The sequence below is a fragment of the Tamandua tetradactyla genome, chromosome 9 (assembly GCF_023851605.1).
Source record: "Tamandua tetradactyla isolate mTamTet1 chromosome 9, mTamTet1.pri, whole genome shotgun sequence".
In the NCBI taxonomy this organism is placed as follows: domain Eukaryota; kingdom Metazoa; phylum Chordata; class Mammalia; order Pilosa; family Myrmecophagidae; genus Tamandua; species Tamandua tetradactyla.
In genome coordinates this window covers 59,084,281-59,228,459 of record NC_135335.1, presented here as the reverse complement: position 1 = coordinate 59,228,459, position 144,179 = coordinate 59,084,281, and the positions used below count along the sequence as shown (strand labels likewise).

The 144,179-nt window shown below is 44.4% G+C and overlaps 1 protein-coding gene and 1 pseudogene across 1 annotated transcript; one reads left to right on the top strand and one right to left on the bottom strand.

Annotated features, from left to right (window-relative positions):
- Positions 1-25,602: 25,602 nt before the first annotated feature.
- Positions 25,603-129,362, bottom strand: ANKRD33B (ankyrin repeat domain 33B). The gene is made up of 4 exons (XM_077116857.1): positions 129,009-129,362; positions 55,246-55,375; positions 38,683-38,823; positions 25,603-26,562 (listed from the first exon to the last, which is right to left on the bottom strand). The coding sequence occupies exons 1-4, from the start codon at positions 129,360-129,362 to the stop codon at positions 25,736-25,738; spliced, it is 1,452 nt and encodes a 483-aa protein (XP_076972972.1). The 3' UTR covers positions 25,603-25,735.
- LOC143646348 (RAB7A-interacting MON1-CCZ1 complex subunit 1-like) lies at positions 59,907-84,770 on the top strand (annotated as a pseudogene).
- Positions 129,363-144,179: the final 14,817 nt, after the last annotated feature.

The following is a 144,179-nucleotide window of genomic DNA, read 5'->3' as shown; positions in this document are numbered from 1 at the left end:
GTCTGTTCAAGTTTTTTTCCCATTTTGTAATTGGGTTGGCTGTCTTTTTGTTGTTGAGTTGAACAATCTCATTATAAATTCTAGATACTAGACCTTTATCTGATATGTCGTTTCCAAATATTGTCTCCCATTGTGTAGGCTGTCTTTCTACTTTCTTGATGAAGTTCTTTGATGCACAAAAGTGTTTAATTTTGAGGAGCTCCCATTTCTTTATTTATTTCTTCAGTGCTCTTGCTTTAGGTTAAAGGTCCATAAAACCGCCTCCAATTTTAAGTTTCATAAGATATCTCCCTACATTTTCCTCTAACTGTTTTATGGTCTTAGACCTAATGTTTAGATCTTTGATCCATTTTGAGTTAACTTTTGTATAGGGTGTGAGATACGGGTCTTCTTTCATTCTTTTGCATATGGATATCCAGTTCTCGAGGCACCATTTATTGAAGAGACTGTTCTGTCCCAGGTGAGTTGGCTTGACTGCCTTATCAAAGATCAAATGTCCATAGATGAGAGGGTCTATATCTGAGCACTCTATTCGATTCCATTGGTCGATATATCTATCTTTATGCCAATACCATGCTGTTTTGACCACTGTGGCTTCATAATATGCCTTAAAGTCTGGCAGCATGAGACCTCCAGCTTCGTTTTTTTTCCTCAAGATACTTTTAGCAATTCTGGGCACCCTGCCCTTCCAGATAAATTTGCTTATTGGTTTTTCTATTTCTGAAAAATAAGTTGTTGGGATTTTGATTGGTATTGCATTGAATCTGTAAATCAATTTAGGTAGGATTGACATCTTAACTATATTTAGTCTTCCAATCCATGAACACAGTATGCCCTTCCATCTATTTAGGTCTTCTGTGATTTCTTTTAACAGTTTTTTGTAGTTTTCTTTGTATAGGTTTTTTGTCTCTTTAGTTAAATTTATTCCTAGGTATTTTATTCTTTTAGTTGCAATTGTAAATGGAATTCATTTCTTGATTTCCCCCTCAGCTTGTTCACTGCTCATGTATAGAAATGCTACAGATTTTTGAATGTTGATCTTGTAACCTCCTACTTTGCTGTACTCATTTATTAGCTTTAGTGGTTTTGTTGTGGATTTTTCCGGGTTTTCGACGTATAGTATCATATCGTCTGCAAACAGTGATAGTTTTACTTCTTCCTTTCCAATTTTGATGCCTTGTATTTCTTTTTCTTGTCTAATTGCTCTGGCTAGAACCTCCAACACAATGTTGAATAATAGTGGTGACAGTGGACATCCTTGTCTTGTTCCTGATCTTAGGGGGAAAGTTTTCAATTTTTCCCCATTGAGGATGATATTAGCTGTGGGTTTTTCATATATTCCCTCTATCATTTTAAGGAAGTTCCCTTGTATTCCTATCTTTTGAAGTGTTTTCAACAGGAAAGGATGTTGAATCTTGTCGAATGCCTTCTCTGCATCAATTGAGATGATCATGTGATTTTTCTGCTTTGATTTGTTGATATGGTGTATTACATTAATTGATTTTCTTATGTTGAACCATCCTTGCATACCTGGGATGAATCCTACTTGGTCATGATGTATAATTCTTTTAATGTGTTGTTGGATTCGATTTGCTAGAATTTTGTTGAGGATTTTTGCATCTATATTCATTAGAGAGATTGGTCTGCAGTTTTCTTTTTTTGCAATATCTTTGCCTGGTTTTGGTATGAGGGTGATGTTGGCTTCATAGAATGAATTAGGTAGCTTTCCCTCCACTTCAATTTTTTTGAAGAGTTTGAGGAGAGTTGGTACTAATTCTTTCTGGAATGTTTGGTAGAATTCACATGTGAAGCCATCTGGTCCTGGACTTTTATTTTCAGGAAGCTTTTGAATGACTGATTCAATTTCTTTACTTGTGATTGGTTTGTTGAGGTCATCTATTTCTTCTTGAGTCAAAGTTGGTTGTTCATGCCTTTCCAGAAACCTGTCCATTTCATCTAAATTGTTGTATTTATTAGCGTAAAGTTGTTCATAGTATCCTGTTATTACCTCCTTTATTTCTGTGAGGTCAGTGGTTATGTCTCCTCTTCCATTTTTGATCTTATTTATTTGCATCCTCTCTCTTCTTCTTTTTGTCAATCTTGCTAAGGGCCCATCAATCTTATTGATTTTCTCATAGAACCAACTTCTGGTCTTATTGATTTTCTCTATTGTTTTCATGTTCTCAATTTCATTTATTTCTGCTCTAATCTTTGTTATTTCATTCCTTTTGCTTGCTTTGGGGTTAGTTTGCTGTTCTTTCTCCAGTTCTTCCAAGTGGACAGTTAATTCCTGAATTTTTGCCTTTTCTTCTTTTCTGATATAGGCATTTAGGGCAATAAATTTCCCTCTTAGCACTGCCTTTGCTGCGTCCCATAGGTTTTGATATGTTGTGTTTTCATTTTCATTCGCCTCAAGATATTTACTAATTTCTGTTGTAATTTCTTCCTTGACCCACTCATTGTTTAAGAGTGTGTTGTTGAGCCTCCACGTATTTGTGAATTTTATGGCACTCCGCCTATTATTGATTTCCAACTTCATTCCTTTATGATCCGAGAAAGTGTTGTGTATGATTTCAATCTTTTTAAATTTGTTAAGACTTGCTTTGTGACCCAGCATATGGTCTATCTTTGAGAATGATCCATGAGCACTTGAGAAAAAGGTGTATCCTGCTCTTTTGAGGTGTAATGTCCTATAAATGTCTGTTAAGTCTAGCTCATTTATTGTAATATTCAAATTCTCTATTTCTTTATTGATCCTCTGTCTAGATGTTCTGTCCATTGATGAGAGTGGGGAATTGAAGTCTCCAACTATTATGGTATATGTGTCTATTTCCCTTTTCAGTGATTGCAGTGTATTCCTCACGTATTTTGGGGCATTCTGGTTCGGTGCATAAATATTTATGATTGTTATATCTTCTTGTTTAATTGTTCCTTTTATTAGTAGATAGTGTCCTTCTTTGTCTCTTTTAACTGTTTTACATTTGAAGTCTAATTTGTTGGGTATTAGTATAGCTACTCCTGCTCTTTTCTGGTTGTTATTTGCATGAAATATCTTTTCCCAACCTTTCACTTTCAACCTATGTTTATCTTTGGGTCTAAGATGTGTTTCCTGTAGACAGCATATAGAAGGATCCTGTTTTTTAATCCATTCTGCCAATCTATGTCTTTTGATTGGGGAATTCAGTCCATTGATATTTAGTGTTATTACTGTTTGGATAATATTTTCCTCTAACATTTTGCCTTTTGTATTATATATATCATATCTGATTTTCCTTCATTCTACACTCTTCTCCACACCTCTCTCTTCTGTCTTTTTGTATCTGTCTCTAGTGCTCCCTTTAGTATTTCTTGCAGAGCTGGTCTCTTGGTCACAAATTCTCTCAGTGACTTTTTGTCTGAAAATGTTTTAATTTCTCCCTCATTTTTGAAGGACAATTTTGCTGGATATAGAAGTCTTGGTTGGCAGTTTTTCTCTTTTAGTAATTTAAATATATCATCCACTGTCTTCTAGCTTCCATGGTTTCTGCTGAGAAATCTACACATAGTCTTATTGGGTTTCCCTTGTATGTGATGGATTGTTTTTCTCTTGCTGCTTTCAAGATCCTCTCTTTCTTTTTGACCTCTGACATTCTAACTAGTAAGTGTCTTGGAGAACGCCTATTTGGGTCTATTCTCTTTGGGGTGCGCTGCACTTCTTGGATCTGTAATTTTAGGTCTTTCATAAGAGTTGGGAAATTTTCAGTGGTAATTTCTTCCATTAGTTTTTCTCCTCCTTTTCCCTTCTCTTCTCCTTCTGGGACACCCACAACACGTATATTTGGGCGCTTCATATTATCATTCAGTTCCCTGATCCCCTGCTCAAATTTTTCCTTTCTTTTCCCTATAATTTCTGTTTCTTTTTGGAATTCAGATGTTCCATCCTCCAGTTCACTAATTCTAGCCTCTGTCTCTTTAAATCTACCATTGTAGGTATCCGTTGTTTTTTCCATCTTTTCTACTTTGTCCTTCAATCCCATAAGTTCTGTGATTTGTTTTTTCAGACTTTCTATTTCTTCTTTTTGTTCAGCCCATGTCTTCTTCATGTCCTCCCTCAATTTATTGATTTGGTTTTTGAAGAGGTTTTCCATTTCTGTTCGTATATTCAGAATTAGTTGTCTCAGCTCCTGTATCTCATTTGAACTATTGGTTTGTTCCTTTGACTGAGCCATATCTTCAATTTTCCTGGCATGATCCGCTATTTTTTGCTGGCGTCTGCGCATTTAATCAGATTTCCCTGGGTGTGGGACCCAGCAGGTTGAAAGATTTTCCTGTGAAATCTCTGGGCTCTGTTTTTCTTATCCTGCCCAGTATGTGGCGCTCGTCTGTCTGTGGGTCCCACCAGTAAAAGATGCTGTGGCTCCTTTAATTTTGGAAGACTCTCGCTGTGGGGGAGGGTCGCCAGCCGAAGCGGCTTGGGGGAGTGCCGCTCCAAATCTCCCAGCCGGCCCAGGAATCCGCGCGTGGTGGGGGGGCACCGGCCACCGCAGCTTGGGGGAGTGCCAATCCAAATCTCCCAGCCAGCCCGGGAATCCGCACATGGGGCGGGGGGGCACCGGCTGCCGCGGCTTGAGGCACCACCTGTCCAAATCTCCCAGCCAGCCCAGGAATCCACGCGTGGGGAGGGGCGCTGGCTGCCATGGCTTGAGGGGACCACCTGTCCAAACCTCCCAGCTGGCCCGGGAAGGAGGGAGGAAGGGGCTCCGGCCGCCAGCCGCCACGGCCCAGGGAAGTGCGCGCCCCTCGGGGATCTCACCGCAGCGGATTCTCCCAGCCGGTTCAGCCGTTCCAGAATGGGGTACGCTGTCTTTTTGGTCTCTGTTGTGGCTCCGGAAGCTGTTCTGTACCGTTTCTGTTTCTTTAGTAGCTTTTCTGGAGGAGGAACTAAGACCCGCGCGTCTTACTAAGCCGCCATCTTCTCCGGAAGTCCTTAACTTTTTTTAATAAAGCAGCATTATTTTACCAGCTTAAAGATGTGAAAAGAGAAACTCAAGTAATTAAGTAATTTTTTGGCTACATTCTCTAACTTCTAGGGGCAATGGAAGGCTCTTCCTTCCCTAGCTCTAACCCTGAGTATATGGACTAGGAGTTTGAGCTAGTTGGTGGCCAGGCCATTGTTTTGGGGTTATAGTAGCAGTGTGTTAGGGCTGAGATCAAAGGCTCTTACTGCTATGTGGAATCCCACCCTTCCTCTTTGCCTTACTTTTCTCCCATTTCCAGTGGCTGGATGAGGACCAAGGCAGTTAGGGTGGACCACACCTCAGAGGGGCCCTTGCTGTCAGGAGGCTTGAGAATGGGCCTCCTGAGCAAGCTCCACTCTGGCTCTGGGATAAATGGTGGACTTTCCCTGAGGGCCACCCTTCCTTACATCTCACCATGCTTGGAGAGGTCTTGATCCAGATGGTCTGGGACATGCCTAGCACTGGCGACACACACAGCAGATAAACCAAGTATGGATCGTAATGCCACCAGACACACCAATTGAAGCACAGCCCTGCAGCAAGGAGCTGGGGAGACATTTTCAATGTCTGAGGCAGTGCATCAGAACCAGTTCACCCAGAGAAGACCTTCCAATACAGGGGACAGGCACTCAGACATCCTTTAAAGCACACACTCTTCTCAGGCCCCAGTTATGCTGAGTTATCTTCCATCAAGCACTGCTGGGGGTCTTGGGAGACACTCCTGATGAGGGAGCATTGGACACCTGGAGGACATGGAAGCAAAGAAAAGATGGAGAACCACTGAAGATTATTGACCTTGGTTATGAGCCTATGCTCAGAGTGGCCCGCAGCATCTCTCTATTCAGGACTGGCACCAGGCAGCATATGCTGCATTCTATACTGATAGGATTAATAGTTCCCAGGACCTAAAGAAAATGCATAGCAAAACTGGGACTGGAACACTGCATGTCTGCCTTCAAAGACCCTTCCCCACGAAGCTCAGAATAGAATATGTATATTGTTGTGTGGTTTAAAAAGCAAGCTAAGCATCATCTTCCCTGTAGTCTTTCCTGGGAGATGAATCAGGCTGATTCTAATAAAGCAGAGTATTTTCTACATTGCTGTCCACCACCAAGATGATGTGCTGGTTTCCAAATGCCAACAGCCTGATCAGTAACATCTTGGGAGACACTTGGTACCTGGGTGGCTATCCTCCCTTGTACCAGGGATAAGAAGGATCAGCAGGCCATTTTTCTGACACTCGGGCTGGTGAACAGTGGCCAGCAGCTACTGTACTTCTCTGTATTAGTCAGTGTTCTCTAGAGAGACAGAACCTACAAGGAATATTTGTAAATATGAGATTTTATAAAAATTGTCACATGCAGCTGTAGAGATATACAAGTCCAAATTCCGTAGGGCAGGCTGCAAGCTGGGAACTCCAATGAAGGTTTTTGAAGAATTCTCCAGAAGCTGGTTGGCTGAAGTAGAGATGAAAGTTCTCTTCTGACTGTTGAGGTGTTTATTTCTCCTTTTAAAGCCTTCAACTGATTGAATGAGACTTCTCTCATTGCTGAAAGAAATCTCTTTAGTTGATTGTAGATGTCATCAGCTATAGATGCAGTCAACTTACTGATGATTTAAATCCATAAAATATTATCACAGTAACAGGCCAGCACTTGCTTGACCAAACAACTGGACACCATCACTCGGCCAAGTTGACACATGAACCCAACAAACCCAACAACTATCACACCCTCCTAAGAACAGGACCCCACACCAGGAACCCCCCACCTCAGAGAGCATGCAGCTCAGAGAGCACTGCAGCCCAGGTGAGGAGGGGAGCCACGACCCCCATGTGGTCCGCGCATGGAAGTGCAGATCAGCCTCCAAGGCCGTCCCAAGGATGGAAAAATGAAGTGAGGCCCTTCTCTCCCTGCTGCTACATCTCACTGGGGAACTTTGTCCAGGGGTCATTGTGGGCGGGCGCTCAGTGAGGTATCAGCATGTGATGATTCTTTTAGTTTCAGGATTAAAAGGCCCAGCGGGATACAGCTGTGACCTCTGTGAAGGCAATGAGCCACTTCCTGAGCTGATGGAGAGTGAGTGGGTGGGTGGGGGAAGATGGGGACGGGGGAGTTCAAGTCACTCTCACTTCTCGAGGAGTCTAACCTAAACCCAGAAAGCAGATGTCCCTGGGTTATCCCTACATTTTATGTCAGTTGCATTTTTTTCTTAATCTACCGGTTGCCATAAGACTGCCATAACGAATAACCACAAGCTGAGTGGCTTAAAACCACAGAAACGTGTGTTCTCACAGTTCGGTTATAAGCCGAAATCAAGGCATTTGCAGGGTTGGCTATTTCTGGGGCATCTGAAGGCCAATCTGCTCCCTGCCTCTCTCCTAGCTTCTGGTGGTTTGCCAGCAGTCCCTCGTGCTCTTTGGCTCGTAGGTGTGTCACTGCAATCTCTGCCTTCGCTATCACGTGGCGTTCTTTTAAGGACACCAGCCTTGCGGTTTAGGTATGACCTCGTATTAATTTATCTAATTACATCTCATTAGATGAGATTAAATGAGGCAAAGACTCATTTCCAAATGAAGCCACCTTCTGAAATGGGGGGCTGCTATTCAAGCCGGTACACTCTTCAGCTGTCCATGGTTTAGTCTGGATGGTGGATGAAGGTGGGAAACGCCTTTTTAGTGGCTGCCTCTGTGTCAACCTCTCCAAAGCCCTCAGCACAATTTCTGTGTCATTTCGTGCAATTGTCGGAAAAACCCTTCAAGCCAGGAAAATCCCCCACTCTAAGCAATGAGGTGAGAATGAGCTCATTTGTTCACTGAACATGGGGGACCTGAGGGCACTGAAGCAAGAGCAGAGTGAGTAACTACCGAGGTGCCCACAGCCTGGAAGGGATGAGTCCAAGCTCTCCGCATGCCACCAGGAAGCCTCACAGGAATGGGGGCTGAACTGGTCAGCAGCTCTTACCTCCACTAGAAGGCCCTCGGGTCCCAGTAAGAAAGTCAGCATACGGCTCACCTCCCATCCAACAGGGACGAATGCCTAGGCCCAGCCCCGTCCATGCTGGGAGGCCTCAGTGGCTCGGACAGAGAGGCCCAGGGGCAGGTTGAACTGTTAGTAGGACCTTGCAAAGATGCTAGTTTCAGTAAAGAGATGAGCCAACTGAATCAGAGTGTGTATTACAGAGTAGAAGAAATTGGGACAGTTCAGTCAGAAAAAGCCACACAGGCAAAAGCCGGAAGTCAGAGGAAACCGGAAGAGCAGACACAAGGAGAAGGCGTTCACAACCTGACCGGAGGCAGAACCCGAAAGAACCCCAAGGACAGTGGCAAGTCAGCTCCAAACACTAAAGACTTTGTGAAGAAAGTATTGCTTCTCTGATGCCTTGACTGGGGACTTCTTCTAGCTTCTGAAATTGAGAGCTGATACATTCCTGTTGTTAAGCAGACCATCGTGTGCTATGGCAGCCTGACAAAGCTGGCACAGCCCTGGCCCAGCTTACAAAAGGCAGGAGATGGATGCCCAGTAGGACAATGGGGACAGTGCCACACAGGAAATAAAACAGGATCGAGTGGGTAGAAAGAGTCTGGGAATGGGATTTCAGGGGAGGTGGCCCCAGAAGGACCCAGCTCTCATTTGTCTAAGGACTAAGTAAGGAGAAGACCTCAGGAAGATCTTTTCCAGGCTGAAAGACAGCTAACCTGAGGCTCTGAGCTGAGAATGAGATCATTATATTCACCGAATATGGGGGACCTGGGGACAGGCAGGCTGGGGCCAGGCCACACAGGCCTCCAGAGACCCTGGAGAGGAGCCTGGAGATTTTTCCAAGGGCAACAGAAAACTATGGGATGATTTTGAGCAGGGGAGTGGTAGGATTGGATTTACACTTTTACAAAATCATTCTGCATGCTTGGGGAAGACTGGCCTAGAAGGGACTCGAAAGCTTAACAAGGAGCTTGCCAGGGTGCTCAGACGAGGCTGGTAACAGAGAACAGTTGAAGGATAGTAAGTATATTTTGCAAATAAAACCAATCAGATTTGTTGCAAGATGGGGTGCTGGGAACAAGACAAGGAAGAAGTTAGGTAAAAAACGCCAAGGTTTAGGCTTGAACACCTGGAGAGGTATTGTGGTATCTAAGAGATGGAGAAGCTGGAGAAGCAGGGCAAGAAGGAAATCAGGAGCTGCCTTCTGCATGCTCCTGCAATGCCCGTTGGACATCTACGCAGAAATGGCCAGTGCCCATGTGGCTGGAACCCAGGCAGGGCCCCACAAACTTCGTAAATATCTCCAGCTTTGCAGGCCATAGAGTTTCTGCTATAACTGCTCAACTGTAGCTTTGAAGTAGAGAGATATGTAAATGAATGGGTGAGGCCATGTTCCAATAAAACTTTATTTGCAAAAATAGGCATTGGGCTGGATTTAGAATGTGGGCCATAGTTTGCTGACACCTGATCTAGATCTCATGGTCAAGTACAAAGCTAAAAAACCTAAGTTGGTAGTTCACAGCCCTAATGGCTAAAGCCAGGGACTGTGGGATGGCCAGGAAGGGAGGGCAGAGAATAGGCTCCAGATCAAAACTGGCTCCTGACCATCAGTGGTCTGGCAGGCAGGAGGCTGCTGCCAGGTGAGATAAAACAGGGAGTGGATGTCAGGCAGCAGGGCCCAGAGGTTGCAGAGGGTTCTGGAACTGCTGGTTTGGGAACTATCTCCACGCCTCCTGGCCCTGAGTTTGGTCTAGAAGAGGTGCAAAGAGTAAAAGAATGTATTAAAGTGTTGTTGGTTTCTTGGTTGATATGTTATGTGAGAGCCACAATGAGCCTGGGCAGAGACAAGCAAACCTCAAGGTAGGAAGAAGCAAAAGTGGGCAGGAGACAGAGGGAATATCCCCTGCCAGGCCCCTCACACCTTTCTCCAGCCAGTCTGTCCCACCCTGCTGGAGCAGCGATCCCATGGAGTCAGGAAGCTGGAGGCCAGCTGACAATTTACCTGAGCAATTTGCACATCAAAAACTGTTTTGTGGGCAGACTGGAGGCTCTGACCTTGCATGGACTCCCACCCCACCCCCACCCAACGTGTAGAACCAGCCTGATCCTCAAGAGCCAGCAGGTGCAACTGCTGGGAACTGGTGGCCACACAAAGGCACTTGGTGAGCAAGGGACAGCGAACAGCACTGCACACAAAATCCCAGTCCTCAGCGGGCAACAACCCTGGAGCAAACAGGTGCTGCTGCCAAGACCCTTGGGTGGATGGAGTATTGAGGGAACACACTGTGCTACTTTCTCAGGGGTCCTGCCCTCCTGTCCTGCCTGCACAGGCCTACAGCCACCCAAACCAAAGGTGCAGATTCTTAAAGAGAGAAAAGGATGAGTCACAAGCAATGTGCGCAAGATGGCTGAGAACATGAGGGATGGCTGGATAGTACACCACAAAGAAAAAAAACAGGCAACAGAGGGACTGAGCTACCATAGCAACCCAAAGGAAACATGTTCTTAATCTTAGTCCATTCCCACTAGTGTGAACCCATTAGCAATAGGAGCTTTTGGTGAGATGACTGGAGGTAAGGTGTGGCCCAGTTGAATCCAGATGGGTCTTAATCCTATTATGAGAAGCCTTATTGAGAAGGCCACAGAGAGGGCAGCCATGGGTAGATGCTGGCAATCAATGGAACCCAGAAGAGAAAGAAGATGCCACCATATGCACTGTCATGTGACAGAAAAACCAAGGAACCCAAAGGTTGCCGGCCAGCCAGAAGATACCAGCTCAAGGAGGAGGCAAGCCTTCTAGAGTCTAAAACTGTGAGCCAATAATTCCTATTGTTAAGTCAACCCCTTGAATGGTATTTGTTTTAGCATCCAGGAAACTAAAAACACCATACAAAATCATACTGAATTTGGCCCATGCATTGTAATTTGCTGACCTGTGCCTTAAAACATGCAATTTTACCACTAAATAATGCAAAAATCTTTTTCTTCTTAATTGTGAGAGGAAGATTTCCCCAGCCCTTGTTTCAGAGTATGCAAAGTAGCTACACAACAGTAAATATCTGTTGCTGCCTCAATGAAGGGCTTATTTCATTGCTCCAAATTAATAATTGTTTTCTCTTGAACTACAAAGTGCAACCCAACTCTCTTCTAGGCCTGGCTCCTCACAGCCTGTTGGTGACAGCTGAGCAACAAGGGTCCACTGGGACCACCTATGGACAACGGGATGCCCAACAGGGGTTGGTACCCTGAGCAACTGCAAAGACCAGCCGTTTCCATGCAAACTTCCCCTACACTCCCAGCTCCCATGGTAGGGAACTGAGAACTTCCCAGTGCCCCAGGTATTTTCCATCAGGACAATGGAAGAAAAAAGACCAGTCTTCACTTTCCAGATTCCAGTCCTCAGACTTGTTTTATAGGGAGGAACCATATCTATTGCAATCCCGTACTTAATAATATTTCCACACAACACATACAAACATCATCTGCTCTTTCATAAACAGCCTATAAAAATAACCTCCAACAAAAAGGAGACTGACCTAGAACAAAGTTTTATTTTAAAAATGTATTTCCTATTTATGGCCTTCCTTGGTAATTATGTAGGATTATGACTTTTAATGAGGTGGACTTCAGATTTCTAAAATGTGGACTAACATTTTCCAAATAAATAGGAGCTGTTTATTTTCAGTCCAATCAAAAGTAACCAAAGAACCCCTTACATACATTTTTTGAGCCACAAAGAAAAAACAAAACACCTGTCAATCATTAGAAATAAATGTAGAAGTAAAAAATCCTGACTTGGAGTAGGAAAGGCCTTCTTAAGGAAACCCAAAATACAAATACCTTGAAAAAGTAAAGTTTGACAAGTTTGACTAAATCATAATCTAAAACTTTTATACATGATACCTTAAAGATACGTGATAAAATGAAAGAAAATATACATGATATAGATGAAAGAACTGTGATCCGAAATATATAGCAAGTTCCTAAAAATCAGTAAAAACAACCACCCAAAATACACAAATGGGAAGAAATTTATTTATAAGAAACTTATGAAACAGGGAGAATAAAAATGGTGAAAAAGTAAAAACTAAATGAGATACAATTTTTAAACCACTAAATTGGCAAAATCTGATAAGCAGCAAGTGGAGTCGCCACTGTAAGAAATGGTCACTCAGCTACTGCAGGCATGTGTGGGGTATGTTGCAGAACCATTGAAAAGGGCAGCGAGGCAATATATGTTGAAACTTAAAAGACATATACCCTTAAACCTGGCAAATCTCACTTCTGCATTCCTATCTTAGAGAAAATTTACTCATTTTATTGTGAGTATGCAAATAGGTAAGTACAAAGCGCTCCATTACTTGCAAATGGGAAAAGCCAAAACATTTTAATAGTCAACCAATGAGAAAATAGTTAAATGAAGCACAGTCATTTCTTCTGTGGAATATTCTACAGTCATCAAAAATCAATGAAATATGACGTGTGTGAGTTTTTTCTTTTCTCTTTTTGTTTTTTTTTCTAAAGTGATACAAATGTTCTAAAGGGGGATCATGGTGATGAATATACAACTATGTGATGATATTGTGAGCCACAGATTGTATGGAATGTTTGTTAGTTAAGAATGTTTGTGTTTATATGTTGCTTGTTAATGAAAATATTTTTTTTTAAATCAATGAAGTATTGACCAATGGAATAAAATTCAGAGTGCAGGAATAGACCAACAAACTATGGTCAACTGATCTTCAACAAGGTCCCCAAATCCACTGAACTGAGATGAAATAGTCTGTTCAAATAAATGGCTGGATATCAATAACCAGTATATCAATATTGATATGAACTGGATACCAGTAACCGAAAGAATGAAAGAGGACCCTTACCTTACACCCTATACAAAAATTAACTCAGAATGGATCAAAGACCTAAATATAAGAATTAGTACCATAAAGCTTCTAGAAGAAAATGTAGGGAAACATCTCCAAGACCTAATAATAGGAGGTAGCTTCTTATACTTTACACTGAAAGCACAAGCAACAAAAGAAAAAATAGATAAATGGGAACTCCTCAAAATCAAATGCTTCTGCACCTCAAAAGACTTTGTCAAAAAGGTGGAGAGACAGCCAGTACTCAATGGGAGAAAATATTTGGAAATCACACATTGTTCAAACGTTTGATATGCTTTATACATTAAGAAATCATTCAACTCAACAACAAAAGAACAAACAACCCAATTATAAAATGAGCTAAAGACATGAATAGGCATTTTTCTGAAGAGCAAATACTGATGGCAAAAAAAAAATCACATGAAGAGATGCTCATTTTCATTAGATATAAGGGAAATGCAGATCAAGACTGCAATAAGATGCCACCTCACACCTATAAGAATGACTGCTATTAAACAAACAAGAAACTACAAGTATTGAAGAGGATGTAGAGAAATTGGGACACTTACGTACTGCTGGTGGGAATGTATAATGGTACAGCTGCTATGGAAGACAGTCTGGCTGTTCCTTAGAAAACTAAATATCGAGTTGTCCTATGACCCAGCAATAGCACTACTTGGTATATACCCAGAAAAGCTGAAAACAGTGACACAAACAGACATTTGCACACCGATGTTCATGGCAGCATTATTCACGATTGCCAAAAGATGGAAACAATCCAATTGCCCATCAACAGATGAGTGGATAAACAAAATGTGATATATACATACAGTGGAATATTTTGCAGCAGTAAGATGAAATGACGTCTTAAAGCACATGACAAGATGGATGAGCCTTGGTGACATAATGCTGAGTGAAATAAGCTAGACATGAAAGGATGAAGACTGTATGATTTCGTTTTCATGATCTTGGAAAAGGTAAACCCAGAGGCTTATAATATAGAACATAGGGGACCTAGAGCTACACAGAAGCATGAGATGGGTGAATGGTTAGCTGATGAGGTTGAACTTAAATATAAGGTAATGGATAGAAGTGAAGGCAGTTCATAGGTGGGTCTGTAAGTAATATTGCCATATTGAACGCGAACATGATTAAAAGGGTTGTATAGAGACATGTATCCCACCAGTTAACATTACAATATAAATAAATTATTGCATGAACTGCTTCAAAGGTTTGAATTTTGTACAAAGAGTTCATAATATCAGGATATAAGGTGAAAACTATTATTGCATGCTATGGGTTATGTTTATCAGGAAGACATCAACACTACCACAGCAATACCAAGGGTAAATAATGGGGAAGGGGAAGGACAAGAGTTAAGGGAGGTTTGGATTTCTATTTGGTAAGGGTGTGTTTATCTGTTTTCTCTTGGGAGCAATGAAAATTATCTAGAACTGAGAGTGTTTATGGACTGTTGACTTTGGACATTATATGTGATGCTCAATTGATGGAAGTGGATGAAGGATACACTGACTAAGAAGTAAAATGGAGAACTGTAGTGTACATATATGATTGAATATTGCGCTGCTACAGAAAGGAGCAAAGTTGTGAGGCATGCAACATTGTCATGAACCTGTGGGACATTATGTGAGGCAAAATAGGTCAGAAACAAAAGAGCAAATATTGTGTGGTCTCATTTATAAAATACTTACAAGAGCTAGATTTTAAGGTCCTATAGCAGCTACATTAAGTCCGAAGCAGTAATTGGTATTTCTAGATATTGAGAGGCTGTGTTATATGTGCATAACCTGGTATTTCTCTGGAACTTTGGGTACCTGTGTGACACCTAAGACTGAGAGTAGGAGTTCTGCAATTCTGAAAGTCAGCATTGCCACATACAATAACTGTTAAAGAAATTGAAAAGGAGGTCAGACTTCAATTAGAGATAAGAATGAAACTGATCAGGTCAGAACTAAGATAAATGAGAATACAGGGGTAAGAAAGACATAGTATTTTAGAACTTCACCTAGTCTATGAGACCAGAGGAAGAGAGGTTTATTTTGTCCAGAACCTAAATTTTCTGTAGCACATAATCAAACTCAACCTGTATGGAGAGATCATTTAAACAACCCAAACACAGGGAGCCCAGAATGGGCATGAGGGCTGGTAATTCTGTACAGTTTAATGGGATGCCCAGATACATCCCATTATCTGTCGAGCAGATAATTAAAAAGTGTTGGCAAAGACCCCTGAGGGACAGGAGAAAAACTATGGAACTATTAAAGTTTACCACCAGGGAAACTTCTGATACTGTCTCAAACATTAGGGACTCCCAAGTCAAGGCCAAGCCCTTGATCTTGAGGCTTGCTCTTGTGAAACTTATTCATTTAGCGGAGAAGCTTAACCTACCCATAGTTATGCATGAGAGTTACTTCCAGAGAACCTCTTTTGTTGCTCAGATGTGATCTCTCCCTCTCTAAGTCCAACTCTGCTAGTGAAATTATTACCCTCCCCACTACGTGGAACATGACGCCCAGGGAAGAAAGTCTCCCTGGCAACGTAGGATGTAACTCCCAAGGATGAGCCTTGTCCTGGCACCGTGGAATTGGACAATACCTTTCTGACCAAAAGGAGGAAAAGAATTATAACAAATAAGGTATCAGTGGCTGAGAGAGTTCAAATAAAGTTGAGAGGCTACTCTCTTGTTTAAAGAGAAGGAGGAGTATAACAGAGAAGATAGGATTTAACAAATAAGTATATTGATGAATAATTATTTTGATATTTCTGTTGGTCTCCAGTATCTTGGAGCAGCTAGAAGAAAAAACAAAAAATTGTGGAGCTGCAACCCATACCAAACTTTAAAATCTGTTCTACAGCTACTTGTTAAAGTGTACTTGGAAATTGATTGTTTATTTTATATATATATATGTTATATTTCACAATTAAGGAAAAGTCAGCTAAAAAAAGGAGGGACATGGGATTTTATTTTTCTTTTCAGAAGAAATGGGAATATTCTCATGCAGAGTGTAGTGGTGAATGCATAACTATGTGATTATACAAAAAGCCATTGATTGTACACTTAGAATGGATATATGGTATGTGAAAAAAACTTAAAACATAAAAGCAATGAGGGGGATCTAACATGCCTCCCTAAAACACAGTGGTGAAAGTAATCATATATTAATGGGATCTTGTATTTATAACACATAAAAGGAAGGACACAACAAAATACATTTCTAGAAGGTTGAACAAAGAACTGATCAGAGGGACTGCCTTGGAGACTCACACAGAAGGGAGATAAATCACTCTTCATTTGAGATGATTTTATAGGATTTAGTTTTTTCCTCCCATGTTCTTATATTACATTTTTAGCTGTTTAAAGAAAATATAACTAATTTAAAATTCTTTAAGAAGTTCTCTGAGACGTATTTTAAGTAAAGAAACTGAAGGACAACATATACAGTGTGCCATTTAGGAAAACAAATACAAACAAAACTAAAACTGTATATTTTGGTTTCTATATACATATGGAAAAGTTCCTGGATGGGTGTTGAACTTCCACTGGAATGTGCTGGTCTGAATTGTTGTGCACCCCAGAAAAGTCATGTTCTTTAATCCTGATTCAGTATTGTTGGGTGGGATTTTTTGATTATGCTGTTTCCATGGAGGTGTGACCCACACAATTGTGGGAGGCATCTCTTGATTGGGTTGTTTCCATGAAGATGTGACCCCACATGTGTTAGTTAGATTCAGTTGTCAACTTGGCCAGGTGAGCATATCTAATCTTGCTGCTGCGGACATAAGCCAACGGTACGTGAACCTCATCTGTTGCCAATTACATCTGCAGTCAGCTAGGAGGCGTGTCTGCTGCAATGAGTGACGTTTGACTTAATTGGCTGGTGCTTAAATGAGAGAGCTCAACGTAGCACAGACTAAGCAGCTCGGCATTCCTCATCTCAGCACTTGCAGCTCAGCCCAGGCCTTTGGAGATGCAGAAAGAAGTCACCCTGGGGAAAGTTGTTGGAACCCAGGGGCCTGGAGAGAAGAGCAGCAGAGACCATCCTGTGCCTTCCACATAAGAAAGAACCTCAGTGGAAAGTTAGCTGCCTTTCCTCTGAAGAACCAACAAAATAAATCCCCTTTTATTAAAAGCCAATCCATCTCTGGTGTATTGCATTCTGGCAGTCAGCAAACTAGAACACCACCCATTCAAGGTGGGTCTTGATCCTTTTACAGAGCCCTCAAGGATGAGAATAAAAAGGCAGAAATATAGAGCTCAGAGCCAACACAGAGAACAGAGAGATGAAATCAAGTGACAGATGTTTGGAGATAGACAGAAGCTCAGAGAGGAGGCCACTGGAACCAGGAGCTGAAAACCCAGAAGCAAAGGGCTAGCAGACATTTCCATGGAGATGTCTCCACCCATTCAGGTGAGGTTGCTTACTGGAGTTCTTTAAGAGGGAACTATTTTGGAAAAAGCACAGAGCCCACATAGACAAAGACATTTGGAGATGCAGAAGGAAAATGCTCCCGGGGAAGCTGTTTGAAACCAGAAGCCAAAGAATGAGCAGATGCCAGCAGCATACCTTCCCAGATCGGCCTTTCTTGAGTCAAGGTATCTTGTGCTAGATGCCTCAGTTTGCACATTTTTATGGCCTTAGAACTGTAAACTTGCAACTTAATAAATTCCCTTTATAAAAGGTGTTCCATTTCTGGTAGCATTAGCAAACTAAAATAGGTTACTTCTGAGAAGGAGGACTGTAAGGAGACTATTTTCATGCTTGAGGAAGTATTCATGAGTAAAAATTTTAAAATCTTATCCTTGAAAAATAAAATGAAAGTGTGTTGAAATAAAAACATGCACATATTTTTCAATTAAAATAAGTGACATCAGAGATACTGGCTTGTTTCATGGTATCATTTTGTAATTTATACACTCAGCATTCAAATCTCAGACGGTGTGCAATAAGAATATGTTTATTTCACAAGTGATTTTAATTCTTTAGCCATAATTTCCCACAACTGTACATCTTTTCTTCTATATTTTTAAAATATGAGATACAGAATTTGTTAGAAGTTAAAAGGGAAAAACACATTCCTTCTGTTGAATAATATCACATAATATTAACCTAAAATTTATTAACCTTTTCAATATCAAGAATTGAAGTTGCTGTGGGGTCACCGGAATTTGGAGGTCCCAGAATAGCCCTGAGGTCTAAATAGGAAAATATCTTTTATAAACAGTAACAAAACTATTACATCAAAACAAAATATTATGAAATTTACATTATTATATCCATAGTCAACATTTTTACCATACCCAGAATCCTACGGCCTTTTAAATATGACAATGAAAATAGCTTTACATTCAGAAAGCAGAGTTAATACCAAAATGAGTTAACTTGAAACCCAGAGCCCTCTGGGAAGTCTTTACAATTCTTAGACCATCTTAAAGTTACTGTTGATGAAAAGACAAACTCTCACATCCCCAAGAAATGTCAGGCAAGAACACAAGTGCGAACGCAGAGAATTCCAGTGACATGAGCTCTTTGTGTTCATTTGAATGGAGTGTATTATCCCAAATTCCCTAGGGAGCCCCAAAGGCTGGCTGGGTGGATGGTAATGCTTCTGGGTCTGCCTTACCCCTTTATTGTTGTCATGACATGTATACATAAGCTTGGCACTTCTAAATCAGCTTCCAGAACATCTACTGGGAAAACAAGTGGCATTCCAGTACCTCGATTCTACCTCCCCAAGCTCCATGGAGCAGCAGGTTCCAACGAGCCTCTGTTGACCCTCGGCTGGTCAGCTTCTTGGTTTCCCTCCTACGTTTCCTTTGAAAAGCAATATAAGGATGCAGCATTATAAGTAAACGAGTTCCCTCACAAACCCAACTGTGGAAGCTTTGCAGCATTATAAGTAAACGAGTTCCCTCACAAACCCAACTGTGGAAGCTTTGGTTAATTAGAGCATCTAACATTTGTCAGATTTGGAAAAAATCCCAGAGCTTCCTCAGCAGAACATACTGATTCTCTGGTTACATAACCTGGTGCGCAATTTCAAGGAATTCAGCCCCCAGCCTGTGCGGGTAAACTGGTCGCGCAATGGAGCACCCCAGTGAATAGTCCTGGGTTATGACAACTGAGGCCATGTTTTACTCATCACCCTAGATGGAGTGCTCCTGGGTGGGGGCTGGGCTGTCCAATCCTATGAAAAATAAATCATGGAAAGTGTGCACGGGTGCACCCAGGGTAGAATGCTCGCCTGCCATGCGGGAGACCCAGGTTCGATATCTGGCCCCTGCACCCAAAAAATAAAAAAACTAAATAAATCATGGAAGCAGGTCACATCTGACATTCCACAGGGGCCACCGGGAAGCACAAAGCCTATTTCCCTTTCAGTTCAGTGTGTGCACGTGTGCACGCACGTGTGCTCACCCTGATGCATGGTCCATTCTGGAAGCGTCAGCCTCTGAGGGGTGCTGAGAGCACAGCAGGGGCTGCATCTTGCGTAAAAATATGGTCTCAGGTTGGGTACAGGGAGGGAACCGTGCATGCAACCCTGTCCCTCAACATCTAGTTAAATCAACCCAGGGAGTGGGGACTTTTTTTTCCCCGTTACTTTAAAAAACAACCTCCAAAGGAATTTTTTAGCCACTGATTTGAAATGTTAATGAAGAAACATGTGAATTCAGGGACACAGCATTGCTGTCTCAGTCACTGGGGCTGAGAAAACAAGCTCTAAGTGCACAGAGGTGTGCCAGGGGGAAGGCGACAGCCAGCGTTTAGGAGGAAGTGCCTTTGTTAGCTGTTCTTGGGGGTTGACAACTCGCCCCCTGCCGTGAGCATGTGTGTTTTGAGAAGGCTCTGTCACCATCGGGGTCGCCCAGGCAATGAATGGTGTGGTGGGGAGGGGCCAAGGCGGCCAGCTGGTCGGGAGACCAGGGCGAGGCAACAGAGAAGAGGGGTCCCGGGGGGCGTCCAGGTGGGAGTGCAGCCTGGTGCAGGCGCCAGTGACCTGCAAGCAGGCAGAGGGGTGCTGAGCAAACTCTTGGGGGGTGTTCAAACTTTTCCAGTTACTGTGAAAGAGGGAAAAAGGCGAGCACGTTCTCATTTAAAAGACCGATTCCAAAAAATAAATAATAGGGGCAACAAATGTTAAAATAAATTTAGTTTGAAATGCTAGTGATCAATGAAAGGGAGGGGTATGGTATGTATAAATTTTTTTTTCTGTTTTCGTTTTCTTTTTCTGAATAATGCAAATGTTCCAAGAAATGATCATGATGATGAATGTGCAAGTATGTGATGATATTGTGAATTACTTGTTATATGTGTAGAACAGAATGATCAAAATAGGAATGTTCGCATTTGCTTGGTGTTTTTTGGCATTTAAAAAATTAAAATAAAAATATTCAAAAAAAAAGATGTAATCTTAAATATAGAACATTTCAAAGAATCCACAAGAAACCTTCTAGTGGTAATAAATGCATTCAGCGAAATTGTTGAATATTAAAAATAATAAAACAATAAAATAAAAGACTGATTCCAGCTAGGAGTTTAATATCCTTCAGAACAGGTCTCAGCCCTGGACCATGCTAGAAGGCAAAAGGAGCCAGTGGCAAATCTCAAGATGAACCTGGCAGGTGGGACAACACAACGCTTACTCCAGAGCCGGGACTGATCTCACAAAACAAACCAAGCGGCCAAAACCAAGAAGGCCAAGGAAGATGGACTTGTTTCTTCCTGTAGTGTAGACAAGGAGGGGAAAGCAGGGCCCTTGCCACCCAGCTGCAAAGAGCAAATCATCCTCATTTCTTAATTTGGGCTCATTTACTTATCTCCCCAGGGTGCATGTCTTCATAAATTGGCACCGTGATCCGTTCTACTTCCTGCAGACAGCAAGCTCTGCATCCCTCTTAGGATAAGAGTCTTCCCCCATATCAGGGGTGCGGTTTCACCGACAGCAGCTTCATCTCCACTCGGACGTTTGACTTCGGCTGACAGCATGGAGGGAAAGGGGCAGAGGCATTCCCACCTGCCCTGCAGCCACCCACGTCCCTAACACCTCCCTAATCTTTGATTTGATTCCTGTAGACATTGAGTAGTACTCAGGATAATTTTAACCCAAACAGATTACCTTAGGGCTGGGGTTTCCAGGTTATCTAAAATTTTGCGAATTTTCACACACGATGTGTGTGGTCAGTGTGAAGAACCTAATTTATGCTACCTGTGTTTAAAAATAATGCACTCTGCCTAACGTTCAGCAAAATGTATTGTCTTAGCATATTCTATGTATAAAAATGTTTAAAGGTGTCTTCAGAGAAGACTAGAGTCTTTAAGCCACTTATAGCTATATTTTGCTACAAAAATTTTGTGTATAAAGATATATTTAGTGTTTTAGATAAATTTAAGTTACTCCATATGAAATGTTTAATTTCAGTTACTGTGAATTCTTTTGATCAGTTTATTGTTTTTTAAAAAAAATTTTGCAAATTTTCACACACGGGATGTTTTGTCCACAAAACGGGCCTCGCGTCTCACACATGTCCAAAGCAGAGAGAGAGGTATTGCAATGTCCCATCTTTCAATTCCTGAGGTATCTAGTGTAAGGAGCTTGCAGGGAAGAGCTCCGGGAAAGGAAAGGAGCCGGGAAAGGAAAGGAGGTTCTCCGGGCTAGGTGGGGCCTTTCTCCAGGGGAGCCAAAGGCACCAAGAAAGCTTGATGGCTGCACACCAGATAATTCCAGAACTTCTCTAGGCCTCTCTGTCCTCCTTCCTGGGTGGAGCACTGTGTTCACATGAGCAAATCAAAGGAACTGTGCATCTCAGGACACACCCTAATCTCAGAGCAGAGGTCACCAGTTCCAGAGATAAGTCATGAGGGGGCCATCTGTGTTCTCTAGCGGCCATCTCTGCTAAATGGAGGTGGTGGTTGTTTTTGTTTTGTTTTTCTGCATGGGCAGGCACCAGGAATCGAACCCAGGTCTCCGACACAGCAGGCGAGAACTCTGCCACTGAGCCACCATAGCCTGCCCAGTGGTTGTCTTTTAATACAAGGGTTTCCCACCCACAAGAGGCAACGGAGAGGTAGTAACGTGACTTCATGTACATCCCAAAGCCATTTCAGCCATCACAGTCCAGTGTTTCCAATAACCAGGGAAATCTTGACTGAGGGGCGATCCCCAGTCGTCTCAGTGGAAAACAGCAGCAGGAAAGCATCAGAGAAGGGTTTCTTCTGTCCAGTTTAACCAGAGTCCACTCAAGCTCTGAAAAAGTAGACTTCAGCTGTCCCTGGAAGTTTATTTATATATAAATCCCAGAGAAGGAATCTCTCAACTTAAACCTGACTATTGGGGTGCAAGACAACACCCCAACCGACCCCCCATGTCCTGGGCACAGTCTGTACAACCTGGAGGTGCCGTCATGTGTCAGGAGGGCACAGGGGAGGGATGCCGGGCCACCACGAGGCCGGGCCACATGGGGACCACGGCATCATCCTTTGCAGGATGCGTCCTGCCAGCACGCAGGTCCCCTGCTGTTCTGCCCTCTTCAGATCTCACAGTCGGGGGACCAGGACTTGAGCCAAACCTGGAGGAGGCAGGTGAAAGAAGAAAAGGCAAGCGGGAAACAGGAGAGGAGGGGGGAAGGGGTCCAGCAGGCAGGAAACGTAGTGAGGACGCCAGAGAGGTCATGGGGGGCCCTGCTCATAGGTCCCCTCCTTCTTGGGCTGATGCTGGAGGAGGGGGAGAGGGGCGGGGGGGATGACCCAGCAAGTAAACGCAGATGATCAAAGCAACGAAAACAGGCAAAACCAGGAAATCTGAAGCCTCTCCTCTTGCCAACTCCTGAGAGAGAAAACAAGGACTGAAAGCATCCCCTGCTGAGCAAGAAAACCTGGCAGACCCTTCCTTGTGTTGACTGGGAAAATGCCTCTACCAGCAGATCTGCTTGCACACGGCAGAAGAGGGAACCGCTGCGCAAGCTGTTTGGGGACAGTCACAGATTCTGCCAAGAGGGGCTGGCGAGAAGTCTGCGTCTGAACCGGGTGCCCCCCTGCACTTATGGATTTCTCAGCAGAATCTTTCTCCCGGGGGCGCCCACACAAAAGCTCTCCAAGGAGAGAGGCGGCCCCATCCCGCTGCCTCAACTCTCCAGCGCACTTGTTTCTCTCCTTCTTTGTTGACACTCCCCAGGTGATACCTTCACGGGTGAAGCAGCAAACTCGCCTTCAGGTTTCCAGAGAAAGTGCCAGCCTGGCCTGCACTGGCCAGCCTAACACGCTCTGGGGACGTGTCCCTCTTCCAGGCTGAGCCAGGAGCATCACTGCAGAGCCGCCTGCCAACCCCAACGCGGTCTGGGCAAGAAGGAGGTAAGGCCTCGACTTGTCCGATTCAGAGCAGCTTTGGGATCTGAAGAAAACTCCAGAACCTTGCAGTCACAGCACCAATATGCTACTTGTAATTCAAGACTCAAAATGGGTTGTGATGAGGTAGAAGGTTGGGTGGGGCCAGAAATATACATTTCTGATCCATCCTAGGATAAATACCCAAGACTTGGGGTAGAAGTGAGGGGCTCTGCAGTACGTGCTCCCAATGCAGTCAGGAATGTTGAGCAATCCATGGAGAGGGGCCACCAAGCCACCCAGGCAGAAACCACCCAATCAATACTCACTGCTCCAATGACAATGAGATGTTCTCTGCGGTGGGAGGTCTCTGTGGGTGGGCGACTGGGACGAGTCCTTCAAGAGCAGAGGGGACCTCTTGGACGCCCTAGGGTGAAAGCCGTGGCTCTCAACCCCCGCTGCCCAGTGTGATCACCTGGGGGAATTTAACAAAACCCAGCCCCCAGGCCAATTAAATGAGAATCTCTGTCCAAGAGCAGGGCTTGGAATTGCTTAAAAGTTCCCGGGCGATTCTCAAGGGCAACCAGGGTGTAGGGCCCTGAAGCAGAGACCCCCTGCCTGGCTGGGTCCGAGGCTGGGAGAGAGGAGGGCGGAGCCCACGTCAGGCCTGGTGATGCGGTGGATAATGGACGCAGGGTAGCTGGAGGGCAGGGGGTCTGGGAGATACGCCATCCAAACACCCACAGGAAGCTTCATCCAAGGGAATGTGGCTGATCCTAACAGGCCACAGAGGTTTCCCACAGCCAGGCAACATCAGGGCTTCTCCAACTGTGGCCTTTTGGGGCATCAGCGTGGTGCCTTTCTAGGAGGAAGGCAGAACTCGTGAAAATCTGACTTAAAAAGTTGAATCATCATCATCATCACGCCCATCTCCCGGCAGGCGGGATGCAGCTCGTTGCCTACTGCAGTCTGGTTTGGGGAGAGGCACTCAATCCCTGATGAGGCCACGTGGGAAGGAAAGGAGAAGCAAGCAGCAGCGCCTCCTGCCCACATCACAAGGGCAGGCAGCACAATCTGACCGTGATCCGGGGTTGCAGCAAAGAGCTTCCTAACTGGTCACGTTTATTTTAAATCCATGACTTCCAAGAAGGATATGCTTGAAATATGGTGCTGTCAATTGTAATGGCCAGAGATTCATTACAAATTCTCAGGGCTGTGGACACTGAAGTATGGAGGGAAAACTCCTGCTGAGAGCTTGGAGCCGGGATCAATCACGTACACGCCCTGCAGAGGCCCCCCCTTCCTGGGAAGTTTATGCAGTTGGCATGAGGATAAACGGAACATCAAGGAAGAGGAATATCCACCGCAGGAAATCTCTGGAATTGAGTCGGGAGGAGAGAACTGCCCTGCCCACCCCACAAGAATTTGCCTAAAACAAGTTCACTTAATATTCAATCCTAATAACCTGTTCCTCTAAAAATGACCTCCTCCCCCCATTTTAGTAGTTATGTATCATTCTAGGCTCCTTACTCTTTTTACATTTATTCTGTATGTTAAGGGATATTTGGATTTAATTTATCTCAGAGCACATATGACTTGATATTGCATTTTTGTTAATCACATCAAATTTGCTCCATTTTTATTAAATATACTGTTTTCACTATTGTATCTATTTTTTAATATATTAAGGAGTTTATATCCAGTTTATCTCAAGTCCCTTGCTTAATCAGTCTAGCTCTAGCAATAAACACGTTTATCTATGCAGTTTCATAATTTAACAATATATGTATATGTCCCTTCATTATTATTATCGTAAGAACAGGGAGCTCAGAAAACAGGACATGATAGGATCTGATCTCTCTGTCCTACTGGATCAGTTGGCTGTAACGCCAATGCCTCCATCTCACGGAAACAGTATCCACCCCTTAATTGAATTAATAAAAACAGTGCACACGGCAACCACGATAAGGAAGGCAAACACCACAAAATCAGCAAGAAAGGAGAGAATTCCACGAACTCTGCATGAAATGATACAAATATCATGAGTATTTATTGCTAGAAACAATATTTTAAACAAAGGATCTTCAGACAAACGTATTAAAACAGCAGCTTTAAATGTAGAGCCTGTCACTCATAAAGTACTGCAAATTTGATAAATAATGATGAAAAATGCAAAATTATACAGAAAACGCCCTTTGCTAACTTGATCTTAAAAAAGAATCCCTAACCGAGGTGTCAAAGGTAGACTTTCAGGCAAATGTATTTATCCATCAGTAGGTGAACTGGTTTTAGGCAAATCTATTTGTGTCACTCCCAATTCGCTCTTGGGCACACCTTGGAAAGACCAACAAGGACGGCTTCTGGGTCCCCCGGAAGGGGAGTGTTAATGCCAGAATGCGCGCGCTCGAGACGTGGCCCAGGACGCCAGCAAGGAGCACCCTTCTCGACGCCGCCCCCCAGGTGCCCGGGCCGTGCTCCCGCACCCCGGCTGTGGGGCTGTGTCCAGCACCCCGCTCCTCCTGGGTGGCAGCCCGCCTTCACGTCCTTTTCCTCCAGGGAGGCGCCCGCCTCTCCTTCTGCGCCGCTGCCTTCCGCTGCTTCTCCGCCTCTTCCGCCTTCCGCTTCTCCTCCTTCGCCTCCTTGTACCGCCACTTGGGGATCTGCAAGTGGGCGCTGTCCTTGGGGCTCCCCTTCCTGGGCGGCCGCTCCGGCTGGAAGGTGGGCGCGGGCGCCTTGCTGACGCGCACCCGCGGGATGACGAGGCCGGGGCGCACGCTGCCCCTCTTGGGGAGCTGCAGGGGCAGGAGGCTGGCCTTCCGCGGGGCTGCAGCGGCCACCTGGGCCCCTGGCGGGTGGGGAGACGGCAGGCCGGCTCTCGGGGGCCCCTCTCTGGAGAGCCCCTCGGCCTGGGAGGTCCGGAACGACTGCTCGGTGTCCTCCACCTTGGCCCCCCGACCCCCCAGGATCTCCTGCACCGCCAGCCGCCTTTTTCCCACACACGGGGGGTTCTCGGGGCACACGGTCTGGCAGACGATTGCCACGGCAGGGCTGTAGAGGCTCGTGGTCACCCTGACCATGTGGTCAAGGACGCCCCCATCCTCCGGGCCCTGGCCGCTGGAGCGGGAGGTCAGAGTGGACCGCACAAACTCTGCGAGCCTCTGCAAGCAGTTTCTGGAGCCCCCAGGCTTCAGACCCGCCTCAGGAGCCAGCAGCAGCTCCGGCCTATACTTGTCCCCAAACTGCTGCGGGCAGGGTCGCTCCAGCAGCCTCTGAATGAGGCGAACAGCCTCCGACCTTCCCGTGTAGGCAGCCCACTCCTGGGGCGACAGACCGCGGCGGGGGTCCCTGGCGTGGACATCTGCCCCTGGAAAAAAGAGAAGACAGACTGGCGTGGGTGGGTGCAACAAGGACTTTCCTCTTCAACAGGCAGAAAGCTAAAGACGAGGAATGGGGCAAACGTGAGACATCCCACAACTAACAGCAGACTCCACTGTTGGGTGTCAGTGAACCCAATGCCATATCTGACGGTCACTTGATGATACACCACCATGATTAAAAACAAAACAAAGCCCTGTGACATATCCCACTTCATTCTTTGTCTTTTCTAGGTAAGAAAAAAATATCTTTTGAAAGATATGAGATTCCATTGCTTTTCCAGCAACGGAGAGATGACAGAGACAACAAAGGTACTTTGTTAACACCCGAACGGGGCTACTAGAATGTTCTAGAAAACACCGAGAAGACCAGTCACTTGCAAGGCACTTGGTGTCCATCCATGGCGCCACATTTCCCTCACAGAGGTCCTATGAGGATGCTGTGGGCCTTATTTTGCAGGAAAGGTGGGTTCCTTCCCTCCCTCTGTTTCTCACCCTGAGTAGTTAGTTGGTTCTTAGTTTGACATTTTTATCAGACTTTCCCAGTCTTCTCTAGGACAGAGGCTGTGGCTCTCTCATTTTGGTTTCTTCAACGCCTCTATCCTGCAGGGATTTGGTAAATATGGCTCCTTACAGAATGGACGCGGCCAGTGGCCGAGGGACCTGCTGAGGCCACCCAGCTAGTTACAGGGAGAGTAGACTTGAACCTGCATCTCCCAACCTCAGCCCAATGCACATTCCAGCACCTGGGAGGACAGGCCTCTTTCTTACCTTCTTGCTATACTGCCTGCTTCCTTAATAAAGCTGCCTGACGCCACCCACTGCCCATTTTCCGTACCTCCCCTCCAAATATTGCAAATGTGTCAACTCGACTTGGCGAAATTTTCATAAATGTGAGCTCAGTAGCATCGAAACCAATAAGCAGTTTCTGTTCAATTAACCTTGGTCCAATCTCAGCCTCCTGTGCGGTTAAAAATCATTCAGGATGGCAAGTCCCACTGGCAAAGCACTGTAGAGAACTAGGGCAATTATCTTGTCCATGAACTCCCTGGGGACTGGGCCCGACCGATGCCTCTGCATTTATATCCCGGGAAGACCCGAGGGTCTAATGTGCACTGGCTGATCGATCTGTGCTGAACCGAAAATGTGGAGCGCTCAGCCACTTCCCTACTCTCCCAGCCTGCAGTGGCCCCATGGCCAGGGGTGCCCAGCTCACCTGAGCCCTCCTGGAAACGGTCTCAGCTCTGTGACACTTTAAAGGATAGCCATATTAGAAGGGTGATAATTATTTGGAGCTGGAGATTGGGATGGAACTCATTAGCTCGAGTACAATTTATAAACTGACTAAAATGAAAAGGGGGCAGTAAAAGTGTCATTGTAAAAAAATAGATGACACATTAAACCTTAATTAATTGCATGTCACTTAAAAAGGAACAAACTGCAAAATTAAAATCTTAATGAACGCCGCTTGAAAGAGACATTTTTCAAATGCTAATGGAAAACTAAAGGAACAGCTATCCAAAGCTTAGCATCCTCTTCCTGGTGCTCTCTTACCTTTGCAAAATGATCTTGGGAAATACACTGCAAAGAACAAAGGTCATTCTGACCTAGAATCTGAGTCATGGTATAAATTCACTTCCCCAAGAAACTACTAGAAGAGGTAATATTATTGGCCTGGATAGAGTAATGAAATCATGAAATACAAGTACTGAGAATTATTAGTATAATATACGTAGACCTTTCTGGGAATACAGAAAACTTCCAAAATGCCAATGTATGCATCTTCTCCCCCTGAGACCATCAGCCTCATCTCCTAACCACATATTGTCTCACCCGGTGTCCTGTCATGCAGACAAGAATTGGGCTCCTGCCAATGGCTCCATCAAATGGAGCTGGTGCATGTTAAGGACCATAGCAGGCGCTCCAACTTGCCTGCATGGAATCCTCCATTCCACTCAAGGCAACAATATACTCAACCACAGGCAATAAATCATGATTAGTCTAACTCAAGGGTTCTCAATCTCAGCACTACTGATATCTTAGGGCAGACGATTCTTCATTGGGGGGCAGAGGGGGCTGTCCTTGTGCAGCTTCCCTGGCCTCCACTGGATTCCGTAGCACCCCCACCACCACCAATACCAACCCATTGTGACCATAAAGATGCCTCCAGTTATTGCCAAAAGGGCAAACATTGCCCTCAGTTAGGAGCCACAGGTCTAACATAATGACTAGACCTGCACGCTGTTCCCCATTTTCCCCGCCTCTCTTGCAGCTAGGGGCAGCCAAGCAACCAGCACTGCTCAATGAACAGATAAAGAGAAGTCTCCGTGAGGCTTCTCAGGAGGTTTTTGCATCTTGATAAAAGTGCCACTGCTGCTCACTGTCTGAAATGGGGATCTGAAACCAGGAGCTCTGGGGGCTGATCTCAGTTTGCCTGGGCTGCTTGTCTCCAACAACAGCAATTCATTGTCTCAACGTTTTGGAGGCTAGAAGTCCAAAATCACGGTGTCAGCAGAACCATGCTCCACGGTGTAGCATTCTGGTGGTAGACTGTTGGCCATCCAAGACAATCTGTGCTCCACCACGTGGCCACCTGTCTCCTGACTCCTGCACTGGCTTCCACTCCTTCTGCTCAATCACCTGTGCGTCCACTTAGATCTCCTCTGCCCACAAGGGCTCCAGACAGATGGAAAAATGGTTCACTTTGACCTCATCTAAATAAGATCTTAAAAGAGCCCATTTATAAATGAGTCTACACGCACAGGACTGGGGTTAGGACTTCAACATGTCTTCGTGGGGACCTAATGCCATCTGGCACTTGGGTTCATGAGGTGATGAGCCAACCAGTTAAGGGGGGCTAAGTGGACAGGCCAGTGCTGTCCTCATGGAGCCAGGGCCTGCTCTGCCTGCCTTGCAACTTCCAAGAATGTGGGAAACACTGATGCCTATTTTCTTGAACTATTGTCCAAACAGGTGCTAAAGAGGAAAAAAATCTACGTTCTATCGCTCATCCTGGGTGATGCTCTCTCCTGGGACTTGTGGCCAGGTCAATGGACCAGTGGGCGTCAGGCAGGGTAGAGAACCCCAAATGGGCACCTGCCTTTCCCTCCTTCTCCCCCATGCTCCTGATACTCACTCCCTTAAGCCTGACTCAGGGCTTCCTTCCACCCTGAGGGCTTTTCCAGTCACAAGAGATCATGGGGCCTTGATCTCCTGTGCCACCTCTGGCCAGAACCATGGGCATTTGGGACATCATCAGAAGCACTTCTAGGGTACGACAGATCAGGATGCAGAGTCAAAGGGAAAAGCCCCTGTGGGGCATCCGGGCACCCATATTCCAGTCCAGCCCTGATGCTGGTCATGGTACAGGGCAGTTGGGAAGTGCTTGGAGATTAACTAACGTATCCAAGAACCACCCACCCTCATTGAGGGTCCAGAGCTGCAGGGTGATGCCCCAGCCACTGAGCCCCTCTGGGGGGCATCCCTGAGCTCTCTTCTGCACAGTCTTTCAGAGGGTCCCAGCAGGGCTGAGTCCCAGCAGCGCACACAGTAACCCACTCGTGGGCACACATTTTATTAGCTCTCTTCTTCCTGGTCTCACTTTCCCACCCCTTCACGCCGCTGGCTGGGGTCACCTTCCAGAAAAACTACCTTCTCCCAAGTCCTTGTCTTGAGGATTGCTTTTGAGGGACACTGCCCTTGATGATATGCCAAACCTGGCTTCTAGCCCTTCTTCTGGCTAGTAGCTTGAAACTATTCCAATTTAGCAAATACTCATGTGTGTGAAACGTCTTAAATACAGAAAGAAACCCTTGTATCAATACCACATCCATCTGACTTTCCAGAAGCACAGTCAGGGCGTGCCTTTGACAAGAACTGCTATAAGATGAAAAATGCAGAGACTCTCCTCCCCATTCCCCCTTCAAAGGCCTCCTACCCCTTTCTTTATATCTGCTTTGTTCCCCGGAATCATGGGAAGGCTCGGGTTTTTTGTTTGCTTATTTTTGCTCCCCAAATGCAGCAGTAATTATACCTCACTTCAGACATAAGCCCGAGTTCTCTCAGGCAAACCCGGAACCTCCAGACCTCCTGTGAGTTCAGCCTCTCTTCAGAAAAAAAAAAAATCACATCCTGAATACAGCTTCTTAGAGCCACTTATTTAAATAGACCTGTCATTCTGGGACATTAATATTCCACTGAATTAATAAGGCTTCACAGCCTGCCTTGGGGTTCTCATCAGCAGAACTGACGCTGTTCCTGCACTGGTGTTGGCAGCCACAGAACCAAAGGTCCAGTACAGCAGCTTTTCAGAATCTGCTATGTTTTCACCAAAATCCAAAGTTCTGATAGTTCTAGCATTATTATTTTTGGTTGTTGTTCTGCTTGGTGAAGCAGATACGAGCAACTGCTGATGTGCACCTGTACGTGATGGACTCTGGAAAAATCTAAACAGCTTGGGTGGGGCATACAATTCAATGATTCATCGTTTCTAAAAAGAAACGGTTCCTACTGGATGTAATGAAAGTGCAACTTGGAAATCCACCTAATAATACTATTAGGCCATGAGTATTTTTAAACGTTGTAAGCTTTCTTAATCTTGATATATTTAATTGGAAGTAAGATTTTTAAAATATGTGTGCCAATTTTTAGAACATCTCAACAAGGATCACTGCTCTCCAACAAATTCAGGGAAGCCATTTGATCACATCTTATTTTAAAACATGCACATACTCCTTCCATAAAAGAAATATGAAGCATGCCTTCCTAGGAAGAAAAGCTGGAAGCTAACATAGTAGCAATTGTAGAAAATGAAAACATCCTAGAAGTTTAACACTATAACCGAAGCTGAAGAGGGCAGCTCAAAACCTCCCTACAAAAAAAAAGGGTGGGTGGGTGGAGGGAACAAAGGGACATTTTAATTTTAGAAAAAAACATAGAATGAAATGGAAGACTGGAATGCATACTAGAAGGAAAGTTTCTCTTCTCATCTTTTCCAGCCTTTGCTATTTAAGTTAGTTATGTCCATGGTTCTCAAAGAGAGGCGATTCTGCCCCCGAGGGGCCATATGGCAGGGTCTAGAGACATCTTTGGTTGTCAAAACTTGTGGATTGCAACAGTCAACTGGGGGACAGAGGCCAGGGATGCAGCTCAGCCTCCCTCGGAGCACAGGATGGGCCCCCAACACAGGATGGGTCCCCAATGAAGAAGTATCACCCCAAAGGTCAACAAACCCTGACTACGTGTTATTGTCCTCAATAAGAAACCTAAGTATCTCCTAACAGAAGAGGGGAACTTTTTTTCCATTCCTTTAACAAATAATTATTGAACTTAAAGTCACCAATAAAGATGACGACGATAATGATGATGAAATCCACTGTCACTGAAGGCTTCCTCTGATCCACGTGTGCTGGATCACTCATTTCACAGCTTCACATGGGAGGGGTTGGTGTTCACCCATTTCAGAGAAGAAGAAACCGAGGCCAGAGCACTAGTGACTTGACCCACCCGGTTTCGAGATGGCTCCCCTGACTCCTCTGCTCTGCAGCTTGGACAGGTCGGGCCTGGATGTGCTGGGAAGGGGGGTGGGAGATGGGGACAGAGGAGGGTTGCGCTCAGGAGGATAGTTCCAGACCTTGCAGGGAGGGAATCTTCATTGAGGAGGGAACAGGGAGACCATACACATCTAAGCAACAGATGTGTTACTCAAATAACCAAGAGGAGGGGACAAACCACCACCAACACTGCCCTCGCTGAAGCCGCTCCCGGGAACAGGCTGTCATCTTCCCGAGCTCTGTGAGGGGGTGTGGCACCGCCATGAATGCGGTAATAAATGCCTGAAACCCCTATGAGACTTAGGGAAGACAGCAGAATCCCACGCAAAACAGAGCCCCTTGCGTTTCCCAGAGAGAAGAGAAGGCAATTGACCTAAAAAAATGGTCTTGTAATTCCAGTGAATTTATCGGGAAAAACACGCTGCTGTGATTGATACAATAAATTTTCGACTGAAATAGTAAATTACTGAAGCTCTACCCTCAATTATGGCTAGATCTAGAAGTAGTAAAAGTAGATGAAGCTTTCCTGAAACACAGAAGGCTCGCACAATCACCAGTTAACTAGAGGAGCCACCTCTTGTTGGTATCAGGACAGGCAGGCCCTAAAAGCTGTTGAAACCCAGACCTCGTTTTTAAAAAATGAAAATGCCACCGAATCACAAACACAATCCATGGGATTTGTTTTCATTACAATTTTTTTTTATTTCCAAGATCTTCACTTTCAAAGGCTCAGATCCTCACTTCCACTCCCTCTGCTGCCGACAGACAGACTCGGGCTAGGGGATGTGGCACAGCACACCCGGCCAGAATCCGGACTGTCGAGTCATAAGAAACAAGGAAAGACCCAGAAACTGTCAGGGACCAGAGGAGGTGGGAAATGTGGCAACCAAATGCAATGCGGTCCCCTGGCCGGGATCCCAGAACAGAAAGGGGCATTAACAGGAAAATGGGTGAAACCCCAATGAAAAGCTCAACAGGTCACAGTAACGCACCGAGGAGGGCGTCTCGGCTGGGACAAGCATGCGGGGCAGTGTAAGTGTCAACAAGGTAGGAAATAGGCATGTGGCAGACAGGAACTCTGTGCTGTTGTGCTGGTTTGAAAGTATGTATGTCCCCCGGAAAAGCCATGTTTTAATCTAAATCCCATTTCATAAAAGCAGAATAATCCCTATTCAATATTGTATGTTTGAATCTGTAATTAGATCATCTCCCTGGAGATGTAACCCAATCAAGAGTGGTTGTTAAACTGGATTGGGGGAAATGTGTCTCCACCCATTTGGGTGGGTCTTGATTAGTTTTTGGAGTCCTATAAAAGAGGAGACATTTTGGAGAATGAAGGAGATTCAGAGAGAGCAGAGGATGCTGCAGCACCACGAAGCAGAGAGTCTACAAGCCAGCGCTTTGGAGATGAAGAAGGAAAACGCCTCCCGGGGAGCTTCACGAAACCAGAAGCCAGATGAGAAAGCTAGCAGATGATGCTGTGTTTACCATGTGCCCTTCCAGCCAAGAGAGAAACCCTGACTGTGTTCACCATGTGCCTTCTCACTTGAGAGAGAGACCCTTCAAGAAGATCAGCCTTCTTGAACCAAGGTATCTTTCCCTGGATGCTTTTGATTGGACATTTCTACAGACTTGTTTAATTGGGACATTTTCTCGGCCTTAGAACTGTACACAAGCAACTTATTAAATTCCCCTTTTTAAAAGCAATACATTGCTGGTATATTGCATTCTGACAGCTAGCAAACTAGGACAGCTGTTGTGGCAGCTTTCCTGTAAACCTAAATGTGGTAGGTGGAATCACGTCCTGCAGTGTAGACACGTGCCCAATCTGCCTTCCTGTAGGTGTGAACCTGCTGGAACAAGGCCTTTTGAAGATGCTGTTTTTAGTCAAGGTGGGACCCAACTGAGAAAAGGTGAGTCTTAATCCACCTTCCCGGAGGCCTTAGAAAGAGACCCGGGAGGTCACGGCAGTGAGGAAGGAGGGGAGGCAGAGAAATAGGCCAGCACCAGGATGAATGGACTCTGGGACTGCCAGCCTCAAAACCTAACCAACTTCCTGTGACTAAGCCAAAAAACGTTTGTGGTGCTTGTTATAGCAGACACTAAAACTATTCCAAAATAAAATATTTATATTTAAAAAAAAAAGGCATGCAAACTCTAAAAAACACCCAGTGCACCATCTGAGAGTCTACAAAGGTTCCATGTACTAGGGTAACTTTCCAGAAACCTACAACCTCCAGATACAGTCCTCGGCCAGATGAGTCCTGAAACCCAGAGGGGCCAGCCTCTCCAGAACATCACCTAGTTCCATCCCCCTAGTCCATATTATCGACAGCCCCTTCCAACATGAGAAAGTAAAAATGGGCATAGCCCAAATATCCTTAAAGACTGGGAGAAAGATTAAAGGAGAAGGAGGAGTTATAACAGAGAAGATAAGATTTAACAAATGTGTGTGACTACTGAATCATTAAACTGCTGTTTCTTTTTTGTCTCTAGCATCTTGGAGCAGCGAGAAGGAAAAACCTAAATTGTGGAACTGTAACCCATACCAAACGCTGAATCTGTTCTATAAATAATTGTTGCAGTGTGCTTTGACAATTACTGCTTTTTTGTACATGTTATTTTTCACAATTAAAAAAAAAGCAATCAGATGAAGGTGAGCCTGGTGTTACCTGTCTGGGGCCAGAGCAGCCCGTCCGGCAGCACTACACCAAGTTGAAGGGAGGGGGACCGCTGCATCCTGGGGCGGCAGCTCGTGCACAAAGGCACGGAGCCCCCAAGCCCCTGAGCTGAAAGGGGCCCAGCTGCCCCCGCCTCGGGTACTGCCCCTCGCCTGTCCCCATGCAGGGTGCCAGCACACACACAGCCCGATGTCACCCTGTTTGCCCAGGACACCCTCAAATAGGATCATGGCACCTCTGCTCAGCTTAGGGACATGGCGTGTCAAGAACCAGCCAACGATGGCCAGTGAGAGGCTCGTTGAATGAGCCTGTCCTGGAGGCGGGTTCCTGGCGGTGCAAGATCACCCAGAACTGAGCAGATCTCGTGGGTGATGAAGCAACGTAGAGGGACCACGTGACACATCAGGGGCCCAGGTAAGGAGGTGCGGCTCGGCCTGCCCCAGCTGGCAGTGCTCGTCATCACTCTGGACCCCCCTCTCCTCCTCTTGCCACTGAGGGGAGCGTGCTGGTATCAGCACTGCTGCCACACTGTCTGCTGTCCCCGCCATCCCGCCTGCTGCCGCTGCTGCATGAAGCAGGTGGAGGCCTGAGGCCCTCAGTTGGGGGTGTGCCGGCTTGAATCTGCTGTGTACTCCAGAAAAACCAAGTTCTTTAATCCTCATGCAATATTGCTGGGTGGGAGCTTTTTGATTTTTCCATGGAGATGTGACCCGTCCAATTGTGGGTGGGACCTTTTGACTAGGTGGTTTCCATGAAGATGTGTCTCTACCCATTCAAGGTGGGATCACTTACTAGAGTCCTTTAAGAGGGAACCATTTTGGACAAACTCTGGGATCTGTCCTGTAACATATGTTGAAGAGGCTTTCAAAACTATTGCTTTCTTCTTTCTTTGCTTTGTATATATGTCATATTATACAACTTAAAAATTTACAAATAAAAAAAAGAGGAAACCATTTTGGAAAAAGCTTTAGAGCCTGTGTAGCCAGGGACCTTTGCAGAAAGAAAATGTCCCCGGGGGAGCTCCATGAAACAAGAAGCCAGGAGAGAAATCCAGCGAACGTCATCATGTGCCTTCCCAGCTGAGAGATGTGTTCTGGACCCACTGGCCTTTCTTGAATCAAGGTATCTATACCTGGATGCCTTAGTTTGGACATTTTTTGTGGTCTTAGAACTGTAAACTTGCAACTTAATAAATCCCCCTTTTAAAAAGCTGTTCTATTTTATCTGGTCTATTGCATTCTGGCAGCTTATAAACTAAAACAATGGGAAAACCTTGTGCCAGGGTGGGGGACAGATAGGAGCTCCCAAGTTTCACCTTATCCAATGCAATTGCTGCTGCAGCAAGATTTGTCCCTGCTGCACAGTGTCCCACAGATGCTGATGTCCAGGGCTGCTGCTTACACCCCACCACCACCACCACCACCACTAATGGAGTTCTGGTCTATTCTGAGAAAGAACTGTGCTACCTCAACTCAGCCCAGCCTCTGTCCCCTGACCTCCAGACCAGACCTGGCCACCCGTGCAGCATGCTATCCTCCCTGGGCTCTGAGGTAGCGGGATGCAGCACCATCCCCTCCTCCTTCCAGCCAGGGACTCTTCATGCCAGCAGGGGCTCATCCAGATTCCCATGGGACCTTGGAGTCCAGGGATGGAAAAGGGCGGCACCAGGACTTTGGTCTCCAGGAGGCACCCCGGGACCAGCGGTCACACCCTGGCAGAGAGCACCAAGCAGCTCCCCACACCCTATCAGCCTCAGTGATGGACCCTCATCCAGGGAGGGATGTAGATGGCCCAGATGCTCCCCTCTGAGAAGCCACTATTCAGAGGCCCTGCAGGACCCGTCCCTGGGAGAGCACCCAGTGGCATATGGGAGGCAGGCTGCACAACCACTCCCCTCCCCTGCCCCGGGATATCAGTTCTTGCTGAGAGGAGGAGGAGGAGAAGCATCCCCAGAACTAGGGAGCCCACCCCACCACTCTCACACTCCACTGGCCCACAGAGAAGCCATCTGGCTCCTTTCTGGTCATGGGATGTCATTCAAGACAAGAATAACAGGAAAAAAGGGAGGGTGGCGAGCCACTCGGGAGAGCCAGCCCCCATGATAGAAGGTGTGTGGTCAGTTAGTCCCCAGGCACAGTCTTTGGCTAGTTCTCAGCTTTGGGAGGTCATCAGCATTGCCTAGCTTTCCAGCTGACCAAGGAGGAATATGCAAGGCTGTACCTAAGTTATTGGGCTTAGATTCTGAGACTCAAATAGAAGGATTTCCAAAAAATGGCAGTAGCCTTGGTGCATGCTCTCTTCACTTTGATATAGTATCCAGCATGTCATGGACCCTGGCTGGGATGTGATCTCTCAAGAACTGAGCAGCCTGAATCTCCCATGAGGCCCCACTGCTCAGAACCTCAGCCATTCTCAAATTGAGAATCCAGGAATCTTTAAGAAGAAATCAAAGCTGTTTCAGTAGCAGGAAATATGTGGAGAATTACAGGGAAATGTTCCATGGGAACATGTCTTCCTCTATGGTGTATGTCCAGGGTCCCCCACGTCAGGGCCCAGCCTGCGGCCTCCAAATCCAGAATTCCCCTGAGGCTCCAGCCACACACCTTCTCATGGGTCACTTACTGCACGTGCAGAATGTTGAAGAAGCATTCCATGCACCCGCCTTATTCCTGTCCCTTGGTTTCTTCTTTCTCTTTTTTGCCTACATCAAATTTTTACATTCTTATATATTATCATCCATTAAAACCACTTTAAATGCGCTTGGGAACAACACAGTATAAACATAAATAAGAAAGAGAATGCATTGGGCTGAGGGTTCTGCCTCAAATAAACATCTGCTTCTTTAAAAATAGCAAAAGCAAATTGTAGAACAGAAACACTAGGCTGAAGACCCAGAAGAACTCTTGGTTCTGTCATCAGGATGACCAGTTCGGGAGAGGAAACACCACCACTCTGGGAATGCTCAACACCAAGGAGAAGTGGCTCAACTCCAGTGTCGAGGATGAAAGTAAGAACAGCATGTGGAAGGATAAAACCCAGTGCCAGCAACAGCAGCATCTAAACTCGGTGCCATGCTACTGTGCATTGGCTTTACATACACTTTCTCAACTAATTTTCAAAATTAATCCAATGAAGTTGTGCTAAATGGGATCAGTGATTCCATTTCAGCATGAGAACCAGGAGAACCAGCGGTATCTCAGTGGTGGAGAATTGAGCTCAATTGCCCTCAAATGTGGGCTGCCCTCAAGAGTTTACAGGGACATCGTAACTAATCCTGACAATGGGTTGTTTCAAAGAGGGGGGCCCCAGAAGCTCAGAGAAGGAGGTGCTTTCTCCAAGAGATAGGAAGAAGGGCACAGTAGGCTTTGGACCCCTGCTTTCCACTCCACAATGAAGCATAGAAAAAGGAAAGCACTGTGTGCCACATCACAAGGCTACCCCTCCACCAGCAAGGGGGGGTCTGGAGCAGCTGCTGGCCTGCCCCCCATGCCCCATCCTTGGGCCCACCTTCAGGAACAACAGTCTTGGGCACATTTCTGGAAGAAGAAAAAATATGGACAGGGCTTAGAGGGCAGAGTGGCCGTCAGGAGGAGGCCACAGGATGAGGGAAGGTGCTACCCCTTGCCAGAGCTCAACAGCCAGCAAGAAGTGTCACGCGGAGTAGCCAGGCCCCTGGCTCCCTCCCCAGCTCCACAGGCCTTCCCTTTCATCCTATCCAACTCAAGGAAGAAATGATTCTTTGGTGCAAGTGCTAAGTTTTGTTTTCTCTGGGAGTATTGTCTTAAGAATGCCAATTTAAGAACTGCCAGGTTCTTAAAGGAGCAGATGAGCATTCCACCCAGCCCCAAGGAGATGGCCCAGGACAGGTGGGACGTACCTGCCAGCATTAAGGCTCGGATGCACTCTGTCCGGCCCTGCATGGCGGCTTTCATCAGAGCTGTGAAGCCGAACACGTTCCTCCTTTCAAGGTCAAGGCCAGGAAAATAGTTCAACAAGTAGTTGGTGATGGTGGCATGGCCTGTAAAGAGAATTGCACACGGTGTAGGTAACACTCACAGAGGCAGGGCTCGGTCCAGCATGACCCTCCTGGTGAGGGAGGAAGAGGGAGCCCCATCTAGCTCTGGGAACCCCAGCACCCAGGGTTGGTTTCTCTCTCAGACACCAAGAGTCTCTCTCCCCGGGGGCTGTGAACCAGAGTAAGGGCCAGAGCATGGCTCCCGCCACAGCGCTGCTCTTGCCTGCTCGTTCTCGCTGCCTTCAGCACAGGTACCTGGGAGATCAGCTGTCCTGTCAAACTGGCAACGGGGGGCTCTTTTGAGAGAGTGTGGGAGTGGGAGTGGGGGCAGGGAGGACCCTAAGCTCTCATCCTACGGGTGCTGGCAGGTCAGGAACAAGTCCTTGGGGCTGGCAGCTCCCAGCACGCTATGCTGAGGCGAGCAGATGCGAGAGGAAATGGGTTGTAAAACTATTTCCAAGTCCTCCTGAGCTTGAGGAAAGGAAAAGGCATCAGCACAGTAATACGATATCACCAACTCACGCTCATTCCCTCTGTTACGACTCGGGCTCAGGACACACACATGTTCACATGCACATATACAGATGCACACACACAGAGATGCACATGTATACACAGAGACACATACACATAATACACTCCATATACACACATGCAAACAGAAATACACATGCATGCATACACACATGTACAGAGATGCATGCATACACACACTCACTGCACATATACAGATGTATACACATATACAGAAACACACACATAATATACTCACATATACACAGAGACCATGCATATTCACACTTAGGGGCACACCTATGCACTCACATGCACACACATATATACACACATGATGTACACAGACACAAATATACTCTCACACACTTATCTACACAGCAACACACATACATATACATTGCATGCACACAAAACACACACTCCCCCACACACATAGGGACTATGGAGAGTGTTGTACCGGAGATGCGCAGCCACAAACCCATGCAGGGAAGGGTGTTGGCTTGAAGCCACAGGTTTCTCCCCTTTCTCTCCCTGGTGTGACTAGTCCACCCAGGGGACCCGGGAAGGTGCCACTTCCCCAAGGTCTCTCACAAAGCCCGGGAACACCCTATGGCAGTGACACAAAGTCAGTGCTGTAGAGAAAATCGTGCTCCGCAGATGCTGCTGGCTGGCCCCAGGAAACCAAGTGGACTGGGAGAGTCCTCAGTCACAAGGACCAGGGCCACAGAAAGAGGCTCTGTTGGCTGCCTGAGGCCCCCGTGCCAGCCAGTCACATTCCTAGAGTCCCTGCAGGAAACGACTACCCCTCACCCACCCCCTGGAGTAGGGTCCTTGGGTGGGCTCTGTCGGTGTTTGGGACCAGGTAATTCTGGATTGTGAAGGGCTGCCCTGTGCACTCTCCGGTGTGTTGCAGCACCCCTGGCCTCCAACCACTAGATGCCAGCAGCGCCCCTCCACACAAACCCCCATTTGTGACAAACACAAATGTCTCCAGACATCACCAAACGTCCAGGGGAACAGGGAAGATAAAACTGCCCTGTTGAAACCTCCTGTTCTAGAGGCCTCTACCGCACTACCTAAAGGCAAACCACACCAAGGTGGGACACACTTCTCCTTCCTCCTGCACCCTCCCATTGGCCCACCTGCGCCCCCCGACCCTGGGCCCCCCAGGCCCTCCTCCTAGCTGCCACCTGCCTGGCCCTGCTGATGGGCTGCTCGCCCCCTCGGGAATGTGAGCCTGTGCAGGAGGCCCCATCCTGGCCCCTTTCCAGAGGCTCCGGGAGGAGCTGGTACGTGCCACCCTCCCACTCTGGGGACCCCACTCTGCAATCCCGTTCATCCCCACCGACCCGGCTCACACTGCGGGTCTGGGGGCTGCGTGGACCTTGTGACACCCTGTTTACTGTTAACTCGGCATCCGCCTCCAGCCCCCACCCCCCACCCCAGGAAGCCTCTGCAATATCCAGCAGCCAGGAACCCCACGTCCCAGAGTCCCCTTCCCTGACCAACTCCAAGCCAGAGGCTTCCAATGGGCAGCACTGGCAGGAGACTGCAGAAGTGGGAGGACGGGGCGGCCGCAGCCTCCCAACGTTCCTGCAGGCACAGCCCGCGAGGCTGGAAACAGCGGCCCCCGACAATTACCCCACCCGCCCTTGCAGACGGAGGGTCGAGGGAGCCTGGGCTGTTCAGGGGCTTGAACATGTCCCTTCCCCTGCTGCAGCGGGAGGTCCCTGGGCCTTCGCATCCCCAGCCCTCTCGGGGGTTGTGCAAGCCCAATGCTAAAGCCTCTCAGACACAGAACAGCTTCGGTCTCCCCAACGAGACCTGGGCGCACACACACACACACACACACACGTCCAGGCCGGAATCCAGTTCCCTTTTTTGAGGGATGCACAGACACCCCAGGCCCCTGTCCAAGCAATTATTAAATCCTGTGGATTGGCCTCTCATCAAATGCCAACTTAAAAGCAAACAGACGGCACAGGGTGGAGAGCTGACTCTTCTAGAAGCATCGCTGCCTGCTTACTATTGACCCCAGCCCCTCTCATGGGCTCACAGCAAATACTGAAAGCTAAAATGTGTAGCTTTTTGAGAGAACTGCTGACTAACATAACAGCATTAGGAGGTTGGTCAGCAGGAAAGGAACGGTCGAGGTGCCCTGGCGGTGTGACTCGGCTTCCAGCCAGCAGCTGACACTTTCTGAACTCATTTGCACCACGTGGCTCATGTCATTTACCGCGTGAGGTTAGGGTGGGGTACAGGATACTGCCAGCTGCCAGGGACCACAGGGGCTTAATTGAGCTTAACTGCAGGGGGAAAGGAGGGCCCTTTGATCTCGGTGTGGTTTGCAGTCCTGTTGAATGCTTCTTGTACGCGTCATTTAGAATTAGCCAGGGTCCTAACTGAAACAAATTGCAATTCGTTTCTTTCAAAATAGGAAATAGCGTGTCCGTTGCCATTTTCAGCGGGATGTCCTTTGCATTGATATATCCTAAATGCTTTGGATAGGCAGGGAGAGGAAAAATTGAAAATGCATAACGCAAACTGCCCATTATACAGATCATTTCTGCATATTATGTCGAGTTCAGAAAAACCGACAGGCAGTCGATTTGTTCTGACAACAGGTCTGAGCTTTCAATGACTCATGAAACCACTCGATGCGCCCACTAGGCTGTCCCAGGATGGGAGACTAATTAATCCTCTTGGCACTCAGGTGACCTCGTTCAATGGAAATCATGGTTGGAACTGATACTTCTAAGAATGCACAAGCATTATTAACCTTTCTTCTTTAAAACCACGGCAAATAATCTAAAGGAGCACTCCTTTTCATTGGTAATATTTTTGCATAACACACACACAGTCTTCCTTATATAACAGAACCCTAACATGCACTGTATTGAAATTTGGTTTGAGACAAGTTCAAACTATTCCAAATCCTTATGGTACAGGATTTGGTTCCGAAATCCTTAGAAGCCCTTTTAAAGGATGGGCTCACTATACAGACCCCAAGAATATGCCCCTAGTGAGCCTTCTTCTGCCTAAGAAAGGGTACAAGTAACCCAGAGAGGAAGTGAATTCTGGATGAAATAGTTTCCATGGGATGCATAAACAATGGTGTAGGCAGAGAACACAGAACTTGAGAAATCTGCTCAAGTACCAGGCCTGCTCTTTAAAATCAGGTGGTGTTGGCAGGTGAGTCACCTTCACTGAGTCTCTGTGTCTTCATCTATAAAATGGAAGCTAAAAACATCAACTTCACAGAATGGTGTCAGTTATAGGAGATAATGTGGGTAAAAGGGCTCAGCAGAAGAAATCAATCTCCAGCACAGGGAGTTCCAAGTAACTTATGTAAATACTCTGTCTTCCAGGAAAAGAAGCATAATTGCCCACTCCTTAGGTATGCACAGCCCAAAAGAACTTCCAAAGACTGTAGTATGGGTAGGAGAGGGGAGGGTGGTGAAGAGTCAGTGGAGAAACCTGACAAGCTCTACCTCAGCCAAGAGGTCAAAGTCAAGATCAACCGTGATGGCTCATGTTGACAGCACATGACCTTGATGTGATGAGAAGGGCACTCCACCTCTGTGGTCCCCTGCTCCCAAAACCCTAACCCCAGTCTAACCATGAAAAAACACATCAGACAAGGGCGGTGCAATGGTGGCTCAGTGGTAGAATTCTCGCCTGCCATGCCAAAATATAAGTAAATAAACACACACACATATATATATATATATCAGATAAACCCAAATTGAGGGACATTCTACAAAACAGCTGACCAGTCCTCCTCAAAACAGTCAAGGTCATCAAAAACAAGGAAAGTCTTAAGAAGTGTCATAGCCAAAAGGAGCCTATGGAGACATGACAACGACATGTGAGGTGATATCCTGGAACAAAAAAAGGTGATTAGGTAAAAGCTAAAGAAATCTGAATATTCTGTGGACTTAAGTTAATAATAATACATCAATATTGGTTCATTTATTTATGTCAAAGGTAACACAGGAATGTAAGATATTAACAAGGAAAACTGGGTACAGGTTATAAGGAAACACTCTATACTATCTTTGCAACTTTTCATTAAATCTAAACTAGTGTAAAATGAAAAGTGTATTTATAAAAGGGCATGGGACTAGCACAGGGCCATCTGAGAAGAGCACAAGGGAAGGATGATGATTCATGGCCACTTGCTTGGCAAGGCTGGCGCGTCTCAAAACCATGCCCCAGCCTCCACCTGTGGTATGGGGAAGCCCACCAGAAGGCTGTGGTGGGCACACAACATACAGAAGATGGCAGCCAGACCCCTGGAAGGGCAGGAAGATGGAGTGAAATGGTCAAATCAGAGAACTGCTGAGGAAGGGATGGACAGGACTCATAGACTGTTTGGCTAAGCTGTCAATGGCCAGTGGCAGCTCCATTGAGGAATCTATCAAGGTAGAAATCCATGCTACTCAAACTTAACCAGACTCTCAACCTGACCCAAAAACCCTTCTGTGTTTCCTGGGTCATTCTGTACCCAAGCCCCATGCAGGGAATTTTAAGCATTCACATTCTAAGTCACCTAGCTGACACTGACCCTCTCTTCCCAGAGATGATGTGCCTCCTACTTCACAGAGGGAACCCCGGAACCACAAGAAGGGAAGCCCCTCAGCTTTCCACCATCACACCACAAACTTTCCCACATCCACAAGCATTCTCTCCTCCTTAACTCCTACTAAAAGGAGGGGACCTACTTCTCCTACTTGCAGATGCAACTCCCCTCTTCTCTTGTGTTTTTTGTCCACTGCCCTCCCACTCCCATGCAATTTATTTGTGCTATTAATGTCTACCTCTCTCTCTTCAACCTCAATCTTTCTGCAGGGTCATCAGCTTTCAAATGTGCCACTGTAAATGACATTAATGGCCCCAGTTCTTCACCCTGCCCCTTGTCATGTGACTTTGCAGGTTCTTCCATCAAGAGGAACTTGGGCCAATGGAATATTTACAGGTATGATGTAAGCAAAAGCTTGAAATGTACTTATACAGTTAAATTCCCTCTCACTCTTGGGCTTTACCATAAAAAGAACATCCTCACTGGTCCCAGGAAGAGGATGAGAATTACATGGAATAATGCAGCCCGAGGTGAAGTACCCCAATCAAGCACACCCTTGGTCCCAAGCTCACCCACAGACACATGAGGGAAAGCAGTCTAGATCAACTGATCCCCAGCTAAGCCACAGATGCATGAGCACTAAAATGCTTTAAATTAGAGTTTTGGGGTTGTTTGTTTTGCAGCAGTAACTAACTGACATGCATGGCCAAAGATCTCCCATCTTAAAAAATATATAACTACCAATGATCCGTCTGGACTTGCCCTGACCTTCCAGCCACTCCACTAACCATTAAACTCCTTTCCAGAGTGCAATTTCCAGAGTGATCTACTCTCATTCTTGCTACCTAATCTCTATAAACTTACCTGAACCTGCCTACCAACAGTCCTCAGTGGCTGCCTTGTGGCTAAATCCAATGGTTATTAATCAGTTCTCATCACACTTGGCATCTCCACAGAATTTCCTGCTTGTCTTGTCTCTCCCGCCCTTTTTGAAACACTCTCTTTCTGTAGATATCCTGATAGCTCACCCCTTTGATTTTCTTCATACCTCACTGGCTACTCCACGCCTTTTGAGTTTCACTGTGAACGATTTAGATTCTCTCCTTCCAGAAATGCCAACATTCCTCAGATGCCTGGCTAAACCCTCTTCTCAATCCATGCATTCTCCTCTTACCTTGTGGTCCTATCGGTACTCATGGATCCAGTTATCAGCTCTAACAACTCTCACAAATCTATTACCTCTCTCGTGCAGTCTCTCTTTTTGAGTTTCTTACCTAATACCTGTCTCTTAGGTATTTCATCTTGGGTATTCCTCAAACAAACCAAATCCAACACATCAAACCCAGAATACTTTCTTCCCAACCTACTCCTCTCTCCAGCGTTCCTCATCTCTTTGATGAAACCTACCAACACCCAGTTTCCCAAGACCAAAATATCTCAGTTTTGTCTTTAAGCTTCCCCACTCCCTCCATCTAACCAATATTTGAATTTGGCCAACCCCATCTCTTAAACATCTTCCAAACCTGTCCTCTTTTCCCCATCCCCAATTCCACTGCCTGATCCAGACACATCCCCACTGGACTACACTGCTCTCCTAATTGGCTTTTCTACCCCAAGTGCCAATATGGTAACTCCAAGAAGAACCTCTTCTGACCATGACAGGCACTTCTTACTTAAAGCCCTTAATGGTTTCTGCTCTCAAAGGAAATCTGAACTCTTTAATGAGTTTCTTTGTCATCTGGCCCTGCTCCCATCTCCAACCTCAGCTCTAGTCACCAAGGTCAAAGCCCTCTACTTTGCAATCACACGGCTCCCCTTTTAATTCATGAAATGCATCATGCTTTTTCTAGTCTGGTGACCTTTGCACATGTCTACCCCTCTGCCGAGAATATTCTTCCTTGTCTTTTTATCTAGCTACTCAATGAACCACAACCACAATCCAACTTCTTACCTAGTCCCACCATCCATGTCCCCATGTGGCCACAGCCACCATCACCCTATTTACATGCCCACAATCTTCCAGGCTGCAAACTCTGGGGGGCTCAATAAATATTTGTTAAAAGAAAGACTGGAGGATCCCTGCTTCTTCCTTGGAAAAAGGTCATTTATCAAAAAAGGCTGCCTGTCTATAATTCACCTCCTTCCTCTCTAACCCACCTCTTTCTTCTATAACCATCTCCTTTATCTCTAACTCCCTTCCTCTATAATTCACCTCCTTCCTTTCCAACCCATCACCTCCCTCTAAAACCTGCCTCATACCACTATAACCCATCTCCTTTCTCTACAACCCACTTCTTTCCTCTATAAACTGCTTCCTTCCTCTATTACCCACCTCCTTCCTCTATAATTCACCTTCTTCCTTTATAACAACAACAAAAAAAAAGGCTGCCAATCATCAAGCCAAAGAACATGTCCTCTAAGATTAACTGGACACCACAACTATTAATTGTTGATTCACTGAATATTGACTCAAGTGTGTATCATGGGCTATGAATCTTGCCCTCACTAAGGACACTGGAACAAGTAAAAAATGTACCCCTTTATTCAAGGAAAGTAACAGATACGTCAAGCCACACTACTCTAACAATGGAAAATGTTAGACAATTTCGGGTTTTCCAAAAACTCAACTGACTTGACTTGAGGTTCAAAATGTAGATTTCCCAACTAGGCCAGTAGAGGGAACTGTTGACTTTGGAAATATCAGATCCCACTGGACATGCAGGAGGCAAGACGGGAGCCCGCCCTGATTAGGGAAAAATGATCCTAGAGATGCAGGGTCTGTGCCGGCTGGAGGGGAGCTGTGTGCAGTCCCTCCGCCCTGGACAGCACTGGCAGAGGGGGGGCAGTGATGCCTGTCTAAGGAGCAGCCCAAGCTGCTGGGCTGGCCTAGGTTCCTCCTGCCCAGCCAGGGGACAGGCAGCCGAACTGCCCAGACAACTGGATGATACACGAAAAGACAAGGCAACGTCGAGAAACCTCAGGCTTGCCAAAAGATCTTCCTTCTCATTGGAAACAGAAGAAACAGAGGGGAAAAGACAACCCTGGTAGGGGTTGGATTGAATTGTGTTCCCCGAAAAGATGTGCTCAAGACCCAGTCCCATGAATGTGACCCTGTTTGGAAATAGGGTCTTTGAAGAAGTGACGGCGGTGAAGATGGGGCCAAGGTGGATCAGCATGGGCCCTACCCCAATACGGTGTGCCCAAAACAAGGGGATAGGACTGCCGGCTGCCACCAGGAGCCAGGACCGCAGCAGGGGATGATCCTTCCCCATGGAATTCAGCCCTGCTGACGCCTCCACGTGGGACTTAAGGCCGCCAGAGCTGTGCGACGATAAAGTCCTGTGGCTTTAAGCCCCCCAGTTTGCAGCCCTTTGTTATGGCCACCTGGGGACACTAAGATGACTTCCACTCCACGAAGACGGCATGGAGCGCCGACCAAAACCATGACCATATGCAACGGTAGGAAAATAAGACAGATAAAACAAAGAGGCATCTATTCTTGACCTCTAACCAAGCTATGAATTTCCCTCTGAACTGGGACCCCCGCCCCCCAATTCCTCACGGGCCAAGCCTGGCCCAGCAGCCCCAGCCGCCCCCCACTCTGTCCCGACAAGGTCAGTGCCAGGATGATGCCAGGCCGGCCCTCGGTGCTTCTCCTTCAGAAATTTAAAAACAAGCTCAAGGAGCGTAGGGGTAGTTCCGTGTAGAAATCTTATGGTCATGCTGGAGACCAGGGTTCAATTCTCAACCCGTGCACCCAGAAAAAAAAAATCAAGGAATAACCAGTTGCAAAGACACATCAGAGGTTGCTTATAATGCAAACAGGCTGCATGACCCTCTCCCGTCTATTTTCCCCCTTCCCCATACTCATGTCAGGCTGCACAAGGGGAACAAAGAAACAAGAGAAAGTGAGCACAAAGCTCCATCCAGGAGGCTTGCCATTCACATCTTCGGTTGTTTTAATTTATATTTTTGTTAGGGAAGGTGTGACGGAAGTTGAAATTACTGGTGAGGTGAGTTTTAGGGATTATTTGAAGATTTATTCCCACATTCTCTCCATTGCAAAGGCCTAGTGCAGATTTGGCTGTATTTTTTATTATGCATTAAATATCCAAGTAGGTTAGGCTTTTCAGAGAATGCCCAAAACGTTGCATCGTAACTTACACCTGCAGAGGCTGAACCCTATGGCAGAGTCAGGACTCTCAGCCCAACTGCAATGTCACGTAGTACAAACATGCAGTTGCTTGAAGACGCTGATTCTGCCCAGGGTGAGTGTCAGCTACACCGAGTTGATGTGCTCTTGTCAGCGATCGTTTTGGCCCAGGCAAAACCCTGGCCGATAAGATGCAAAGGACACTCAGCTGGAAGCTTCTGGAAGCGCTTTGCCCATCTTCTAAAAAGGGACATATAAACCCCACTGAATGGAAAGCAGGGACTCTACCAGACACTTGTTCAGCAGTGTCCACAGCAGCATTCTTCCCAGTAGCTGAAAGGTGCAAACAACCCAAGTGCCCATCGGGGTCCCCTTCATTGTTCTCCCCCTTCAGGCTTAGGGGGACATCTCCTGCCCATGGAGTCTCCCCGCGGGCTCTGTCCTCCTGTCTTGGGTCCGTTAGCCTGCCCACGCCTCTGAAAATATCCCTGTATCCATTCCGCAGTTAGTGCCCCAAGACGCCTGCTGCTTGACCAGCGCCCAAATGATGCTCTCCTTGGAAACGCTCCCTCGGACATAAATGACATCCAAGCTTCCTCTATCGCAGGCGTATTTAAAAACCCACATGCCCTACAGCCACAGTACAGTCCACCGGGGCTCATCCGTACTATCCTATAGCCTCTTCAAATGCATGTGCTTCCTTAGCACCTCCTTCCCATCTAAGGACAGAGGACACGTGATGCCTCCAGGTGTGAAATCAATCAGGACAGCAACAAGGACTGTTCTAGTTTGCTAGCTGCCGGAATGCAACACACCAGAGACAGATTGGTTTTTAATAAAAGGGGTTTATTTTGTTAATTCTTCAGAGGAAAGTCGGCTAACTTCCATCTGAGGTTCTTTCTTACACGGGAAGGCTCAGAATAATCTCTGCTGGCCTTCTCTCCAGGCCTCTGGGTTCCAACAACTTTCCCTGGGGTGATTCCTTTCTGAATCTCCAAAGGCCTGGGCTGAGCTGCGAGTGCTGAGATGCGGTATGCTGAGCTGCTTGGGCTGTGCTACGTTGCGCTCTCTCATTTACGCACCAGCCAATTAAGTCAAACATCATTCATTGCAGCAGGCACACCTCTTTGCCGATTGCAGATGTAATCAGCAACAGATGAGGTTCACCTGCCATTGGCTCATGTCCACAGCAATAGAACTAGGTGCCTTCACCTGGCCAAGTTGACAAGTGAATCTAACTACCACAAGGACCCACAGAGCCATACCTCAAATGGGGTAAGTCTTACATGCGTCTACAGAGAAAGAGCTTGAGATAATGAATGAAGAAAATCAAAATCACAATCATCAGAGAATTATCCTATTTATGTAAATAAAAATGTGAGCTTGTGGCTGTGCACACACTTACACATGTGTGCTTGGGACTGAGGCCGGGGAGATGTGAAAAGATAGCATGGCAGCTGCCACTTCATATACCAGAGCGTTCGGGGCATGAGAAGTGGCCATTCACTTTTCTTTTTTGTTTTTAATACCTCTATAGTGTCTTTATTATTATTTTTTTTTACTATAAGCACATATTACTCTACAACATTTGAAATTAAGAAATGATCAGATATATAATACTGGCTATAAAACTGGACCAAAATGGGACATGACTGACCATGTCAAATGGTGCAGTCACTGTGGAAGGCAGAATGGCAGTTTCTCAAAGAGTTAAACACAGAATTAGTGCAGGACCCAGCAATTCCACTCCTAGGTCTCTACCTGGAAGAAGTGCAAATAGGGACTCAAGCAGATATTTGCACACTAATTACAAAGCAGCATTATTCACAATAGCAAAATGGCGGAAGCAACCCAAGTGTCCAGGGATAGATGAACAGGTAAACAAAACATGGTCTGTCTACACAATGGAATACCATACGGCCCTAGAAAGGAACGCAGCACTGATCAGTCTGCAGCATGGATGGAGCCCTGACACCACACTGAGTGAAACAGTACAGAGGTAAAAGGGCAAATATTGGGTGTCTGCACTTCGATGACATATCGAGAATCACGAAATCCTTACATAAAGATGTAAGTAGATTAGAAGTTACTAGGACAGGGAGGGAGGGCAGAGTTGTTGCTTGGAGTGTGTGTTAATTGGGGAAGTTTCCTAATTTAAAAAATAAAGAGTCCTCACTGGGTTCTCTCTGTGGAAAGCCTCACTTTGGACAAGCAGCAGGGGAAATGGCCTCTCAATGGTACTTTGGATCAGCAAATTTTGGTGGGATATAGTCTAAGAAAACAAAGTAGTGCAAAGCAATCTTGACTTTGGCTTGGGAGGCTGGAAGTGTGTGGCAATGTAGGTGTGGCAAGTCTGAAGATTTCGTCAAGAGAAATTGTTCAAGGCTCAGAAATAGGCAAGGAGGTCCCTGAGGTGGTTACGGTGAGCACTGGGCACTGTCTAGTGGACCTGCTAGGACTGTCTGATTCCACAGGGTTGTGCATCTTTGATTGTCCTTCTATTGACCAGGCTATTCCAGCCTGTTGGGATAGAAGCTGAGTTTTAAAAACTTACTGGTGCTAGCAGGGCAATTAAATTTCAGGTGGTAGAATATAACAGGATATTCACACAGTCTCAGAGTAACCCTTGCACATTACTTGCCAGTTACAAAGGGGAAAATAGCTTTAAAATGGAAATACAATGGATAGCATGGTAACCAATCAATCAAATCTGGAATCATCAATAATGGGACAAACTGACTTCAGGGACTCTGGGTGTAATGGCCCAAGAAGGATACAACATCATGGGTGTAATGTTCTTGCTAAAAATGTATAACCTGAACCTAACTCTGAAGAAACAATCAGACAAATCCAGACTGTGTGACATTCATCAAGATAAACTGTATGAATGATAACGTGTGCATGGTAATATAAGAGATTGCCCTTACTTTTAGGAAACACATGTTGATGTATTTAGGGACAAATGTGTATTTCATGAACAGGACTGGCTACACACTTTGCAGGACTCAGTGCAAAATGAAAGGTGGGGCCCCTTTTTCAAAAATTATTAAGAATTTAAAGACCACAACTTCAGAACCTTACACCCAGCACAGGGCCGGTGTATGTACAAGGCCATGGGGGGATTGCACAGCTCGCTCATGTATGAAGCTGGTCTTGTTTATGAAAACAACAAAGGTCTCGATGGCTATCCTCAAGACTGGAAGAGATTAAAGGGGCATGACAACTAAATGAATCATGTGAGGCTTGCTTTGGATCCTGGATTTAAATTGGGGGGAAAAAAAGGCTATGATGGAAACTTTGGTGCAATTGAGGACACTTGGACAATGAATGTAGGCTTTATAGTAAATAATTTTATTCCACCAATGTTACATTTCTTCAGGATCGTAATGATAATGTGTAATATAAGAGATTATCCTTGTTTTTTAGGAAATATATGTTGATGTATTTAGGGACAAAGCAAACCAGCAAACATTTTACAACAGTTGAATCTTAGAGAAAGTGTATGAGGGTTCATTATACTTTTCTTTCCATTTTTCTATTTTTTCTCAAAATAAAAGCCTGGGGAATAAATAAAAAAAATAAACAAACTATGTATAACTCTCAGGGAAAAATGTGTTTGCCGTCTTAAAATCTCTAATGAAAAACGATGAAAGAAAATGGTGAACATAGCACCAAGTGATTGAATCCACATATAGGAAAGAATCCTAAAAGGAAGAAACACAACAAGGCAAACAATAGATTCAAAGAGACGTTTCGTAAATTAAAAACATACCTCACTTTAGAAGCAAAACACACACAAATTGAAGTAAAAGATAAATGTGATAATGAGGTTTTTTGGTTTGGTTTGGTTTGGTTCAATGTCAACAGGGAGGGGCAGATATTTCCAAGTCTAAACAGAAACATTTGGTTATCAACAAAGATGCAAAAAGCAGGGTAACATCAGACTTTTCCTCTGTACCACTAAACGAGAAACAAAAATAGGCAAAACATGGTAGTGCAGTAATGTTTTATGTGGACAATAGTTATTCATGTGTGAGGACAAAATAAAGACATTTTCAAATAGGCAAAGATTAAGAAAGTTATCAAAAGCCCCTTCCAACATGAAAAAGTTAGAATGGACATAGCCCAAATACCCCCAAAGAGTAAGAGAAAGATCAAAGGTGATGTTGCAGTTATACAGAGAAGGTTGGGTTTAAAAAATGAATATGTCAACAATTCCATTCTGACCAAAAGGGGGAAAAGAAGTGTAACTAATAAAGTATCAGTGGCACAGAAAGTTCAAATATAGTCAAGAGGCTACCCTGGAGGTTACTTTTACGCAAGCTTTAGTTAGACTTTGCTACCCATCAGAACCTGCCAACCCCCAACCAGGACTATTCCAGCCAATCCTAAAGAACACCTAGGGCAATTATAAGATGCCACAAGGGTTCCATGCACTAGAGTAACTTTTCAGAAACCTACAACCTCCAGATGGGTCCCTGGTCCAGATAAGTCCTGAAACCTAGCCAAGCCTCTCCAGGACATCAGATATTTCCATCTCCCTACCCCATATTAGTGACAGCCCCTTCCAGTATGAAAAATTTAGAATTGCTGTAGCCCAAACACCCCTAAAGAGAGGTATGGAAAGATCAAAGGTGATGATGGAGTTAAACAGAGAAGACAAGATTTAACAAATGAAAATGAATGCTGAATCATTAAATTTATATCTCTTTTAGTCTCCAGTATTTTAGAACCGCTGGAAGTAAAAACCTGAAATTGTGGAATTGTAACCCATGTCAAACTCTGAAATATGTTTACAAATAATTGTGGTACTGTGCTTTGAAATTTATAGTTTTTTTGTATATATGTTATTTTTCACAAAAAAAATTGATTATGATGATAAAAAAATATTTATGTCCTCTAGCCTCCTATATTCTCGAGCAGCTAGAAAGAAAAATATGAGAGGATTTGTTGCAATGCACTTTGAAATTTTTTCTTTTTTGTATATATGCTAATTTTCAAAACAAAGAGAAGGAACAGCATAACAGAGAAGATAGGATTTAACAGATGAGTACAACTGCTGAATCATTATTTTGATATTTCTGTTGGTCTCCAGTGTCTTGAAGCAGCTAGAAGAAAAAATGAAAAATCATGGAACTATAACCCATTCCAAATTTTAAAATCTGTTGTATAACAACTTGTTAAAATGTACTTGGAAATTTATTATTTTTTGTATATATGTTACTTTTCACAGCTAAAAAAAAAGTTTTTTTTTAAAAAAGAAAGCATCTCAGGGGTATTAAACCAGAATTAATATCCTTAATACATAAAAAGCACCTAGAAATCAGTAAGAAAGATCTCTCTTCTACCTGTACATTCTCCTACTGTCCATGACCTAATCCACGTTCATGGCTCCAACAAGTCAGTAACTCCTGATAATCCCCAATCTGTATTTCTTCATAGACCCAATTTTGAGGCTCCAGACTCTCCACCTGCCAGTTAGACCTCTTTACTTGGATGGATCACAACGTTTCAAAGGCATATGACTAGAAGGAAACTATGTTTCTCCAAATACATCTCTTTTGGCTCATCTCCTCTTTACAGATAATCAGCCCACATCACAACAACTGAGACCTGTACTTTGTGCCACTCAGCTCTTGTTTCTTCTAAGCCTGCTGAAACCTCCTGTGGGTCTACCAGGATCTTCCACTCCCATTATCCCACACACTCCTTCTCATGCCACTCAGATCCATCCCCTTCCCAGTATCCAGACCCTTCATGATCTTAGCTTGCCTTCTTCATGGGACCACCCCTCATTCCACCTAGAGAGAGTCAACCCCACAGCCACATCAACTAATGCTATCCCTAAGACATGCTGGGCTCCCTCATGCACCTCTGGCTTTGTGATGCAGATGCTGGAACAATCTGCCTCTGATTTATCTGACACTCAGCTCCAACCCTCTCTTCTGTAAACTCTTGTCCTGAAATCCAAGGCCCTATGGAGCACACTTTCCCATGGCGCATGGGGCATCCCTCCATCAGAGCTCCTACCAGACACTGCAGAGCTGTGTCACTTTCACAGTCCCACTTCTGCATCCTGGGTCCCTAACAGAGTGCCTGGTCCAATGGGTGCACCATGAATGATGAGTCCACAGTTACTGGGCACCTCAAATCCTTTACACTCTTGCTACTCAAGAAGTTGTGCACCTGGGCTTTCAACAGCTACAAAATCGGCAATGGAGGCAATGTTTCACACTTGGAATGTGTGCACAAGTGATGTGCATACTCAATCAGCAGAGCCTCTCAACTTTCTCTGCTTGGGAAGTTCTCCACCTTAGTGTCTTGGAAAAGTGGAAAAAGAGTCTGATTTTCTAACCATCCCAACAGCTCCTATGCTACATTGCTTCAATGACCAAGCCCCTTTTCTTCCTAATCCAGCCAGAGGCAGCTCCTTTGCTGGCAACTGAGGAAGGACCTGACCAATGACATAGATACTGGAAGCCAAGTATCTTGAAAGTGGTTAGTTATAAATTTGTTTACCATTGTGGTTGCAAATGAAGTGTGATTATGAAGGGGACAAGTGTAGCTTGCCTCAAAAGCTGTCTGGATAAAATTTTAAAAGAGAGATAGAAAATGCAGTAGAAAAGTACTGGTTCTCCAGATGACATCAGGGCTAAAGGAGATGTTTCATAAGACTTTCCCACTAATTTAGTCCCACCTCATTAGACCGACAAGGTCTCTCAGGGAGAAGTCTCTGAGTTTTCTTTAAGTCTATAGGTAAAGCACAAGGTTACATTCCAAGCATGTCTACTTGTATATTTTAGCTATTACTAAACACAATGCTGCCTGTTCCACCAGTGAGCTCCAGGCACCCTGCTGGTCCCCAGTCCTCGAGAGCTGGGTGGGGCATGATGCTGTGGACATGTTCACGATGAGGTTGGGTTTCTAGCCCAGCTTCATCCTGAAGGACTTGGGCAGTATCAGAGCTGGAGCCACCCAACAGGGAATTCTGCATTAGTAGGTAAACTTTCTCCCATTCCAAAGGCACAAAGAGAATGGTATGCACAGAACCTGTTCATAGAGCACAGCTGCTGTCGATCTCCAGCCCCACTACCTCATGCTTGGGACCTCCCGCTCTGCAAAGCCATTGCTCCTGGCTGAGGCTCAGGCTGTGGACGGAAAAGCCAGGTCTTACCTGCCTGTGCAGCTGTGATCAGGGCCGTGTTCCCCTCGCTGTCCTGCCAGTTGACATCAACATGGGGGCACTCAGCTAAGGCTACCACGGTATCCACAAAGCCATGGTAGCAGGCGATGATAAGGCCGGTCTGGAAACGAAGAGGGGAGTGGGTCAGAGGGGCTGAGCTCACAGCTGCTGGCACCGCAGATCCCACCAGGGCACCCCTGACCTCTGAAAGGGGTGCATGGGGCAGGGGGGATGACACACAGTGGTGAGAGCGTGGAGAGTCCCGAAGTCCAGTTCTCCAAGATGGGCAGGAGCCAACCAGCCATTCATTCATTCTCAAATATTTATTGAGCTTGGGAAACATCAGCAGCAAAGATTGCTACCCTCCTGGAACTTGCTTTCTAACAGGAGGACAATGACCACAAACTGTAGATGTAATACTTAAGGATCTGAGTTTCTGAGAGCCACCACAAACTGAATGACTTAAAACAACAGGAATCTATCGTCTCACAGTCCTGGAGGCCAGAAGTTCAAAATCAACGTGTTAGTAGGGCCGCACTCCTTTTGGGACCTACAGGGGAGAACTCTTCCCTGTCTCTTGTAGCTTCTGGTGCTTGCCAGCCATCCTTGACATTTCCTGACTTATAGATGCATCACAGCAATCTCTGAGTCCTCCATCTTCACTTGGCCTTTTCCACCATGTTGCTCAACATCTGTGTCCGAATTTTCCTTTCTTATATGGACTCTAGCTGTGTTGGGTTAGAGCCTACCCTAAGCCAGTTTGGCCTCATATTAACTAATCACATCTCCAAAGATCCCTATTTCCAAATAAGAGTCTCATTCATGGGACCAGGAATTAGGACTTGAACATATCTCTTGGAGGGACACAATTTAACCCATAACAATAAGGAAATTATAGAGTATATCAGAATCTTGCACAGGGAGTATAGGGACAGGATGTATCACAGTATAAAATACAGTGGTCAGGCTGGATATCATCAAAATGGTGACACTGGGGCCAAGATGTGAAGAAGGTGAGGAAGTAAGCCAAGGGACTATCAATGGGGGAAGACCTGGTAGAGGAAGCAGCCAATGTAAAGGCCCCAAGTCAAGACCATGCCTAGCCCATCCAAGGACCAGCCAGGAGGTCAACAGAGCTGGAGAGAAGTGAGTGAGGAGGAAAGGAGAAGCCCAAGATCAAAGAGGCAACAAAGGGCCTCAGAAGCCATGGGAAGGCCTCTGGGTTGTGCCCTGAGTGAGAAGGGGAGTGCTTTGAGTAGGTGGGCATCATTAACGGGATCGCCTTGACTGCTGGGCAGGTAAGAAACTCTAGGCAAGAAGGACAGGAGCTGAGGAACCAGCTAGAGGGTCACTGGGGTGAGAGAAGAGAGTGTGAGAATTATTTTCATTCTGGAAATCTTCTGAAGGTAGTTTTATTGTTAGAAAGAATGTGGGGTATGAGAGACAAAAAAAATCTGGAATGATCCCAAAGATCTGGGCTGAGCAACCAGGCAATATAGCTGTCATCATCTGAGATGGGAAGACTACAGGTTGCATAGATGTTGGGGAAAGATGAAGTGCTTGGTTTTGACACATTGCATTTGACAGTGTCACTTGGACAGCCAAGTGGAGGGCCAGGTAGAGAGTTAGATACCTGACAGTGATGCTGGAGAGAGAGGTGTAAGGTGGACTGATAAACAATCTGATCACTGGTTTTGGAGATCTGTTAATTAAATATTTACCAAATCATTAAGGAAATCATAATTTCAGTTATGTGGGATCTCCAACAAATTCATCAAGATTGACCATGGGCTCCATGAACAATATAAGGGCAGAGACGGGCCTTATTTTTCTGCATCCTCTTGTTTGGACTCTGTGGCCAGCAAATTGTGGGTGCCAGGACAGCTGTTGACTAAGCAGACCAGGACACCAATTCCACCGGCCTCTGGAAAGACAAAGGAAGTACAACAATGTGGCCATTTAGCTTTTCAATGATGGCAGGTTAGTGGAAGAGGGAAAAGCTGAGATTACCAATGGAGGACCTTCCTGCTTAGGCCACCACAACTCAGTGATGATCAAAAGGGGCATTCATGAAGACCTTGCAAACTACTGGGCCTCTATATTCTATCTCTTGAGCCTCACACTATCCTCTGAGGAACAGACCTCATTACCCCCACCCTTGCTTAGGCCCCTTGGTGAGGGGCCTTCGGAGCCAGGATGCAAAACTGGGCATTGGCCTCAAAATTGCTGTGCCCCTAGACATTCCATGTCAGCCATGATGGACAGGGAGACGGTTATGTGAGTGACAACAAATTTGTCCCCTATCTATATAATGGGTCCCTGGCTTTCTCTGACTCACCTTCAGCCAGAGCCCTTCCAATGGACAAGTGCTAACCCATCCCCCATAGGGTCCATCATCATCTTCAGTAAGACACAAAATGGCTCCACCATAAAACCATCAGGGTCCCTGGTCTAGAGACACACTGGCCTATCAATCAGAATTAGCAGAGAAACCTACTAGTGATTCCTTGAGGCTTCCCTAGGAAAGTCCACAAAGGTTACAGTAGTTGTTGGTGGTCTCCAGTAGTCTGTCCTCTCTCCAAGCTAACAGAGCTTGATTACTCTTTAGGGATTAATTCCTCCCTGCCCCAGTCATGGATTCCCAGTACGACTGACCCCATCCCCAGTTCCAGGGCTTTAAACCAATCCCCCCTCCCATCCTTTGGGCACAGTGATTGGCACATGTGATCCAACTGGACCAATGAGAGGCAAGGAAGCTTAGCAGGTGCTCTATGATGAGCCATCTTTGGTCTGGATGGCTGCTGGGGGGAGGTGGGGTTTAAAGCTCCTGTGGCCATTCAGCCCAGAGGAGGGAAAGGACCTTTGCTGCCCAGAAGTCCACACTGGACCTGCGAGGACAAAGCTTACCCTGAGGAAGGCAGAGCAGAGAGACAGAGAGAAGCCAGTCCCAGAGGCACTATGTGAGCGGCTGGATCATGCCTCACCTGACCCTACCTATACCATAACATAATCAATTTGTAATTTTGTGACTACAGTAAAAGCTATTTAATGTATCCTACTTTAGGCACATGTTGAAAGAGAACATTTTATGAGTTCTCATATGAAAAGTGAACCTTTTCAGAATCATTTAATTTGAATGAATAAAGAGCAGGGAGAAAGCCCTCAGGGAGACTTAAAGCTACTCAAGCTTGTAGTTTCTCTGAGTAACTAAAATACTATCTGCCATCAACACGTCAATTCTCCCAGCTAAAGCAGGTCACAGTTACATAAAAAAAAAAGTAAAGAAAACTTGGGATTCCACCTTGTGCACACCAAAGTCTCACTTTCTTAACTTCTTTGGAAAAAAAATAGTTGTCAAGTAACCTACAATCTCCTGACCTATATAATTACCCAAGCAGCTCAGATTTATTACAGAAAAAAATCCAAAAGCAGAGAGGAGAAAAAAATGTCTAGTCTAGATGCACAAATACATATACACATACATATTTCTTAAAACTAGATAGCATTATTTGCAATGTTTCACGAATACATCAGCGATATCTTTTCATATCCATAAAGTATTTTGGTGTCAAAACTTCTAGAGTATTATATTCTATGCATGGTAGGATCACAATTATTTTTAAAATCCCTAGTCTTGAACACTTACATTATTTGTTTCCCATTTTTCTTAACTGTGAATAAAACCCTGCAATGAAAACCCCTAGACCTAAGGCTTTGGATATATCATTCCTTATTTTCTCAGGAAACTACATTCTTAAAAGTAGTATTTCTGGATTAATGGAAATAAGTGTTTTTTAAGTTTTTGACACATATTACAAAACTTCCCTTCGAAGAGGTCCCAAATGACACCCACTTTTTCCTACCCCAGGAATCTAACCTTTATTTAAGGACTTGGGGTTGAAAGGAGGGATCCCCATTGGTAGATAAGAGAAGGAAGCCCTCAAGGGCACTTAGGTACCTGGCTCTTGAATTAGCTCTCTGTTTCAGGGTCCCCCATGCCTTCACACCATGCCAGCATCACTTCTCACCCAACCAGTGAGCAGTTTGTTCTGGAACCGTTGCCCCCACACCCACTCTCACAGTCCTTGGTTTCCAAAATGCACATCTGGCCTCTGCTGAAAGCAGCCTTGGAAATCTCTGTATATGCTTAGGACAGAAATGTAGACTACCAGAAAAATATATAGACAACTCAACTTGAGGAGTCAGCGGAAAATAGTATCAGACCCAACAGCAAGGCCTCCAATCTTCCCACATGGGGTCTTACATTACTATTAAAGCACACTTCCTTGATCCTTATCTTCTGGAGTCTGTCCCAACAGTCTGGCCTTTCCCTCTTTAAAACTAAGGTTTAACTGTATTTTTAATCCTGTTTTAACTGGCAGGTCTTGTGCCCCCAAAAGGAAAGAGGAAAGGAAGATACCATCTTTGGCAACCCCAGACCACGTCCTCCCAAGAGGAATTCTAGCAGACTTAGCGCAAATGCAAGTATTGCCTACTTGTGAGTGACTCAAAGGCCATCTCCAGGTGGTTTCCTGAAGCCAAAAATAACTTAATTTTTGTATTATAAGCAAAGCATTTCTGAGACTAAAATAATAACATTAACAATTAAAAAGTAAGCAACCAGTTGTGGCCATGGTGACAATAGGTTCAGCATGGTAATGCCAGTGGAAGAGCTCGGGGATCCACTCCAGCCCACGAACAGCAACCTGAAGCCAAATTCGCTTTTGGTTTGTGATCATATTTCAATTTGGGCCTCTACGGCTCTAGAAAAATTGAAACTCCTTTGTGGAGAAAACAAAATTTTCAAACCCATCAAATCTAGAAATTTATGCATAGGTTATTTTGGACATGATGTATTTCAAGGAGAACAAGCTAGAAGACGATTTTCCTGAAGACTCTTCTTCACAGAAAGTAGAAGAACTGATCAGTTTTCTTTCAGAACCAGCAGGTTTAGAGAAAATAATAAGCACCTAAACATTGCAGCCTGCTTTGAGTCGAGCTACTAGAATGTCTCTTTTGGAGATCCTGCTCTATATGGATTGTTATTCTCTGGCCCAGAAGAGACAGCAGCTTATGAGAAAATCTAGATTGCTTAAAAAGCACCTTGCTGATGGAGCCACTTACTTGCTATAGATGCTAAATCACTGAAGTCCTATCCAGTTAAATGAAGGAGTTTCGAAGACCTAGAAACAGCTAAATTACTGAGTGAAGGAATATTTAGAGACATTCATTTGCTCACTATGATGTACAGAGCAGAAAGGAGCAACAACTGGAGACTGAAGTATTAGGCAGATCAGCAGCCAAAAAATCATGAAGTAAAAACGGACGTTTCTGGCGCAAGCTGCACTACACACAAAGAACTCTCGGACTTCCAAGAAGCAGGAGAAAAAAATTTGAAAAAGTATGGATCTGTATGGAAAAGAACCCTGAAAGAGCAAGAATGCAATACAAAATTGCAAAACAAATTTTAAACTTCTTTCAACATTGTCATGAATGGTAAGTTCATCTAGTCCTTTTCCAACAGACAAAAACAAACTAAAAACCATGAAACGGAAAAGTTCTAGAAAAAAAGACATTTTGATCCTGAATTTGAGAACATTATATTACATAAAGATGTCCTGTTTCGTTACCCTTTTTAAAGAGCCATCACCGTTTTTATTATATGTTCTTAAACTTGTGAAGGAATGATTCTTTAATGTTTAAAATGGCATGTGTTTTCTAATTCACCCTGAGCTATAAATATCCTACAAATAATAATGAGGAACCAAATTTAACTTTAAGAAGATTTTCTTCTATTAGATTCTTTGTAATCTCCCTATATTGAAGTTCACCATGCTCTAGAGATTAAAATCATCACCTCATGGCTTTGAATTATACTGTGGATATAAAAATAGGCAAAATGAAAAGTTATGACTAATACTCAGATTCCATTTCTAAATTAAGATTAAAATCATCACCTCATTGCTTTGAATATATACTGTGGATATAAAAATAGGCAAAATGAAAAATTATGACTAATACTCAGATTCTATTTCTAAATTGTGATAAATAACGGATATTGCAAGGATCAGGGGTATTTATTTTGCCACAAACTGCTAATATTAAAATTTTACTCTATAAGGCATTTGGTAAAAAATTCAAAATTATTTTCCTGTTTCATTTAAAAGAAAATGCATGGTTAATCTATTGTTTAGTGAAGATAAAACCAAGTTAGGTTAGTCCACCACTAGCTCATATGCCCTCAGGGTACATCTTTTCATACTGTAATGAAATTTTAATATATATATATTTTTTGCCTTTTAATAGTAGGGTGAGTTTCCTGGCAACATGAGACAGAACTCCCAGGATTCACCAGGAGCTGGCATCAAGGGATTGAGAAAGCCTTTTTGACCAAAAGGGAGAAGAAAGAAATGAGACAAAATGAAGTTTCAGTGGCTGAGATTTCAAATAGAGTCGAGAGGTTATCCTGGAGGTTATTATTATGCATTATACAGATACCCATTTTTAGTTTATGGTGTATTGGAGTGGCTGGAGGGAAGTACCTGAAACTGTTGAACTGTGTTCCAGTAGCCTAGATTCTTGAAGACAATTGTATAATGATATAGCTTTTACAACATGACTGTGTGACTGTGAAAACATTGTGTCTGACGCTACTTTTATCCAGGGCGTGGACAGATGAGTTAAAAAAATATATGAATAAAAAAGTAAATAAATAATAGGGGGGATAAGGGGTAAAATAAATTGGGTAGATGGAAATACTAGTGGTCGATGAGAGGGAGGGGTAAGGGGTATAGGATATATGAGTTTTTTCTATTTTCTTTTTATTCCTTTTTCTGGACTGATGCAAATGTTCTAAAAATGATCATGATAATGAACACACAACTACGTGATGGCATTGTGAGCCATTGATTGCACACCATGTACGGACTGTATTGAGTGTCAAGACTTGTCAATAAAAATATTTAAAAAAAAAAATAGTAGGGTGAGCAGTAAAGGCCATAGAGCCTAACTTGATATCTTGCTCAGTCTTTCTGTGTACCTCAACTCCCACTGTCATCTTGAGGACATGATCTGTCTGTTGCCTTCTCTGCAAAGTTCCACAACTTCTGCACCAGTAACTATCACTTTCCAGCAATTTATTCCCATGTCCACACCTTGAATGCCACCATCCTGAGTTTGTTCTTCTGAAATCTTAATTGCCAGCATCCCATCAACCAATGATAATTCTCATCTTTCCTGCTCTTTGACCTCCTTATTTTTATTGATTTTTTTCTTTCTCCTTTATTTCCATTTTACACTGTCTTTAGCTTCCTACAGCCTCCTTTTGTTGACTACCCTTCTTTCTCCCAAACTATCAGCTCCTTCCAGGTTTTCTTCCTTCCCCACCCCACCTTAGCCCTATGCGGCACTCACTTGTCAGTGCCATCCAAGCCTTCTTTCCCTTGTTCTGTAGACAATGATTTTGCAAGTACCCTACACTAGCATAATCCTACCATCCATGTTTTCTGGGATGCTGAGTGTTGCTTGAGTATATGTTGCCCTTCCACTTTAGAAGGACCCTCAGTGGAAGCCTTTTGTTGGTAGTATGGGCTCTTCAACTTCTCCCAGTGTTCTTAATCTAAACCTCATCACTTTTCTCAGACCTTGTGTCCCCTCCCCCAATGTACGGTCCTTTGTCTTATCACAGAGAAAATTGAGACTATGACTTGTCAACTTCTGCTACCAGCTTTTTCTCTTTTTAGGGGAAAAGAGTGAACCTGCTTCCCACTGAAGACTGATCTCCATCTGTGCTACAGATTTTACCTCTGCTGCCACCCTCATGTCCCTTGTGGCTTCTGTTTTCTGTCTACACTTTAGATATTGCCCTTTCCTAGAGTTCTGACCTTTTTCTCTTTCTTCACCCCTTTCCTTTTTCTTTTTACTTATTCTAAATACCCTTCTTATGCAATGTTATTCCTAGCCATGGTTCCACCCACCCCTTAAAACATTGGGCTGACTCCCAAACCTGTTATTTGAAGCACAACTTCTCTCTTAATCTCTAAACCTCATTTCTAACTGCCTATATCTTCACTTAAACAGACATCTCATTGTAATTTTAAATTTCAGTATGTCCTAACAGCTCATCGTCTCTCACATAAAACATTTTCTGCTTCTTGTTTTCTCTTTTGAATCTTCCACAGAGCAGGGCACAATAGAGTCTTATAATCTGGTTCTCACCTACCTTTCTACCCCCATGGTTGCAGTAATCTTATGTTCTAATCCAGCGTTCCTCAAACTTTTAAAATCCATGCTCCATTTTCATGAACATAAAAATTCTGATAAACCTCTTGGGACAAGAGGAAAAGCTCCCCATTCCTGCCCCATCCCCTCACTTATCTTATACAGCTAAGATTTTTATTTAACGTAGCTCTTTAGCTGGTCTTTTGTGCTTTCTAAATATAAAAATTTTAATATGGTTTTTAAAACTGCAGGCTACACTCTCCTCCATGCTCTTTGGAGCATCACAATTAATCTCAAGTATTTCCAATTCCTTCCCCAAATATGCTTTGTGTTCTCATGTGTTCTCATCCCTCAATACCCTAGCAGATTTAATTACTTCTCCATGGAGTGATTTATTTTTCTTTTTTTGCACTTTTTTTTGTAGTCAAGTGAGTACCGACTACCCTTTAAGAATCTGTTCCCATGAGATTGGGTCCAAAAGGGTTTTCTACTATTTTCAGTCAAATTAGATGATACTTTGCTTCTGCTCCCTTAATCCTCCCCTCCCATGCTATATTGCTTACATTTGCTTTGTAATTATTTTCCTTCCTAATTTGTGAACTCCATATTTTTAAAAATTCATCTTTATTTTATCCACAGAGCTTAACATAGGCCATAATGCCTAGAAGGCACTTAGAAATGTTTTTTTGAATTAATAAGAAGCATGATCTAAGTGCCAAAGCTGCACAACAGGGTTGTGGCTATTGGATTCCCAACTGGCATGCCTGCTATACCAGCAGCTGACAAGGCAAATAGGGGTCTGTGCAGTCTCAGTTGTGAAAGTATTATTTAAACTCCAAGTCTAAGAAAGCAATAAAACTTTCTCTTCTGAAGCTGGGGGCTTCCACTTTGCCTTGATAACCCCTTGGGAACCAGTCGGGTCTCTGAATGGTTGGCACAATCACGAGGGTATTACCAGGTGTTTGTTGTCAACTTTTTCATCCCTCACACAACTGGAGAATAATTTGTAGACCATTACAGTCTACAATGCTTTTTGCTCTGGCATATTATAAAACAGTGAACTAAAAACACATTTTTTAATATGTGTTAAAAGCCAGTTAAGGGCAGGCCATGGTGGCTCAGTGGCAGAGTTCTCGCTTGCCATACCAGAGACCCAGGTTCTATTCCCAGTGCTTGCCCACGCAAATAAAAATCTAGTTAAGTGCATGTTGTTTCATTTAGAATGAATTTAGCTCAAGACAGCAAATACTTCTTGTAAGGAAAGTCCTACAATTTATTCATTCAACAGCTATTTGTTGTGTGTCTACTGCTAGATTTTGTCACAGGCACTGAGGATGAAGTTTTGCAAAACAACCCCCTTTTGGAGCTTGTAAACTAATGGAGGAAGTTAGACAGTAAGCATTTAAGAAATAAATGGTTAGTGTTCAAGCAATGAGTGCTATGAAGAAGAATAAAGCAAGGTGAGGTGCTGGCGTGATGCTGAGGCGGGGTTCTATTTTTTTTAGGATGGTTGGGAAGACACCTCTGAGCACCTCCTTGTGGCTTTAACTCAACCAGCTTAAGCAAAATGCCTTGCATGTTCAGTACATTCATAAAATTTTTCTTTTCTGATACTGAATTAAAGAATGAGTCACTACTTACACTGACTGTCTCATTTTGTTTACCATTGAAAGGTTTCTCTCCAATGTGGCCTTACTAATGGATGAGCCATATCTAAAGGCCTTGTTGTATTTGTTACACTTGGGCTTCTCTGCAGTTTCCATATTCTGATGGTTACTAAAATTTAAAACTCTGTTAAAGGACTTTTCGCAGTCCATAAATCTGTATATTCTTTCTGAGTATGAATTTTCTAATGTTAAATAGGCTTTGGGGCTTAAAGGTCTGTTCACTTTATTGCATTTATAGAGTTTCTAGGGATTGTGAATTGTTTGAGGCTTAGTAAGGTACAGACCATGACTAAAAGCTTTTCCTTATTCCTTTGCATGCAGGAGAGTGAGATGAGAACCCATGGCTAAAAACGCAATAAAATTATGCTCCTCGCTTTATAGTCCACTACAAATTCTCTGGTGTTCATTACAATGTGAGCTGCATAGAAAAGCTTTCCAAGATTCATTTTAATGGCATTAAAAAACCAGAGCCCCTTGACACGATATCCTTGGATTGCTTTTCACTTTTTTTCCATGAATTTCCAGGACTCCTTTCCTGGCTCTAATAAGGATATTCCCTTTGACACAGAATCTAGGGTTCTCTAGTTATCCAGTATCACTTCCTCCTTCCTGAATTATTTTTAACACAGTTCTATGGAAGTATTGCATTTATTCCCCCTGGTATTGTTTGCTGTTGCTGTTTTTTTTTTTTTCTTTTTTCTAGAGAAAATTCCCAAGTAAAATGTTTTGGAGCATATAAATATATATATTTTTAATAAAATCATATTACTGTAAAAATAATAAAGTAAGCTATCCCCATTTGGAAATCCAGCCCCCCAAAATACAAACCCTAGTTTTCAAAACCTATACAAAGTAGAAAAATTGGAATGAGAAAAAAAATAAGTTGAGATGTCCTGATTAAAACTGCTATAGTGTGTATATCAGAAACACAAAATAAACAAAAACCCTATTGCTTGCAAGAAAAGCTGATAACACCTGGAATCTAGCACTATAATTTATCATTTATTAACACTGTAAAGAGTTAACAAAAAAAAAAAAGAATGGACGCCATCTAAATGGGTTCAAGCTGTAAACATAAATCACCCTTGGAAAATGCAATAGTAATGAGGCAGGCTGGAACAGGGAGAGAGAGGAGTGAGGGAAAAGTAAAAAATGATAAAGAGCCCTTGAGCAAGGATGGTCAATTAAGGTCAGACGGCCCCTGCCCTGCACAGACACCCTGCCTGGGGGCTTCCCGCTTACAGGGAACATCCAGCAGCAGCTAACCCATCTGGAGCCAAAGAACCCCCCTGAGTGAGTCATTTACAGAGAATGGTGGAGCCAACCAACCTACCCACCCAAATGCACTGTCTACCACTGGTTACTGCCCTGGAGAGGAGGTGTGCTGGTCTGAATCTGTGGTGGACCCCAGAAAAGCCATGCCTGCTGATCTTCATTCAATATTGCTGGGTGGGAGTATTTTGACTGTTTCTATGAAGATGTGACCCACCCAATTGTGGGTGGTAACTTTTGCTTAGATGATTTCCATGGAGGTGTGTCTCCACCCACTGAAGGTGGAGTTGCTTGCTGGAATCCTTTAAAAGAGGAAACATTTTGGAAAGAGTCCCTTTTGGTAGAGCCACATGAAAGCCAGCAGATGCCACCATGTTCGCCATGTGCCCTTCCAGCTGAGAGAAAAACGTTGAACATCGTTGGCCTTCTTGAACCAAGGTATCTTTCCCCAGATGCCTTTGATTTAACATTTCTATAGCTTGTTTTAATTGGACATTTTCTCGGCCTTAGAACTCTAAACTAGCAACTTACTAAATTCCCCTTGTTAAAAGCCATTCCGTTTCTGGTATATTGCATTCCGGCAGCTAGCAAACTAGAATAGGAGGGAAAGTAGGAGAAAAAGCCCCCATAAGGAAAGGGAAGGGAGAGCAAGTATAGTTAATCTATAAAAGCAAATGACCCCACATTGCCAGGACCCCTCACCTTTCTCATCTCTGTCTTTGGAGAGGGCCGACATGTCCTAATACATTTTCTGCCTGCTTACCCTATGCTGCGCTGTGCCCTTGAATTCTTTCTTGCAGCATAGCCAAGAACCCAGAAAGATGACTCTGGCAACAGAAACATCTAGAACGATCACACCAAGAAATTAACAGCAGAATCCTCTGTGGAAGGAAGGAGTGTGGAGGGTGTGGGGGAAGGGACATTTTAAAGAAAACTTTCACTTTTTACTCTATTTTCATACACTTAGAACCCGCTTTAATAAAGCTGTACCTGAAGAACTTATGTAATTTTAATTAACGAGAAACAAGCAAGCACGCACAGGTTTACAAATGATGCACTCATTAGGAAATTCAGTTTTATAATAACCTTGTTGTAACTACGAAATTAGGATATAAGGGATGATTTTGATTATTGAATCATTATATATATATTTGTCCTTTCTGGGATATTGGAGTAGACAAGGGAATACCTGAAATCCCTAAATTATACTTCAGTTGCCCTGATATCTGAAATGATGTAAAAGCCCTTATCTTGTGTCTTTGTGACTATAAGAACTGTTACTCCCTTTATCTGGTCATTTTCTTGTAGGGCAAAAGCCCTAACGCTAATGAACAATTTGAAGTCAGTCATTAACTAGTTTCAGCCCCAGACATTCATAAATCGTATCAGCTAGACTCTGCTATTAAAAAATAAATTGTTTCCCTTCCTTTGGGCTCACACCTTTAGTATTGAAGTACAGCTCTATCTCCCCTCCTTTCTGATTAAGTTCTCCTATTGAAGTGATAATGATATCACTGTCTCCTTTTCTACTTAGAACTCGCTATTTGAAAATTGAAATAACCTCGTCTTCCTTTGCTAAAATTCTTAAAAACCTTGAACCCCCTAAACTCGGGCAGACAGATTTTGGGCCTGTAGGCCATCTGATCTTCTACTATGTGTCTAGTAATAAACTCTTTCTTTGAAACCCCACAGTCTCAGGAATTGGTTATTGAGAGCTTCAGATGAAATAATCTATGGCCTTTGTCCAGTAACACTGTCAACAACTGAAAAACGAAAGGACTTTTGGGAGGAGGTGGGGGAGGGGCTGGTGGGGCATCACAGCCTGCCCAGGCAGCAGGAGAAAGAGAAATGACAAACAGCCAAGGGAGGAGACCAAGACACAGAGGGGCGCATACAAACCTGCAGCCCCTTGGCCTGGCAGTTAAGAGAGTGATGATCCCAATCACTCAGAAGAAAAAGGAGAGTATTGATGTTCTGGTGTCAGATAAAAAAGTCCATCATTCATGCTGATAATTTTTTAAAGTTTGGAACCAAAAGAACAAACTTCACTTACTTGAAAAATCCATTTCTATAAAACACCAAAAATGTCACTGGCAGAAGAGGGAATGTTTATGTGACTTTATGAAAGAACTTAAAACATTCTGACCCTCGCAAGATATATATTTCTAAAAGGCTATCATAAATTCCGCTGACATGCGTGCAGTTTGTTGGGTGAAATGTGTCAGGTGTAGTTTCAATAATCTAATTTATGATCAAGCACCACGATGAGAAAGTCAATTCCCCAAAAGAGATTTTGACTTATGCTGTTCCCAGCTCCAGGCCTGGAGCTATAGCTGCTAATATATGCTAATGTATACTAATATAGGCTTATTGAATAAATGAAGGAATGTTGAGCTTTTGGCAAGCTGTTTCTTCCCAGAAGGCAAATGGATTTGACCATTGCACTATCACAGGTCAGTGGTAATGGACTTGGTTTGGACCCCTCAGGCAATGACCCAACATTCCCCAACCCCACCCTGCTCCCCAAGGATACACTCAGCCATATATGCTGGGTTGGTACATATACTTGCAGGCATCACTCTTGGGCATCTGAAAAGCAAAATACCCAGCAACTATAATCCAGCACCATTACTTGCCTTATCACGTTTAAACAATTCTCACCACAGCTATCACTTTGCAAACGTTGCTTTCCTACATATCCCTAAGGCAACATTTGCAGACGCTGAGAGATGCTTCCGGGTCCCCTGAGGCTTTGTTTACAATGGGGGTGGCTGATTGGGTCAGAGAGTGCTGAGAGGTAATCAGCACAGCCAACAATCTGGAGAAGGAGTGTTTGGGAGCCAGGGAGTCTGTCAGGACAAACATTAGGAAACAGATACCTTCCAGAACTAAAACCGAGCAACATTTCCCTGCATTAACATTAAAGGCAGGAATCTTGAATGGGGCATGAGATCTTGCTGGTTTGTACAGGTTCATGTGATGCCCGGGTATATCCCAGAGTAATCTGGGCAGAAAATAAAAAAGTATTTGCAAAACCTTTTTGGTGGGGACTGGGGAGAAAGGAGGAGATATTAATCTCCCCTATCTGGGAAATTCCTGATATTTTCACAAGCAGTGGAGACAACCAATTAAATAAGCTGAGTGCTTGATCTTGGGGTCTGCCTCTATGAAACTTATTCCTGCAAAGGATAGGCTAAGCCTACTTATAAGTAACCCTGAGGGTCACTCCCAGAGAACCTCTGTTGTTGCTCAGATGTGACCTCTATCTCTAAGCCAACGCAACAGATGAACTCACTGCCCTTTCCCCCCTATGTGGGACATAACTCCCAAGGGTGTAAATCTCCCTAGCAACATGGGACAGGACTCCTGGGATGAGCTGGGACCCAGCATCACGGGATTGAGTAAGTCTTCTTGACCAAAGGGGGAAGAGAAAAATAAGACAAAGTTTCAGTGGCTGAGAGATTTCAAACAGAGTCAAGAAGTTATCCTAAAGGTTATTCTCATGCATTATATAGATACCCTCTTTTAATTTATCTTGTATTAGAGTGGCTAGAGGGAAGGACCTGAAACTGTAGAGCTGTGTTCCAGTAGCCTTGATTCTTGAAGATGACTCTATAATGATATAGCTCTTACAATATAACCATGTGATTGTGAAAACCTTGTGTCTGATGCTCCTTTATCCAGGGTGTGGACAGATAAGTAAAAAAAATTAGGATAAAAAGAATTTAAGGCAATGCAAATTAAAATGTCCAAGGGCCCAAGAAAAAAATATTCCATGGGGAGGGGGAGAAGATCTGAGAATAAATAAATAAATTCTATGATTGGGTCACAGCAAATACAACGGCATAGAGGGGCGAATTCCACATGGACGTGGCTTTCCGCTTCACCTCACACTGGGGACCGTGCGCCCTCTGAAACCTACGGCGAGGCTGCTTCTTGCTCTTTCAGCTTCTGCTGGTCCCAGCTGGCCCTGGGCATGCGGCTACACCCCTCAACCTCTGCCTTGTTCTGCAGGTGGCTGTCTCCCCTCTGAGCCCCTCCGTGTCCACATTTTCTTCTTATAGGTACATCAGTCATGCTGGATTAGGACCCACCCTACTCCAGTGGGGCTTTATTTTATTGAATTATATCTGCAAAGATTCCCAAATAAGGTCACAGTCACAGGACAAGGGGTTCGGACCTGACTTATTTTTCGGGGGGACACAATTCAACCAAGTCACACCTTGTCTATTTAAGCCATTCTTCAAATGTGAATCCAAAAGAGGGCGTCTTTTATTAAATAATTCTAAGATCCCATAACACCAGCTTGTTATTCAAACCAATTAGAGACAAATGTTGGGTAATGAAGCCTCAAGTCCCGCTCCACAGGCAGAAATACTTTTCACCAGCCCAACATGAAAATGAGAGAGCATGAGCGGGTGCCCCCGCAGGGTAGATGAGCCCCTCAGGTGTACGGCTCGCAGGGAAGACCGAGCTTGCACATCAACAGTCACTGCTTCTCCTAAACTCTCCATTAAACTATGAAATGGGCCTCCCTCGTACAAGACAAACCCTTTCTGGAAAGGTCTCACAGGTTTTGCAGTGATCTCAACCACAAAGCCCAGGAAGGAAACTTCCTCCCAGTAGGGTCTCCCAAGGAATTCAGATTTGTCTACCGTTTATATGATGTAACATCTGTTTTCTTTTAAATACACACACTTAAAAGTCTCCCTGGGGGTACAGGAACATACTCTGTGTATGCCATTGAAGTTAGGGTAGTATCAAAGCAAACGAGATTGTTATAAATTTAGGATGTTAAAGTTAAGGCCCGTGGTAACTACAGAGAAAATATCAGCATATATGCAAACTCACATAGACCAAATTAGAGTTCAGATTACCAGCTGTGGGGGCAGGGATAATGGGGAGTTAACACAAGAGTGTGGGGTTCCTGTTTGGGGTGAAGGAAAGTTCTAGCAATGGAAGACGTGAGGATACTGCAATAGTGTGAAAGTAATTAGTCCCACTGAATGGTGCTTGGAAGGGGTTGGGATGGGAAGATCTATGTTGCATATATGTTTCCACAATTAAAGAAAAGAAAGATAAAGAGATAATGCATTTAATGCAATTATGCATTACATGATATTGGATGGAATCTGAGAATGGAGGAGAAAAGGCTCAAAAGGAATTACTGACACATAAGAAAAAACTGGAATATGGAATGTAAGCCTTATATAAATGTTAAATTTCTTGAACTTGATTACTGTACGTAAGGTAATTGCATAAGTGAATATCCTTGTTTGCAGGGAATGTACATGGAAATATTATGTGTTCAAGAAGTATGTGCAACCTGATCTCAAATGTTTGGAAAACAGATAGGAGTGAGGGAGGGTGAGTTGGGGAGAGGGAGGAGAGAGAACAATATGGCAAAGTGGCAAAATGTTAAAACTGGTGGGTGTGATTCAAAAAACGATCATGGTGATGGATATACAACTATGTGATGATATTGTGAGCCATTGATTGTACACCATACATGGAATGTTTGTATGTTAAGAATGTTTGCATGTTTGTATGTTTTTTATCAATGAAAAAATATTTTAAAAAATAAAATAAAAAGTTGGTGGATCTGGAGGGGGAGGGTATGTTGGAGCTCTCCATATGGAGTGTATTATTTTTTAAGCTATCCTGTAAGCTTGAAATTATGTCAAGTTAAAAGTTTGAAAAAAGCCTCCCAAGATGTGATTTTTTGTCTCTCAAGCCAGCCTGTGCTGTGTTAGGCTGTGGGAAGTTTGGATGGTAAGTTTGCCCTGGTCCACCAGGGTGATGCTGGGGCGTGGTCTCCGGCACGGGGGCCCCCTGGGGTCACCCACTGCAGGTGTGGCCCCAGCCCCGCAGATCAGGCACCCGCCAGCCCAAGGGGCATTTCGTGTGAGCCAGCTCACAGCAATGGAGCCCGCCTCACGCAAATAAACATCCCCCAGGCCAGACACGAGCTGGGCAGTGGGGAGATGCCGACAACCAACCACAACAGGTGCAAACCCCGTCAGCCTGAATAAGTGCAACCCCTGCCAGCCTGAACAGGTGCAATCCCTGCCAGCCTACTTTTCCACGAGCGGCCCCTGGGCCCACCAGGCTCTCTGCAGTGGGTGTCTGGGGTTTACTATGGAAAAATTCAGCTATAGAGGCAAATTAGAAGGCAAGTAATATAACCATCAGCTACACTAACAACGGCTGCTATTTGGTCATAATTGCTTCAACTTTTTCTTTAAAAAAACAACATTCCAGAAAGATTTGAACGTCCCTTTTGTACTCTCCCCCCGCCTTGCTCCTACCTCCCCAGCGATAGCCACTATTATGTGTGAGGTATAGCCTTCATGATGTTTTGGGGTTTTACTGCATCTGCATGTCTCCATAAACAATGCATTAAAGATAGTGTGTCATTTTGAATTTCAAATTTTTTACCAAAAATGGTAAAAATGTGTCTATTTTTATTTTATAAAAATATTTATCCATTCCTCTAAACTTACAGTGAAGTTACTTTCAAGCATCCCTATTGTAAACACGGAGCAGCACAGAAATGGAAACGCTGATTTGTGTGTCCTGATGCATCTCTGCAAGAGGTCTCCTGGTGTTCGCATCTGGGAGGCAGGGTTTTGGAACCAGGTCACTGGTCCCCTTGTGGTGGGGATGTTCTCTGCATTCTGGATTGTTCCGCAGCCTCCCTGGCCTCTACCTGCTAAATGCCGAAGCATCCCCATCTCCCCTGTGTGACATCCAAAAATGTCTCCAGGCATCATCACATATCCCCTGGGGGATGAAACTGCCCCCGGGTGAGAACCACTGCTCTAAGTGGACTAACTGGAGGTGGAACATGTGCCAAAATGCTCTCCCAGGTGGCTGCAACAACTTAAAACTCCACCACAGTGCACGAAAGGGACCATTTCTCTTTGTTCTCCCCAATACGTGATATTGTAAGACCTGGTGCCTTGGAGTTACATACCCCAGAAAAGTATGTTCTCAATCCACTGCAGTGAGTGTGGGCCCATATAAACAAGACCTCCTGAGGAGGTTACTTGAGTTAAGGTGTGGCCCAACTGGACCAGGTGGGCTTTAACCCCAGTTACAGGAATCCGTCATAAACAGCGAAAGACAGGCTGAGAAAAAGCCACAGGAATCAAGACCTTCTGCATTGCCACCTCATGCCCATCCAAGGACCCAACCATGCCTTGGCAGTCAAGTCCTTAGGACACCGTCTTGTAGAAAAGCCTGGTCTCCCCAATGCCTCACCTCAAAACCAGGAGCCAATAAATATTCATTGCTTAAAATAATGTGCCCAAAATATTGCATACCCATTTTATGGTATTTGTTTTAGCAGCTAGGAATCTAAAACAGAAGACTTAATTTTTGCCAATCTGACTCTTATAGAGTGTTACTGTACTAACTTGCATTTCCCTGATTGCTAATGAAATTGTGCACCTTTTAATGTCCATCCGGACTTCTTCTTCTGTGAAGGATTAGTTTATATCATTTGCCCATTCTCTATAGACTTGCCTTTCTCCTTATGGATCAGCTTTGAGTTCTTCATATATTCCAGACCAACGCTATCCAATAGAAATGTAATAGGAACCACAAATATTAGCTACATATGTAATTTTAAATTTCCTAGTAACTGTATTAAGAAAAGGTGGCATTTTTTATCCTGGAGGTTGTTCTTACGCATTAAATAGATATTACCTTTTTAGTTAAGGTGTAATGGAGAGGCTGGAGGGAATTGCCTGAAAATGTAGAGCTGTGTTCCAGTAGCCATGTTTCTTGACAATGATTGTATAATGATAAAGCTTTTGCAGTGTGACTGTGTGATTGTGAAGACCTTGTGTCTAATGATCCTTTTATCTACCTTTTCAAGAGATGAGTAAAACATACGGAACAAAAATAAATAATAGGGGGAACAAATGTTAAAATAAAGTTAGATTGAAATGCTAGTGATCAACGAAAGGGAGGGGGAAGGGGCATGATATGTATGAATTTTTTTCTGTTCTCTTTTTATTTCTTTTTCTGAATTGATATAAATGATCTAAGAAATGATCACAATGATGAATATGTAACTATATGGTGATATTGTGAATTAATGATTTTATATGTAGAATGGAATGATCATATGGTAAGAATGTTCGTGTTTGCTATATTTAAAAAAAATTTTTAATTAATTAAAAAAGAAAAGGTGGTGTTTTAATAACATATTTTATTTAAGCCAATGTACCCCAAATATTGCAATTTCAACATTTAATCAATATGAAAAATTTTAATGAGATATTTTATACTCGCTTTTGTACTAAATCTTTGAAATTCAGGGTGTACTTTATACTTAGCACACATCTCAATTCACTTTAGCCACATTTCAAGTGCTCAAGAGACTCAAAAGGCTAGTGGCCGCCCACGCTGGGCAGCACAGCCCTACTCACAGCTGGAACCAAGATGAAGCGAGCAAGGGCTGGTGCCTCCCTAAGTCCCTAAATGCTGCCTCCTAGACACCTGCCTTCCTCATCCTCGTCCCCACCCCACTTTTTCATTTACAGTCAAATTTTACATTTTGATGCAATCAAGTTATTAATCTTTTCCTTTATGGTTATGCTTCTTGTGATTTGTTCAGGAAATCCTCCATATTCAAAGACGGTAAACATGTACCTCTCTATTTTATTCAAAAAGCTTTGAAGTTTGTTTTTTCATGTTGAGCTCTTTAATTCACGTGGATTTCTATTTCTGTGGATGGTATACTACAGAAATCTAATTTGGTTTTTCTCCACATAGTGAGCCCACTTTCCTAGCACAATGTGTGGACACATCCGCTGTCTGCCCCCTGATCTGTAGCATTATATGCTCAAGGACATCCCATTTCCCCTAAACGCAGGAGTGTATTTTGGGGGTTGGGTCCATGGATATAGGGATCCAGCTCAGTCTCAGGACAGCACTTACAACTGCAGTCACACTGTCCTGCAGGAAAGGATCCTTCCTTGTTCTTCCCCTTCAAAATTGCCTTGGTTACTCCTGATTACCAACTCTCATTAAAGATATCAAATTCAGTTCTTAGTCCTACTAGAAGGAGTTGAAGAAAGAAGAATGTGCAAAAGAGCAGACCACAGAGCATGTGAGAACACCCTGAAACACGCTTAAATTGCCAGAAACAGGCATTTTCTGCCTCTCCTAGACAGGGACAGTTGCTCAGAATTATTGACTCAATCATGCCAAGCTATAAATAAAAAAACTCACAAAGTGCCCAGCAGAAAAACAAGTAGTTGAAAGCTCAATATGTTTTGCTGTGTCAATTATTCCTTTAAAAATACCAGTAACAAAATTCTCATTTCTTTCACTTACCCTGTGCACTAGTATTTATAGGACACATACTCGAAGTCTGAGTGACGGTCCACAATGGAGCTGATGAAGGTACACGACAAAACCGAAACAACAAGTACTATTCAGTTTGGGTGGTCATTACAGCTGTCCCCCCATTAGCCATCTCTTTCTGGGTCATGGTAGAATATCATTCCCCCTGCCCTTTCTGAAGCCAATGCTTTTAATTCATGTTTGAGGAACCACCAAACTTTCCCACAGCAGCTGACCCTATTTCCTACAGCAGCTGTGCCATTTTACATCCCCACTGACAACATACAAGGGTTCCAATACCTCTGCAACACATCGACTCTTGTTATTTTCCACTTTTTAAAAAAATAGCCATCCTAGGAGGGTGCAAGGGTAATTCTCGCCTGCCATGTAGAAGACCCAGGTTCGATTCCCAGCCTGTCCTCTTCCTCCAACCCCCCAAAATTCAACAAATGCTGCTTTAATAACAGAATAGTCACATGGAAAAAGAATGAAATGTGACCTCCACCATACAGCACACACACACACACACACACACACACACACATACAAAAAAACAGCTATCCGGGTGGGGGTCTCCTTTGATTTGCATTTCCCTTATGACTAATGATGTTGAGCATCTTTTCATGTGCTTATTGGCCATTTGTACAGCTTCTCTAGAAAAATATCTATTCAAATTCTTTGCCCATTTTTAAAAATTGGATTATTTGCTGTGATAATCTTTTTTTTTCCCCATAGGCAGGCACCAGGAATCGAACCCAGGTCTCCAGCATGGCAGGCAAGAACTCTGCCTGCTGAGCCACTGTGGCCTGCCCTGTGATAATCTTCTTAATTTCTTCCATAGCTTACAAAATAAAGCTATGGAATATGTGGACTGACTCCCTGGCACACACATCTCAAGGTCCCACAAGTCTTGGTTCAAACCGTCTTCCACCCCTCTCCTGGTATTCTTAATGACACAGTCAGTCCACATATTCCAAAGACAGTTTACACATCAGCAAATCTACCCACCCAGAAGCCACTTAATGGCTAGAGATGCCACCATCCAACTTTCTGAACTCTAGCAGGGCACCCTAGGGTTTTTGTAGTTTAGGTTCTCCCAGCACCATCCCTAAGTGCTAATCCTGCTTTGCTTTTTCATGCCCCCAGTGCCCTCTGCCTGAAGTGCCTCTCCCCCTCTCCACAGCTCCAAAGCTCACTCTCCCTGGCACGCACATTTCAAGGTCCCTCACGTCTTAGTTCAAACCCTCTTCCACCCCTCTCTTGGTGTCCTTACTGGACCACCTTGCACATACCTCTCCTCCCTGGATGTCCACTGAGAGAAATTACACTTTTTAACTTTGCTTCCCCAGTGCTCTGCATGCAGAAGACACTCTCCCAGCACTTGTCAAATGCATGAAAACTCCCTGAAGTATGCCAGTACCTCCTACTCACACAGTACTCGACCGAGGTACTGACACACGGCCACGTGAGAGTCTAGCTCTTTATCTCACTTACACCTTCCCATGAGGAAATTACTCGAGGTCCCAGGAAAACCTCAAAGACAGTTAGTTGGCTTTCGGTGTGGCATCACTCTCGCAACCCCGTCAGCCCTGGGGCTGAGGAACATAGATTTGAAAGCAACAGCAAAACGCACACAAAACAAAAGCAAGACCAAGAACTCCGTTTCTAGAAATTTGCTTTAGGGAGGAAAAAAGTGTGTGGAGATCACTGCCCAAGACTCGGAACTGTGAAATCCCAGCAACAATGTGGTTGAATAGCACCACCCAAGGATTATTTAATTTCCCCTATGTTTGACTATATTATTTACTATTAGATTCGAGCTCTGACTTTAGGAAGCTGCAAGCTAATTTGTAGATTTCTGTCTAGGAGGAAAAATAAGCCCAAAGGTTATGGTTTAATTACCTTCGAGGACATTAACCAGGTTTGTAGATAACCTAGTAATCATCTTCTATATTCCTTTTTCCAAAATGCCTTTATAAAAGCCATTTTGTCAGAATCATAAATATAAACTAGCTGCACATCTTACTGGATCCCTCATTAATGAGTTGAATAAAACACTGGCCATATAGTCATTCTAAAAAAAAAAAGTGCCTGGCAACAAGCCAGCAGACGTCGCGCGGTGACTGGCTGGTGAAGCACACAATGGGGCACTAGGTTGCCCCTACAGGAAGAAGGTCAGAATGTCCGCGCTGATAAGGAAAGCTCTTCTTCTTCACCCCAGAATACAGATTAAAAACCCAAAGCCCCCCGGTCAGCAAGGTGTATGAGACCATCTTTTATTGTACAGATTTTTCAAAAACATGCATACGACTCTTGTGCAGCTATGTTCATAAAAGATCTTTATTTTCCTGAAAGGAGGCTTAAAAAATTTAACTGGCCACCTTCAAGTACTGTGAGGGAAGAGACTTCCCTCTTATATATTTTATTATATATTTATAATATATATTATACATATATATATTTTATATATTTCGGGTCAGTTTCAATGTTTTTTCAGACACTAACTTTCTTTTTTTGTAATTTTACAAAATTACAAAATTTTGTAGTGGCTGTGGGATTATAGGCGTGATTCTTATTTTTATTTGTGCTTCTCTGCTTCTAAAGAGATGCCTAGTACATTTTTAAATGATGAAATAAAACAAACATTAACACAAATAAATGAATATGTAAAATATACCAAGAGATCTCTCTGCAAAGCGGGACTCACCTGGCATCAGGCCTTTGAATTAGGATTCATAAACTCTCAGGTTGTAATTCAAAACCACTTCCTTTGAGACAACATTTTGCGCACAATGAGAATGTCATTTTCACTGCAAACCTGTGGTTTGGATTCGCGGCGTCTTAGCCCCCTCAGCCCTGCGTGCCTCACGTGCACAGCACACACACGCGGATGTGTAGGGACTCCGCCACCCACACAGGTCTGCCAGGCACTCTGACATCTGTGCACTATGCTCATGATGAATGAAGACCTGTACAACATTTTTCAACCAGTTGTGGTTAATTTTTGCATATAATCACAAATACTAGTTCAAGTAATGTAAAGCATGGTATGATTTAGTACAATCCAGTGGAGAAGAAACAACAACTGGGGCTACTTATTCCTCCCAAACAACCTGATTTACTGCGTTCAGACTGGTTGAGGCGCCACAGTGGCCATGCCAAGTGGGGTCCCAGAATCACAACCATCGACATCACCTGGGAGCTTGCTAGGGAACTCTGAGTCTCCAGCTGGGGCCGCACCTGCCAGATCTGAATGTGCATTTTAACAAAACCCCGGGCAGCCTGTCTGGAGCAAAGTTTGAGACTGTTCTAGTTTGCTAGCTGCTGAATGCAATCTACTAGAAATGGAGCAGCTTTTAAAAAAGAGGAAATTATTATGTTGCAAATTTTGCAAATTTATAGTTCGGAGGCTGTGAGAATGCCCAAATTAAAGCAAATCTATAAAAATGTCCAGATTAAGTAACCAACAAGAGGTTACCGTCACTCAAGAAAGGCCGATGAAGTCCAAGGTTTCTCTCTCAACTGGAAAGGCACATGGTGAACATGGTGATGTCCTCTAGCTTTCTCTCCAGGCTTCTTGTTTCATGAAGCTCGCCTGGGGGCATTTTCCTTCTTCATCTCCAAAAGTCTCAGGCTGCACGGGCTCTCGTGGATCTGTTGCAGCTCTCTCCAAAATGCTTCCTCTTTAAAGGATCCCAGTAAACTGATCAAGACCCATCTGGAATGGGTGGACTCACATCCCCCTCTAGTCAAAGGTTAATACCCACAATTGAGTGAACCATATCTCTGTGGAGATAATCTAATCAAATTTCCAGCCTACAGTGCTGAATAGGGATTAAAAGAAAAGCCTGCCTCCACTAGAAGGATTAGGATTAAACATGGCTTTTCTAGGGTACCTAATCCTTTCAAGCCGGCACAGAGGCGCTCTGACCCAGGTTCTCAGGAATGACAGTCAACACTGCCCATTACCAGTGGGGGCAGACATCTCAGGGCAAGGCTGCTCTTCTTACTAATTTTCATTTTGGCTGGATTTTCTTTTAATGGGGAGGGGCATCAATTTTTCTCATCATGCCCCATCTCTGTCATACGTGGACCCAAACAAATTCTTATCTAATCCCAGCCCCCGCCATGCCTACAACACCCATTCAAATGCCTCCTAATAGGTCTTGCCTCCCACCCGGGCCCTGTGAGTTATCCTTGGTGCCCCCAGGACAAATGGCAACTCCTCAATTTAGGCTGGAATGGAGCAGACACAGGGAGAAGGTGCAATCACAGGATTTTGTGGTTTGTATTTTGCCCTACAGTTTTAGGAATATTAGTCCTACAGTGTGTGTCATGAAATAGGCAAATCCAATGGAAGGCGTGCCCCATAGGCTGGAGGGTAACACTGCTTTCACAATGCTTGCTTTATCAACCTCTGAGCATTGGTTCACACATCCAACAAGCCTGTACTGATGACTCAGCCATGCTGGATTTGGCTGTTAAGAATCTGCATCTGTCAAGTTATCCAGAGAAGCAGAACCAATTGGATATATAAATAGATAGAGACACACAGAGATATTTATTATAAGGAATTGGTGTACACACCATGGGGACTGTCCAGTTTGAACACTGTAGCTAAAAACTCCAAAAAACATAATTCTGAAGTCGAGTCTGAATTCCCAAGGGAAGATAACTGGTTGGAATTGAAGCAGAAATTCTTCCTTGTGATTTCTGAAATTCTCAGTTCTGGCTTTTAAGACCTTCAAGTGATTGGATGAAGAGACTCCCCACACTGCTGAGGGCAATCTCCTTTGCTCATTGTAGATGCAATCAACTGTAGATGCAATCAACAAATTATAGATGCAAACCCATTTTCACAATCAGTAACAATCAGACCTGTGTTTGCTTGGCCAAACAACTGGACATCGTAACTTAGCCAAGTTGATGTAACCAAACATTACAAATACAAAGAGGAACTCTGAAATGAGAAGAGTCCTCCCCCTTCAGGAAGTTCAGTCTGGGGACAGAGACAGAAAGGTAAACAAATTATGACCAGGTCTGAGCTGAGCCCCAGGGAACCATGGGAGGATGGAGAACTGGAAACTGGTCCAGGCCTGGGCAGGAGCTGGCACTGACCAAGGCTGAGCTTTATTAGCCAAGAAGGGAAGCCCCACAGGGCCAGAAAGAGCAGGACAGAGTTCCAGGCAGCAAACAAACATGGACACAGGCTCAGAATTCCCGAAGTTACAAGCTGGTCCACATGGCTGTGCTCAGGAGACAGGGAGGGGCATGACAGGTTTCCATGGAGGGTGAAGGCATCTGACATTCATCCAGAGCTGGTGGAGAGCCACTGAAGCATCTCACAGACGCACATGGTGGCATGGTCAGACAGCTTCTAAGCACTGGCTACCCAATGGGAGGTGGGCTGGAAGAAGACAGCCTGGCCATTTTCCTCATTCTACTTTCAACACAAACTTTTAAAATGTGCCTTTCTTTTCTTGCTTTCTTGTTTCTCTCTCTCTCTCTCTCCTTTTTTCCAACTGATTGGGCAACTCATTGTGATTTCACATGCGCGGCAGCTGACGGCTGTCAGCCTAATGCGGAACTGTGGAGGGGGCGTGGGGCATGACGTTCCAGCTTTGGGATTCTGGTCTTCGGGTGTTTGTTAACTTGATTTTTTTAATGTTAAAATTTAAATTTAATCCTTTTCCAAATGCGAAGATGCGCAATATCATTAGTCATCAGGGAAATCAATGCAAGCAGATGCACAGTGACACACCGTCACGCACCCACGAGGATGGCTGAAATTAAAAAGACCGACAAAGCCAAAAGCTGGTGAGGGTGTGAGGCAAAGGAACTTTCATGCGGCGCTGGTGAGAGTAGAAAATGGAATGACCACTTTGCAAAACGAGCAGCATCTAACTCATGGTCCAGTAGCTCCATTCCCAGGTATACCCACAAGAAAAACGAGAGTCCGTGTTCACAGACAGATGTTTACAAGAATGTTTGGCAGCTTTTTTCATACCAGCTCCAAATTGAAAACAACCCAAATATTGAGCATCAAGAGAGCGAATAAGCAACCTGTGCTATGCTCAAACTTTGGACTACTGCTCGGCGCAGAGGGCAGTATAGATGGCTCTCAAGAACAGTGAGTGAAAAAAGGCAGACACTAAGTCCATGCTGTCTGATTCCATTTAAGGACATCCAAGGGCAGGCGATATTAACCTAGAGTGACAGAAGTCACAGCAGGAGAGGGGGGAATTACTGGAAAAGAGCCCAAGAGAACTTTCTGCAATAAAGGAAATACCCTTTCTCTTTTTAGATGATGTTTACATATTTGTTTGTTCCTATTATTTTGGTTTTTTTAGATGATATTTACATTATATATTATTTGTCAAAATTCATTGAGCTGTAATCTCAAGATAGGTGCATTTTACCTGATGTAAACCTCAATGAAGTCATGATCAGATTAAAAAGCCACTCAGTGATGCACACAAGAAGAGGGATAAATGTCAAAACCATCATGTTGAGTGAGAGAAGCCAGACCCCAGCGTGCTGATTGTGTGACTCCACTGACCTTCCCACACAGGGCCAACTAATCCATAATGGCAGGACAGGCTGCTCCGGACAGGGGCTGAGAAGGTGGAGTGAGAGGAAACTCACAGGGGAACGCACACAATGGACAGGGAACTGGGGTGAAGTCACTCTCAGGGTGCTGAGAGAGAACAGCCCCGAGGCTATGCATGCAGGATAGCAGGGGCTGCGGTGTATGAGGGGAGGAAGTGGTTAGCTTCCAACTTGGGCCCCTGAGAAGATACCACAGTCATTCCCCAAGCAAAGAAACACAGCCAAGAAACCCCAACTCCCTTGGTAGACACCTACTGAGATCCAGAAATCCAAAACAGATTAAGAGAAAAAGAAAAACCCACACGGGCCCACAGGTATATTCGGCTTGAATCAGAGGGTCATATTAGAAAGTATAATTCACTTTAAAGAGTGCTGATGCAGACATGAATAGTTATTTTCTCTTTATCTGGCAGGGAACAGTCTGTGTGCTTTATGCCAAGGAGAGACATTTCCCCAGGGACATGCAGGCTTTCTCCCTTCAAACTTTTCATGAGTCAGTTTCACTTTTATCCTGAGTAGCTGAATCCTAAGAAGAGCCTCTGCACTGGCAGGCTTACCCTCTTCCCTCCTGACTCATGCCATCCTTCCTGCTCGGTCATCAAGGAGGCAAAAATGGACAGAGATTTCCAGAGTGACAATGAGCTGGAAGGTGGAGATGAGAGAGGTGCAGGGATGAGCTGCAGGAAGACAGCAGTGCAGCAATGACCTGGCATCTGAACACTCCATTCAGCTCCAGAGGCCTCCCCTCTACCCGCCCTACACCCCAGGAGCATTCCTTCCAGAAACTTCACTCAGGCCTCTGAAACAGCAAAAGAGAGCCCACAACCCCTGCCCTCAGTTACCCAGCAGCCATCAATCCAGCACCGCACCAGCCCCGTGTTCTCGGGGCATCTCCTTCTTCCTGCTCTGGGTGCCAACCTGGGGTGGGTGCCCCACTGGCCTGCAATGGCAACAGAGACCCCATCAGATCCCCATGTCCCAGCTTGGCCACCTGCTCTATACTATTGCTTAAAAATGTCCATCCGCAGCCCTCCCCACTAAGTGGGACAAGCCATTCAGGGTGAAGGTCACCCTGACAACGTGGGGAGTGACTCCGGGGATGAGTCTGGCCCTGGCACCATGGGATTGGCAACTCCTTCCTAACCAAAAGAGGGAAAAGAAGTGTAATAAAATAAGGCATCAGTGGCCAAGAGAGATAAAATAGGGTCAAGAGGTTGTTCTGAGGCTGCTCTTATGCAAGCTTCAATTAGATAGTGCTGATTGCCACAGTTAGTTAAATCCCAACCAACATAGCTCCTGTTGACTCTTGAGAACACCTAGAGCTCAAACTGAGACCCCATAAAGCTTTCATGCACTAGGTTTGCTTTCCTGGAAGATATGTTCCTACAGGGTTCCTAGGCCAGATAAATCCTGAAACCCAGAGGAACCAGCCCCCCAGGATTATGGATAGTCACATCCCTTATCCTTTAGTGTGGACACCTCTCCTCAACATGAAAAAGTCAGAACAGACATTGCCAAAAGATCCCTATAGACTGGGAGAAGGGGGAGGTGTAACAGAGAAAATGGGATTTAACAAACAAGTATGGCTGCTGGATCACTGTATTTATATTCCTTCTAGCCTCCAGTGTTTGGGAGCAGCTAGAAGGAAAAATCTGAGATGGTGGTATGGTAGCCCACGACAAACTCTGGGATCTGTTCTGTAACTACTTTGTTGAAGTGTGCTTTGAAAATTATTGCTTTTTTCTTTCTTTGCTTTGTATATATGTTATATTTTACAATAAAAAAAAGTTTAAAAACAGAATATGTCCTATCTGCAACTCCCTCCTTATCCTCAGCAAGAAAAGCCCAGGTGGGCCCTGCCCACTTCCCACCTACACCCCTGGCCCCCCACTGCTCCCCGCCTTCATCCTGGGCAGAGCTGCTACCCTCCCTCCTCCCCCTTCTTCCTCCCTAGGGGTCCCAGGCCCACCCCTCCCAATGGCATCGCTAATGATGGCCCTCAGTGCCCCGACCTGGGCTGCAGGTCCTGTCGCTGTAGCTGGACCCGCTGCTCTCGTGGCCGGACAGAGCGAGCCCAACACAGTGGGCAACCGAGACCCCACCCATCAGCCCTCCTCCTCCAGCACCAGCCATGCCCACTACACCAGGTCCCCTCCCCCAACAGCAGCCCCCTCCCCCAACAGCAGCCCCCTCCCCCAGTATCAGCCCCCTCCCCCAGCACCAGCCCCCACTTCCCCAGCACCAGCCCCCTCCCCCAGCACCAGCCCCCCATCCCCCAGCATCAGCCCCCCCTTCCCTAGCATCAGCCCCCCTGCCCCACACCTGACCCCTCCAAGCAAGCATAGCCTCTGGCTCCTGGACTCTCCCGGCCGGGCTACTCACCTTTGCTGAATCCACCCTGTCCCGGCCCTTCACACCGAGGTCCAGCCCAGCCCAGGATCCGTGCAAGGATTTAATTTTAGCAAAGATTATTTATAGACATAACTGATAATGAAATATGAAGTATATAATGTGCTTATTTCTTTTATGGTACATAATTTAGTTTCATAAAAATTATACACATAGGTAGAATTTCATAAAGAAAATACACTATTAAAAATTCACCATTGGCAGGGCGCAAGGGTGGTTCAGTGGCAGAGTTCTCACCTGCCATGCAGGAGACACGGGTTCGATTTCCAGCCCATGCACTTCTCAAACAAACAAACAAGCAAACAAAGAGAGGAAAAACTAAACCAAACAAACAAAAAACATTCAACAAATGGTGCTGCAATAAGGGGATACTCACATAGAAAAAGAATGAAACGTGACCTCTGACATGCAGTACACAAAGAAATAATTACTATTAAATGTATAAAAATTAATGAATAATAGGGAGATTAAGGGGTAAAATAAATTGAGTAAATGGAAATACAGTGGTCAATGAGAGGGGAGGATAGGGGTATGAGATGTATGAGCTTTTTCTTCTTTTTATTTCTTTCCCTGGAATGATACTAATGTTCTAAAAAATGATCATGGTGATACGCAACAATATAAAAAAAAGAAAGAAAAAAATTTACTATTAAGATAAAGGTGTAGACAAAGCATCCTTCACAGTCTATTTCCATAGCTGAGAACATTACATATATAAATGTATACATATATATTATTCCCAAAGTAGTATAAAGAGTGTGTCTAGAAGGGCCGGCAATGGTGGCTCAGTGGTAGAGTTCTCACCTGCCATGCCAGAGACCTGGGTTCGATTCTTGGGGCCTGCCATGTAAGAAAAAAAAGTGTGGCTACAAACACCGTTCTGTCGATAGTGTAAAATTCTCTTGGCCAGCCTGAATACAAATACTTTTTAAGGTAAATTAATTGGCTATTTGACTGAAGTCAATAGCATTCCTTTAAAATTGTCAGGGGATAATTAATTTAGACTTTCCCCTCTAAGAGAGCAGATGTTTTTTGCATATTATGGAGCTACAATGGCTACATCGTTAAGTATATTATTTTCATTTTTCCTTTTTCCAAATACGCAGAATCCTAACTACCCATATCCCCTGCCTTAAGAGCTCTTGTGTGAAAATATACTTTGGAACACTGACAATTTTTATAGAGATTTCTATAAGATTAATATCTGCATAAACTACTCTACACTATTTCTTACTCAAAGTCATTTTTTTTCTGAGATAGGTAATAAAAATGCACATAAACTAATCAATCAGTTCAAATGTATAGAAAGAAACCAATTATGTTTGAAGAAAGATAAACCAAAAAGAAGCAAGAGAAAAAAGCTACGATTGCTAATGAGTGTAGGGAGGAGAAGACACCTCCCTGCTGCCTGCCCACTTGGAGAGCTTGTCAATTACCTCGCACAGGCTCTGAAATACCCTTTTCCTAATTAACTCCATCCCAGCCTCAGAGCACTGACATCCATGGCACCCGTTGTCATGGCAGGTACTTATTTCGTGTCTCTGCAAAACTAAAAACCAACTGTATCGTGCAGGGAAGTATTTAAAATGCCTAGTAATTTGCTGAGCTTTTATTCCTCCAGCCCCCAGTAACCACAACTTTTAAAAAACAGAAAAGCATGGCTGATTAGGAAAATGAACAGAAACTTTTGCAAAGAAAGCCCTACAAAATAAATGTCATTCCTCCAAAATGGCTAAATGCAAATGCAATGCAAGGGACACCAACTGTTTGAGCAGCTAGCATCAAAGAGCAACCCACATCAATCACAGGGAACACCCTACTTCCTCACCTAGGCTTATCACTCTCTGAAGTATGAGCTCTGAGCAGTCCATTTTCAGTTCGCTCCTCTATTCCAAGTTCCAAACTGCTGACTAAAGAGAAATTCTGCATGCACGAGAATCATCCCTTAGAGAAGATGGGACGTGACAACCACTGTGCTCCAGATGACAAGAAAAAGGAGGGTGACCACTAGCCTCTGGCGTCCTTGGACTCTTTCTGGTTTCACTGCACTACTCAGACTTACCAGGGCCTCTAGATGTTTCTAAAATCAGCAGCCCATCCATTGACTGGATGTCCAAAGACTCACCTGCAAAGTTTTAACACCTGAAATGACGTCCAAGCAAAGTAAGGCCTATGCTATATCCAAACTTCAACAATGGAGCTATAAAGCTACAGCCCGTCTTTTTTTTTTTTAATTTATTTTTATGGATATTATTATATACATATAATGTAATCATCCAAATTGTACAATCAATGGTTCATAATCTGATCATATAGCTGTGCATTTATCATCACAATCAAATTTTTTTCCTTTTTTTGTGAAAAATAACATATATATAGAAAAGCAATACATTTCAAAGCACATTGCAACAATTTGTTGAACAGATTTCAGGGTTTGGTATGTACTACAGCTTTAGGTTTTTATTTCTAGCTGCTCTACTATACTGGAGACTAAAAGTAATATCAATATAATGATTCAGCAATCATACTTATTTCCTAAACTCTACCTTCTCTGTATAACTCCACCCTCACCTGTGATCCTTTCTCCCACTATTTAGGGATGCAGTCCGTCTTTTTTTATTAGTAGTATTCCTTAAAGGGGCATAATATGTTAATAGCTAAAGCATAAAAATGTGGGGATAGACAATAAAAAATATTATATATATACAAATATATGTATAAAAAGATTACATATATTTATATATAAATATATACATGAGAGAAAAAAGAAACTAATCTACCACGAATTGATTCTTCAACAAATGTTATATAGTTATAACAATACAAACGTTACTTCCTTTCAACTTTTTGAATCAAACTATAAAGCAAGTTGAAAGACGTGTAACCACACATTAGAAAAAATGTTATTAATTTTGCCAGTGGAAAGATACAGAGAGCATGGGGTGGGATGAAGCAGAAGAGGAATTAGGCAAGTCCTTATTTAACAGAGCAGAAATTGAGAATACTGGTGAAAGTTAATAGGAAAGAAACTGAGGCTGAATAAAATAAATAACATAAGAATTAACAAATTCTTAAACAAATGATTATGATTACTGAGTCATTTAGATGTGTTTTTCCCCATGCTGCAGAACAGGCAAAAGTTAATACCTGAAATTACTGAAACTCAACTAGTCTCATCCTTGTTTACACTTTCTATTGCAAGGATTATTCTAGCCTGGTCTCAGCCTTGTATTTACTAAACAGTAACAACTCCATTCCCCCCATGTTTGAATCTATAAAAACCCTAAATACTTAGACTTGGGAGACAGATTTGGGGGCCAATAGGCCATCTGCTCTCCTGCTTCGTGTGTAGCATTGAACCCCAATGTCTTTGAAACCCCAGTGTCATGGATTGGCTGTTAAGTGCATCGAGCAGAGAACTCACCACTTCTGCCCAGTTACAGAACGAGAACAGTGAATATGAAAGTTTGTGGGTAGGTCTGATGGCAAGAGGGGAAGACGTAAGTGTACCTGAGCAAAAAAACTGCAGTTGTCACCCCAGGGAGTACTGATTGTCCCTGTAATGCCTAAATTCATGTGTCAACTTGGTCAGCTTATGGTATCCAGTTGTTTGGTCAAGGAAGCACTGGACTGATTGTTACCATGAGCATATTTCTTGGGGTTAAACAATCAGTAAATCGATTGCATCTGCAATCAACCGAGGAGACCACCTGCAGCACTGGGAGAAGTGTCTTCTAATCAACTGAAGGCCTTAAAAGGAGAAGTGATGACTTCAGCAGTCAGAAGGGAATTCAACCACCGAGCTCCTCCTGGGGAATTCATCAGAGTTCCCGTCTTGGGGCTGTCCAACAGAATTTGGACATTCTCCTATTCAAGTGAGACATTCTTTTTACAGACATATTTACAGATATATCTCATTGGTTCTATTCTAATATGGCTTTGGTACTTGGAGTGGTTCTTGAGAAACAATCTAAAGGGTGAGGGTTCTGAATTGGCTCTGGTTCTTTTGGAATTGATTCTCTAATCTGATTAGATTCAAAGGCACTTATGACTCTATTTCCAACCATCAAGGTGGCACTAATGATCCGTGGCTTGAGCTGACAATAGAAATATGCAAAGTATCACCACTGAATATGGCTGCTCAAATGCTAAAAACAGACTAGGCTCTGGATGAGTGGTTTTGACAGCTTAACAGAGCTTTCTGGAGCTAAAAGGTAAAATGATGTTTGGATACAGTTATAAAAAGAAAGGGATGAGATGAAGGCTTCAAAATTCCCAATTTAAGTGCCACATGAAAGACATGAGAGTTTCTCCGTGTGCCCTGAAAGAAAAATCTTATTTTGTGTTAGCTACAGACTTGAGATTTCTGAAACCACTCATGGCGGGAGTGGTTGAAATACAATGTAAACTAAATGTTCAACCTTGCAGGGTGTCTGCTGTTAAAGTGAGGGCACTGATTGCAAAGAAATGCGATCCTGAATGGGAATATATGGGTTGATAAGGATGACCTGGGGACGCTGAGACCCTGGATTCTGTTAAATCTTTGCCAGGTGAGCCTGTAGTGGTCAGCCCTGAGCCTCCACCTAAAGAGATTAACACTGCAGCGCCTGATAAATAAATGTGTAATCACCTTCCCTGAGCAAACAGCCCTCATTCCTCGGTTTGAAGAGATTAATCTTGTGTCACCAGATGACACTGTGGTAGAATGCCCTTTCAATTCACCTGGAGTCCAGCCCCACCACCCATCTTTTTTCCAGACCTATAACCAGATTGCAGTCACAACAGGTCCCAAAAAATAGAGGTATAGTGTGTGACCCATGCAGAGGTGGGCTGCTCTCCAAAAGAACTGCATGATTTTTTCATTTTATATTGACTGAAATCAGGGGAATATGTGTGAAAATGGATTGGGTGTGGGATGATGAAAGATATAAAAAGTTGGATCGAGCTGAATTGATTGATCTGGGCCCACGAAGCAGAGATTCTGAACTTGGTGCTGTAGCATAGAGGTTAGAAAGGGCTCCAGCAGCTCCGAAGGCACAAGTAAATTAATTACACGAGGAGTGGCCCACATGCCCATGGCCTCCATTGCTGCCACATTACCTTCTTTTTCCCAGCTGACAGCTACGGCCCTGTGCTGGTTTCAATTTGTAGAGCCCAGAAATGTCCTTTAACCCTCATTCAGTATTGCTGGCTGGGAGCTTTTTGGTTGTTCCCACGGAGATGTGACTCACACAATTGTGAGTATTAATTTTTGATTAGAGGGAGATGTGACTCCACCCATTCCAGGTGGGTCTTGATTAATTTACTGGAATCCTTTAAAAGAGGAAGGATTTTGGAAAGAGTTACAGAGCCGGAGCAGCCAGAGACCTTTGGAGATACAGAAGGAAAATGCCCCCGGGGGAGCTTCATGAAACCAGAAGCCAGGAGAGAAAGCGAGCAGATACCACCGTGTTTGCCATATGTCTTTCCAGTTCTTGAACATCATTGGCCTTCGTGAACCAAAGTATCTTTCCCTGGATACCTTAGATTGGACATTTCTATAGGCTTGCTTTAAGTTGGACATTTTCAAGACCTTAAAACATGTAAACTCACAACTTAATAAATTTCCACTTTTAAAAGCCATTCTGTTTCTGGTATATCACATTCCAGCAACTAGCAAACTAGAACAGGCCCTTTGGGGAATTCCTTAATATCAGCTGACTGAAGAAGACAAAACCCAGGCCTGGCTTACAGATGATTCTGCATGATATACAGATGCCACCCAGGAGTGGACAGCTTCAGCCCCTTTCTGGGATGTCCCTGAAAGACAGTCATGCAGAATGTCAAGCACTGTACCTAGTTGCTCATTTTGCTTGGAAGGAGAAATGTCATTAAGGTTTGGCTGAATGGCCAGGGACTTAGACAGAATATGATTGGAAAATTGGTGACAAAAAAGTCTGAGGATGAGCTATAGGGATAGATCTTTCTGAGAGGGCAAAAACCATGAAGATATTTTAGTCCCACATGAATGTTCACCAGAGGGTGATTTCAGCAGAGGAAGATTTTAATAATCAAGGGAATAAGATGACCCGTTCTGTGGATACCAGCCAGCCTCTTTCCCAGCCACTCCTGTTATTGCCCAAGGGGCTCATTTCAGGAGATGTATATGGCTGCCAAGGTGACAAGGAGTAGACTGTGATGGTTGAGTTCATATGTCAACTTGGCCTGCTTATGGCATCCTGTTGTTTGGTCGAACAGGCAGTGGCCTGATTGTTACTGTGAGGACATTTTATGGACTTAAATCAAGGAGGTGATTGCATCTATGGCCAAGTACCTCTAACAATCAACTGAAGAGTTTGCCTTCAGCAATAAGAGAAGTCTCATCCAATCAGCTGAAGGCCTTCAAGGGAGAATTCGTGATTTCAGCAGTTAGAAGAGAGAAATTCAGTCTACTTCAGCCAGCCAGCATCTCTTGGGGAATTCATGGAAAACCTTCATTATAGTCCCCAGCTTGCAGATTGCCCCACAGAATTTGGACTTGCCCATGCCCACAACTGTGTGAGACAATTCTTATGAAAATCTCATATTTACAAATATCTCCTGTTAGTTCTGTTTTCCTAGAGAGCCCTGAGAATACAGCCCCAAAGGGATCATCAAGACTAAGCATTAGGAGCAAGTTGTCAATCACAGAGGGGCCTTCCACAAGAAAGGAAAGCGGAGAAGAACGGGGGCGGGGGGATGATCTCGTATAGTAATTGCCGCTTTTCCATACAAGGCCACCTGCAGGATTCGACTGTGTTTTGTTTTTTAATCACAAATATGAAATACTTCAACAAAGCAAGAGGAAGGAGGAGTATTGAAAATAAAGAATAGAATACTAATAAGAATTTTAAAAGTACATTAACGGGCAAAAGTAAAATGGATGATTAAGAATAAGACCCTTGTCTTCAAAGGTCAATGTGTGTTAAAGAAATAATCCAGAAAATGGATTAGTTGATAAACATTTGGAAAAGATGATTATTGGGCAGGAGAAGAATACAGGCATACATACATACATACACATCATTATTAAATGCAACTCCAAAGGACTTAAGACTTAAAAGCGAAGTAAGTATTTGCATATACCCTATATACCCTAAAATATTTAACTGATCTTCGGATAAGGGATGTCTTCAAAAGAATAAAGACAACGACTAAAATAAAAACATAAATATATTTAACTACATAAAACCGTAACATTCACATACCCGTAAGAATGGCTATTATATTAAAAATGGAAAATAACTAGTGTAGGTGAGGACATAGAGAAATTGGAACCCCTGTGCTGGTGGGGCTGCAAACAGGTACAGATGCTTGGAAAACAGTTTGGTGGTTCCTTACAAATGGAACATAAATTTATCATATGACCTGGCAATTCCATTCTTATGTGTATAAAAATTGAAAGCAAGGACTCAAATAATTGTGCGCCAATGTTCAGCGCAGCATTATTCACAATAACCAAAAGGTGCAATCAGCCCTACAGTCTACGGGAAAAGGAATGGGAAACAAAACGTGGGCTATACACACAATGGGATATTCTTGAGCACTAAGAACAAGCATAGTTCTGATCCATGCTGCAATATGCACAAACCTTGAAAACATGCTGAGTAAATCAGCCAGACACCAAAGCCCAAATACTGTATTGTACTACTTATATGAAATATCTGGAATAAGCAAATTCATAGAGACAGAAAAGATTAGAGGTTCCCAGGGGCCGGGGGTGTGGATAGGGGTGGGGGAGGTTAGGGAGTGGGGAGTTGTTGTTTAGTAGGTACAGAGCTACTGTTTGGGGTGTAGAAAAAGTTTTGGTCACGGACTGTGGTGACAGTAGAACATCAGTATAAAAGTAAGCCACTGAATTGTATACTTAAAAATGGTTAACATGGGAAAAATGTTATATATATATATATATCCATAATAAAAACATTTTTAATTTTTAAAATGTAATATTCATTTACATCAAAAATTAGCAAAATTTGGGCAGGCCACAGTGGCTCAGCAGGCAGAGTTCTCACTTGCCATGTCAGAGAGCCAGGTTCAATTCCTGGCACCTGCCCAAGCAAAAAAAAAAAAAATTAGCAAAATTAAAAAGAAAATTGGAAAACATCAATGAAAGTTAATAGGACATACACAGGATTAGTTAAATATCAACCAAAACATTAAATATCATCAGAAATATAGGAAGAGTACAATTTTTTTAAGCAAGGAAAGGCAAAAACAAAAAAATCAAAGAAGAAAAGCAAAGCACCAATAAGCATATGTGAAATATATTGAACCTCACTAGTAAGCAAAGCACTGCAAATTACAATACTGATGAGATACCATGTACTTAACAATAAAGATTATATTTTAGATCTGCAAAGATGGGTGATTCAATAGTGCTGGACAACTGGTCTAGCCATATAGGAAGAAATAAGATTGGATCCGTACCTCACATCTTATGCCAAAATTAATCATAAACTATACAACTATAAAAATACTGGAAGAAATTTTTGAAGCAATGGATAGAAATTTTTATTTCTATCAACTTGGCTTAGAAAAAATATTTTTAAATATGATCTCAAAGACAGACACCATAAGGGGAAAAGATGGGTGAATTTGACCATACGTAAATTTAAAGCTTCTCAGCAAAACAACAGTGTAAACAAAGGAAGAAGACAAATAGCAGGGACTTAGACCTCAAGCTATGAAAAACTAGCTTCGATCAGACCAACTCTTCCATCGAGAATAGCTAACAAAGCTGAATATATTTCAAAAAGAAAAGGCAACAAGGACTGCCAAGTTCAAGATCGTAGAAAGGTCAAAGCTCTGAGTGAGCCTTCATTCTTACCACATTTGACCTCAAGTCATTTCTTGATTCATAAGGCTGAGAGGCTGAGAAACCAAGCAGAAAGCAGCGGCTAAGTGTCAGGAGTTAGTGGAATCTTGCGCAGTCTCAAGCATTTGAGAGGTAAAATCGCAGTTCATGGACTATCAAAGGGGAGGAGCCTGTTAAACAGGCCATGTTTCCCACATGGAGCCCAAAGGACTAGCCCCCAGGAGTAAGGCACACCAGAAATAGACCAAACATTACAAAATCTACAATGTAGCCTGGAATCATCTGCCCTGATTGTCTTCCAGAAGCAAATTAAATCCTCTCTAGAGGATGATAACATCCTCCAGAGCTACTTCAATTTTTCATACACAATGTTTAAAACTAAAAAAAAAAAGAAATTACTAGTAATGTCAGCGAGTATAGAGGAGTAAGGAACCCCAAAATTACACCCCTCCATAAAAAACACAAAACAACTGGCAAAAACCATCAGAATAAATTTTGGGGGGATTCTGGAAATCAACAAAGGTTTGCAGCAACCTGGGGAGCACTTACTCAAGAAAATGGCAACGCTGGATAAGACTCATGAGCTCTGTGGCACTTTATTTTACCTTCGTCCCACTCCCAGCAACTTAGCTCAGAGGCAGCATTGAAAGTAACAGTCTATATTCTGCAGAATGCACTGTCACTACCTGACCTAACTGGTGGGTCCCTAAAAGAAGGTTTATCTCATTTTACCCAATTCAAAACCTTCCCAGTTTTAGCACTAAAGCCAAGGTAAAGGCTTTAGTCACTTCTGGCTGAAGCAAGAGGCAACAGCTGGGACAAACAAGAGACTAAACCAAAAGCTTAGGAGGAAAGGCTAAAGAACGAGATGCCATATCTGTAACATATTCCCAGGAATATAGAAAGCACACACAAGCCAGAGCTAGTTCATACTCAGGAAAGACCCAGGAAAGCCCAAAGCCCTGAGCTCAGAAAAAGCAAGAAATGAACGCTAAAGGAGAGTTATAAACAGTCTGTCTGAATGTTGGAGTCCCCAGCATGCACAGAGCCCCTTGGCAAAGACTGGGAAACAGTTTTTTTGCTCCTAGGCCTTTAAGGAAATCTCTAATTGTTAGCTGGCCAGAGACTTCTGTTGCCTCAGATAATAAGGACTACAGAGTTGAAAGAATTAGTTGAGAAAAGTCACTAAACAAACAAATGACAACAGCAAACTCTGGGGAGTGGGGAGAACCTGATTTTCGGAGTTGCCACATTAAACTATTTAAAATGTCTGTTTTGGTTTTTTTTTTAAATGAAGCATGCAAAGAAACAAGAAAGTATGGCCCCTACAGGTTAAAAAAAAAGAAGCAGTCCATAGAAACTGATCCTGAGGAAGTCCAAATGTCAGACTTTCTAGATGAAAAATTTAAACCAGCTATTTTAAATATTTTTAAAGAGCTAAAGGATACCATGTCTAAAGAACTAAAAAAAACATGAGAACAAAGCCTGCTCAAATAGATAATATCAATAAGGAGAAAGTATAAAAAAGAACAAAATTGAAATGCCAGAAGTGAAAAGTATAATAACTGAAATTAAAATTCATAAAGGAGCTCAACAATAGATTCCAGCAGACAGCAGAATCAGTGATAAGAATTGGTTGATAATAGGTCAACTGAAATTATCCAATCTAAGGAGAAAGAAAAAAGAATGAAGGAATATAGACAGAGCGTCAGAGACCTGTTGGATATCATCAAGCATACCAATATACACATAACAGGAGTGCTAGAAAGAGATGAGAGAATGGGATAGAAATAATATTTGAAGATACAATAGCTAAAACATCCCAAATTTCATGAAAAAACATGAATCTGCACATTCAAAAATCTCAGCAAGCTCCAAGCAGGTTAAATTCAAACATATCCACACCTAGCCACAGCATAATCAAACTGTCAAGACAAAGACAAGTAGAAAAATTCTGAAAGCGGTAAGAAAGAAGCAATTCATCACATACAAGTGCTCTTCAATTATAACAGATAATTTCTCAACAGAAACCATGGAGGCCTGAAGGTGGTAGGATGACATCTTCAAGGTACTGAAAGAAAAAGTGTTAACCAAAAATTCTATATCTGGCAAAATTATCCTTCAAAAGTAAAGGAGAAATTAATGGAGAGTATGCTACTTCCAGACCAGGCTTACAACAAATTTGCTTAAAAGAATCCTTCAGACTGAATTGAAAGGACAGTATACAGTAACTCAAAGCCATATGAAGAAACAAAGAACATCTATAAAGGTAACTACATAGGTGCTTTAGTTTGCTAAATGCTGCCAGAATGCAATATAACAGAAATGGAATGGCTTTTAAAAAGGGAATGTATTAAGTTACTAGTTTACAGTCCTAAGGTCATAAAAATATCCAAACTAAGACATCCAGATAAAGATACCGTGACTCAAGAAAGGCCAATGTCTGTAACACGGGAAGGCATATTCCTGGTATCTGAAGGCCCCTGTTCCCCATTCCATTGCTTACTGCTTGTGACACCTGATTTCCTCTCTAAGCATCTGTGGGCCTTCACTTAGCTCCTCCAGGACACAATTCTGGGGTCTGGCTTGCTTAGCATATGAAGGGAAGGCACATGGCGATGTCTGCTTGGCTCTGCATCTCCAAATGTCCACGTCTAGGCATTTGCTATTTTTGTCGGCACTCCAGGCATCTCCAGATGTCTGCAGTCCTGTACGCTCTGAGCTTTCTCAAAAATGTTTCCACATTTAAAGGACGCCAGGAAACTAATCAAGACCCACTTTGAATGGGGAGTCACATCTCCATCTAATTAAAAGGTCACAACCACAATGTGATGTGTCACATCTCCATGAAAACAATCCAATGAAAGTTTCCACCCCAGAATATTGAATCAGGATTAAAAGAAACATGGCTGCCCCCACAAGATTGGATCAGGAAAAAGGACACGGCTTTTCTGGAGTGCGTAACAGTTTAAAACTGGCACAAAAGGTAAACGTAAGATACAGCAAAAATTTTTGTTGTTTTTTAACTACTTTTTTCTATCTGATTTAAAAGACAACTGCAGTAAGTAATAATTATAAATCTATGTTAATGAACACACAATGTATAAAGATATAATTTGTTACAATAAGACCATGAAGGGGTCATGGCTCTACATAAAAGCAAAAATTTTATATACTATTGAAATTAAATTGGTATTAATCTAAGCCAGAATATTATAAATTAAGGTGTTAATTATAATCACCAGTGCAACCACTAAGAATCTAACTCAAAACTATATAGTAAAAAAACTACAAGGAATTAAAGTGGTACACTAGAAAATATCTATTTCACACAGAAAGTAGTAATGTAGAAACTGAGGTAAAGAAAAGGCATACCACATATAGAAAACAAATAGCCATATGCCAGAAGCAAATCCTTCCTTATCAGTAATTACATTCAATGTAAGTGGATTAAACTCCAATTAAAAGGCAGAGATTATCAAAATGAATTTTTAAAAAACTCTTGATCCAAATATATGCTTTTTACTCAAGACTCACTTTAGATTCAAAGACAAATAGGTTGAAAATAAAAGGATGGAAATAGATATTAAAGGCAAACAGTAACCAAAAGCGAGTTGGAGCGGTTGTAATATATGACAAAATAGGTTTTAAGGTCAAAATTGTTGTACAAGACAAAAGACATTATATAATAAAGTTCAATCTGTCAGAACAAATAATTATAAACATAAAGTACCTAACACAGAGCTTCAAAATACATGAAGATGTCAGAATTGAAGAGAGAAATGAGACCATTCAATAATAGCTGGAGACTCTACTTTCAATAATTGACACAACAACCAGACAGAAGATCAATAAGAAAATGGGATTTAAACACCACCATAAACCTTTAGAACTAACAGATGTCTATAAAACACTATACCCAGCAATAAAAGAATACACATTTTTCTCAAGTGTACATGGTGCATTCTTTAGGACAGACCATATATTAGACATAAAACAAGTCTCAATAATATTTGAAAGACTGGACTCATACAAAATATGTTCTCAATTGGTGAGGGGGAGGGGTGGGTGATATGGTATGTATGAATTTGTTTCTGTTGTCTTTTTATTTCTTTTTCTGAATAGATGCAAATGTTCCAAAAAATGATCATGATGATGAATACGCAACTATGTGATGATGTTGTAAATTACTGATTACATATGTAGAACAGAATGATTAAAAGTTACGAATGTTTGTGTTTGTTTGGTGTTTTTGGCATTTTAAAAAAAACTAAAAATTAATAAAAAAGCAAAAAAAAAAATATGTTCTCAAGTACAGCGATATAAAATTGAAAACCAAACTCAAGATCCAATACTTTCCTAAGGAAATAATTAAATCAACGTGTAAAGATATGTTCAAATTGCTGTGTTGTTCATAAATTACAAACAAAAATAACCTAAATGTCTACCCAAATTTCATTGTTTAAATAAATGAAAATATCCAGAAAATAGAATACATTGCAGTCATTAGAAATAATGATGTATAACTCTATTTACTGACTCAGAAAGATGTTTTCAATATATTGTTAAGGAAAAATAGGTTACATGCATATTATATTAAAATGTCTCTAAAATTATATCTCAAAAATGTAAGTTCCTCTAGATCATGAAATGGCAATGATTTTCATTACTGGCATTTTAACTTTCTATGTTATCTAAATATTTCATAGTGAGCATGTATGACTTTTAATCTTCAAAAATCAACAAAGAAGGCAACAGTGGCTCAGTGGCAGAGTTTTCGCCTGCCATGCCGGAGACTCGGGTTCGATTCCCAGTGCCTGCCCATGTTTTTAAAAAAAATCCAACAAAGCCACATAAATATGCTTAATAATTAATGTTTAGTGTGATGAGGATACAGCAAAACAGGCAATGTCACACCCTAACAGTTGAAGGAGAAATTGGTACAATCTTTCTAGAAAGCAGGGTGGTCTTAAAAGGCTAATATATAACTTCTAGAAGTTTATCTAATACAAAATACGCACAGTGCTAATAAGAGATTTTCTAAAACACACATCCACCAGAGCAGAATTTATATAGCAAAAATTCAGAAACAATCAGCATGTCCAACTAATGACTAAATATGATAAATGCAGATGAATTTTAAAAATCAATATTCAGAAGTACTTTTTTTAACATGGAAAGAAACTTAGAGTGTGCTTATAAGTGAAAAGAGCAGCATCCAAATTGTATTTACAAATTTGTATTTACATTTTGTATGTGCAAAATGGTATTTACAGGCCCATCTTTATACACAGACAAACAGATATACAGACAGCAAAGAACACCCAACCGTGACTTGTTATTAACTCTAGGAGCCACTGGGATAAATGACTTGTTTTCATTCCACTCTTCTTATTTCTTTTTTTTTTATCTTCAGTTTCCCACAATAAATATTTATTTCTATGTAAGCAGGAAAAAAAACACACAATAAATATTCCTGTTACAAGTTAGAGTCAAGAAGGCTGATATGTGGATATGATCTCTCGCAAGGAATAACAGGAAGCCCTCAGAAACATTCTCTTACAATGAAAGCTTCGCGTATCCCACCCCCCATCTCACTGCCCCTTGAAATTCAGCAAGCAAAAGATTCTCCCAGCTTCTTAGCCAAGCACATATTGCTGTTGAGTAAAAAGGTAGCAAATGAATGAGTCATGTCCCAGTCGATGCAAATGCTTTGGAAAAGGCCCAGGCTTGCACTACTGTTAAGTTAAAAGCCAGGAAACAAAGGAATAATGCTCTGGGACATGTAAATATATTGGAAAAGGCCCATATTTGCACTGGAAAGATCTTCACCACTTAAATCTGGCTCTGACTACCGGAGACCAATAGCAACATACCAAATAAATAATGCATGAAGATGCCGCATGGAAAAACATGGTCGACCAGCAGTATTACCATTCTAGTGGCCGAAGCCATTATATGACTTGTCTGGAACGTAAAGAGAAGACAGCAGTCCCTACCCACGTTGAGTTTGAGGAAACCACCCACATTGCATTCTCACAGTACACAAGACTCAAAGGACAACTTTCAGCCAGATCAAGAGTCATTGGCCAGGGAACCCCCACCTGCCTTTCTTTTTTCTTCATATAAGGCTGCACAATACTACTGTTTTAGTTTGTTAAGCTGCCAGAATGCAATATGCCAGAAATGGACCAGCTTTTAAAAAGGGAATTCATTAAGTTGCAAGTGTACAGTTGTAAGGCCATGAAAATGTCCAAATTAAGGCACCAACAAGAGGTTACCTTTATTCAAGAAGGGCTGGTGCCGTGAATAAAAGAGTATTTGCAAAGTCTCCTTGGGGGAATGGTGAGAAAGGGGGAAAATTCAACTTCCCCATGTGGAGAATTCCTGATATTCTCACAAGCAGTGGGGACAACCAAAGCAACAGGCTGAGCTCCCAATCTTGGGGTTTGTTCATACGAAACTTAACCCCACAAAGGATAGGCTAAGCCTACTTAAAATTAGGCCTATGAGTCACCCTCAGAGAACCTCTTTTGTTACTCAGATGTGGCCTCTCTCTCTCAGCCAACACAACAAGCAAACTCACTGCCCTCCCCTTCTCTACATGGGACATGACTCCCAGGGGTGTGGACCTTCCAGGTAATGTGGGACAGAAATCCTAGAATGAGCTGGGACTCAGCATCAAGAAAATGAGAAAAACTTCTAGACTAAAAGAAGGAAGAGAGAAATGAAACACAATGAAATGTCAATGGCTGACAGACTTCAAACAGAGTCAAGGGGTATCCTGGTGGTTATTCTTAAGCATTATACAGATATTACCTTTTTAGTTAAAGTATATTGAAGAGGCTGGAGGGAAGTGCCTAAAAATGTAGAGCTGTGTTCCAGTAGCCATGTTTCTTGAAGATGATCGTATAATGATATAGCTTTCGCATTGTGACTGTGTGATTGTGAAAACCTTGCGTCTGATGCTCCTTTTATCTATGGTATGGATAGATGAGTAAAACACATGGATTAAAAATAAATAAATAATAGGGGGAACAAATGTTAAAATAAATTTAGTAGATTGAAATTCTGGTGATCAATGAAAGGGAATGATACGGGGTACAGAAAAAAATAGGAGACACAAAGACTAAAATATATCAGGTAGATGGAAATACTAGCAATCAATGACAGGAAGGGGTAAGGAGTATGGTATTAATGAGTTTTTTTCTTTTTTCTTTTTATTTATTTTTCTGAACTGATGCAAATGTTCTAAGAAATGATCATAGTGATGAATATACAACTATGTGATGATATTGTGAGTTATTGATTATATGCCAAGAATGGAATGATCATATGATAAGAATGTTCATGATTACATGTTGTTATGTTCAAAAAAAAAAAAGAAGGGCTGATGCCATCTGAATATCTCTGTCAGCTGACACATAGTTAGTGTCTGCTGGGGTCTTTGGCTTCTGGGCCAAAGGGAAGGCACATGGTGACATCTGCTAGCTTTCTCTACCAGCTTCTTCAAATAGCTTCCTGGAGGTGTTTTCTTTCTGCATCTCCAACGGTCTCTGGCTATGTGGGCTCTGAAGCTTTTTCCAAAATGGTTCCCTCTTAAAGGACTCCAGTAAGCAACCCACTTTGAACAGGCAGAGACACATCTCCACAGAAACCAGCTAATCAAAAAGTCCCAACCACAATGGGTGGGTCACATCTCCATGGAAACAACTTAAACAGGGTTAAAGAACATGGCTTTTCTGGGGTACACAGCAGTTTCAAACCAGCACAATTACTCAAGCTAGCAATGAGCACAGCTGATGGAGAAACTCTCAGAAGCCATGTGAATGCAGAATTCAAGGTGCTGACCACACACATTACTGTCCATCAGAGCCTCAAGGAGAGAGCCCTGTGACTGGTACTTTTCTTGGCCTCCAGGCTCCAGCAGAGGACCTGGCATGGAGAAGCTGTGATCAAAGATAGGTTGAGTCAGGGCATGGGGAGATGAGTGGAGGGATGCTGGATGGATTCATTTCAGATGACAAGGGAGAGAAGGGGCACAGCGGTGGAGCTCAGAGGTTAGCCTCATACCTGTCTCCAGAAGAGCACCTCAACCATGCATGGAAGCCCTCAAACCCCACAGCCCAGCCCTTCCTCCTCTGTGGAGGTGCACGGCAGGGCAGCAACCCAGGTCATCATCAGCACAAACACCAGCCAGCCAGGTCTTGGGCAGTCAGGACACAGGGCTTGGCAGAGGAAGCCATAGTGCCCCAGGAAGTGCTTTCTCTCCTCCCACCTCCTGTAGTACATTCTGCTCCAGCTACACAGGCCTCCTGGTTGTTCTAAAACATCCCAGACACTCCCATTTTGCAACCTTTTGTACTTGTGGCTCCATCTCCCTGGAATTCTCTTCCCAGAGGCATCTGCAGGGCTAGACCTTCACATCAGATCTTTACTCAAAGGCTCACATCTCAAGGAGAACTTCCAAAAATGTGGCCCACTCATGCTGCACACCCCACACCTCACACCCCACATTCTGGCTGCTTTAATCCCTTCTCCTTAGCATGTACCACTGTCTCACAGGCTAAGCACTCTATATAGTTTACTTGCTTATTGTCTCTCTCCCCCAATTGCACATAAGGTTAATTCAAGTAGGAATTTCCATCTTTGTTCAGCACTCTAGAGCAGTGCCTGGCACAGGGTATACATGTTCAATAAATTATTACTAAATAAACAAAAGAATTCAACAGAAAAGAAAGCACCTCATACAGAATCATATGGCTTTGTGACATTTCTCGATGGGTTTTCTTTCACGAGAGCAAGGTCTTATGCTCGACAGACTCATGTAATCACACAACTGAAAGACCATTTACTGTGTGGGTCATTTGAATCTCCTCAACGGCATCCCAACTGCTCACCAGACTGTAAGCCCCTGAGAACCAAGACCCCTGTCCATCTGGTTTGACATTATATGCCCACAACACTGAGCAATGCCTGGGACACATGGGTCCTCAATAAGCAGTTGCTGAATGAATAAATAAGCAAACTAAACTGCCTGGAAGAGGTGAATTTTTCAGTGGCTACAGGCTCCTTCTAACTCATGGACATGACCAATAGGTTTCCTCCTATGCTCCCGATCCCTATCTTTGGAAACCTTCTAAGTCTCTTGTCCTCTTGAATTTGAGCAGCCCCCATGTCCTCCAGAGGGCAGACCTTCTTCAGATGAAGCATGCCCTACACAAAGGTGACATTAGTATCCCTGGTGCACACAGCATATCTGTGATAGGCAGAGTAACAGGTCCAACCGCACCAAAGATGCCCACGTCCTAATTCCCAGAGCCTGTGACTCTGTTACATTAGGCAAAAGGGAATGAAGGTTACAGAGGGAATGAGCTGCTAATCAGCCGACTTTGAAATAGATTATCCAGGTGGGCCCAATGTAATCACAAGGGTCCGTGTGGAAGAGAAAGCAGAAGAAAAGTCAGAGCCTGAGCTTTGTAATGTGAGAAACACTGAACTGGTCATTACTGGCTTTGCAGACAAAGGGAGGGACCATGAGTCAGGCATGCAGGCGGCCTCTAGCACCTGGAAAAGGCAAGGAGCCCACTCTACTACAGCCTCCAGAAGGAACACATCCAACATCTTGATTCAGCCCAGGGAGACCCATCTGGGTCTTCTGCCTTCCTGGGCTAGATCATAAATCTGCGTTGTTTTAAGCTGCTAGACTTCTGGTCATTTGTTACAACTGCATGGTCACTTTCAGGTCAACAACAGAATGTGTTTCCCACACTCATGGACACAGACATTTGGTGGAGCAGTTCTCCTTGGGTCTTGGCTTAGAAAAAACTGAGGCCCTGGCCAAGAAACCAGGGGACTTGGTTCCCTGACTCCTTGTGCATTTACCAAACATTTCATCTGTCTTTTCCTCTGGACAGATGATTGAAATTGGGCTAATGCAAGAAAGCTAAAATAATAATTTTGTTTCAGCAACAAAAAATCAGTTCAGCAACAATGACCTGAGAATAACCCATGAACTAGGACTCACTGCTATGCTAAAACTCCCTATGCAAATGGAAATGACCACTTGGACTTGAAGTCAGACTTCAAACACCAAAGCTTAGGGTCTCTGGATTATTAGCCCAAAATAAGGATTTATAAATCAAGGCCAATGTTTTGAGGACCTTGATTTCCAATGTAGAGGACATTCAGGAAATTGTGTTGATTCAGTTAAATGAATGTTGAAATGGCATTCATCTAATTAAATTGAATGTAAGATTCCAGCTCACCACAACCAGTCTCTAAGAGCCTCCAGCCTGCACTGCTTTGTACAATTGAAAGAGCACCAAATTTCAATAACACTTTACAAAAACTTTTGCCTGTGAGTGGAAATGGGTCTTTTTTTCCTTCGCCTCTAACTCTTGTTGCCCAACTCTGAACTTCTTCTTAAAGTGATCATATCAGTCACCTCTTACCTCATCTCCTCCCGCCTCTTGCAGTACATTCTGCTCCAGCTACACAGGCCTCCTGGCTGTTCTAGAACATTCCAGACACTCCTACTTTGCAGACTTCTGCACTTGTTGCTCCGAGTCCCTGGAATTCTCTTCCTGGAGGCATCTGCAGGGCTAGACCCTTCACATCAGATCTTTACTGAAAGGCTCACATCTCAGGGAGACCTTCCAAAAATGCGGCCCACCCACGGTGCATACCCCATACTCTGCCCACTTTATCCCTTCTCCTTAGCATGTACCACTGTCCCACAGGCTAAGTACTCTGTATAGTTTACTTGCTTATTGTCTCTTTCCCAATAGCACATAAGCTTAATTCAAGCACAAATTTCTGTCTTTGTTTAGTACTCTAGAGCAGTGCCTGGCACAGGGTATACATGCTCAATAAATCATTGCTAAATAAGCAAATGAATTAAACAGAAAAGAAGGCACCTCATACATAATCAAATTGGTTTTGTGATACTGCTTTTTAAAGGAAGATTTGCAGCCCAGAAAGCATTGGCTCAAAGTATTATATGTTAATAAAAATGCCTTTGAAAATCAAAACCAAAGGTACAGAGTTCTTGGTAAGATGCATATCACACACTATTAGCAGACATGGGAATGTGTCATCTCTGGTTTCTGAGTCCCTTCATTACCAATTACGTTTTCATTGAGCATTTGGTGGCTGCCTCCATGCTTACTTACTGCCAGTTCTTCCTGGCACCGGATAAATATGAAATGATCCTGAAAGGCAAACTCTGTGAAATGTGGAGTGGAAATTTCATGCCTCTTGGGGCTAATCTCATTTACACTTTAAAAAGCACAACCAGCCCTTTGGTGACTCCAAGAGGAAAATACAGTCAAAGGCTAAGATTCCAAGAGAAACAGCGACGAGAAATGTACTCCAGTAAGAAACCAGGAAATGTCTACAGTGCTAAGCTGTTTCAAGGCAGGAATTCCCATTTTATAGAATAGGAGCACCTTAGAGGAGCTAGTTAAATTCAATTTTCCTACCACAACATGTAGAATGGTTATCACTAAATAAATACCTGACAAAATGCTTGGTAAGGAAGAGTCAGAAAAAAGAAACCAGTCATGCCAAATACCGCAGATCCTTATATGACCTTAAGAATTTCTCCATATAAAAATGTTTCCCATATTCACAACTCCTACAATTCTGCTTCAATTTGTTTCAAGGCTTCTCTGCCAGGGGCAATTTGTCTCTTCCCACCCCCCACCCTGGCGGGGGGGGGGGTGTATTTCACCGTATCTAAAGAAATTTGGGGTTGTCACAGCTGGGGAAGTAGAGTCCTACAATCCTCTAGTGGGTAGAAATCAGAGTTGTGCTCAACAACCTAGAGTGCCCAGGACATTCCCCACAACAAAGAATTTCCTGGCCCAAAATGTCAGTAGCATTGAAGGTGAGGAAACCCTGGTCTGTTCTTGGGTATTTTCAAAATCAAAAGTATAATAACTGGCAGCTGGACAACGTACCCCAATTTAGTATGTACAACCACCTCAAAGGATGGTCCCTCTGGGGAGCTGTCCAAACTTAGAGAGAAAATCAAGATGGGAAAATCACTTCAAAACAAAGCAGAATGAAAAGAGTTTCATAAAAGAATTCCAAATTGTGATAAGAATCCACAGTCAGCGAGACGCCATCAGCAAAGGGGCACGGGAAAAGTTCTTGAGGAAAGGGAGAAGCTGAGACTGGCCTTGAAGCAAAGAGTTGATAGTGATCAAAAGCAGTGAGCTCTCTGCCTGATGTACTCAGATGACCAATTCCTGAGACATCGGGGTTTCAAAGAGAGAGAGAGAGAGTTTATTGCTAGGCGTGAAGCAGGAGATGGGACAGCCTACCAGCCTAAAAATCTGCCTCCCCGAACTCCAGTAACTTTGATAGTTCACAGTATAAAAAATGGGCAGGTTTTAGAATAATGAGCCCAATGGCCCAAAATGATGAGGCTAGAAATGATGTGAAATTGGGTTGGATTAGTTCTGGCTCACTCAAGGCCTTTCATTAATAAACATGAGGGGCATCTTTAGTGATCATAAGACTCTGAAGTTGAAAAACAGGATAAAGGGATATAAGCGTGGGTCACTCACAGGTTTTTACAATCACAAGATAAAGGCTATACAATCATTATCAGAGATCAAGGCAGCTGGATTACAGTTCAGAGATTTCAGGTATTTCCCTCTGGCTATTTTTTCTTAATATTTTTATTGAGAAATCTTCATACACATACATTCCATACATGGTGTACAATCACTGGCTCACGATATCATCACATGGTGAAAAAGCCCCTGCAACTAGTTCTCCCCATTCCCATCTTTGAGGATGGGAACATGCAGTATTCTTTGTTATTCCTGCAACTGGGTTCCTCACCTCCCATCCCCGATAAGGGGAACATGGCATTAAAACTTCATTATTCTGACGTTTCTTAGCTCCCGGCTATGCTAAAACCGAGTTAAACTGTACTCCTTCCCAGTCATGCCACTCTTTCTGACAAAGGGAGGACTGATCCACATAAACAATAAACAAACTTTCAAACCTTGACCAAATGTTCCCCTGACCAAATGACCAAAGAGTCTCCGGACCAAATGTTTGCATTTCCGTCACCTGGAAGCCGTTTTGTTAACCCAAACAGAACTTTTGATTGTTCTCCATAGCTTCTCTCATCAGGCAGAGAATCCATCAGTGTCTTCTCCCAGCTTTTCCTTCCAGTGCTCCCTAATTTTCTTTGATCCCAACGTGTATCAACAGAGCTTTCACAGGCCTTGGGGGCAGGTTTGTTTGAGACCAAGAGGTCCCAGACTCCGCAGCTATTAAATCTCTTTCCTTTGCAACCAAACCCCGTGTGACGAGTCACTTTTGTCATGCCGGGTAAGGACCCAGGTCCTGCAGTGTCTGAGCATTGAGCCAGACAGCACCACCTATGGCAGGGCGTTGGGGAGGGGTGCCGAGCCCGGGAGGGAAGCCCGGGAGGGAAGCCCGGGAGGGGTGCTGAGCCATTTTCAAACACGCTAAAGATAAGAAGGGGGGAGGAGGTGAGCTGGGGGAATCCCGCACACAACTGCACATGCGCATCTGACTCCGGGGAAAGAGGCCCAGGGCAGGCCGGCCGCCCTCCCAGCTGCACCCGCTGCGCCGGGGTGGGGAGGCCCTGCCAGCAGACGATGCTCCTGAGGGACGAGAGGGACGAGCCTTTGAGGAGAGTCTCAGGGGGAGGGCCAAGGACGAGAACCTAGAAGGCCCAGGTGACTAAGGTGAGACCAGGAAGTGGGCCATGTCCGGGAAGCACTCAGAGGCCCGGGCGGTCCAAGGAGGAGGGCGCTGCGGGCAGCATCCCAGCTGCAGAGCTTTCCACCAGGGCTGCTGGTCGCCAAGCCCGGAGGGCAGGGCTGCCGCGGGCACCACGCAGGCCACTCGCTACCAGGGCATCTGGCTGAGGGGTGAGGGGGGATGAAGCGCAACCCACGCCTTCCGCACCAACCCCACCCCCGGCTACCGGGCCGCCACCAGCCCCGGGAAGGAACGTCGTCTCGCGATTCTGGCAGAGGTGGCTGTCCAGAGTTCAAAGCTGCGGTGGAAAAGTATCTCCAACCGGGAGGCTTAGCAGGAGAGGCACCTGCGAGCCCGCAGCTCCAGAGGCCAGAAAGCCGAATCACACCGTGGGCAGGGTGGCGCCCCCACTGCAGGCGCCGGGAGAGGACGCTTCCCTGCCTCCTCCACTCCCGGCCGCACCTGGCAATCCTGGACGCCCGGTGGCTGGCCGCCGCCCCTCTCCACTGTCCCCCACATCGCCAACCGGCCTTTCTCTACACCAGGTGTCCCCAAATCTCCCTCTCCTTCTTTTTTTTTATTGTGAAATGTAATATATGTAAAAGAAAAGTATAAATTTCAAAGCACACTGCAACAATTAGCTGTAGAACCGATTTCACAGTTTGGTATGGGTTACATTTCCACAATTTTAGGTTTTGCCTTCTAGCTGCTCTAAGACACTAGAGACTAAAAGAAATATCAGTGTAATGATGGCGCAGTCATACTCAGCGTTAAGTCCTATCTTCTCTAGCTCCACCTTCTCTTTGGATCTTTCTTTCTATCTTTAGGAGTATTTGGACTACGCCGTTTCTAACGTTTTCATGTTGGAAGGGGCTGTTGATGATAGGGGATACAGTGGTGGAACTAATTGATGTTCTGGAGAGGCTGGTACCTCTGGGTTTCAGGATTTATTCTGGACTAGGAACCCATCTGGAGGTTAGTAGGTGTCTGGGAAGTAATCCTAGTGTGGGGGGTCTTTGTAGAAGCTCAGATAAAGCCTCAGGTGTTCTTTAGGATTGGCAGGAATGGTGTAGGCTGGGGCTTGGCAATCCGTGGTAAATAGCAATATCTAGCTGAAGCTTGCACAAGACTAGCCTCCAGAATAGCTGACTCTATTTGAACTCTCTCAGCCACTGATACCTTATTTGTTGCAATTCTTTTCCCCCTTTTGGTCAGGATGGCATTGTTGATCCCACAGTGCCAGGGTCAGACTCGTCCCTGGGAGTCATCTCCCACTCCCAAGGAGACATTCACCCTTGGATGTCATGTCCCATGTAAAGGGGAGGGCAATGGTTTTCCTTGCAGAGTTGGGCTTAGAGAGAGAGAGAGACTACATATGAGCCACAAAAGAGGTCCTCCAGAAGTAACTCTTGGCATACCGATAGGTAGGCTAAGCTTCTCTGCTACCTACATAAACTTTACAAGAGCAAGTCTCAAGATCAAGGGCTTGGCCTATTGACTTGGGAGTCCCTACTGTTTAAGGTAGCATCAGAGCCCCAGTGATAAATCTTAATAGTTCCATTTTTTTTCCCATCCCTCAAGCGACTCCGCTAATACTTTTTAATTATCTACCCAACATGCTCTGGGATGTATCTGGGCATTACACTAAGCTATAGAATTACCAACTCTCATTCCCATTGTGGGCTCCCCATGTTTGGATTGTTTAAATGGTCCCTCTCCTTCTGAAGACACGAGTCACCTGATCTACTCAGCACTCCAGCACAATCTTGTTTTGGCTTCATTCCACCTGCAAAGACCCTATTTCACACTCACAAGTACGGGGGTAGGGGGGGCCTATGTCTTCAACACGCCTTTTGGGGGGGACATGATTCAACATGCCTCCCCGCATCCCGAGAGCCGGTCAGAGCCCACCCCAACTGGCAGGGACCTTTAGGGCTGGGCTGTCTTTTTTTTTTTTTTTTCACTTTTTTAATTACAGGAGGGATGCAAATGTTTATAAGAACAGAACTAGCAGAGAGGGGAAGGTGGAAGAGACCAGGGAGGGAGGGCAATTGAGGAACACGGTGCAGGGGCAGGAGCTGGTGGGGGGGAAACCTATGCTTTGGGCTCAGCGCCCGCGGTGGCCAGGAAGGCGTGTGGGTCACCCTGGGTCCCACGGACGTGGATTCACCCCTAGCCAAGCCCCCCGCCCCTTGAGACCCGCCTGAGAGCCCAGGGCCCTGCTGTTCCCACAGCAAGTGCCAGGTAAAGAAGGGAGGGACCTGATAGGGCTGTGCGAAACCAACCTTGGTCTCCTCTGAAAGGAGAAGGCCAGGCTAGGCCAGGTGGTGAGAAAACCTGCCCAGGCGGAGTGGAGACAAGCCCCGGGGGAGATGAAGTGAAGGGAGGCACCTCCAGCACCATCAGCCGCCCGGGGGGGTTCATGACACACAAACTGCTGGCCCCACCCCAGTTTTAGAGACCGGAGGTCTGAGTGGCTCCCCCGAGATATGGGTGCTGCTGAGCAGGCAGGGGGGTTGGGGGCGGGGCACACGCTGACATTCAAGGTCAGCGAAACCAACAGGAGACTCATAAGGGGCTCAGCTGCTACGTGTAAAATGGGTCAAGCTTGGGGCTTGACATAATTTCTTAAAATCTTAATTCCTTATCACGCACTGTAACGCATGGGAAATGTACGGTGAGATAGTGGAAGACAGGGCGAGCCTATGCCTGAGGTGGAACACATGCTAGCCCCAGACCTGCGGCAAGGGAACAGGGTCTACTTCTTCCTTCTCCGCTGTCCTCTCATAAAACTGGGCAACAGATATGGAAGGTGTCCAGGGGTTGCAGATGGGGGACTGACAGCTGAAGGGTACAGAGTTTCTTTCTGAGATGATAAAAAGGATGGCTGCACATATTTGTGAATATACTAAAAACCGCTGAATTGGACTCTTCAATAGATGAATTTTATGGTCTGTGAATTATATCTTTATCTTCCATTTGCAATGACTTCTTCTATTTTTGCAGTTTGGGAATTCCCCATCACTAAGGACTTAAAAGGTTTAAATTAGCTTCCCTTCCGTATATATATTTCTTTTCCTAGGCATCCTGTGATTATTTGAATTTAGTTATTTAATTTTACTTAAATGCTGAATGGAAAAAAAATCACAGAATATTAGAATTCTACATTTTGAGGGCTAGAAATCACTTAACTGTGAACCCATTCATTTTTCCAGACAGACCCTGGGATTTACGGAGTCATGCCCCTTTGGTTTTATTTAGATACTGAAAAGCTATCTCTTCTGCAAGTGGAAAGACAATTTAAATACCACTGCTTTTATTATTCATGCAGCATTTGTTACTGTATTTTAAAAGCAAAAGTTCAGGAATATCCACTCCTCTGAAAAAAGCCATTACTCAAGAGAAACTTTTTCCTAATGTTACTATGTGATTGACTGAAAAACAGACTTTAAGTATATGGGAAAAGTCATCAGCAGAAATCAACCCATTTGCAAACTGGTAAAAAGGAATCTGCCAGATGCAAACAAAAGGTTGATGTAAGTTTTTTTTTAATGCAATTTTATTGATTTATATTATATATTCACTTACCATGTAATCATCCCAAGTGTACAATCAGTGGTTCACAGTATCATCATATAGGCATTCATTCATCATCACAATCGACTTAATGCGTGTGTGTAAAAAAATAACATATATACAAAAAAGCAATAAATTTCAAAGCACACTGCAACAATCAGTTGTAGAACAGATTTCAGAGTTTGGTATAGATTTCAGTTCCACAATTGTAGGTTTTTACCTCTAGTTACTCCAAGACACTGGAGACTAAAAGAAATATCTATGTAATGATTCAGCAGTCATATTCATCCATTAAACCCTACCTTCTCTGCATAACTCCACCATCACCTTTGATCTTTCTCCCACTCTTTAGGGTTTTTCTAACTTTTTCAGGCTTGAATGGTCAGTCAATGATATGGGTTGGGGGGAGGAACTAGCTGATGTTCTGGAGAGGCTGGCCCCTCTGTGTTTCAGGATTTATCTGGTCCAGGGACCCATCTGGAGGTTGTAGGTTTCTGGAAAGTTATTCTAGTTCATGGAACCTTTGCAGAATCTCATATAAAGCCCTAGGTGTTCTTTAGGGTTGGCAGAAACTATTTTGGTTGGCGTTTGGCAAACTGTGATGGGTAGCGATGTCCAGCTGAAGCTTGCATAAGAGTAGTCTCCAGAGTAGCTTCTCAACTCTATAAGTTTTTATATTAAAATCAGGGAGTAAAAATAAGTTAATGGTGTCTAAGTATTTGGGGACCCAACAGAAATTCTTAGTAGAGTCACTGTAAGACTCTGCCTTTAACAAATAAGATGAAACCTTTTTTTTAATTAACTCAATACACTTGTGCCTCATTCTAAAGAAACCCAAAGGATTCCAATTTGTTTACTCCAAAGAAAAAAATTTAATGATTATTTCTCATTAAAAAAAAAATTCACAATTTCCCCAGTGTGTGTTAAGTAACTGAATTTTTTAAGTAAACGGTGCTTATTCTATTTTCTCCACCATGTACTGTCCCTGATCCAGGCCTCCCTTTAACCCCAAAAGTCCACCAAGAAACTGCCGTGGTGCTGTGTACCCCCTGTCAGGCCCCACCCAGGCTGGGTAACAGTTCTCCGTAGTAAAAACCCAGTCTAAGGAACTAGTTTAGGCTAGAGCTTCCCTGCCAGATCTTAAACCCAGAACAGCAGCTTTACTCCAGGGCAGGGTTTCAGAACCAGCGCAAGCTGGGATCTGGGGTTGGTGGGTCTTTCGTTCTCTCTTAGGTATCACTTTGTGGGCAATCCCAATCCAGGACAAGGGCCTTTCCATGCCAAACCCTATCCAGGTCCTGGGCAAAGCTGAACAAGTTGGTCACCCTAAAGGACCAATACATGCCCACGGAAAGCAGCCTCCCCACCCTTACTAGCATATGGATGGCGAACCTGGCAGGGCCTGGTGGGAACTCAGAGAAGGTCTGTTCCACTCCACCCTTAAACGGAGGAGGCCGTGCAGGTGACAAGACGTGCCCAGGGTCAGTTCCTTTCCTGTCCCCCGTGCCGGTGACAGCCTGCACCAGCTTTCTGAAAAATACTCTCTGTATCCCATGGACCTTTCCTTCCAAAAGAAACAGATCCCCTAAAGATCTGGGACCCCTGAGCACGCGGGGTCAGCGGGATGGCGCTTCTCCCAGTAACAACCCAGCAACCGAGGTTCAAAGTCTCCTCACCTCAGTTCAATTTAGCCAGGCTTTCTAGGAGCTCAGTTCCTAGACACCAGTATCAAAGGAAAGAAGCCTCACTCACAGTCCAACCCAACTGACCCAGCAGCTCTGCCACGGCTGCTTTTTTTTTTTTTTTTTTTTTTTTTTTTTTAAAGGAAAGACAGAGAGAAGGAAGGAAGGAAGGAAGAAAGGGAAACATTTTTAAACATTTTCTTGTTTTATTGTATTCTGTTTCTCCGTTTTTGTTACATGGGCTGGGGCCGGGAATCGAACCGAGGTCCTCCGGCATAGCAGGCAAGCACTTTGCCCGCTGAGCCACCGCGGCCCGCCCGGCTGCTTTTTTTTTAACAGATGACTATTGTCCCTCACGTTTCAGAATACAAAAGCTGGAAGGTCTAGAAGGAAATGGTACAGACTCCCCCGATGTGAGACGGGCGGGTCAGGCCCTTAAGAAATGCCTGGCTGGGCAATGTCAAAAAGAAAGAGAAACAGAAGGGGACTTCAGAGATCCAGTGCAGCTGCCTCCACTTACATGGGGAAACTGAGGCCCCAGGAGGGCAGGGCACAGCAGAATCAGCCCCAGGAAGTCCCAGGGCAGCCCTGACTCCAGGGCGCTTTGCACTGATTTGTACTCAAGGCCACCCCTGCCCCCCTAGAAGCCCTCCCTTTACTCGGCTTCCATGCTTCTGGACCTTTGAATCCTTTTCCATTTGCTGAGACTGGGGCTCTTCCTCCACTCCAGAGACACAGCAAGATGCACCCTCGAGGCTCCAACTGAGATTCTATAAAGTTTCATGCACCATGATTACTTTCCAGAAACCTACAACCTCCAGATGGGTTCCTAGGCCAGATAACTCCTGAAACCCAGAGGGGCCAGCCTCTTCAAGAACATCAACTAGTTAGCTCCCTCCCCCTAACCCATATTATCAACAGCCCTTTCCAACATGAAAAAAGTTAGAATGGGCATAGCCCAAATACCCCTAAAGACTGGGAGAAGGATCAAAGGAGAAGAGGAGGAGTTATAACAGAGAAGATAGGATTCAACATATGAATGACTGCTGAATCATTATATTAATATTTCTTTTAGTCTCCAGTGTATTGGAGCATGTGTTCATCAGGGCTCTCTAGAGAAGCAGAACCAACAGGAGATATATTAAATATGAGATTTATAAAGGTGTCTCACCCACCTGTGGGAATGGAAGATTCCAAAATCCGTAGGGCAGGCTGTGAAGCTGGAGGCTCCAATGAAGGAAGGGTCTGGCAAACTCTACAGGAGAGACTCTCTGGCTGAAAGAGTCTCTGTTCTCCTTTAAAAGCCTCCAACTGATTGGATTATCTCTTTGTGGGAGACATGCCTTAGTTGATGGCAGATGTAATCAGCCACAGATGCAATCAACTGACTGATGATTTAATACAGCAGCCTTCTGGTTTATCAACCAGCCACAAAATATCCTTGCAGCAGGGGTCAGGCCAGGGCTTGCCTGACCAGACAACTGGGCATCATCCCTTGGCCCTGATGACACCAGAACCTACCCATCACAGAGCAGCCAGAAGGAGAAACCTAAAATTGTGAAACGGTAACCTGTACCAAACTCTGAAGTCTGTTCTATAAATAATTGTTTCAATGTACCTTGAAACTTATTGCTTTTTTGTATATATGCAATATTTCTTAATCTTAAAAATGTTTTTTTAAAAAATGTGCCCTGGGCACCCTGCTCTTCAACTCATAGCTCCCAGTGCCCTCTTCACAGGGGTTCCAAAAAGCCTCTCCAGGCCAACACACCACCTTCTGAATGACTCCTCTTTGGTTGAATACCCGTCTTGCTTCCCACACCCACCCAGGTGCAGACTGAGGCAGCAGCCCTGAAAACCAGACCCTGGTGCCTAACCTGCCCTTGGAAGCAACAGTGCTATTTACTGGGCTCTGCTAGATGGCAAGCACTTGACATAAATTACTCCTTTCATCTGCCCTGAACTTCTGTGAAGAATATAATTATATATTATCCATATAATAAACTTCCCCATTTTCCAGGTGGGATCTCGGGGGCACTGTGGTTGAAATGGTATTTGTGATGTCTCCAGGATCACATAAGCACCCTAAACCAGACTTGGTTTCTACTCCAAGGAAACTTCTACCCTGGAAAGGTCCATGCAACTCACCCCAAGACCTTCTTACAACACGGATTCTGATTCAGGAGGTGTGGGGAGGGGGCTGGGACTCTGCATTTGGGAAACCCTCCCAGGGGATGCGATCCTACTAGCCAGTAACCCACACCTTAGGTAGCAAGGGGTTCAGATGCCCAATATTCCCAGTTGGTCCCTTCCAGAGTATTCACTAGGCCTAAGCTGCTTCAGTTTCCAAAATTACAGCTATTTATGGGACTATGGGGTACAGCATGAGGGTAGTGCATACCTTCCTATTTCTTTTTAACTTTTGATTTTGAAATAATTATTGATGCATGGGAAGTTATAAAATAACATCCAGGGGGGCCATAACCCCCCTCCACCCCTCCTCTCCACTGTTAACATCTTGCACAATTATAGCACAAGAGCAACCCCATGAAGCTGAAATGGGTGCCACCTAGAGTCTGCCCACAGCTCCCCAAGCACACAAGCGTGTGTGCGTGTGCACACACGGTTCTATGCCATTTTATCTCTATAGCTGCATTATTGCAAGAACATTACATAAAATCATCTTGAGTGATGAAAGCCAGGCACAGAAGGACAAGAACTGTATGAGTTCATGTATATAAAATAATTAGAATATACAAATTCATAGAGTAAGAAATTAGAGTCCAGGTTCCCAGGGGCCGGGTGGGGGTGGGGACCTGGGAGACGATGAGAAAAGGTTTGATAATGGATGGTGGTCAAGGTGATGCAATACCATATTCTTAACACCACTGAATCACAGACTTGAAAGCAGTTAAAATGGGAAATTTGAGTTTATCACCAAATCAAATAAATGTTACTAAAATCAAAATGTTAAGAACCCTCCCCCTCTCTACATGGGACATGACTCTCAGGAGTGTGGGCCTTCCTGGCAACATGGGACAGAAATCCTAGAATGAGCTGGGACTCAGCATCAAGAGACTGAGAAAACCTTCTTGACCAAAAGGGGGAAGAGCAAAATGAGACAAAACAAAGTGTCAATGGCTGAGAGATTTCAAACAGAGTCGAGAGGTTATCCTGGAGGTTATTCTTATGCATTAAATAGATATCACCTCGTTAGTTAAGGTGTAATGGAGAGGCTGGAGGGAACTGCAATTGTAGAGCTGTGTTCCAGTAGCCATGTTTCTTGAAGATGATTGAATAATGATGTGACTGTGTGACTGTGAAAACCTTGTGTCTGATGCTCCTTTTATCCACGGTATGGACAGATGAGTAAAACATATGGATTAAAAATAAATAAATAATGGGGGGAACAAATGTTAAAATAAATTCAATAGATTGAAATGCTCGTGATCAATGAAAGGGAGGGGTAAGGGGTATGGTATACATGTGTTTTTTTCCTGTTGTCTTTTTATTTCTTTTTCTGAATTGATGCAAATGTTCTAAGAAATGATTATGATGATGAATATACAACTATGTGATGATATTGTGAATTACTGATTATATATGCAGAATGGAATGATCATATGGTAAGAATGTTTGTGTTTGTATGTTGTTTAATAAATAAAAAATAACAAAAATGAAATAAGAACTCATAAAACCATACAACCCAAAGAGTGAACTCTAACGTAAACTATGGACTATAACTAATAATATAATCATAATATAGTTTCATCAACCATAATGAAAGTACTATAACACCAAACTGTAACAACAGGGAAAAGGGGAAGGTGTGGAATGCATGGAAATTATGTACTTTCTGCATGATTTTTTTTTTACAAGGGCAGGCACCAGGAATCAAACCCAGGTCTCCGGCATGGCAGGCAAGAACTCTGCCACTGAGGCACTGCAGCCCGCCCTGCATGATTTTTCTTTAAACCTACAAGTGCCCTAATTTGAAATAACAACAGCAATAAAAAGAAGTATGTGATCTGTTGAGATTAGCTTTATTTTGCTCAGCATGACTCCCCGGCCTGGACTTTACTTTTAAATCCACTTCCCTGCCTTCCCTTGTCTCAGAAAACGGGCTATGAAATGCCCTGTGGACACCTTTCATGGCATCGCCCTGGGGGCAGCCCCCACGGAGGCAAACCATCCTTCCTCCAGCCTCTTCCTCCGCATATCCTCTCTGACTCTCAGCTGGAATGTTCTTCGCCAGAAGCATGCTTTCTAAACCAAGAGCCAGCCAAACCTCTCAAAAACAGGCCCCAGAGAAATGCTTCATTCCCCGCCACACTTTCGATTTGCATTTACTCAGCACTGGCATCTCATACGCCCTCAGAGGCACACATCTGTCCTTTTGAAACCCGCTCTCAGATCCCACCTCTCCACGGCAATTGTGCCACCGAGCAGAATGGCACACGAGATTTCACTTCCACCTGAATTTCTGGATCTGACTTAGTAGAAATGAGTAAAACCGGTCCTCAAATTTCTTTCGAATTCAGGCACACCATGTAAAAATAATCTCTTCTAAAAATTCTTTTATGTGCATACACATGGCGATACGAGGAAGTCTTCACCTCCCACAGCATCTTAAAGCCTGACCTCATGGGCTCTACAAACAGGTACCCCATCGGGCACTCTGCCACAGCCAGGCCCCACAGCCTCTCCCCCCTTCTCATCAGGGTCTTTCTGGTTAACATCAACGTCTCCCTTTGCACACGAATCCCCTCTTAATATCACAAACACAAACACCAAACACACACGTGCATGCACGAGACACAAATGCACCATCGTCCACCAGGCTGTCGAAAAGATTTACTTCCCAACCTTCTTGAACAAAACATATATTCTTTGTTCATGTATTTTAATGACTTTCCACATCTCTCTTATCTGCTTTAATCAAAGGGAATGACATACTATTTTACACTTGTAATTGTTTATACTTCATTTGAAGAAACCCGAGAATGTCACCTGGTTAGGATTTTGGATTACTGACCCAGTTAGATAAAGCCCCAAAGCCAGTCCCAATAAATTCCAAAGTAGTGGTACAGTAAACAGTGTTCTCTGAAATGGGCTGAATTTTTTTTAAAAAACAAAGCTTAAGAATACCTTTTTTTTAATGAAAGCAATAGTCCTGCCATTCTTTATTTCTCATTAAACATAGTTACAGAAAAAGAATGTATATGTTAATTTTTGATAACTATGCAATTTTTTGCAGTTGAAGCAAACAATGGATATCTCAGTGACTTTTTAAAGCAACTTCAATATAGGTGTACAACTTAAGTGGTGAACACTGCAGCAAGCGCACTTTCAAAATGAGCACCCAGAAAAAGTAATGAAGCAACTTCACTGAAGACAGGATCTCTCGGGAGGGCTGATTTGGGAGTATTATCTTCACCATAGATCCAAAATCAATCCAATTTTTCAACCTCCATCTTAGAAATGTGGATGGAAAAATAGGTGAAAGGCTCTGACTGGGCACAATTTTCTAGCAAGCGTTACAGTAGCTTTTGAGTTACTTGTTATATTTCTAGTGATTGCACAGATCCAACAGGACCATACTGATGCTGAACTTGATAATTTTGTTACAGTGTTACCACCTGTGGGGCATTTCTAGAAAATTGCTCTTACATATAATTTTGTAGACTACTTTAAAATCTTAAAACACTATTATAAATAACCCCTAGATCAAAACAAAGATTGTATTGTAAATGAGAACAGAGCAACAAATAAATTGAAATACGATATATCAAAACTTGTAGGAAAAGCAAAAGTGGTACTTTGAGGGAAACTTACTGGAAGAATAAAACTGAAGGAAAGAAATAAATAGAAAGGCAGAAGTTAATGAGTCAACAAAGGAACAGATCCAGAGCCAAGAGGCAATTCTCTGAAAAGACTAATAAAATATTTTTGACAACACTGAACACATAAAATAGAAATAGCATGAATTCAAAATGACAGAAAAAAGAATATAACACAGGTACCCCAGAGACTAAAAAGAGAACTTTCTAAAAGCTCTGTACTGATAAACTGCTAAACTGAGGGGGGGGGAAATGAGACAGTTTCTTAGAAAAATAGAAGTTACCAAATCTGACTTGGAAGAAAGAGAAAATCCAAATAGTCCTATGTTATGGATTGAGTTGTGTCTCCCAAAAAAATATGCTGACATACTAATCCCCAGTCTCTCAGAACATGACCTTATTTGAAAATAGGGTCATTAACAGTTGAAATTAGGCAAGTTAAAATACGGTCACACTGGAACAGGGTGGACTTTTCACCCAATATGACAGCTGTCTTCATGAGAATGGGAAATTTGCAAACAGACAGCAGGGAGGGGGCCCTGTGATGACTGAGGCAGACATGGCCAGGGGGCTGCAAGCCATGGCCAGAAGCCAGGAGAGAGGCCTGGGACAGATCCTCCCCTAGAGCCTTTGGAGAGAGGCTGGCCCTATAACATGTTCATTTCAGACCTCCAGCATCCAGAATGTGAGACAGTAAATTTCTGTTGTTTAAAGCCACCCAGCTTGGGTTACTTTGTTACAGCAGCCATAAGAAACTAAGACATTCTATAACCATCAAAGAATGACTGACCCAAAAGTGTGATAGGACTTGAATTCTAGTAACTTACAACTCATCACATACTATTTTTCGCTTTTATTGTTCCATAATCATATACTAATGTTATCCCTGCAAATCATTTTCAATAACAGCTTGCATAATATGATAGGAATATTAGAGTAGTAAATGATATTCCAAATGAGCTGATAAATCCCCTTAATATTTTAAGATTGCTTTAACACTGCCCCCTTAGCCTTCCTTTATGAGCATAGGATGAAAAGGAAATCTGTGAAAAATGTCCTGAGTTGGAAAACTAAAAATGCACACTATGGCCAATAGTTAACAGGAGGACATCAACAGTTCCACAGCACTACTGGAGCAACTATCGGGGTGGGGGTGGGGGGTTGTGCAAGTGATAAGGGATAGTTTTGATTTGATATTTAGTGAGGCTGTGCTTGTTGGTCCTTTGTCTCTATGGACCAGTGAAAATTGTCTAAGATTGAGAGTGCTGCTGATTGCACAACCAAATGAGGATACTGTAAGACATGGTTTATTTTGGACATTACCCATGATACCCAATGGATGGAAGGAGCTGAAGGGTACAATGACTGAGAAGCAGAATGGTGAACTATGATACATTTAGACGATGGAATATGGTTTGGCTACAAAAAGGAAGGATGTCGAGAGGCACACAACAAACGGAATAAACCTCAGGGACAATGTGTTGTGCAAAATAAGCCAGAAACAAAATAACAAATATGCTAAGGTCTCTTTCAGAAAATACTTATAAGAAAACTGGAGCCTAGATTGTAAAGCCTGTAGAACAATCACACTTAGTTTGAAATTGTAAGTGAATTTCTGGATTCTGAGACGCTGAGCTTCATGTGTACCAGCTGGTATTTCCCTGGAACTTTGAGTAACTCTGGGACACCTAAGACCCAGAAATGGAGTGTTGCAGGGCTGAAAGTTAGCATAGCTACATACAATAACAGTCAAAGTAAAGGAAAAAAAGATCAGGCCTCAACTAGTGATAAAAATGAATCTGGGGTGCACAGGTGGTTCAGTGATAAAATGCCCACCTTTGATGAAAGAGACCAGGGTTCAATTCCTGGGCCATGCACCTTCGCCCCCAAAAAATACAAAAAAAAATGAAGCCAATCTGTCTAAGACTAAAGTAAATAAAACACAGGTAAAAAATGATAGTGTATGTACTCTAGAGCTCTACTTAGTATATGAGGCCAAGGGCAGAGAGATTTATTATTTTGGAACCTAAGTTTTCTGTAACATACAACCTAAATCAACCTGTCTGGATAGCTCATTTAAAGAATTCAAACTCCTGGAGTCAGAACAGGAACGAGGCCTTGTAATTCTGATTAGCTTAATGTAATAGCAAGATACATCTCAGACTATAGCGGGCAGATAATTAAAAAGTATTGGTAGATGCTCTGGAGCAACTAGAAGGAAAAATCTGAAATGATGGTATGCTAGCCTGTGACAAACTCTGAGATATGTCCTGTAACTACTTGTTGAAGAGGGCTTTGAAAACTACTGCTTTTTTCTTTCTTTGCTTTATATGTACATTATATTATAAAATCAAAAAAGTTAAAAAAAAAAAAAAGTGTTGGTAGAGTCCCTTGAGGGTCTGAAGCAAAAAAAAGAAAAAAAGGAATTATTAAACTCTCTCATCTGGGAAACCCCGGGTACCCTCTCAACCACTGGGAACTCCCAAGAAAATAGGTCAAGCCCTTGATTTTGAGGCTTTCCCTTATTTATTTCTGTAGGGGAGAAGCTAAGTCTACCTAAAACAAGGTCTAAGAGTTGTTTCCAGGAAACTTCTTTTGTTGCTCAGGTGTGGCCTGCCTCTCTCTAAGCCAACTCTGCAAAGAAAATCATTACCCTCCCCACTATGTGGGACATGACATTCAGGGGTGAAAGTCTCCCTGACAATGTGGGGCATGATTCCAGGGATGAGTCTGGCCCTGGCATCATGGGATCAATGCCTGCCTGACCAAAAAAAGGGGGAAAAGAAGTGTAATAAAATAAGGCATCAGTGGCTAAGAGGCTATTCTGGAGGCTGCTCTTTTCCAAGCTTCAGTTAGATAGTTCTAATTGCCATGGTTTGTTAAATCCCAACCAACATCACTCCTGTTAACTCTTAAGAACACCTAGGGCTCGCACCGAGACTCTATAAAAGTTTCATGCACTAAGTTTGCTTTCCTGGAACGTATAATTTCCAGAGGGTTCCTAGGCCAGATAAATCCTGAAACCCAGAGGGACCAGCCTCTCTGAGATTATCAACTAATTACATCTCCTTATCCTTTAGTGTTGACACCCCTCCTCAACATGAAAAAGTCAGAGTGGGCACTGACTTTTTTTTTTTTGCTCCCAATCCCTAAAGATTGGGAGCAAAGAAGGAGGAGGAGGTATAATAGAGAAACTAGAATTTAAGAGAGTATGGCTCTGAGTCCCTATTGCTATTTCACAACACTGCTTCCAGTGTATTGGAGCAGCTAGAAGGAAAACTCTGAAACAGTGGAATGGCAGCCTGTGACAAACTCTGAAATCTGTTCTATAACAACTTGTTGAAGTATACTTTGAAAATTATTGCTTTTTCTTTCTTTTCTTTGTAAATATTGTAGTTCACAATTTAAAATGCTTTTAAAAAATGCCCTGAGTTTGGTACATTCAAAACCCTACCCCATTTCCAGCTCTCCCATTTCTCAGCCTGGTATAGCCAGGAGAGGTAAAGCCAAAAGCCCTGGCGCCCCTTGAGGAGACGGCAGTCCCAGAGTTCTCAAGGTTGGAGCCATCACCAGCTCTCCTGGCCCCACCAGGCTCCTCTCCTCGGAGCCCCAGCACCTTCAACCACCAAATGATGGGATTCCACATTCAAAGCCCCCTCCAGCACTAAAACCCTAGAAGGAAGGTCATACTCCATTCCTGACATCCTTGTTCACCAAACACACCAAGGGGCATCCGCTGTGAACCTTTCCCATTAATGAGCTGGGACTCATCTGAGCTGGGTGATTCCCAGTACTATTCCCTCTGCTTTCATACTTAGATGAAGTGTCCCACCATGAAAATAAATTTATTATAAATAAATAAAAGCTTAGGGGTAGTAAGTGGAATCCTTTACAAGTAAAAGCACATTCGCACTTCACAGCTTCATTGAATTTATTATTTGCTCGCCTCAGTTCTAATGCTATACCATAATGAAAGAACAAGGCCTTATCGTTATAAATAGGACCTAGAAAATTGAGATCTCTTGTTCTTTAGAGCGAAAGTGCTGAAATTTTATGAAGAGAACAAACATCTTTCCAGCTCTTAAAAAAAACTTTAAAGAAATGAGGTCTGAACCAGATCATCTCAGCACTATTAAAATATGATGGGGCAGTGATACATATTTAAATTTGACATCTTCTTATAGTTTCCCAGGGAACAGATAATATCAATTTCATAGTTGTTTCTACTGGAAATTAAGGAACCTTCCGGGCCATAATCCTTCAACAACCAAAGGCTCTTCGTGCCCTTTGACATATTCCGGCATCCACGGATGGGGGTGCAGGCCCAGAGGGCTTCATTTACACTAACCCTGTGGCCAGACAGTGGAGCGGGACTCGGCCAGCGGAGCACTATAACCTGGGAGAAACTATTGCACTTCCCCAAACCTGGAAACCAAAGACAACCCTTTCTCTATCATGGAGTTCCTGCGGAGGAGGGTAGAAAGCAATGTTTTACATTAAGGTCATCTGGAGATCATGTGGAAACACAGTCTCTGATTCAGAGGCCTGGGATGGGCCTGAGAAACTGCATTTCTAACCAGCTCCCCAGGGAAGGTGCTGCCAATATGGGTAGCTTTGAGTAGCAAGGTCCTAAGCAGTGATTCTCACTTGGCAAAAAGGTGCCTCCAAAATCTTGACTTTCTTTTCCTAAAACCTTGTTTTCAAATTTACCTGCATTTTTGTTTTTTGTTTCAGAAAATGATTAACATCATAAGACAATGGATATTTCTGCAATTATTAAAAATCCAGAGACGGAATGTATGTGTGTGAACATTTCTTTTTTTTTTTTGCATGGGCAGGCACCAGGAATCAGACCTGGGTCTCCGGCATGGCAGGCGAGAACTCTACCTGCTGAGCCACCATGGCCCGCCCAAATATTTCTTAATAAAAATAAAATTTAAAAAAAGAAAAAAAGATCCAGAGATGGAGAGCAGCACTGAGGAAAACAAGCACACTTTGGGGTCCATACAGAAGCCCCAGGGGAAGGCGCCCATTCACTCACATAAATGCACAGGAAACCCAAAGGGAGGAGAGCACCTCTTCATTTCAGACTGAAGACCAGTGACACATCTCTAGAATATGGGAGGAAGCAGCATTTTTAAGTACTGACTTGAATTTGGTTATCAGTTCTACTTGTTTTTATATTTAGTAGCTAACCCTTACATAAGATAAGATTATAAACATAAACACACTATTAAGGGCCTTTTACAAAAAAAGAGACGCAATACCTGTTTTTTCTTCTTAAATAATAATCCTAAATGACCAAAAGGGTGTCTGAGTTCACCTTGTTAAAGCATCTCATTAAAAAGTAAGTGGAAGAAATTCCCGACAAAGCGACAATACTGGATCATCCAGAAGATTCTCGCCAGCCCGCCTGACATCCTCGACCTTCAAACTTCTCGCTGCCTCCAGTAAACCCACTCCCCAGCCCCACTGACTCAGAGCTAAAAGCGCACTGCACACATCCAAACAGCCAGGTGTTCAGCCTGAGATGCACCAAGGGGAAAGCAAAGCCTCATCCTTATTCTGGTAGCTCCCCTGCAAAAGCGGCCCAAACTCTCCCCACCCTCCCTACCCACACCTCTCGCTGGGTGCCTTTGCAGCCCCTCCCGCCGAGAAGAGGAGTCTACTTTCCTAGCCCTTGGATCTGGGCTGGGCCCTGGGAACTGCTTCAGCAGAAGTGACACTGGAACCCTGAAGCCTCCTGAGGCCCTGTCCACCCTGCCGGTGGTCTTCGACCCCTGCCTCCGTCGTGGTGGACAAGGCCCGGCAAGCCTGCTGCAGAACCACCGGCTGAACGCATAGGGGCAAATCCAGCTGAGCCGGGTCAGGTTCGCAGAACTGCCCAGGCCCCACCTGCTCACTGTTGCACACCACTGAGGTCCTGTCGTTGGTCGTTAAGCAGCAGCATCGTGGCCACTGATAACTGATACACCTGGGCCTCTCCTGCTGTTGGGCCCAGAGTGCCCCCTCTTCCCAGGTCAGCGGAACTGTAGGAAGGAGACAAAGCTTTGAAGTTGCCTGCAAAAGCCTGGGTTTTCTGTTTTTTTGTTTTTTTTTTTTAATGAGTCAATACATACACAGAGGCAGACATGCGATATGTATATCATAGGGAATTTTGATCACAATGTACTGCCTTTTTCAGGGGGAGGGGGGAGGCATGAGCCAGGAGCTGAACCCAGTTGTCCCGCATGGCAGGTGAGAATTCTACCACTGAATGGCTGGTGCACCCAAGCCTGAGATTTTCCAAACCCCCATGAGCTTGACTTCTCTGTCCTGGCTCTTGAAAGTGTGAGTCAGGGCCCCTGCTGGGTTCTTCACTGAAAGACTAGTGCACTCCCAAACAGCGGAGCAAGAAGCAAAGCCTCCCTGGTGCTTGGTGGGCCTTCTGAGGGTTTACAGTCAACTGCAAATAATCCAACAAACCTGGAGGATGGGGTCAGAGTTCACTCTCTCTAGTGACTAGCAAGGGAATTCACCCACCATACTATGCAGCTCGGCCTAGTAGACGTGGGGAATTCCAGTAAGGTGATTTTCATTTGAGGGAAAGGGGATACCAAAGCTCATAAATCTTCCTACGGCATTCAAAAAATCCAAAAACAAAATCAAAGAAACAAAACTTTCTCCTGTATACTTCCAGAAAAAGATCCCAACCGCAGCTACAAATCCATAAAACATTTAAGCACCCCAAAAGGCAAAGGGGACCAGCCCCATACTGGGTGTGCAGTGTGTTTTTCAATAAAACAAATGGGCGGAGGGGCTCTGGTAAATTTCAGAGAGGTCCTGGAATTTAAACATGAATAAGCAGAACGACATCAAAGGAAGAGAGCAGAATTTTAAAGTTTGCATAATTGGGCCTCATTTGGTTCAAAAGCTATCTGACATTCAAACTGTCATTCTGCAGCAATTAAAGTAGCAAAAGTGCTTCCTTTGTTCTCACTGATGTCCCCAGAGCTGTCAAAGGCATAAAGGTAAACCTCAGGCAATAAGTAGAAGGGAAGAATTAAGAAAAAGAATTATGGCAGCTTTCACTGAGGCCCCCTCCCCCCAATCCATCAGTGAACAAAATGTATAAATCAAAAATTCAATAAGAACACATTTTGAATGTTACCAGAGAATTATTTGACAAATATTTACATGATTTACAATATTAAATTATGCAATCCTTTTAGAGTAATGAATATTTTAGGAGGAAAAATTGTGTGCTGAACCACAATCTCAGGAACCAAGAAAGGAGACGTTTTCTTGAACAAAACACATCAGATTCTTGTTTACCCAAACAGTGAGAACACCTGTCAGCCTTGGGAGGGCTCCATTCTTACCTGACCAGAAGCTGTCATGAAGCCTTTAGAGATGGTGGTGGGTGGCACATAAAACCTGTTCATTCCTTAGGTAACACAATCACCTCTCTATTCTCCCGTCTCCCTCCCCTGGCAGAAGCAGTATACGCTTCACTATGGATTTTCACAGTCACTAATCCTAAACTTGAAGGCCAAGCAGGAACAGGGTGGTGGCCTTAGCACCTCTGCACTCCCTCTGCTGGAATGTACTTCTCTCAGATACCGCCTCTACATCTTTGTTCAAATGTCACCCGCTCTCTCTCAAATGACCACCCTACCTACAATTTTGGCCCCCAGTCCCTGAACACCTGGATTGCCCTTATCCAGCTCTGGGTGCTGGTGGCTTAGATGGGGGGGGGGGGTGCGGGAGGTGTGCCAGAAAGGCTTTTTGGAGAAGGAGCCCTTAAAGAACCTGAAGACAATGAGGGAGCGAGCCGTGTGATCACTGGGGAAGCACATCACAACTCCAACGTTAGACACCGGCATGCTGAAACCAGTTCATTTCTCAATCTTCTATAACTCGGCCAGTTACTCCAGGCTGGCCTCTCATTATCTGATCCAAGTCTTCCTCTCCCCTTTTGCTCTCAAGTTCTCTGCTCATCTAAAAGGTCAGAACGCTTAATGCAAAGACTGTTCAACTTCACGTCTGTTAAAGTACTAACCAGCGCCTTACACCCAGCAGGTGTGCAGTAAATACTTATGCAGTGATTCGCCACTCCACTTGCCACCATCGATTTTGCAACACTTTATTCTTACAGCAGTTTCTCAGGAAGACGGGGGCTGTTAGGGCAATCACATCTAGAGGAAAACGAGAAGGCTGAAGGCTCCTGCCTCCCTCCTCTCAAAGCAAAGAACCCAAGCCCTGTTCTTTCTGAACACGAGATAAAAGCGCCCAGGGTTTGTTTGTTTTTTTTTAATCCATGTGCCATTTTCCCTTCGTTAAGGCCACATGCCATTTCCCCTTCATTATCTGGTGTCAAGCAAAGAGGATGAGACCCAAAGCAGAGAAACGAAATCATGGAAGATGGCAGGGGCTCACTCTTCCTAAGCAAGTCTCCCTCACAGTAAAAAGAGAAGAAACCCTGTGCCTGGTCAGAAGGGAAAAAAAAAAAGCTGGAGGGTGCTCGCCTCCAAGCAAGGGGAAGGCAAGAAATGGAACAAGGGAGAAAGCAAGGGCCTCGGAGTGCCAGGAAATGCTGTGTGTGTGTGTGTGTGAGTGTTTGGGCAGAAGGGGGCATTGCATGCTCAGAGCCCCAGCAGGTACACACTTCATCATTCCTATGAGGAAACTGAGGCAGAGTGAGGCTGGGAGGTTAAGCAATGTCGTGCCGGGGAGGGCCTTTCAGGGTAGCCAGAGAACATAGTAAGTCAGGCCCAAACCTCCTGCGGATAGCTTGTATTGTTCTAAGTTTGTGTCAATGCAGCTGTTTTCAAACTTTCATTTTTCAGTAGCAGAACCACCCCCCACCCCCACAAAGGAAATATAAATCTGGGCTCAATGATGCGCAGCACAGTGACAGGCTGGGTACCCACTCCAGCTCCTTGGAGGCCAGGGGGCTACACAGGGCAGGAGAGAAAGCTAACCTCCACCCCCAACCCCCACCCCTGTGACCTGTGGGTTAGGGGGGGCAGGGTCCTTTAAAACGCACCCAGGTGGCCTGCATCAGAAAAGTGAGGTTTCTGATATAAACACCTGCGGGTGAAAACGCACCTTAGTAAAACTGAAAGTAGAGCTGGAGAGGAGGCTCCTAAGCCTGGGGTGGCATGTATGACCTGACAGCTGCGTTGGGGGGCAGGGACCTGGGGAAAGCTGGGGCAGAACCTCTACCCTCACCTCCCTCACAGGAAACTGCCCGGTAAGAAGGTGACGCTGCCCCGGGGTGGGAAGAGGTGTTGCTGGGTAGGGGGAGCCTCAGTTCCCAGTGCCTCACCGCCTCTAAGCCCGCGTCACCAGATAAATTACAAGAATAACCACAAACCGTTCCAAGTTCAAAAGCTGTGTTGAATGAGCCCAAAACATGTACAAGCAAAAAGTGACGTTCATAACTTCGGATATGCCTAAGCCTGGTCCCGAAGCAGTCCGGGACAAACCACTCTGCCCCTTGGGATAAACTAACAGGCACGGGGAACTGGGGTCCCCAAAGTCAACAAACTCTTTTTCCTTCTGGGTGGGCTCCTGAGCGAAGCCACGTGTGTTCTTGGTTTGGGCTTGGCTGACTGGCAGATACTGGGAGCCCTGGGGAACACAGGAACCAGGGAGACCGCTGCCGTTTGTGCGAGCCGCACGGACAAATGGGGACGTGGTCATTTGGGTGACTCTGCGTTTTCCTCCCTAAGTACTTGGAGGGTTGTGTTAAGCAAGTGAGTCCGCCTCACTTAGAGTCTTCTCAAGCCAACTTTTTCTTTCCTTTTCTAAATGCTTCTCGCTGTCCCCGAATCCTGGCGTAGCTAATGGATAGCCCAAGCCCCTGAGTCCCCACCCCCCCCAGCCGTCCTGGTGGGTGCACGCCCCTTGGGGTCATGGCGGATTGCCACAAACTTGCGTCGCGGACAGTGCAGGCGCGCGAGGCGGGATCACCTTGACCTGGCGCCGCGCGGGCCACCGGGCGCTGCGGGGGGGCGGGGCGCTCAGGGCGGGGAGGACAGAGTGGCATCCGATTCCTGGGCACGTTAGGGAAAGGGCAATGGTAGCCAGCGGGACCGAAGGGCACAAACGGGACGCCGGGCAGGAAAAATTGGCCCCTGCCAATGGGACCGCAGGGTCACCGGCCAATGGCCTGGGGAGGGGGGTCCCAGGTGGAAAAGACCCCGCGAGAGGCATTAACCCCGGATCCAGGCTCTTTCCCCCAGGGCGGACTCGGGGACAGGAGGACTCCAGGGAAGAGAATGAAGGGGATGCATGCAGTGAAGAGGAGGTACTGGCGGGGTCCCCCGTGGTGCTGTGACCTCCGGGCCGATGAAACCCGCCTCCCTCCCTCGCCCCGGCCTGGGAAGGGCAGGCCACCCTTGACTCCGCTCGCACTGCGCATAGAGAGCAAGGAAAAGGCGCCCCAGTGGCAGCAGGGTGGTCGACCGACCCGGGCAGAGCCAGAATCCGGGCGGCACGCGGCACAGGGATCAGAGGGCACCCGAAGTCTGCGGGGACGCCGGCTTACCCGGCCGTTGCGGTCGGTCTCCTGCACCTCCTCAGCGCTCGGCCCCCGCCGCACCAGCGCTCGCAGCAGTCCCACATCGTTGGTGCGGGCGGCGTGCAGGAGGGTCACCGCCTCCGGGATGCCCTCCGGGACACTATCCTCGCTAGCGGAGCCATGCTCCTCCTCGCCACCCGGCGGGTAGAAGGAATCGTCCGAGGCGACGCTGCGAGTGTCGGGCAGACATGTGAAGTCCTCGTAGTCCTGGGGTTCGGCGGGGTCCTCTCCGGCTGGCGCGCTCCGGGACGGGGACGGCGGCCGCGGGGACACGCAGTGCGCCCCGCCGCCCTCCGACCCGGGCCCGGCCAGTAGCACCATGCCCGGGACCGTGGCCCGGAGTTGGGGCCTCGCGCCGTGGTCACCGGCTCAAGCCCCGTGAGGACCCAGCAAAGCAATGGCCCGCGCGCTCCAGCTCGGCAGAAACCAGCGCCCGGCGGCGGCGGCAGTGGAGAAAAGTCTCGGGCGGCTGGAGAAAAGCCCCTGGGGGTGGGAGGAGCCGCGGGGGCTTTCCGGACGCGGGCGGGGCCGGGCCGAAGGCGGGCGGGGAGGAAGGCAGGCTGCGGGCGGAGGCGCCAGCTGGGGAGAGAAAACGGCCGCGCGGGGCGCCCGGCGGAGCTCGCCGCGAAGCTGGGGCCTCTCGGGGCTGCGGGGGTGGCGCGCACCCGGCTGCTGTGCCCTGGGCCGTAAACCCGCACGCGAGAAAAGCGGGAGAAATAACTAAAGCACCGAGCGTCAGGGTCTTGCGCGCGGGCACCCGCCCCACCCTGTCCCGCCCCAGCCGCCCGCCCCGGGGGATGGGCGGGGATGGGGTCCGAGGACATGGCTCAGCTCTGGGCACCGCCGCCCGGCGCATCTGAGCTCCGAGGCCGCCGCCCGACCTGGGTGGGAAGCTGTTCTCCCACCGCGTAGGAGGCGCCGAGCCCTCCTTCTCCACCCTGCCCCGGTCGAGCAGCCTTTGAACTAGGGGGATCCCCGGGACAACCCGGGGCGCGGGAGGCGGTGCCCACCCAGGGAGCCCCGGGCTGGGGAAGTGAGGGAGCTGCGGTGGACCCGCCCCCTGTTAGCCCGCGCTCCTGTGAACTGGGCGTCAGTGGATACCAAGCTGGAGCCCCAAGCGGGTGGAGATTCGCTGAGTCCCGGGGTGAACGGCCTCGCCACCCTCAGAACCCGTGCAGGCAGTATCTTTAAGGTTGCTCCGAAAAGAAGGGAAGGGGATTGGGGATATGGCAGCCCCCCCAGGGGGGGAAGACACTCAGGAGGGGAGGGTCGGCACTGGGCAGAGCAGTGAGGGGGCTTCCCCACGCACGCCGAGGCCAAGGTCACCGTGCCCGGCACTGCAGAGACGTGAAGGATTAACCTGGGGAGGTCGAGTCAGGGCGCTGAGGCTGCCAGCCATAGAGAGCAGGACCGCAAGCGACTGGCTGGCCCTGGCCAGCCCGGTGTAGCTCGGCGCCAGGGTGAGAACTGGCCACGGGGAGCCCCTGACACCGGAATTGGGGTGCGCCGTGGACCAAATCCTCACGGAAAAGACTTGAGTGGGGAGGCGCGGCGGGAAGCACGCCGCTGTGACCTTTGCCGCAGATGCTGCAGGGTTAACCCGAAGTCACCAACTGGGCCGTCTGTTCCCCTAATTCCTTCCCTTCGTTCCACCAGTCCTGACGATGGGTCCACCAGGTGCCCTTGGGGAGGTCCCCAGGGCCCAAAGGTGAGCAAAGCCGGGCGGACGCAGCCCCCTGGGACTGGGCTTGGAGACAGCTGGCCCAGCCTGGCAAACTTAGAGGTGCAGGGGGCAGCAGGGTCAAAAAAAATACCCCCGGGTGGGCTGTCTGGGCCTGAGCGAGGTTTGAACGAAGCTGCTCCAGCATCTGGGATTACACTGCGCTCCCCGGGGCCCTCAGATGGCCGGGTCACCTGGCCCTCCAGTGTTGCGGGTAGGGGCCTCCCGGCTGGTCAGGACTGGGCATCTGCGGGGTGGGGGAGGGTGTGGGTTGCAGGCGGAGGGGATTTCTGTGAAGCCCTGAGCACATGCTGAACTTGGGCTGCTGGCTTCCTTTTGTACTCGAGATTTTATATCTGAAGCCAAAAATTCCCCAAAACATGGTTTGCGTTTCACTTTTTTTGGTAACTAGCTGTATTTACATAAATTCCCATTGGGAATCTCCCGTCTGGGCTAATGGTGGTTGTTTTGGCGTCTTCAGAGGTCTGTTAAACCTGAGAAGGGGATTTACAGGTTGAAGTCCTTCCTCTGCCCCCCAAGGGTGGGTTGGTTTGCCAGCCTTTGTCTTCTCCTATCCCAGGCATGGCCCTGGCTCTTGGCAAGGTAGGAACCCCAGCAGGCACGTGTAGGGGTCCCCCAGTGGTGGGGGCCAGGGTCGTCCAAGGGAACACAGCCCCAGCCAGGCACAGCTCTTCTTTTCTGGAGTCCCACAGCCCTGCTGTCCTCATTACTCAAGTCTACAAGCCGGGAGCTCAGGCTTTATCTTCAGAGGTCACCACTTCCTCTTTTCCTTTCCTAGAAATTTGGGTCCAAATAGCATGCGAGTGGTTTTTCCTTTGATGATAAACTGGAATGGAACAGACCCTGCTCCAAGTAAGAAGTACCCATATGTAAGCGGTCAGATTGTAGCCCAAGATTGATCATTTTCCTGCATTTTAAAAATATACCCTATTTTATCACCAAGACAATCTAATAGATTCTCCACGTTTCTGGAACATAGGCTAAAAAAAATACAAAGACAGTGTTTCAAGTTAGTTACATTGGGTTTTAAATTTGGGTCTAGATGGAGCTCGGGTGGGGCTCAAGTGTGACATAGTGTAAACTGAGGCTCTAACGCAGGAGAAAAGATGTTTGGGCTCCAGGGCTGGAGGTTAGTAGATTTCCCTTGGCAGTGGGAGTTGAAGATCAGTTAGTGTAAAGCAAACCTAAGCAAAAAGGGAAGGGGCCTGGGGGTCCTAGGATGGTGGGAATGGGGGGGCTTAGCATTTGGGACCACCTATAGGTTTGGGGTGAGGTGGGTGGGTGGTGTAGGGACAGCCGTAGCCCTTTGTTTGGATTCTGGGGGAGCTTATGCCCCAGGGCTGTAAAGCAGCTTATTAATTAGACCAAGGGTCAGTATTGAAGCAAGTGGCTCAGCCAAAGTAAGATGGGTGCCAAGGCAGAAGACAGGTGTATCTATTTTTAGTAAAGTCACTGTTTACATATTATGTTTACAAAATCTACATAGGAAGGCCAAAGTTGCTCATCAAAACTGCCAACTCACTCAAGATAACATTTAAATCAATAGCATGTTGCAAAATAGTATTTTATCCAAGACTGCTCAGTTTAATATTTTAATTTATTTTTTTAATTAACTTTTTTATTTTAGCAATTACACAGGTTATTTATTTAGGTGAATATTTTGTCTTTGGAACGGAAAAATAAATCAGCACTAGTTCAGTTATGCTTCCGTAACAGGCTACCCTTTAACACCTAAGGTGGAGATGATCCTTTAAAAATTACAGGTAGTGTATTTATTGTTTTGCAGAGTTAGATATTTGAGTGTCCCCTCACCACCCCTTCCTACGGGTAAGGCAAACCCAAGCCCACCCAACTATATACAGAGTAGCAGGGGCAGCACCTCCCAGGAATAGAGGGAGCATTGAATGGGAGAGCGCGTTAGCACTTCACACATTGCCTGGAATTTAGCCCACTTTAAATATTTTAAATATTAAAACTAAAGTATCCATTGTTTCGATTATGTAAATTGCCCCGCAGAGCTGCCTTTCCCAGACTTATTGCTTTATTTGCAATAAGATGAATGAGAAATGCATGTTATTTTTCATACAGAAGGCAGGAGAAGCTTGGGGTCAAGAGTAACAGACCGTGGTTATCAACTGCCTTTCAATTTTGCTCTACTGCTATTCAGTTACAACCATAAGAGTTCTGGATTTTTAATGTCTGCTACTGCAGGCATACCTCTACTTATTTGACCCATATCCCACTCTTTGACGTTCAGGATATTTCCAGCATTTTGTTTGTGTACACAAATGCATCCTTCTCCAGACATTTCCCTCGAAAAACCCCCTACATCAAGTGACTTGAGCTTCTTAGAGTCCAGTGTTTTGTTCACTGTCGGATTCAAAATGGTACCACGAGGAAGAAACTTCAGAAATGTGTACAAACTGTTCTCGGGGCAGGAAAGTTGAACCAGTGAAGGATTGAGAAGATCCGTTTGGGAGCCTGTTCGGCTCCTTCTGAGATGCTCTGCTTTCTAGCAATCACCTTCCTCTCAGAAATTGTCTCCCGAGGGCCCCAGCACGCACACCTCCCAGCTGAGAAGTGGAAGCGGTGGAGGATCACGGGAGCTCTTTTGATCACTCTTTGAAAATCAGTTTAAGTAAATCAAAATGAACTGTCTTAGCACTTTTGTGAATTTCCCTGATTTGTGGCAATAAGTGGAAGCAACTTAGAGTGTCCCAAAGTCAACATTCCAAATCGCTGACCAGATGACCCTTCTGTTCTGCTTAGAAATACAAAGAAAAATCTCCTTTGGGGATTTCTTCATCTCCCCAATAAAAGAAATTAGATGCTGTTTTGCCTTAACTCTTAAAACAGTTGACTACAAGGATATCCCTCCTTTTATATTTTGGATGAGTGTGATATAAGAACATTATCCTTTGGGGAAGATTTCTGCCTTTGTGATTTAAATACTTGGGAAAAAACTATACATGGATGTATATGAGACAATTCTTCTGCCTTGTTCCTTCTCTTTAAACCCTAAACCTGCACTTAGTTAGACCCCTTGATGCATGGTTTACCCCTTGCAGAATCGCCCTGGGAGTAGACGTTGCACAGGGCCCCACCTTTATTCCTGGAAATTAGCAAAAGTGGGATGGGGGTACCTATAGAAACTGCCTTTCCTCTAAGAAACAATGGCCTGGAGTTGTCTGAATGAGGCTGGTTGATAGGAAAAGCTATTTAAAGACGACCCCAGCAGAAGACTTCTCCAGGACCCCACCCTGGCCTCCCACCCCCAAGTACCAGACAAACTCCACCCTTTTCCCCACCACCACTTTGTTCGCTGCCCCCATTAGATGCTTGTATTATTCTTATTTTATAATAAGTTTTGACAGCATGATTCCAGTGTACCCTGAGAGCAGACCAAATGCAGGGTCGGAGGCTCCTTCGTCTTCTTTTTACTCTCCAGCCTCTCAGAGGGTGCCTCTCCATCTTGGCTGAGGCTCAGTAAATCCCTCCAAGACAAAAACAGAAGATGTGACCCTCCAGACCAGACCTTCTGAGTCCATCCAAGAGCAGTTGGGCACCAGCTTCAACCACTTAAGCCTCCATGTCTTTGAACTTTCAGGAATTAAAACGCACACGAGCGTCACCCTAAGGCGGGAGAACCCATTCCAGCCTCTGCCTCCCATCCATGCCCTCTGAAGCTGGATTCATATCTTTGCACGTGGCCTTCGTGTTCAGGTGACTGCTGCTGGCACAAAGCGTGGAGACCTGGGAGCAACTAGGGCTGGCAGTGCTTCTTGTAAGCAGAAAGGGCGGGGACCCACAGGCGCCTGAGCATAAATCCCCCTGGGTGACGCCCCCATCGCCCTCCCTAACTTAGCACAAAGTCTATAATCAAAGCAAAGAGTAAATCTAAATTTTACATTGACCTTCGTGGGTACTGCATTGCTTGACTTCTGCCTAGCACCTGACCTATTTGCCCTTTGGTCAGGTTAGGGTCAAAATGTGGCCATGGGCACAAAGCTAAGGACAGGAGAATAGGGGTAAGAGGTGATACCGTAGGGTAAATCTACTGTATTCTTGATTCATTCATTCAGTGTTCAGTGAGTGCCCATTATGTGCAAGATCTGTTCTAGCGAACAAAACGAAAGAAAGAGAAAATGGGCGAATAGAGGGAAGGGGGAAGGGAGGAAGAAATGATGCAAAATGAAATGCTAAACTTGCCCACCTTTGCAGCACTTCCATTCTTTGGGGGGATGAGCAAGATGAATCCATGAAAGCACAGTGTGTTAAATAGTGTTAAGTGCCAAGGTGATAGAGCAGGGAAAGAAAATGGGAAGGGTCAGGGGTTGCAATTTTAGAAAAGGGGGCCAGAGAAGATCTCACAGAGGAATTATCTTTTGAATGAAGGAAGGTGGGGAGCTAGCCCTGTGAGCCCTGGGGCCCCACTTCATTCTGGCCTCCTGCCTTCACTTCATCCTTATCGGGGGAGTATCCCATAATCCCTCTCCTCCCAGCCCCAAGAGCTGTCACTTCTCCTCTCCCTGACCTAACCGTGGCTCCAGCCATGCTGCCTCCCTGGGCGCTGGCCCTGCTGCCCTATCCCACTGTCCCTCTCCCTGTCCCCACAGTGGCCTTATCAAACCTCAAGCCCGATCCACCACCTCCCTCCTCAGGTGCCTTAGACAGGACATGAGGCCGTGCACCTCTGGCTAAGGTTCCCTGGGCCCCCACCAAGACCCTTCTGCATCCTTACCCTCTGACCTGACAGTGGAAGAGGCCCCTCCCCTACAGCCAAACCCCAAGCCCTCTTTCTTGGGAATCCTCAGACCATCCTCCCATCCCCAGCCTCAACCAGCCCATCCGGGTCTCTTCCACCTGCCCCATCCCTGCTCTCCATGCAGAATGAATGAATGAATAAAGGAGGATGGTAGCTCACCCCAGCTTTCCTATGATCCTGCATCTAAAGCTCCCCTCTCCTCAGGAAGAGGAGGTGTGCACCTTACTCAAGACGAAGGGAAGAGCGCACCCATTCTATCTTAAGACGGCCACCTCCTTGCCCACCACCTTTCATAAAGACTCTGTCCCACCACCTCAGCCTTGCACACAGGTCATGCTATTTTGATGCTCCAGTACACTTTTATGGGCCCATTTCTGCCCTCGAACATGACCGCATTTCATTCCATGATTTTGCTGGTGTTGGTTCTTTCAAACAGTTCACCAGAACGTTTTGGTATTTTATTCTTGGGACCAAAAATATCCCACATTTGCAATGATCAAATTGCAACGTGTTTTCCTTCCTTCTCCTAATCTGCAGTTATTCAGTCAACCGGTTTTCCGAGTGGAGCAGATGCAGGCTCCGCTTCTCAAGATGCACATTTTATCACAGATTTCCTCCCCAAAATCCTCCCCGCCCTGTGACTCACTCCCGGTCCCTGTGGCAGCAGCTGGCTCCCACGGCCCCCTCACCATTTGCAGGCTGCAGAGAGCCTGCAGGAGCATCTCTTCCTTGAGACCTGGCTGCTGGTTTCTTCTTTATGAGCATAAATCTCTTCCTCTCAAACCCCTTACATTCTTGGTCAATAGTATTTATTAACCGAGGCGAGGCTTGATTTGCCACTGAAGTATTTATTCCAGATGTCAACTCCAGACTCTGGGAGAAACCAAAAAGTATTCTAGCATGGTTCCACTCTGAAAACACTTGCAACTCTTCGTGAAGATGAGACCCTGCTCAGGCCAGCATACTTGCTGTGTGTTTAGGCAGTGTCCTGAGAATAAGTCCCGTCCAGGGCTATGGATAGGTTGGGAAGATTTTGCTGGAGAGGTGGGATTTAGGTAGGACTTGTTCTGGGTTGAATCAGGTCCCCCCCAAATGGCTAATTTGTTGAAGTGCTAATCCCCCTTCCTGTGAATATGAACTTATTTGGGAATAGGGTCTTTGAAGGTGTGATGAGTTAAGATGAGGTCTATGTTAGTTTGTAAGCTGCTGGGATGCTATGTTCCAGAACTGAAACAGCTTTTATAAAGGGAATTTAATGAATTTCAAGTTTACAATTTTAAGCCTATAAAAATATCCAAACTAAGGCACCCAGGAGAAGATACCTTAATTCAAGGAGGGCCAATAGGTCAGGAACACCTCTGTCAGTTGGGTAGTCATGTGGCTGGCCTCTGCTGGTCCCTTGCTCCTGGGCTCCATTGCTTTCAGCCTTTGTTCCTGTGGAGATTCCTCACTTTCCTTCTCTAGGGCTGGCCTTCATCTCTTGGCTTCCCTTGGCTCTCTCCAGGTCCTGATTTGCTTAACATCTCATGGCAATGTCTTCTGGGCTCCAAGCATCTCCAAACATCTGTGACTCTGTTCTCTGAAATTTATTTTTCAAACATCTACATCTCTCTCTGTCGACTCTGAGGCTTCTGTCATTTCTGAGGTTTCTCCAAAAACATTTACTCTTTTAAAGGATGTGTGTAAATGAACCAAGTCCCACCTGAGTCACATCTCCATCTAATCAAATGTCACACCCACAATTGGATATGTCACATCTCCATGGAGATAATCTAATGAAAGTTTTTTATTTATATTATTGAATCAGGATTAAAAAAAACAGCTGCCCCCCACAAGATTGGATCAGATTAAAACATGGCCTTTCTGGAGTACATAATACTTTCAAACTGGAATGAGGCCAAACTGGAGTAGCATGGGCCCTGATCCAATATGACCAGTGTCCTTTGAAGAAGAGCAAAGGTTGGACACACATCACACAGAGGGAAGAAGGCAATCGGAGGACAGAATCAGACACTGAAGCACTCAAGCCAAGGTGCACCAAGGAATACCAGCCACCACCAGCAGCTGGAAGAGAAAGGAAGGGTCCTCCATTGGGGTCATGAAGGAAGCATGGCCCTGATGACACCTTGCTTTTGGGTTCCCTACTCTAGAACTGTGAAAGAATAAATTTCTGTTGGTTTAAGCCCCCCCAGCAAGTGGTACTTCATTATAGCAGTCCGACTCAGGAAGCTGAGATAGCCCTTAAAACAATTTTTGACCATAGATACTGAAGCAGAAAGAATACAACTGTTGAGGGAAGCAGCTGGGCCAGAGTCTTTAGAACAGAAAATGCAAATGAAGTAGGTAGACAGTGGCTAACGTTTGCTGGCTTACTGAATTTGTTAAGGCAAGTGGAGAGCAATAGGATTGGGAGAATGTGTAAAGGTTGACTCAATTCATTTCATTTTATGCCAGTTTGAAAGGATTATATACCCTCGAAAAGCCAGATTTAATCCTGATCCATCTTGTGGATGCAACAATTTCTTTTAATCCCTATTCAGTACTTGTAGGTTGGAAGCTTAATTAGATTGTATCCACAGAAATGAGGCTCCACCATTCCAGGTGGGTCTTCATTGGTTTACTGGAATTCTTTAAAAGAGTAAACATTTTGAAAAACGCTGCAGAGCCCATGCAGCCAGAGACCTTGGGCGATGAAGAAGGAAGACACCCCCGGGAGAGCTTCGTGAAACAAAAAGCCTGGAGAGAAAGCTAGCAGACGTCGAAATGTTTACCATGTGCCTTTCCAGTTGAGAGAGAAACCCTGAACATCATCAGCCTCTTGAACCAAGTTATCTTTCCTTGGATGCCTTAGATTGAATATTTCTATAGCCTTGCTTTAATTTGGACATTTTCACATGTAAACTTGCAACTTAATAAATTCCTCTTTTTAAAAGCCATTCCATTTCTGGTATATAGCATTCTGGCAACTAGCAAACTAGAACAGATTTTGGTACTGGAGAAGTGCGGCACTATGGTTTGCAAATACCAAACATATTGGAATGACTTTTTAAATAGATAAGGGGAAGTTTCTGGAAGAGTTGTGAGGAGCTTGATGGAGAAGGCCTAGAATGCTTTGAAGAGACTGTTGGTAGAAATGTGGACTCTAAAGATACCTCTGATGAGGCTGTCAACAGAGATGAGGGATGTGTTATTGCAAACTGGAAGGAAGATGATCCTTGTTCTAAAATGGCAAATAATCTGTCAAAATTGACTAGTGATTTTGGCTGCAAGGCAGACTTTAAAAGCCATGAACTTGGTTATTTAGCAGAAGAGATTTCCAAATTAAATGTGGAAAGTGCAGCCTTGTTTCTCCTTGCAGCTTATAGTGAAACCTGACAGGAAAGGGATAAGCTGAGAACTGAACTCTCGAGTAAAAGAAACAAGAAATTGATAATCTGGAAAATTCTGGGCTTCCAGGAAGGGAGATCCCAGAGAACAGTACCCCACATGAGAATTTAACCAAATGTGGAACTAGTCAGCCATTTCAGAGAAAGCCAGGACTGGAGATGTTATTATCCAGGAAGGACTTGTGGAAACACCTTCTGTCGATGGGTATGATCCAAGCCTACTGCACAGAAAGCCAACAAGAATGTTATGGGATCTGTACAAAGAGAACTGCTGCCAGTCTGGACTAAAACTCTCAGTAAAAGGACAAAGTAAAAGTAAAATAACTTCAGAGGCAGAACTATGGAATCTAAAGTTTGTAGTCAAGAGACCTCAGACCAGGAGACCAGACCCGCCCCAGCACTTGGAAGGAGTGAGTTTTCCCCAAAGGTAGAGGATGGGCCTTCTACCTCATTGCAGTGGAAGAGTTGTTCAGCCTCAGGCCTTGGAGAGGGTGGAGCACATTCCTCGGGGATTGGGAAGAGCCTAGCTGCCATCACATGCTGGGGTTGAGTGTGTGCCCTGGAGATGGCAATGAAGCGGGTGCAGCCCTGATGCTTGAAGAGGGTGGAACTGAGAAAAAGGTGGTCTCCCCAGTGTCCCCCAAGAGACATTGGGAGAGAGGTGGGCTGCTCCATAAGCCCTTAGAAAGGGTGGGACTGCCTCTTTCTAAAGCCCTGAAGATAAATGACTCTCAGACTTTGAAATCTAATGAACTTTGCCCTGAATGGTTTCGAAACTTCTTGGGTCTGGTGATCCCTGTTTACCTTCCAATTTCTCCCTATGGAAATGGGAATTTGTATCCTATGACTGTCAGTTCTTTGTATGTTGGAAGCAAATAACTTGTTCTGAGTTTTACAGGTCCAGAGCCAGAGGAGAATTTTGCCTTAGGACAGACCATGCCTCTAGCTGACTTTAATGAGATTTTGTACTGTTTCAGACTTTGTATTGCATTTGTATTGTCAATGAAATGATTTAGGCTTTTCTGATGTTATTATGGAATGAAGGTATTTTGTAAATGGGAAAAACATGTCTTTTTTTTAGGGTCCAGAGGGTGGAATGTGCCAGCTTGAAAGGATTATGTGCCCTACAAAAGCAATGTTTTAATACTGATCTGTTTTCTGGATGCAGCCATTTCTTTTAATCCCTGTTCAGCACTGTGACTTGGAAACTTGATTAGATTATCTCCACAGAGATTGAACCGCCCAACTGTGGGTATTAACTTTTGATTAGAGGGAGATGTGACTCCACCATTCCAGATGGGTCATGATGAGTTTCCTGAAATTCTTTAAAAGGGTAAACATTTTGGAAAAAGCTTTAGAGCCCACACAGCCAGAGACCTTTGAGATAAGGAAGGAATATACCCCCAGGGTAAATTCATGAAACAAGAAACCTGGAGAGAAAGCTAGCAGACATCACCATGTTCACCAGGTGGCTTTCTAGTTGAAAGAGAGACCCTGAATGTCATCAGCCTTTTGGTACCAAGGTATCTTTCCTTGTATGTCTTTGATTGGACATTTCTATAGCCTTGCTTTAATTTGGACATTTTCACATGTAAGCTTGCAACTTAATAAATTCCCCTTTTAAAAAGCCATTCTGTTTTTGGTGTATCACGTTCCAGCAGCAGGCAAACTAGAACACATGTTAACCCTCATTAGAGCCTAGAAATGTGTGTCCATCGGGGTGCTGGTGCTGGTGTCTGGGAAAGGTTACCTATTTGCTTTTATTTGAGTTATCATTAATGCCTCCTGCTAAATAATGGCTGATGGGCCCTGGCTCTCACCTCAGTCCCTCCCCAACCTATCTCTTCCAAAAGAGCTTTAGTTCCCACTGGCAAAAACATGTCACACGTATACCCAGAGGGCAGAGCAACATAGCCAGTTGGGTTTAAAATAATTATTCCCTTTCTCTCTACTGTGTATGGGTTTTTCCTTGCCCGCTACCTCCATCTCCATTCCTTTGAGTTCCAGGTTCCTGGGCCCCAATTACCCACTCTTAGATTATCAGAGGAAAGGGACCAAATCTATCTTTCCATCTGGCTCCACAATCTGCTGCTTGATGAAGGTTTCTGAACTACATCAACCTACTTTTAAAAATACTTTTTCCCCAAATCTCCATAATAGCTCCAAGTGAAGCACTCCAGAACCTTTGCTTCAGATATTCTCTCAGAGGCTCCCTTACTCTACAGGCCATCTTCTGACATGCTGCCTGCAAATCTTGGGCTCGCCTTTCTACTGCTGCTTCTTGAACCTTCCCACCTAGCCTCAATCCTAGTTCTGCCCTCTCCATCCTGATGGGGTTCTCAGACTTGCCAGACATCAGGGCCACTGTTGATTATTGTACATTTAATCTCACCATGCAAACTCTTACCAACAGAAGATATCACTGTATCTGTATAATATAAAATCACCAATATTGTCTACCCCATACATACTCACACAAACACACTTGAGCTCTCAAACGAAGCACAATTGTCTCTTTCTAAGGACTTAAAATAATATTTACTTGTACTCATTCATCCAGCTGGTCATCTGAGAACTTGGCCTCTAAATAGCAACTACACTAAAGGATTTAAATATTGGTTGTAAAAGACACTTAAAATTGAGATCATGGAATGCTACACTTTGGCGTTTTTTTGTGAATTGTGAATTTGGAATTTGTTTTATTCCAGTGGCCAACATTTCAGGGATTGCATATTTTCCACTGGTCTCTATTCTGACTCTCACTGGATCTGTGCCCCATTTGACCTTGCTGTGACTGACAAATTCTGCAATCCCTCTATGCCTTCTTCAATCACCTAATATCACGCTCTCATTCTTGCTTATTTTTCTTTTTCTGCCTTGATTGGATTCCATGGGGTCTCATCCAAATTCCTCTCTCATTGCTCTTTTGGTCTCCTTGACTTTGCACTGCCCACAGCCAGCTCACCTCCACCCTGGGGTCACACCCACCCCCTGCTCTTCAGCAACATAACCCATGCTGTGGGGCTGCCCAGCGAAGGCCCGAGTCAGCAGAAAGAAAGGCATTCACAACGGGGGTGTGGTCCCCCCACAGTGAGGTTCTCAGGCCACTCTACCGTTCTTGTACCCCATCTTGTTGTTCCGAACCATCACTGCTTTTCCCTCCCCCACTCCATGCACTCAGCAGACAGCCTCAGCCTCCAAACTGGGGTCCAAGAGGCTCTTCTCTCTGTGCAGTCCTCTCACAGCATCGGATCTCCATTGCTGGCCTCCCCACACTGATAGGCCCTGAGTTAATTAGGAGGAAGAAGAGCATAGCCAGACAGCATCTTGGATGGCACCCCCTGGAGGTGGCATTAGGAAACATCTCCTGTGCCAAACTCAATCTGGTCCCACAAAATTGGCTTTTTACCTTGTTCAGTGACACCACCTCTTCCCAGGAACTCAAGCCAGGAAACAAGGAAGCACATTGGATCCCATCCTTCTTTTCACCCCCCCCCCCCCCGGAAGGACCCTGCTGCTTGTTCTGTCTTACTCGGACCTCTCCCTCTATGTTCCCTCTGCCATGTCAGGTCTGTTTCCTTACTGGGCACATCTGTCACTTTGCCTCCAGATCCCAGGCCTGGCACTGTCTGTGGCATATGGTGGCATAAAGTGCAGTTGTTCAGGGTCACAGATTTTACAGTCAACACATCTGGGTTCAAAATCCTACTTGCACCAACCCTGTGACTCAGCAGAAATGGGTACATGTGTGTGTTAGTTTGAAGAGGTTACCCCAGTAAAGGCTATGTTCTTTTTATCCATTCCTGTGGGTACAGACCTATTGTAAGTGGGACCTTTTCATTAAGTTATTTCCATTGAGATGTTACCCAGTCCATTCAAGGTGTGTCTTAATCCTCTTACTAAAGTCCTTCGTAAGAGGATAAAAGACACACAGAAACAGCCCAAAGAGCTCAGAAAAGCTAAGAGATGAATTTAAGAGAAACTCAAAGAGAAAAGTCCCAGAGAAGCTAAGAAAGGACCCACAGAAGCTGAGAGAGGAAATCACTGGAACCAGAAGCTGAAAGCGAGGAAACCCAGGAGCAAGAGGCAGCAGATGTCAGCCACATGCTTTCTCATGTGACAGAGGTGTCCCAGATGCCAACAAACTGCCTTCAGAGAAGGAACTGTCCTATTGATGCCTTAATTTGAACATTTCACAGCCTCAGAACTATAAATTTGTAAGCTACTAAATCCCCATTGTTAAAGCCACTCCATTTTTGGTATATTGCATTTTGGCAGCTTTAGCAAACTGAAACAATGTGCTCCACAGAAGACAGGTCTTGGGATAGTCTAAGGAGCTTTGTTCCTCATGGCAAAAAAAAAAAAAAAAAAAGGTAGAAAAGCAAATATTCATCAACAGTAGATGTATAAATTAGTTGTCTATTCATACAATGAAATGCTGCACCGCAGTGAAAATGATCCAACTGTTTCCACCCACAACTCGGATGAATATCACCCACACACTGTTACCCCATAACCACATACAGAAGAGTCCATGGCATATGATTCCATTCATATTAAGTTTTAAACCAGGCAAAGCTAGTCTACAGAGCTGAAAATCAGGATAGGGCATACTTTGGGGAGGAGGTAGGGATTGGAATTGGGGACAAGCAAGGCCTGGAGGAACTGGGAATGGCCTATTTATTAACCCAAGAGAAGTTACGGATGAGTTCACATTGAGCTGATCCATCAATCCATACACAGCGATTTCTGTACTTTTCCAAATGTATTCAACACTTCAGTAATTATTTTTAAAAGTTTAGTACTGATATCATTTGGTAGTTATTCACCTCTGTGGGGTTAAATATCCCTCCCCAAGGATAGCAATACCTTCCCCATTAAGTTGTAAGGGAAGATTGAGAAAAATAATGCCTGGAAAGAGATTACTATGGCACCTGGAATTGAGAAAGTGAATAAGTGCTTTCTTTATGTGAACTATTATTATTAATTTGCACCAGTAAATGCTTGTGGAAGGAAACTCTCTCCCCAGCCAAGAAATCCCTTTAGTCCTTGTAGCTGGAGGCCCCTCGCCTACAGAAGGCATCCTGGAAAGCCCCTCCATGCTGGAGCCCCACCTCCACCCTCTCACTGAGAATGGAATGCCTGCCCACCCCTCCTGGCCAACCCATCCCACTCCCACCCCCCAGCCCCTACCCCCAGGGTGTCCGGAGGGACCTCGCCCAGTCCAGCTCCAGACCCCTCTAGGA

Bases quoted from the DNA above. Each gene is read 5' to 3' on its own strand.
- ANKRD33B (XM_077116857.1), bottom strand. From the start codon at position 129,362: ATGGTGCTACTGGCCGGGCCCGGGTCGGAGGGCGGCGGGGCGCACTGC. The intron at 55,376-129,008 runs GTAAGCCGGCGT...CTTCGTTTCCAG, and splicing joins AGACCGACCGCAACGGCCGG to ACCGGCCTTATCATCGCCTG. The intron at 26,563-38,682 runs GTACGTCCCACC...TCTTTTTTCCAG, and splicing joins CCGAGCCTTAATGCTGGCAG to GGGCAGATGTCCACGCCAGG.